At 35.8% G+C, this 106596-nt stretch overlaps 13 protein-coding genes, 1 long non-coding RNA gene and 1 pseudogene across 26 annotated transcripts; 6 read left to right on the forward strand and 9 right to left on the reverse strand.

Moving 5' to 3' along the window:
• The first annotated feature begins 11243 nt into the window (after positions 1–11243).
• On the forward strand, positions 11244–13604 carry LOC131012733 (6,7,8-trihydroxycoumarin synthase-like). The gene is made up of 2 exons (XM_057940729.1): positions 11244–12180; positions 12851–13604. The coding sequence occupies exons 1-2, from the start codon at positions 11311–11313 to the stop codon at positions 13469–13471; spliced, it is 1491 nt and encodes a 496-aa protein (XP_057796712.1). The 5' UTR covers positions 11244–11310; the 3' UTR covers positions 13472–13604.
• A 17087-nt stretch (positions 13605–30691) lies between these two features.
• LOC131012715 (heat shock protein 90-6, mitochondrial) lies at positions 30692–36232 on the forward strand. Its single transcript, XM_057940706.1, is given in 21 exon segments — positions 30692–30900; positions 31056–31235; positions 31323–31396; positions 32111–32236; positions 32314–32407; positions 32493–32576; positions 32684–32827; positions 32903–33016; positions 33102–33161; positions 33259–33333; positions 33415–33519; positions 33724–33864; positions 33952–34044; positions 34149–34226; positions 34410–34664; positions 34739–34841; positions 35179–35353; positions 35467–35515; positions 35517–35573; positions 35661–35750; positions 35904–36232. Coding segments are annotated over 21 exon segments (2361 nt in total). The 5' UTR covers positions 30692–30810; the 3' UTR covers positions 36078–36232.
• Positions 36233–36612: 380 nt separating this feature from the next.
• LOC131012772 (ribosome production factor 2 homolog) lies at positions 36613–38799 on the reverse strand (annotated as a pseudogene).
• Positions 38800–38834: 35 nt separating this feature from the next.
• Positions 38835–43035, forward strand: LOC131012722 (threonine--tRNA ligase, chloroplastic/mitochondrial 2). Its single transcript, XM_057940716.1, is given in 8 exon segments — positions 38835–39290; positions 39387–39533; positions 39599–39793; positions 39795–40001; positions 40664–41041; positions 41951–42259; positions 42377–42577; positions 42660–43035. Coding segments are annotated over 8 exon segments (1998 nt in total). The 5' UTR covers positions 38835–38990; the 3' UTR covers positions 42921–43035.
• A 48-nt stretch (positions 43036–43083) lies between these two features.
• Positions 43084–46709, reverse strand: LOC131012718 (uncharacterized). 3 transcript variants are annotated; one of them, XM_057940710.1, is made up of 3 exons: positions 46214–46709; positions 46024–46066; positions 43084–45444 (listed from the first exon to the last, which is right to left on the reverse strand). In XM_057940710.1, the coding sequence occupies exon 3, from the start codon at positions 45371–45373 to the stop codon at positions 43265–43267; it is 2109 nt and encodes a 702-aa protein (XP_057796693.1). In that variant the 5' UTR covers positions 45374–45444; positions 46024–46066; positions 46214–46709; the 3' UTR covers positions 43084–43264. The 3 variants fall into 3 exon arrangements, with proteins under 3 accessions (XP_057796693.1, XP_057796692.1, XP_057796694.1); XM_057940709.1 differs by having other exon boundaries at positions 46218–46633; XM_057940711.1 differs by having other exon boundaries at positions 46024–46123; positions 46218–46633.
• A 1226-nt stretch (positions 46710–47935) lies between these two features.
• Positions 47936–52101, reverse strand: LOC131012738 (eukaryotic translation initiation factor 2 subunit gamma-like). The gene is given in 13 exon segments (XM_057940736.1): positions 47936–48372; positions 48469–48498; positions 48500–48730; positions 49077–49295; positions 49906–50133; positions 50331–50433; positions 50513–50625; positions 50896–50925; positions 50927–50958; positions 51095–51247; positions 51545–51614; positions 51702–51850; positions 51924–52101. Coding segments are annotated over 10 exon segments (1395 nt in total). The 5' UTR covers positions 51201–51247; positions 51545–51614; positions 51702–51850; positions 51924–52101; the 3' UTR covers positions 47936–48069.
• A 1553-nt stretch (positions 52102–53654) lies between these two features.
• LOC131012768 (F-box protein SNE-like) lies at positions 53655–54278 on the reverse strand. Its single transcript, XM_057940790.1, has one exon. It carries the CDS (start codon positions 54163–54165, stop codon positions 53758–53760), a length of 408 nt encoding a protein of 135 aa, XP_057796773.1. The 5' UTR covers positions 54166–54278; the 3' UTR covers positions 53655–53757.
• Positions 54279–55146: 868 nt separating this feature from the next.
• Positions 55147–62794, reverse strand: LOC131012726 (transcriptional adapter ADA2-like). Of its 2 annotated transcripts, XM_057940719.1 has the most exons (13): positions 62370–62794; positions 61820–61878; positions 61549–61727; positions 60023–60088; positions 59711–59836; positions 59543–59618; positions 59272–59332; positions 59120–59178; positions 58866–58976; positions 58242–58464; positions 57326–57536; positions 56007–56324; positions 55147–55767 (listed from the first exon to the last, which is right to left on the reverse strand). In XM_057940719.1, exons 1-13 carry the CDS (start codon positions 62420–62422, stop codon positions 55576–55578), a joined length of 1734 nt encoding a protein of 577 aa, XP_057796702.1. In that variant the 5' UTR covers positions 62423–62794; the 3' UTR covers positions 55147–55575. The 2 variants fall into 2 exon arrangements, with proteins under 2 accessions (XP_057796702.1, XP_057796704.1); XM_057940721.1 differs by lacking the exons at positions 61549–61727; positions 61820–61878; positions 62370–62794 and adding an exon at positions 60246–60270.
• A 404-nt stretch (positions 62795–63198) lies between these two features.
• Positions 63199–67854, reverse strand: LOC131012709 (phytochrome C-like). Its single transcript, XM_057940696.1, is given in 13 exon segments — positions 63199–63434; positions 63437–63600; positions 63748–64001; positions 64003–64045; positions 64122–64480; positions 64482–64511; positions 64513–64943; positions 65401–65722; positions 65724–65888; positions 65890–66018; positions 66020–66220; positions 66222–67067; positions 67069–67854. Coding segments are annotated over 13 exon segments (3378 nt in total). The 5' UTR covers positions 67438–67854; the 3' UTR covers positions 63199–63369.
• Positions 67855–68615: 761 nt separating this feature from the next.
• LOC131012769 (uncharacterized) lies at positions 68616–69312 on the forward strand. Its single transcript, XM_057940791.1, has 3 exons — positions 68616–68843; positions 68918–68990; positions 69063–69312. The coding sequence occupies exons 1-3, from the start codon at positions 68717–68719 to the stop codon at positions 69205–69207; spliced, it is 345 nt and encodes a 114-aa protein (XP_057796774.1). The 5' UTR covers positions 68616–68716; the 3' UTR covers positions 69208–69312.
• A 5671-nt stretch (positions 69313–74983) lies between these two features.
• Positions 74984–79442, forward strand: LOC131012719 (protein ACTIVITY OF BC1 COMPLEX KINASE 7, chloroplastic-like). Of its 3 annotated transcripts, XM_057940712.1 has the most exons (18): positions 74995–75192; positions 75653–76229; positions 76304–76447; positions 76538–76663; positions 76950–77037; positions 77119–77212; positions 77290–77383; positions 77479–77533; positions 77613–77704; positions 77783–77953; positions 78035–78091; positions 78155–78238; positions 78316–78400; positions 78471–78532; positions 78619–78690; positions 78767–78871; positions 78949–79090; positions 79180–79442. In XM_057940712.1, exons 2-18 carry the CDS (start codon positions 75669–75671, stop codon positions 79251–79253), a joined length of 2106 nt encoding a protein of 701 aa, XP_057796695.1. In that variant the 5' UTR covers positions 74995–75192; positions 75653–75668; the 3' UTR covers positions 79254–79442. The 3 variants fall into 3 exon arrangements, 2 of the variants coding, with proteins under 2 accessions (XP_057796696.1, XP_057796695.1); XR_009097424.1 differs by lacking the exon at positions 79180–79442 and having other exon boundaries at positions 74984–75192; positions 78512–78532; positions 78619–78871; positions 78949–79083; XM_057940713.1 differs by lacking the exons at positions 78949–79090; positions 79180–79442 and having other exon boundaries at positions 74985–75192; positions 78512–78532; positions 78767–78877.
• Positions 79443–87072: 7630 nt separating this feature from the next.
• On the forward strand, positions 87073–88993 carry LOC131012770 (protein NOI4). Its single transcript, XM_057940792.1, has 3 exons — positions 87073–87289; positions 88407–88589; positions 88724–88993. Exons 1-3 carry the CDS (start codon positions 87284–87286, stop codon positions 88766–88768), a joined length of 234 nt encoding a protein of 77 aa, XP_057796775.1. The 5' UTR covers positions 87073–87283; the 3' UTR covers positions 88769–88993.
• Positions 88975–89863, reverse strand: LOC131012783 (uncharacterized). The gene is made up of 2 exons (XR_009097439.1): positions 89343–89863; positions 88975–89237 (listed from the first exon to the last, which is right to left on the reverse strand). It is a non-coding gene; the product is annotated as an uncharacterized LOC131012783 (long non-coding RNA).
• A 5073-nt stretch (positions 89864–94936) lies between these two features.
• Positions 94937–99638, reverse strand: LOC131012716 (long chain acyl-CoA synthetase 8). Its single transcript, XM_057940707.1, has 12 exons — positions 99479–99638; positions 98297–98881; positions 98120–98200; positions 97619–97891; positions 96973–97104; positions 96724–96897; positions 96388–96617; positions 96155–96272; positions 95848–95979; positions 95629–95763; positions 95331–95537; positions 94937–95257 (listed from the first exon to the last, which is right to left on the reverse strand). Exons 2-12 carry the CDS (start codon positions 98804–98806, stop codon positions 95093–95095), a joined length of 2157 nt encoding a protein of 718 aa, XP_057796690.1. The 5' UTR covers positions 98807–98881; positions 99479–99638; the 3' UTR covers positions 94937–95092.
• Positions 99639–102755: 3117 nt separating this feature from the next.
• LOC131012758 (uncharacterized) lies at positions 102756–105942 on the reverse strand. 8 transcript variants are annotated; one of them, XM_057940764.1, is made up of 5 exons: positions 105643–105881; positions 104425–104838; positions 103868–104056; positions 103087–103171; positions 102756–103020 (listed from the first exon to the last, which is right to left on the reverse strand). In XM_057940764.1, the coding sequence occupies exons 2-4, from the start codon at positions 104668–104670 to the stop codon at positions 103088–103090; spliced, it is 519 nt and encodes a 172-aa protein (XP_057796747.1). In that variant the 5' UTR covers positions 104671–104838; positions 105643–105881; the 3' UTR covers positions 102756–103020; position 103087. The 8 variants fall into 8 exon arrangements, with proteins under 8 accessions (XP_057796747.1, XP_057796748.1, XP_057796750.1 ...); XM_057940765.1 differs by adding an exon at positions 104990–105112 and having other exon boundaries at positions 102756–103171; positions 104425–104835; XM_057940767.1 differs by adding an exon at positions 104990–105112 and having other exon boundaries at positions 102756–103171; positions 105643–105879.
• Positions 105943–106596: the final 654 nt, after the last annotated feature.

Genomic DNA, 106596 nt, shown 5'->3' on the forward strand with positions numbered 1-106596 from the left:
GACTCGATCTTACTTAGCCACTATATTTTTTTCAAAATCTTATCAACGGTGAAAATTGGAAGCAAAACAATAACTAACTTCTTAGGCGTGAACTCAGCTCGTTCACCAGCTAATCCCTCACAAAGATTTCACGAATTGCTTAGTGAAAAAAACAATTCATGAACCACATGAACACAATTGCTTGCAAGACTTAAAGAAGTGATTTCACAAGATCACACAAGACGCAAAGTATGACCTAACAAAACCCACGAAATATTCTAAGACTAAAAAAGATAATAAAAGCAGCAAGCGATTCTTGCTCTTCTATTCGCTTCATACAGATGAAGCATATAGATTTCCAGCTCGATAAAAACTCTTCCAGGATAATAATGATTGAATTATTCCCCTGATAATTATCATTCAAAAATATAGAGGTCATTTGTCTGTTGCTGATCAGATTCACATGATAAGGTAATCAGGGCTAAGCATTCGGGCGATTCAGGTCAAAATCGAACCGAATTAAAAAAATCGAACCCGAACAGTCCATAAACTTTGAAACCGAATCAAATCGTTTCGATGGCCAATCGAACCATAAATTTTTGGTTCAGTTTGGCATAAACCGTTTTATTTTTTTATTTATTTAATAATATATTAATAATATTTAATCCTAGACGATAAATTAAAATTTCGATATGTATAAAGTACTAAAGTGTTAATCCCTTAAAATCTAAATATAATTTTTAATTATTTAATAATTATTTATTTAAAATATATACTCCGTATTTAATATTTTATTAATAATATTTAATTCGGGCGGGTTCGAATTGAAAAATGCACCGTTTTTTAAAATCCGAACCCAATCCGAAATTATTTGATTTTTTTAATTTCAAATCAAACCGCACTATTTCATACATAAAAATCAAATCAAACCGCGCGTCATTTTTAATTTGGCGGTTTCGATTTAATTTTGCTCGGCCCTAAATAAAGTAAACTGTTAAAGTAGATCTAATGTATAATTTTATTTGAATAAGAAGTCTTGCGCTTATCCAAAAGGTAATCAAATATATCATGTCATATATGTAATTAACTTCATAGCTAGGTATAATATACATAATGACAAATATATACAAGAGTATTCATACTCTAACGTTAACCATGTGGCATTAATTAATTTGTAGCTACTATACGCAAATTGAAAGTAAGCCAATCAAATTAATTTCGATTTTCACATGAGATTAAATGTAACCGAAGGTTTATGGTTGTCAAAATTGCGAGGAAGGTAATTTACTTTAAATATACATAATTTGAGAGTACTTGCGCATTCATTTAAAAGTTACTCCATCCGTCCACGAGTTTTAAGAAATGTATTGAATGTGGTGTTAGTTGTTGGAATAAATGGCTTTATTAGTCCATAATTACTTTGTAATTAATGGAATTAAATGGTATATTTGGAATCTACATTTTGAGTAGATTAATTTGGTATATTTACTTGTTCAAATCTATTAAGAATTGAATGAGTAATTAATGCCCAAAGATAGCCATTGAAGATGGAAATGTGGAGTGTCATCCCACATTGGAAAAATAAAGAAGTTGAAAGCTATTTATAAAGTGCTCTCCACCATAAAGGAACAATCAAGTGTGCTCCTCTATGGTGGACCTTATGGTGCACCCAAATGGGTTTTTGACTTAGTCTTTTAAGGCTAAAACTCAAATTCCTACGACACCTTCCGAGTCCGAGTCCGAGGCCGAGCACGTGCACGTCGCACTTGTCGCAATGGGAGATTTGAGGAGCCTTTAGTTTTGACAACTGAAACGGTGGCTCGTGTGACGTGGCAGTGACGTGGACCATGTGGCTCGGTGACGTGGCACCGCGTGGCGGATAAGGAATCTGGGTGGATGGGGTTGCTGACGTGGCAGCGGATGGATCAGGAGGTGGGGTGGTTGGCTCGCACCCCTTGACCGAACCAGTGTGATGGTTCGGACCACTGCATGGTTCGAACAGACACCCCTCTGCAGACACCTCTTCATCGCACCCCTCCTACTCCTATAAATACAGCCCTGCAGAATGAGATTAAACACACCAACAATTAATTCAGATAATTAATTCATTCATTCTGTCTTCTAGTTCATACTCAAGTCCCGAGTATTCTGTAGTTCGCCGGAAGTTCGAGTTCCTAGTACAAGGTCTCGTACTCATTCAAACCGTTGTATCTTGGGGACATTTGCCATCGAACCGTGTGTACTGTGCGGGGCAATTTTGTCTTACGGAGAAAGAGTCCAACTCTTGCCTCGGTTCCTACATTCACGTCGTTGTTCTGTCCGCATTTCTACACCCTTCAATAACAATCGTAAGACAAAATTCGTGTAGAAGATGACGACACCACCCAACAACAATGTTCCACCACCCAACAACAATGCTCCACCAGTTCCGACCAACGTACCACATGCTCCAGCACCTGCTCCTGCCGAAAAGCCGGAAAAATTCGCAGGTTCTGAATTTAAACGTTGGCAGTCTAAGATGCTGTTTTATCTTACTACGTTGAATATGGCTCGTTTTGTGACTGAATCTCCTCCAACTGTGGGGGAAGACGAGACTGATTCGCAACTGCGGATAGCATATGATGCATGGCATCATAGCGACTTTCTGTGTCGCAACTATATTCTGAATGGGCTAGACAACACTCTCTATAATGTTTACTCTAGCGCCAAGACGTCCAAGGAACTCTGGGACTCCTTGGAGACGAAGTACAAGGCAGAAGATGCCGGCTTGAAGAAGTTCATAGTCGGTCGTTTTCTAGACTTCAAAATGGTTGATAGCAAAACCGTTGTGGAGCAAGTGCAAGAATTTCAACTGATCCTGCACGACATTCTTGCCGAAGGTATGGAATTGTCTGAATCTTTTCAGGTGGCCGCGATGATAGAGAAATTACCACCACATTGGAAGGACTTCAAGAACTATCTCAAGCACAAACGCAAGGAGATGGGACTTGAAGACTTGATCGTTCGCTTGAGAATCGAAGAGGACAATAGAATCTCCGAAAACAAGACGAACAAAACTTCCATGGAGGCAAAAGCAAATCTAGCCGAGTCTAGCAACAAGAAGAAACGCAAGTTCAAAGGCAAACATCCAGACTCAAAAGGTCAGAAGAGGATCAAAGGAGATTTTGCTTCAACTGCGGCAAACCCGGCCACATGGCGAAAGATTGTCGCAAACCGAAGAAAGACAAGCACAATGGTCACCATCAAGCCCACGTGACGGAGACAAAGTCTGTGCCCCTCGACTTAGGCGAACTTGACTTGTGTGCCGTCGTAGACGAGGTCAACATGGTCGGCAGTCCAAAAGGATGGTGGATCGACACCGGTGCTACCCGGCATATCTGCGCCGACAAGACAATGTTCTCCTCGTATGAAGCTCTCTCCGGCGACAGAAAGCTGTATATGGGCAATTCTACCTCATCCTCTATCATCGGAGTTGGAACCATTGTGCTCAAGATGACGTCGGAACTCAAGATAACCCTACAGAAGGTGTTGCATGTTCCCGACATTCGCAAGAACTTGATCTCAGGATCCGCTTTGTGCAACGCCGGATTTAGACTAGTATTTGAAGCAGGCAAAGTTGTAATGACCAAGAATGGTCACTATATAGGAAAAGGCTACCTAGATAATGGCCTTTTCAAGCTTAATGCTATCCCTGTACTTGTACGTGACAATGAAATAAAGAAAAATGTTTCTTACTTGGTTGAGTCTCCTAATTTATGGCATGATAGATTAGGACATGCAAATCTAAACACACTACGTCGTTTAGTAAATTTAGACTTATTGCCAAAGATGTCTTTCAATCAACATCAAAAATGTGAAATTTGTGTTGAAGCAAAAATGGCAAAATCTCCTTTTCATTCAGTGGAAAGATCAACGAAACCTCTTGAATTGATTCACACCGATCTATGTGATTTAAAACTTGTGCAAACAAGAGGTGGAAAGAATTACTTTATAACATTTATAGATGATTGCACAAGATTTTGCTATGTGTATCTTTTGAGAAGCAAAGACGAAGCATTCGAAGCTTTCAAAATATACAAAAGTGAAGTTGAGAATCAACTTAACACCAAGATCAAAATGATTCGAAGTGATCGAGGTGGCGAGTACGTTGCACCTTTTGAGGAATTTTGTCGTGAAAATGGCATTATTCATCAAACGACTGCACCTTATTCTCCACAATCAAATGGTGTTGCAGAACGAAAGAATAGAACATTGAAAGAAATGATGAATGCTATGTTGATAAGCTCAGGCCTATCACATAACATGTGGGGGGAAGCTATTCTTTCGGCTAATAAAATTTTGAATAAATTACCCCAAAAGAAACAAGAGAAAACTCCATATGAATTATGGAAAGGAAGGAAGTCGTCCTATAAATATACAAAAGTGTGGGGGTGCTTAGCAAAAGTTGAAGTACCTAAACCCAAACAAATAAAAATAGGACCAAAAACTGTTGATTGCATCTTCATTGGATATGCAAACAATAGTAGTGCGTACCGATTCTTGGTACACAAATCGGAAGTACCCGATATGAATGAGGGAATGATTATAGAATCAAGAAATGCCATATTTTTTGAAAAAATATTCCCCAAGAAAGAGAAAAATGATATAAGTTCGAAAAAGAGAACTTATGATGAAATTTCGCTTAAGGACAACGGACCAACACGTGAACTAACACCGCAACCAAGACGCGGAAAGCGAACAAAAACTGCGAAAACCTTTGGTCCGGATTTCGTAGTTTATACTTTAGAAGACGAACCAAAGACAATCAAGGAAGCATTGTCTGGTCCTGATGCCGATCTATAGCGTGAAGCTATCAATAGTGAAATCGAGTCAATCTTATCCAATCACACTTGGCTTATTGTTGATCTTCCTCCGGGAAATAAACCTTTGGGTTGCAAGTGGATTCTTAAGAAGAAATATAAAGCCGATGGATCTATTGATAAATACAAAGCACGTTTGGTAGTTAAAGGCTACAAACAAAAGGAAGGGTATGATTATTTTGATACATACTCTCCAGTCACTAGAATTACATCCATTAGAATGCTACTTGCTATAGCAGCATTATATAATCTTGAGATACACCAAATGGATGTAAAAACAGCATTTCTAAATGGAGATTTAGAAGATGAGATATATATGGAACAACCCGAAGGGTTTGTGATTCCTGGTCAAGAAAAGAAAGTTTGTAAACTTGTAAAGTCTTTGTATGGACTCAAACAAGCTCCCAAACAGTGGCATGAGAAATTTGACCAAGCAATGATGGCAAACGGATTCAAAATCAATGAATGTGATAAATGTGTATACATTAAAGGAACATCCGACAATTTTGTCATTGTTTGTCTCTACGTTGATGATATGCTAATTATGGGCAGCAACAATAAAATAATCATAGAAACCAAGGAGATGTTAAAGAGAAACTTTGACATGAAAGATATGGGATTAGCTGACGTGATTCTAGGAATTAAAATCCTTAGAACACCCGAGGGAATAGTCTTATCACAATCTCACTATGTTGAGAGTGTACTTAAGAAATTCAAAGTTTTTGATCTGCCTCCGGCTAAAACACCTGTTGACTTAAGTATACACTTAGCCAAAAATTGAGGAGAACCCGTATCTCAATCAGACTATGCTAGAGTTATTGGAAGCCTAATGTACCTGTCAAATTGTACAAGGCCAGACATAGCATATTCGATTAGTAAATTAAGTCGGTTTACAAGTAATCCCGGGAAGGATCATTGGACCGCATTGACAAGAGTGTTGAGATACTTAAAACACACAATCTCCCATAGTATACACTATTCGAGATATCCCGCAGTTTTGGAAGGGTATTGTGATGCTAATTGGATATCCGACACTAAAGACTCTAAATCCACAAGTGGGTTCGTATTTACCATTGGTGGAGGAGCAATATCTTGGAAATCTTCTAAGCAAACATGTATAGCCCGATCTACAATGGAATCGGAATTTATTGCTTTAGACAAATCCGGCGAAGAAGCCGAATGGTTAAGAAACTTCTTAGAAGATATTCCATGTTGGGAAAAACCTTTGCCTCCTGTTATGATACATTGTGATAGCATGGCTGCCATAGGGAGAGCAAAGAATAGTTTGTATAACGGTAAATCTCGACACATTCGTCGAAGACATAATACCGTTAGACAATTGATCACTACAGGAATAATGTGCATTGACTATGTAAAGTCAAAAGACAATATTGCGGATCCGTTTACTAAAGGTATTAATCGTGATCAATTGTATAACGCAGTAAGGGGAATGGGATTAAAATCCACACGTTAAGAACTTTCATAGTGGTAACTCAACCATAATGACTGGAGATCCCAAGAACATGGTTCAATGAGACAACTAAATTATGGAAGTTCAAGTTGAGCACTTGAAACTTTCAAAATCCATTCTCATAGCTGCTCAAGTGCAAAGCCTGCAGCTTGTGGTAAAGGGTAAGCCATCAAAAGCTTTTAATGATTCCTATAGCCTTATTAGGTGGAGTATGGCAGGATACTCTTTATAGGAGATCACCTATACAAGTGAAGAAGTGGGGCCGCTTCAAATTATCAATAACACTTGTGAAATCCAAGAAATGGTCCAAGGCCGAAATGGACACAACGTGAGAACGAAAGATATTAGATCTATTATTGTGTGCATGTTGTTGACTAGATTTACACAAAAGTTGACCGGTTCAAGACATCATGTTCACCGAGCAACGAGTAAATCCGATGGCATTACACTAAGGAAGGTTCAAAGCTAACAACTACCTATCCTAATGCAATAATGGATCGTCGGGACTTAGTTTTTTGCATTTGCATTAATCATCATTCATGTGGGGGATTGTTGGAATAAATGGCTTTATTAGTCCATAATTACTTTGTAATTAATGGAATTAAATGGTATATTTGGAATCTACATTTTGAGTAGATTAATTTGGTATATTTACTTGTTCAAATCTATTAAGAATTGAATGAGTAATTAATGCCCAAAGATAGCCATTGAAGATGGAAATGTGGAGTGTCATCCCACATTGGAAAAATAAAGAAGTTGAAAGCTATTTATAAAGTGCTCTCCACCATAAAGGAACAATCAAGTGTGCTCCTCTATGGTGGACCTTATGGTGCACCCAAATGGGTTTTTGACTTAGTCTTTTAAGGCTAAAACTCAAATTCCTACGAGGAAGGTGCGAAGCACCTTCCGAGTCCGAGTCCGAGGCCGAGGCCGAGCACGTGCACGTCGCACTTGTCGCAATGGGCGCTTTGTCGCGAGGAGCTTTGAGGAGCCTTTAGTTTTGACAACTGAAACGGTGGCTCGTGTGACGTGGCAGTGACGTGGACCATGTGGCTCGGTGACGTGGCACCGCGTGGCAGATAAGGAATCTGGGTGGATGGGGTTGCTGACGTGGCAGCGGATGGATCAGGAGGTGGGGTGGTTGGCTCGCACCCCTTGACCGAACCAGTGTGATGGTTCGGACCACTGCATGGTTCGAACAGACACCCCTCTGCAGACACCTCTTCATCGCACCCCTCCTACTCCTATAAATACAGCCCTGCAGAATGAGATTAAACACACCAACAATTAATTCAGATAATTAATTCATTCATTCTGTCTTCTAGTTCATACTCAAGTCCCGAGTATTCTGTAGTTCGCCGGAAGTTCGAGTTCCTAGTACAAGGTCTCGTACTCATTCAAACCGTTGTATCTTGGGGACATTTGCCATCGAACCGTGTGTACTGTGCGGGGCAATTTTGTCTTACGGAGAAAGAGTCCAACTCTTGCCTCGGTTCCTACATTCACGTCGTTGTTCTGTCCGCATTTCTACACCCTTCAATAACAAGTGAAATAAGAGTCCAACTTTTTTAGAGTATTAATTAAAGAATTGTGTGGGGTACACTTGCTAAAAAAAGAAAATGGATACTCATTTCATGAACGAACTAAAAAGAAAATATGAGTACTCATTTCGTGGACGGAGGGAGTATTAGTTAGTGAACGTTGGCTTCATATTGGAAATTGTGAATATTTTGAGTGATGTGAATCATGTGATGAACTAATAAAGAATGAGAAAAAGAAACTGTTGACTGAATATAACAAACGAAGACCAGAAGAGAAATTGTGAAATGCTTGTGCAATGGAATTACTGAAATTATGTAAAAAAAAATGTATTCTTTTAAAGGATGTTAAAAAAAGTCCGTTAGTTGAGCGTGTAAATCATCATCCGAAATTAAAAACATATAAGTATTTTCACAAAAAAAGAAAAAGAAAAAACATAAAAGTATGAGTGTCCAAAATAATGCAGTACGTTAATATTAGGGGGGTTATTTCAGTATGATGTTTGAACCTCATCTATATATTTAATTTTTGTATGCTACGTTGTACTCCTATATATACTTGTAGTGATGGTCACAAATTAATAAAAAAAATATTTCCGATCGAACTCCCCCTCGTTTATCTCATTAAAATTTATAGACTTATATATGGACCTAATAAAAAAATTAATTACGTCTCTAAGAAACACCAAATGTTGCAGACTTCCGTCTATAAATAACTTTTATAACTAAGTCTAGATTTAGGGTTCAAACTTTATTTCCTAAGTAAAAAAGTAAATCATTGAAGAAGACAATCGATGTACACATAATAGAACCAACTAATCAATTAAATTAATTAATTGATATATAAGTTAATTTGGTAAATTAAGGAAAAGGATACGAAGGATGAAAATCACGACATAATAACCAACTGTGGGTTGAAATCTACGTCATTCGCGGTTTACATGCTATATATATATGTATATAATCATCTTCTAGATTTTATTTTTATATTTTATTCTTTTAGTTTGGACACTTGACCACTCTAGCTTTTGAGATTTCTTAAATAGAAATTATATAAATTTCCAATTGTAAAATTATTATTTTAATCCTAATGTGCTCGTAATTAATACTAATAGCCAAGTCCTACCGCGTAGGAGTTAACGATGCAGTGACTTATATCGTGAATTTCATTCTTGATATCCTTTTCTTTAATTAGCTGTATTTAATTAACTTCATCGTTATTATAGTCGAGGAGGCAAGGGGCAAAGTTGAGACACTGAAAATTACCTCTTTTAAGAGGTTATTGGTTCAAGGCTTCAAGTCGATGCCGTCGACGGTGTGTGGATTATATTTTGAATGTTGGGATGTATTTGTTTGAATATTTGATCAAATTTATAATATCATAATTGTCACTGAATTAATTTAAGTGTAATATATAGGTGTAATTAGATGAATGAATTAATTCATTAACCAAACGGATCCACATTAATTATATATAGATGGATCGATATATGAAAATTTGCAGGAAAACAATTCAGATAATTATCCCGTTAAAATAAAATAATTTTAACGGGATTTTATCATATATCAATCAAGGTATATCCTTATTTTTTACGTTGAATGTTAAACAAGAAAATTGCATGTCACATTGTATTAAACATGCATATTATTGAATGAAAATATATAAAGTAAATTTATGGATATGCGCTTTTACGATAATGCCCATCAGATTTAGAAAATGAAAAAGCGAAATTTGAGTGAAATGTATTTAAATTGTCCCAAATACATAAGCAGATGGGATCCTCTGTCCCACTATTTTGTGTGTACCACTCTTAATTTATCTATTTTATAATTATTTTTTATAAAAATAAAAAATATTATTATATTATGAACTCTAATTAATATTTATAACTAAAAATTGAAATTTCAAAAAATTATATACCCTAACTTTGAATTAATGAACCCAAATAATCAATTATTAATTCAAATAAATATAAAAAAATAATTATAAACCCTAATGGGATGAGTGAATCCTTGTTAATTATCTTTTTATAATATTAAAGCATAATAAATTAAAATTAAAGAAAATATAATTAAAAATTATAATAAATTAAGAGTGGTACACGGTGGTACACACAAAATAATGGGACAGATGATCCACGTGAATACACAAGATACATATTAGATATTTAATTGTATTTTAATTCGAGAGTGCATGCATGCCTCGGATTAATGTTTAACTACATACTAGCTATAGCTAGTGGGCTCATAGTGTTCGAAATATCGAATTGCTTTATCCTGAATGTTGAAAAATTGCAAATTAATGTTTGCACAGTACTGTGTTATTACATGCATTGAGAATTTACATAAAGAAATAATTTGCACAACTACTTAAACATATATACACTATCACGCAATTGTACAAGTGTACAACCTTCACACTTATATTATATAGAGGGATGTGCTAAAATAAAATCACTTCTTAGAATATAAAATAGGAACTATTTTCAACCCTTAGATCATCAAAATTTACTGTTAATCATCACCTTGTTGGATGAATTCATGGTCCCGAGTTTGAATACCGTAGGTAGCAAAAAAATTATTTTTCGCAATTCATACATTTACACGACGAATTCATACGTGTTCTATATAGAATTCATACATTTTAGGTAGTTCTTATTTTATATGTTAAGAAGTGTTTATACCGTAGCTCTCCCCTATACTTTGCATAAGCTGTTTGTAATGATTGCATAACGAAATTTAATTAATTAGATAAAATTTTCGCTCCTTTTAAGATTCAAAAATTTTATCTAATTAATTAAATTTCGTTATGCAATCATTACAAACAGTTTATGCAAATTACAAGCATTTTATACAATATATATACTGGCTTATGCAATCATTCTCCATTATCACCACATTTGTTCATTCACGTTTGATCTTCTATATATATATATATATATATATAGAGAGAGAGAGAGAGAGAGAGAGAGAGAGATGATCTAGTAATAATGTTACTTTTCGTGAGAATAAGAGATTTGAATAGGTTAGTAAAATTTATTAATAAACTTCTTGTAATATACAGATAACCATATTAATTCAAACTGGGGTTCAAATCCATATTATTTAAATACGTTATTCATGCATTACAAGCACTTTATTCATATATTTATATTGACTTAATCATTACATTATTCTCATTTCTCACGAAAAGTAACATTATCACTATATATGACCTAATCATATATATATATATACTAGATTTTTCTTTTATTATAATATTTTCATACAAAATATCATCAAGTCTACTTTTTCATTCAACAAATAGTCCATGTTTTTTTGGCAACCATATTATGCACACAATAGTTAATATTCTAGTTGGGAGTGTGGACTCAATTTCAACGTACACGATCATATTAGTATATATATACATATATATATGTATAGATCTTCCCAGAAGGCAAATCAAACTAGATAAGCGAAGATGAATACACTTATAGTGATGATGATTATTATTTTGGTAATCACAGTGATGCTTATAAGGACGACGAGGAAGAAGAAGAAGAATAAACCCCTAGCCGCGGGGCCTCGAGGGGTCCCGCTGCTAGGAAACTTGCTTCAATTCGACAAATCCAACACCCTCTCATACCTCCAAAAGCTATCTCACAACTACGGCCCCGTCGCCCTCCTCCGGCACGGCTCCACCCCGATCCGGGTGGTTTCCTCGGCGGCGCTAGCCAAGCAGATACTCAAAACCCACGACAACAAACCCTCCGTCCTCGGCCAGCAGAAGCTCTCCTACGGCGGCGCCGACATTGCCTTCTCCCCTCACAACCCTCACTGGAAGGAGATGCGGAGACTCTGCGCCCTGCATCTCTTCTCCCCAGCCAAACTCGCCTCGTTCCGCCCCGTCCGAGAGGCCCAGGTGGCCCGAATGATGGCCACGCTGCAGGCTCGCTGCAGCGCGGCCAACCTGAGCGAGCTGGCCATGTCCCTGGCCAGCAACATCATCTGCGGAGTGGCGTTCGGGAGGACCTACGACGATGACGAGTACGAGAAGAAGAAGCTCGACAAGCTGGTGTTGGAAGCCCAGGCTTTGATGGTCAGCTTTTACTTCTCCGATCACTTGAGGGTTTTCAGTTGGGTGGATAAGCTGTCGGGATTATTAGGTCGACTCGATACCAATTTCGATGAGCTTGATGCCTTCTATCAGCAGCTCATAGACGAACACATCCATGCTTCTTCGTCTCAGATTAATTCTGAGACGAAGCAGGATATTCTTCACCACATGATCCAACTCAAACGTCAAAAACCAGACTCTATCACTTGGGATCACATCAAAGCATTGCTCATGGTACGTAACTCATCAACTATATAATAGTAATTTCTATATAGCAACCATTTTTTTATTTTTTTTTTCTATTTTATACCTCAAATTTTGTTATTGATTTAACAAATTAATTGTCAATAGCAATTTTAAGATATTAGATTAATAGAAATAATTTACTCTCTCCGTCCCCCAAACATCTTCCTAAGGGAGGGTGCATGGCATGAGTTTTATTAAAAATTAGTTGTGTATTTGATAAGTGAAGAATGGATCCCACAAAAAGTAAAGATTCTAAAATCAATAGTGAGTGCAATTATTTCCAAAAGTAGGTTACGAAGATGTTTTGGAACGGACCAAAATGGGAAGAGAGAAAGATGTTTAAGGGACGAAGGGAGTATAAAACAAAAAATTAATGTTAACGCTGACTAAAGATGAACGATACTCATGAGTAGTGATGCTCACATAAAATATGTAAGGGGAAAAAAATCTTGATGGAAGTTGTATTTTATAAATTTTGAGTTTGAGATTTTTAGAAAACAATTTACCTATGATTTGGTTTCATGATAGGGGCTTTTGCACAAAAATTTGATAATCTAATAATTTTATAAGAATAAAAAATAAAGAAAATTGCATCTTCAGTATGTACGCATGTAATTGTATGTAGCATAACATTTTTTCATATATATACACGCTGCAGAACCTATTTGTTGCTGGAACGGACACCGTAGCCGCCGCGATAGTGTGGACGATGACGGGGCTGATGTTGAGGCCCGCAATCATGAAAAAGACGCAAGAGCACATCAGGCAAGCCATAGGGTGCAAAAAGCAGGGAGAGATGATCGAGGAAGACGAGTTGGAGAAACTGCCGTACCTCAAGGCGGTGGTGATGGAAGCCCTAAGGCTCTACCCGCCTGCTCCGCTGCTCTACCGAATAGAGCAGCAATCGCAAAGCATAGATGGATATGAAATTGAAGAGGGCACCACGTTTATCATCAACGCGTGGGCTATTGCTAGAGACCCAGAGAATTGGGAGGATCCAGATGAGTTTATGCCTGAAAGATTCATCGTTGGATCGGATTGGGAGCTGAGGATGCTCCCCTTTGGAGGCGGGAGGAGGGGGTGCCCCGGGATGGGGATGGGGATGATTGCCACACACCTCGCCTTGGCCAATCTTCTCTACTCCTTCGATTGGGCGCTGCCGCCTTCCGCCCCGGCCATTGACACCGATGCATTGCCGGGGCTCACCATGCATAAGAAAAATCCACTTATTTTGCTCCCTATAGTTCCTTCATGCTTTACCTCATCACCTATTAATTAATTTCATCATATGCTAAATGCAAAATTGATGAATAAATAAAGAGACGACACTTATATTAGCCAATGTCATATAATAATAGGAAGTTGTAGCTACGTAGATAAAATATATATAGAAATAGTTGTTTCATTTTTTATACTTTAAGCATTATGGCAAAAAAATACACGAATTTTGATAAAAATTGCAATTTTCACTTGAAATTTTAATTAAGCCAAAATATACATGAATTTATATTTTGTTGCAATTTTCACCTGAGTTTGATTTTCAGCGAAATTAGAGCTTAGTTGGTAGTTAGAAGTTCCTACGTGGTGCAAACATCCGGAATACAAAACGATGTCGTTTTGTATTAAAAAAAATGGCCAAAAAAATGCACGAACTTTGACAAAAATTGTAATTTTCACCCGAACTTATATTTTAGTTGCAATTTTCAACTGAACTTATACTTTAGTAGCGATATTCACCCGAACTTTTACATTAAGCCCAAAAATACATCTAAAGGAATTAGGGTTCTCATTTTTGGCATGTTTTTATTCTTTATTCATACGTAATAACAATTGCAATTCAAACTTGAATGGAAATTAAATAACGGATCTAAAGCACATGATCAACGGATCTAAAGCACATGATCAGAAATATTAGTAAAACCTTTTGAAGATTCCAAGCGTCCATCTTTTTTAGAAGGAAGAAAAAAATTCTGAAATGAAAGAACAATTAAATGCACATAAAGAAGTTTCAAGTTAATTAACCAGCAAATTAAACCACATGTTGGAATATGTATCACCACTTTCATGAATAACATGAATAGCAAAGCAAAGATTGTCGACAAATGAAATAAAGAAAATAGCTCAAGACAATGGAGTATATGCTAAAGCACTATATATATATATATATATTATATATAATGGTCGACAAATGAACAATCAAATATTCAGGATAGAGACTTATATCATAAAATTGATCAAACCAGCTAATAATAATGGTCGACAAATAATGCTGATATTTATTAATATAAGTTTTCGTCTTCTTCCTCAAAAAAAAAATAAAATAATGGTCGACAAATGAACAATCAAATCAAGTACTCCGGCCCTCAGGCTGGGCGGCGGGCATGGGCGACGGCCCAGGGCCCCAAAAAATTAAGGGCCCAATTTTTTAATATATCTCATTAATTATAGGCTTTATGTATACTAAAAAATATTAGATAACATAATTTATTGTCAAAAATTCAAAGTTCAATTTAAAATCAATTTCAAATTAATTTGATGATAATTTTGTAACATAATTTTGAGGGCCCAATGTTAGGTCCGGAGGGTCTCGAATAGGTGTATGAAGGGGAGGGGGAGGAAATACACCTATGGGCTATTTTTCTTTCCTCTACAACAGAGGGATCTCAAGATAGAGATCAAAACGAAACTTTACACGCAAACTGTGACACCTGTTAACTGAAATGAGTTTTGACCAAACAGGGTAGACGACTGATACTGAAAACTCTTCAGTAAGGAGTTATCAGTCAGTAACTTAACTGATGCACGTAAGGGCTTCAGTCGAGTTTGCTAAAACAGAGATGATAACACTCTTCCTGACTATCAGAGGATAGATCAGTCAGACTGATATCATACGCAGCGGAAATAACTTTGTTTCATAATAGCCTCGGTTGAGCACGTTGTTAGTCTTATGTTTCTCTTAGCAGTTATTCAATATTCAGTTTATCAATTGAAACAACACAAGTAAGAATGTAAAACTGAAAGCTGTAAATAACACAGAGACTTTTACGTGGTTCAGAAAACACTTCCTACATCCACGGACGGTTGATTGATGAGCCCATGTTTGTGCTCGTTTTTCGTGTCTGTTTTAGGTCTAGATAGAGTCTTTTTTCTTTGTTTTGCTAGAGTCAGTCGCCTTGGAGGGCGTAGTTCCAGGGCAGGCCGGTTCTTTGGGCAGAAGGTGCTTTTAAGGCATAATGCCGCTGCATTCCGCGAAAGAGGCATGAGTTTGAAGCAGAGGAGTTTGGGACACTCAGAAGCTGAGTCAGGGGATTTTTTAGGACAATAACTTATGTTGATTTGGAAATTAGGACAAAAACTTTCGGACTTGTAAAAATAGGACACTAATTTTTTTTAGAGTAAAATAGGACACTAATTAATAAGCGTCGTAAAAATAGGACATTTCTCGGCCGATAATTGGCCAAAAAATATCCTGCGGATGCAACACTTATTAATTAGTGTCCTATTTTACTCTAAAAAAAATTAGTGTCCTATTTTTACAAGTTCGAAAGTTATTGTCCTAATTTCCAAATCAATCTAAGTTACTGTCCTAAAAAACCCTCGAACTCCTCAGAAGCTTGTTTTGAAGATCAAAAGTCCGAGAAGCAGGATGTTGGGCAAACCGACCATTTGCCCATAAGTACCGCGCGGGATTCAGTTGCATCGGAAGAAGGTTCTGGGCATAATGTGACTTCGGTTCGGGGAAGAAGTATGAGCATAGATACATAACCAATTGGAGATTGAAGCAGCAGGTTACAAAAGCTTAGATGAAGTTTGGAGTTGCTCAAGTCAACATAGCGCTTTGCCCATAAGCACCGTGTGGGACCCAGTTGCACCAGAAGATGATCGTGGGCAGAAGGTACATATGGGGCAGAGAAGAAGAGTGCAGGAGATGGATTACATAAATTCGCGTTGAGGGCAAAGGCACAATCTGATCAGAAGATTTGGATAAGGCAAAAATCAGCCTCCAGATCTGGATGCAATCTCTGGCAAAAGGAGCCCTAATTCCAGCCCACTCCTTTTGGGCCTAGCCTGCTTAGCCCTAATTCATATCTATAAATACCACATAGTTTTGAACCATTGAAGAACGAATTTTGGAGGCACCAATTCAGAGACCATTGCTGTAGTTTTACTTTCCATAGTTAGGTAGGAGTAGTCGCCCCTTATGGGCATAGTAGTTCAGTTTTCTGTTCATATTTTCTGCGGCACTTTTGGCCGTAAGTACTCTTTGCCTTAAGTAAGTTTCTATTTCAGTTTTTACTTTATATTTTCCTTTATGTCTTTTGCCTTTGTTATTTATTTTATGTTTGGCTAGTTTTATATTCTGATTTGGGCAAGATGATCTAAGCATGAACACTTAACTCGAGAGGTCTAATTTGGGCATAACAACTATATGAGCATATTCCCGATACACTAGGTTTGATTCCAATAAGGTTGTAACAACTTGGTTAATTAATTGATCACTAGTTAACTAGGGAGTTTTGGCCACAAGTAATACTTTGGGCATAAGGCGAAACACCATCGACCTCCAAAATAGTACAACGAGTGTTGGAGCCGTGACAGCGGTGAAATATCTGCGTAAGAGTCAAGTGGGTCTATCTAAATCTTAAAGCATTCTGGGCAAAGCACAACTAGCGATAGGCCATCGCAGAGAGCGTGGATGTTGCCCGGGGTAGTTGATTTCCATTAACTAAACCTTCTAAGGGATCATAAACTGAAAGGATAGATTGGGCAAGGGGTTTTTGCGTGCTTGACGAGTGACAATAGGGGCGCAACAATTCTTATGCCTATAACCACTGGTATGCGAGTATAGTAATTTATCTTTGCACCAATGAACGAGTGTCTAGTTCATGTTTAGTGATTCGAACCCAAGTCAGGATTGTTTTGTTATTTGATTTATCTACCTTTGTTATTTCAGTTTAGGTTGGAAACCCCGTTCTGCTCATAAGCACGTTGTGGTCAGAACCCTTCAGAATACAAACCTTTTTAGTGATACCCTTGCAGGAGGAGTTACTGCTCAGTTCCCTGTGGATTCGACTCTAGACTTATCACTAGCTAATCTAGTTGTGGGCACAGGATATTTTATTTGCGCGAAGCTCAAACGACGGCTTCGTCATTGATCAGACCAACAATCCACTCTGCAAGTGCTTAACTGGTGCACTGCAAACCGAACCGTGTGCTTGGCGGGTGCACACAACCGTACCACTGAAGATTCCACTCTTCAGTGCCCACACTTCACTCGTGTCGGATTTCTCACTCCTAGCACAACCTGTGCTAAGATCTCTCAGAGTCAGAGTACCTTCCTGAACTCCGAAACACTCAAACACTCTACTCTTTCTCTCGAAAGGAGGTTTGAAAACTTGCCAACTATACTTCAAAGAACAAGTTCTTTGGAGCAAGTTTGACCTAGGCTTCTGGTAAACAGAGGTTTGCCTAAGGTCTAAGAGAATGTGTGTAATCAGCAGTGACTGATTTTTGGCTTTGGAATTCTCTTCTTCGATTCAAGCTTTGGGGAGGTTAAGCTGAGAAACTATTTTGGCAGAGTTTCAGCTTATGTCGTTGAATCGGTGAAGATTGAAGTGATCCTCAAACGCTATTTATAGGAGAGGTCTTGAATAGATCCGTTGGCGGAGATCGTCTTCAAGATTTCTTCCGTTGGAGAGCATTTCGAATTTGGGCTGAGGCTTCAATCTTCGAGGTTCCTTGTTTGGTGGGAACGGTTATCTTGAAGAGCAGGAGATGTGACGTCTCTGATAAAGTAGCCAACAAATAGGAATGACCTCTGCAGAGAGAGATATGATCCTGAGATCTCTGCATTTAATGCGGCTGTCCTTTTGGAGTACGTGGCTTCCTTTGAACGTTTGAAGTTCAGTCCGAGGAAGAATGTTTAACTGATACTTGACTTTAGTATCAGTCGGCTGAGTCCACGCGGCACGCATTAAGTAATCAATTCCGAACCGATTCTTCAACTGATACTTCAGTTGGTATCTTCAATCTTCAGTCCTTCGTCCTTCAGTCTTCAGTCTTCAGAACCGCAAGCTAAACTAGAAACGAACTCTAACACTTGAGTTCAAATAGTTCTAGTCTATGACAATTAAGACCTATGGATTTTGGTATCATCAAAACAAGGATTAGGATATTCCACAAGGTTTCCAACACCCAAAATTTTAAATATATCTCATTAATTATAGACTTTATATATACTAAAAAAATATTAGGCAATATAACTTATTGTCAAATTTATATTATATTAAAACTTCAAAGTTTAAATCGAAATATAAAATTATGCTGACAATGCCAGTTATTGACTTATTGTTCTAAAATGACCTTCTTAAATTTAAAATTGTTGAAAACGTATTTGAGATCGTCAATGTCCCTAGAGAGATTGAATGATTTGACAATATCTATATACATATATAAAAGCTCAATCACTTTAAAAAATAGTAAGTTAGTTTTCCTACCAAAAATCACCTTACTATTTTTAAAAATAATTTGTTCTTTCTATTTTTTTTTATCAATCTACTCTAGATAATAATAATAATAATAATAATAATAATAATAATAATAATAATAATAATAATAATAATACTCATACAAAAACGTACTAAAAATTTAATAAATGTAAATCATATTAGAAATTATATTTTTAAGTTATATATATATATATAATTATTTATCTACAAATTTATATTTTAAGCTAAAGAGTTCTAAAATGAAAAAAAAAATATAAGTTTAATCTTAGTAACTGCATTAAATTGTTATAATAAAAAAATTAAATATAAAAATAATACTATATAGTAAAAATATAAAAAAACAGAATAAAATAAACAAATTTTAAAATATTATGATTCTTGATCATGACAAATTTTAAATTTCATCTTTGCTAGGTTGTATTTGTTAATTTTATCAAAATACAAATTTGAAAATTAAACTATATATTCATTAAATAATATATATATATATATATATATATATATATATATATATATATATATATATATATATAGGGGAGGGCTAGAATAAAAACTCTTTTAAGTGTATAAAATATGTATGAAATTAGCTTAATAATATTTTAATTAACAACCGAAAATTATGTAGAGGACAACCTAGTAATTTAGTCAATCTATATTTTCGGTAAGAAGATATGTGTTTGTGATCAAATCTTTCTCTTTTTCCATTTAATAATTAATCACTAAACACATTTGCCACATTACGCCTCCATTATAACCTAGAACTTAATTTTTTTTGTATCATCAAGCGTCAATAATCAACGAAACCAAACTTTCTGGATTTCATCCCTCTTTTTCGAGAGATAATCTCATGGAGTTTGTGCGCATTTCATTAGTTATGTTACGAATTATGTTGGCAGAAAGTTTACACGATTTAATACGCATTTTACTAATTATGTTACGAATTAATAATTGTTCAGTTGTTTTGTTTCTGTTATATTGTTTGATATCAAATTGAACTACTATTACTTTTGATTTTCAGATTCAGAGTCTCACGAAGGCGAAATATAATTCGTAACAAAATACTTTCAATTCGTAGCATAAATTAAAATTCATGACACAAATTAATTCGTAACAAAAATACATGCAATTCGTAACATAAATCATACATATAAATTAAATTAATTATTGGTAGATGACATGCACATAAGTCCTGACAAAATTCAACGATAGTTTTAATTCTGAAAATTTATCCTACCAAATCATACAAAAATAATTTAAAATTCGTAACACGTTATTTATTCAGTAGTAAATAACATATTAATTGGCTTTTGACAGAAATCACGAGTGACAGATCATTTATTCTCAAAAATCATTCGCATAATTCTTTCCATAATAAAGAGTATTTAGTAATAAATTAATTGTCTACTGACAGGAATCACGTGTAATTCATATTAAAATCCTGTCAATGTATTCAAATTCATAATCAATTCGTAATTAAATACAATATCTGCATTATACAATGATTCTAATTCCCAAATTTCATTATTAAAATTCTTTACACTAAACTGTGCAATTCGTAACAACACATGTGCTCCATAATTAGTCATAATGAATAATCTCATTTTCTAATGTATTTCAAATCCTCAATATTCTGAAGAAATTTTCACAATTTGAACGTGTAATACTAACAATGACACAATTACCCAATCAATAATAAAATAACCTTCATTTATTCAGTAGGAATATAATAAAAAACATCCAGATGCATCCTCAAAACAAGGTATGAACGTGAGGCATAAAAATATCCACCATTCAAGTAGCGCAACATCGACATAATTTATAAAATGCAGCATATCATCTCTATTTTTCTCATAAACCTCCACCATCTTTGCCAACTTTGTCGATGGCGATAGTCTCGGGACCTCATGTACAAGAATTGGTTCTAGCAAGACGCCATCGCCAAATCCACTATATTTAATTTCTGTTGTCTCCCTATCTCTAAGTTGCTTGATACTCCAGTTTCTAAAACGTGGGAAATCCCTACGCACGTTGCCATTTTCCCAACGAACCCTATCCATATAGAATATCTGACAACATGTAAAAACAGATTACAAATCTCAATGTATAGAATTACGAATCAAAAAAACTAAATTTTGACAACACATACACAAGTCCAAGGAACAAAAATAAACGTGTGCATACTTATATTTGGAGAAAGGGACACCACAATCATTTCAAGACAGTAGAGGAACATCCACAGTATTTTAAAAGATCGATTGGAAACAATTTCACAAATCTTGAATATTTAAATGAAAAAAATTCGTAACCTTCCAACTAGGTTACGAACCTTGCGTTGTATTCTTTGATTAGACATCAGGGGACAATCCACAGTATTTTAGTAGATCGATTAGAAACAATTTCATATTTTCACAATCGTTTCATGACAAAAATCATTCATTTTGCCTCAAGGTGACGAACACAGAAATTAGCTTTCAAATACTTAAAAAAACAAACACAGAAATCGGACACTACAATAAAATCTCAAGGTTACGAACACAGAAATCGAATAAAATCATTCATTTCGCCTCAAGGTGACGAACACAGAAATTACCTTTCAAATATAGAAGGAAAAAAAAACAAGCACAGAAATCGGACACTAGAATGGAACCCGAAAGTTACGAACCTTGTGTTGTATTCTTCATCTTCTCCATCGGACACTATACTGTGTAACCCTAGTCTCGCCATGGGAGAGTGTTTTTGATATTTTTTTTGGTGGGTTGAAATTTAAGAGAGAGATATATATATATATATATATATCCGATTAATTACACATTCAATTCATTCCACATAAATTAATTTTGATATGGAATAAAATCTTTCCATATCCATGGCCGCTAGTATCGGAGAAGACAATGAAAGTCAAAAAGTCAACAAGAGCATATTACACTTTTAACCTTCTGGATGTTTTAGTTACGAATCAGCAGTCCACCAACAATGAACCGTCAAATGCATTAAGATTGAATCTGGACCTTTGATTTTAGATGGATGGATGGTAGGATTTTGTTCCTATTTTATACATATGCTATTAGTATTGTGTATATTTCAGTAGAAATTTTGTATAAGTTATTTTAATATAATGTGTATATATTATATCATCTTTAATTTTGTCATGTATGAACGAAATTAAAATTCAGGGCAAATTTTAGAATGAGCTAAAGTTTATGTATTTATATTGTAACTTTATATAGTTGAAAAAAATAGCAAAATTAACTAATAGTTTGTGAATTTACAGTCAATTAACGCCTCAAAAAAATATATATTATGAAATGCAAATAAGTAAAAAGTAATTAAAAGTTCCAAAAATCCTTTCAAAACTAATAGAAAATTTGAAAGAAAAATATCTAGATATTTGGGTGGAAAATTTTTAAATAGATAATAATAATCGTTAGTTAAAAAGGTTTTGTCAAGATCTTGATCATTCATTTTATATCCTCCAATTATAAGATGGTTTTATCTTCATTTTAATGCTATTATCTTTATTAGAGCTATTTTATATAATAATATAAGTAACTTATAGAATTTTATTTTCTAAATATAATATTCTAAAAAATATAATTTTTTTTACCGTGCATCGCACGGGAGTAATACTAGTTATGTATAGAAAAAGAGATTAAGAGATTTTAGATAACATGCAACTAAAAATGCTAGATGAAATCATTTTTTATAAGTAATGGAAAATTTTATTTTTCAATATATTGAGGGCCCATTTTTATAATTTCGCCCAGGGCCTCATTTTTCTCAGGACCGGCTCTGGGTACAACTATCTTATGCAGTAATACACTTTTTTATTGATTATGTGTGCTATAATGTTGCAGTAAAAGTGCTTAACTGCTTATACAATGAAAGTAAAAAAAAAAAAGTGCTAATACAAAGTTATTCTCATAAATTAATGTGCCTTTAAGCCAGCATTATTTTGTCGCATCTTCTTCTGATTTTCCCAGAAAACCTACTGTTTGTGTCGCTTACGATGTTGCCAGACTCATCTACTTTGAATCGTATTTCCTCAATAACAAGGTCTCCATCACGCCTCACACCCTTTAGTTCGACCCAGTAGCCGAACGCATTATATATATCCCTTCTGACATCTTGGACTCGTCTCCGTACTTGGCATCTCAAGCCCATTTCTCTGTAACCAGGCAGCTGTTTAAACGTATTTAGAGTGCTCTCGAAGTAGTGTTGGGGTGTGCATCCAAAGAACCTTCCATGTTCTCTCCACTCATGACACCAGAAGCTCCGCGCAGCCCTCTCCCTCTCATAAATGTTGTCATTGTGAAAAGAGTAAAGGCCGGGCCAATATATGTATAACTCCTCACGCAGGCTAGGAGTTAAATGTTGTATCTGTTACATAATTAACCATTAATTAGCATAATGTACATCGAAAATAATTAAAAAGTTCAATTCACTTACCGGTCTTAATTGTTCATATCCTTTAATTGGAGTTCTTTCGTCTTCTATTGGGATGTAGGCTCCGTGCAGTGATAGAAATGGTAGTTCAACACCCTTTGTGCAGCTCCACATTGTGTTCAAGGTGTATTTTATCTGCATCTTTCTTTTGGAACCATGTTTGGAACCATATTAGGAAGACATGTAAATATTTATATTGCAGATGCCTACATTTATACATTCAAATTTCCAGAGACCCAGACTGAAGAGAAGAAATGTAAGCATATATTATAATTATTCATTATATCGCATGAAGGATATGAGTTGCAGTCAAAGTTGTTTTCTAGTAGTAAAGAAACTCACCGGAGATTAAAGGCAGAAGTTATTGGTTGCTGACGGCGGTGGAATGAGTAGCTAGCATTGTCAACTGTGGCAGTTCTGATAGTGTGGCCGGTGGTAGTCAATGGCGGCAAGATTGCTTGAACTTTCTTTAAACGAAATCAGGAAACCAGTAGTGTTTTCACTTAAACTTTTTTTTTTTTTGAGGACGATGCAGTAAATGTTTTCAAGTTTTATAGATATAAGAGGCACGAAGACCCATTTCAAGATTCAAGACCCGTTTCAAGATTCAAGATTCGATTTATTTAGAGTTTTTTTTAAAAAAAATTATATATTTGCTACGTATCTTTTTTTTAAAGAACATTTTTCTCACATTAGATTCTTCCTCAAAAAAAAAAAGATTCACTTTACATTAAATTTCTACGTCCAATATGATGTGAAAAATAAATCGACAAATTAAAAAAAATACACAAAATTGAGAAATTTGTTTAAAGCTATTTAAGCTATTGAGAAATACATAAAATTGAGAATTTTATTTAAAAAATACATAAATTGCAATCAACTGTTGAACTTTTAGAATTAAAGCCATGATTATCATAAGAGTTGATTATAGTTCATACCTATTAGTAATTTAGTAGTTATTTTGTGTATGTCATAAAAATTGAGAATTTTGCTTAAACTTATGAATTAATTTTAGGGGTATTGGTCTGCAAATACTCGAATTCTTCTCATTTTCTGATTTTGCACCCCAACTTTAAAATCAGCCTATAAATACTTGAACATTGTATTTTATTTATTTATTATTTTTTTGTTCTGATTTTGCACCCAACGAATTTTAACCCTAAATCATTGCTAACATCGCAGCAGGATTGACATCCTGTTGGGAACCTTGAGGAATATCCTAACCCTTGTTTTGATGATACCAAAATTCATAGGACTTAAATGTAATAGACTAGAATCGTTTTGAACTCAAGTGTTAGAGTTCGTTTCTAGTTTAGCTTGCGGTGTCGAAGACTGAAGACTGAAGACTGAAGAACGAAGACTGAAGACTGAAGACTGCAGATACCAACTGAAGTATCAGTTGAAGAATCAGTTGAAGACTGATTATTTAATGCGCGCAATGGACTGATACTAAAGTCAAGTATCAGTTGAACATTCCTCCTAGGACTGATCTTCCAACGTTCAGAGGAAGCCACGTACGCACAAGTACAACCGCATTAAATGCAGAGATCTCAGAATATCTTATCTCTACAGAGGTCATTCCTATCTGGTGGTAACTTTTCAGAGACGTCACATCTCCTGTCCATCAAAGAGAGTCGTTTCCACACAGACAAGGAACCTCGAAGATTGAAGCCTCAGCCCAAATTCGAATTGCTTTCCAACAGAAGAAATCTTGAGGACGATTTACGCCAACGGATCTATTCAAGAGTTCTCCTACAAATAGCGCTCGAGGATCACTTCAACCTTCACCGATTCAACGACATAAGCTGAAGCTCTGCCAAAATTGCTACTCAGCCTAAAGCTTAACTTCCCCAAAGCTTGAATCGAAGAAGAGAATTCCAAAGCCAAAATCAGTCACTGCTGATTACATACATTCTCTTAGACCCTAGGCACATATCTGTTTACCCAGAAGCCAAAGGTCAAACTTGCTTCAAAGAACTTGTTCTTTGTAAGTATAGTTGGCACTCGTTCAAACCTCCCCCCCATAAGAGTGTTCGAGTGGTTCGGAGTTCAGGAAGGTACTCTGAACTCTGAGTGAAAAGTCTGAGCACGAGGTGTGCTTAGCAGGGAAATCCTACGCGAGGTTGTGTGGGTGCTGAAGAAGGGTTTTCTTCAGTTCACGGTTGTGTGCACCAGGCAAGCACACGGGTACGGTTTGCAGTGCACCAGTGAAGCACTTGCGGAGTGGATTGTTGGTCTGATTAACCAACCGTGGATGTAGGAAAGGGTTTTTCCGAACCACGTAAAAGTCTCTGTGTTATTTACAGCTTTCAGTTTTACATTCTTACTTGTGCTATTTCAATTGATAAAACTGAACACTGACTAACAGCAAAGAGAAACCTTAATCCAACAACCTGCTCCACCGAGGCTATTACGAAACTAAGTTTAATTTCCGCTGCGTATGATATCAATCTGACTGAACTATCCTCTGATAGTCAGGAAGAGTGATATCATCTCTATTTTAGCAAACACGATTGAAGCCCTTACTTGCATCAGTTAAGTTCCAGCAACTTAACTGATAACTCATTACTGAAGAGCTTTCAGTATCAGTCGTCAACCCTGTTGGTCAAAACTGATTTTAGTAAAATATGAGTCCTTGTTTGCGTGCAAAGTTTCGTTTTGATCTCTGACTGAGATCCCTCTGATTGAGGTCAGTAGATTAAGTTAAAAATAGCCTATAGGTGTATTCTCCCCCCCATACACCTATTCCAGACCCTCAGGACCTAACATTGGTATCAGAGCAGGTTGTTCGCAAGAACTATCTGCATCTGACTAGGTTCTATTTGAACTAGATCATTTTTCTTAAAGGTCTCGAAAAAGTTTTACTCTTTCTTTTTGTGCTTGCTATTTGCTCTATCTGCTGTTATCTGTTCTCTCTTTTTTGATGGAGACTAACCACAGCAGATTATCTTCTCTACCTATGTTTAGTATTGAAAAATACGACATATAGAAGTTTCGGCTTGAAAGCTTCCTCACCGCCCAACATTGCCGAATATGGGAAGTCATCACCAGCGGACCTATAACCATCACCGAAGTTATCAAAAGGGTTCCTGCTGATCTCCATCAGGATCCTTACGATGAGGTCAAACCCAAGTCAAAGGCAGACTTCACCACAGAATAAAGGAAGCAAGATGAGTTAGACAATCTCGCCAAAAGCATCATCTCCGGCACCGTTCCCGACAAACATGTCATGAAGATCATCAAGTGCAGAACTGCAAAGGAGATGTGGGACATTCTGGAAAGAATGTGCGTAGGTTCCGAGGAAATCAAGGAGAATAAGCTATCAATAGCTTGCCAGAAGTTCGACTCCTTGCTCATGCTCAAGAATGAATCTGTCGAGGAAATGGAACAAATATTCAATCTTATCTTGAATGAAGTTCAATCCATTTCCAAAGACAAATACACTCAACGAGAAATCAACCTGAAGATTCTTCGAGCACTGCCACGTGGAGAATGGCAGATCTACTCAGTCGCTCATCAACATAAGCCAGGATTCAGTCAGCTCCCGACAAACAAGCTTTTCTCCGATCTCATGGCAAATGAGTTCGACCTTCTGAGAAATCTTGGTAACAAGAAGGCTGGAAGATCTGACGAAGATGGTCCATCAACCTCAAGAGGAGTTGCACTGAAGGCCTCAACCAGAGAAGGCAAGAAGCAGATCAAGGAGCCAACGGAACTCAACCCAGATGACTTCTTCAGTCAATATGCTTTGTTGACTGAAAGATTCAACAAGATGGAGTCCAAGTTCCGGAAGTACAGAAGGTTCCACAAGCAGCACTACAAAGGAAAAGAAAGAGAAGGCAACTCCAGACATTCTACAGATCGAAGCAGAGAAAGGAAGTCAGTCGCTTACGACATCAAAGATATGGAATGCTTTGGATGCAGAAAGAAAGGGCACTTTCGACATGAATGCCCTGATCTGACTCCAGCTGAGCGCAGAGAACTGAGAGCTAAGAAAGATCGTAGCTTTTCGAAGAAGAAAGCGATGGTTGCTGACGATGCTGACTCTTCCAAAGACACATCAGAATCATCCGACTTCGACAGTTCCAGCTCAGATGATGAGAGCCGAGCCCTGATAGCCAATGAATCAGAAAGTGTTGCTGACAACAGCTACGACAATGGAATGAATGGCTCAGAGATAAACGCTCACTCAAAAACTCCTTATACTGATAACTTCCTGATGCTTTCAGGAGACCACTCAGAATCTGGAGGTAGGTCATCCGATGAAACTGACGAGTTTGATCAGCTCATGACTGATCACTGTCAGCTGAGGAAAATGTTCGAAGATATCCTCAAGCAGAATCAGAAAATGGACAAGGAGATCAATGATGAACGAGCAAAGAATCAGACAATCATCTACTTTCCGGATGAAACTTGTCTTGATCAGCTAATCATGGAGAACAGCCGACTGGAAGAAGAGCTCAGAATCTCCAACTCAGAATGTGAAAGAGCATCTCATGAAATCAAGAGGCTCAATTACAAGCTGGAAGGCACAATCAAGAACTGCATGATGCAGTCTCCCATGATGAGCAACTTTCCATTGAAAGGTCTGGTCAACAGCATCGGAGGAAAGGTTGCAGCTGACAAAGGAAAGGATATCATGATCATCTCAAAGGACGATCCTTCTGAAATCACAACCTCAGAAGAATCAAGAGATCATGATATGGATGAAGTTCGCAAGCGCAGACTGATGGTTAGATCAAATGTTCCACCTCCACGAAGCTACAGACGAGCTAAGGAGGCCCCCAACCAGATCATTCTATTGAGAAGGCTGGAAAGCAGATTTCAGTCAAAGATCAGGGAAGGAACATCAGAAGTCAAGAAGAATCTTCCTCATCAATCCAGGGGGAAGAAATGCCACATCAGTCAGAAACTGACATCTTCAGTTCAGTTTCAGAAGGAACAACATCCATGGAGACCAAGCAATGCTGAGTCCAGACGAACCAAGAGCCATCCACGACAACAAGCTACTGGACATCAACCAAGTCTCCAAAAGTCTGCAAAGACTCGAGTATCTCAGGGAAGATACTTCGCCGAGCAAAGAAGACCTCAACCACTCATCAGACAGAACTGCTACAAGAGTGAGGCCTTCAAAAGGATTTCTCAACAGAAGAATGCTCATGTGCCACCGGAAGCGCCAACGACGTCAATCAGACATTCAACAAAGCGCAAGAGATCAGCCAGACCAATTCTGAAGCAGATATGGGTTCCAAAGAAAACTCAAGCTAACATCGAAGGATCCAAAGCTTGATTGGGTGCCTGAAGAAACTCTTCCTTGCAGGTCAATGTCAGGAAACTCAAAAAGAAGGAAGAGGCCAAAGCTTCAATCAGAACGTGGTATCTGGACAGTGGCTGTTCGAAGCACATGACGGGCTACAAGGAATATCTATCTCAGTATGTTGAGAAAGCTGGATCCAAAGCTGTTCGAAGCACATGACGGGCTCCGGCGTCAAAGTTTGCTCTACCCTCACTTGTATCCAGCGAAGCGAGCGTCTTTCATTCTCATGCCTAACATATCATATGTTGTAGGCTGAAGAAGCAGAAACCATAGTTAATCTCATAGAGGAGATGGACTCAGTCGATACAGGGCTCCTTGAAGAAGCAATTTGAGTCATTAAAGAATTGAGGAAGGCGTTGAACCTATTTGAATTAACACAACTTCTTTCCGGCCCTTACGATAAAGAAGGTGTTGTAATCAGCATCACTTTGAAAATACACTAATATTTTATTGTTCCTCATAATAAACCTCTAAAAACTTTTGTTCCTGCATAAAACCAAAGGCACAAAACTGTGAGCTTTATTGTTCCACAGACTCGTATTTAAACATCTCGTTCCTATTATTCCAATTATAAAACTTATGTTTCTAGCGAGCAGGAATAAGAAGCTTACAAAAAAAAAATGGATGTTTTGTGCATTTAATCATCTGGTGCTTAATCTATGCAGCGGCTTCTAGTTAGGAAAGAACTTTGCAACTTAATGATACCCATGGCAAATCTAGCACCATTGACCATATATCCAACTTTTCCATCCAAACCAACGTAAATTTAGTATGCTTTTTCTGCAGCAACCTGATAAATGATAAAGATTTCAATAAATAAAATAAAATAAAAAAGTAATTAACCAATCGAGAATGAAGATTTAGTAGCTTCTTGCAACTCGATGTGTATCAAGACCGACTTGCCTTACGCGAAGAGTAAAATTTTAAGGTGCTCTCGTGACCTCTCAATCTCAATGCCTTCAATGCCCTCCTTGCCTGAATTCAAACAACGGATCATCACAAATTATCCTAAAACAGTAGCAAGTTAATATATAGTAATGACAAATCTCCATAACTCCAATAATCTCCAAAAAAATTAAGCAGCCAATGAAACTCTATTTTTTCAGACATTATTATTGAGTTTGAGACAATCATCGTAAGCACCAAATGACAACAAAAAGCTGCTTGAAAAAAAGAAAGAAAGAAAGAGAGACGTGAGAGGGGTGAAGTCGCGGCGATGACAGCAATGGTTATGGCGGCGAGTCTCACCAAAAATCGAAGAGGGAAGAAGAATTTTTTTGAAAAAATTATGTAATTTTGCTAGAGAGAGGGGCGATATTTGAGGATAAGAAAAAAGTCTTTTCATATTTCTAAAATAAGGAATTTTTGAAATTGCATGCCTTTCTTGGGGAAGGTAAAGGACTTCTTGGGTTTGTCAAACAATAAATGGTTACAGTAATGCATAAAAAAATATTTATTCATTTGCATGTATTAATGCATGAATTCACATGTTTTTTTTGGCGGGAAAAATTTGGAATGCAACTCTCCTTTAGTATAATAGATAGATAAAAATAAAAAGACACGAACTTTGGGCCTATTTTAATTTTTACACAAATTTTGAAAATTGTCAGAAAATACAAGAACTTTGACTCATTTTATTTTCTCCCACTAACTCTGAGAATTGTCAAAAATACATGAACTTTGTCTCATTTTGTTTTTTTCCCACAAAATATATTGTTATAAAAAATGATCTAAATATTTTTTTTAAAACGTCGTTTTGATTCTGAAATATGTTTTAAATTTTTTTAAAAAAAAACCATGTCACTCATGAATAATTGTTATCTATCATTAATTAAATAATTTAAGCTATCTAATTAATTATAAAATTACTATTTGGATTATTTTTTATAAAAAAATAAAATAAGCCAAAGTTCATGTATTTTTTAACAGTTCTCAGTTTATGAAAATTAACAAAATGAGTTAAAGTTCGTGTATTCTTTAACAACTTTCAAAGTTCATGAAAAAAAATTAAAGTGAATGCAAAATTCATGTATTTAGATGCCAATAACCATGTCTCTCAAAAAAAAAAAAAAAAAAAAAGGTGCCAATAACTCAAATAAAAATAAACAAGTGTACATGTGGTATAATCCAAAGCCGAAGTTGGTGCAAGCCCATAGATGATAGCCCAGCCCAGCCCAACTATTCAAGTAATGTGTGAAAGGCCCAAAGAGTAAAACAGAAATGCACATTTCACTCTCAAGTCTCTGCTCCAGAACCTTCCACACTCCTACAAGGCTAAAACCCTCTGCTTCTTAAACCCTACCACAACCTCCAAATTCTGCTGCAATCTCTCTCTCTCTCTCCCCCAAAATGCACAGGTTATCGAGGCGTTCCGTCCCCGCGATCCTCCGCAGCGCCGCTGCGCGCCACCGCCCCATTTATTCCCTTGACCACCAGCTCGTATGCCCTCTCTTTTTATATGTCACCATTTGGTTATTTTACCTCAATTTTACTACTGCTGTCTGTCTGTATCTGATTTCTCAACTCCATTTCTCTGGAAACATAATTCATGATTGCATCTTTTTGCTAAAACTCTTCTTTTTGCTGCTGATTAGTCTGGAGCGAGTGATCCAGCAAAGAGATGGTTCTCTGTGCTGACAACCGGTGGCAACAATGCTATTGGTGCCTCCGCATCATTTGATCTGAAAAAAGGGTCTCTTATTGGGTGTCGTTATGAGACTACTGCTGCTGCTGCATCTACTCCACCAGCTGAAAAATTTGAGTACCAAGCAGAGGTGGGCTTACGTTGAAAACTATACCTTTTTAATTGCAGTATTCGTGTACAGTTCGTCATGTATTCTTGTGTATGGTATCTGTGGCAGGTTAGCCGTCTCATGGACCTTATCGTGAATAGTTTATACAGCAACAAGGATGTCTTTCTTCGTGAGCTTATCAGGCACGCCTTTCACTCTATCTGCCAGCCATATTTTGAAATGGATTATATTATCTACTAGTTGGTGCATGTTGGCCACTATTTTATATACATATATACTTTTGTCACCTTAATTTGGTGATATTGCATTAGATTTTAGGTTTGAGTACTTTATGGGAATAGCCTGCATGATATCTAGGAGATTCTAGATATTAGTTTTGTAGAAATGGTGCTACTAAAATATTTTGCATTAGAATAGGTTTTGTATTTTTAGACTTCCAAGTGTTTCAGAGGCTTTGTCTATGTGGAGAGCTCAAAAGGACTTAGGTTTACTGTAGAACAAAAGGAGAGGATGAAGATTTATTCACCCCCATCTTATTACCTCGGTTCCATGCATAATTATTCTGGATTTGTTAGGTCTATACATTTTTTTCCATCTTTTTGTTATCTATATAAAAATACCGATCTACTCTTTCTTCTTTCTTTCTTTCACATATGATATTTTCTTGTAACTTTGTGATATTAAAAAATTCGCTCAATTATCAGAAGTTGGAAGTTGCAGCAATGTTTCATGTAGATGATAGTCTCTAACATGCTCATGGCTCAAGAAGTCCTGATATCTAGAAAATGTTGGATCAGGACATTACGTCCTTGAGCAATACCCGTCTTTTATGTTCGTGCCTGTCGTTTTCTGATTTTATCCAGTCCTCTAAAATCCTTGCTATTTTGGCCATGCAGCAATGCAAGTGATGCATTGGACAAGCTGCGTTTCCTTGCTGTCACTCAGCCCGACCTTTTGAAGGATTCTGTTGATCTTGACATACGTATCCAGACTGACAAAGATAATGGAATAATTACACTTACGTAAGTTTTATTAACTAGAAGCACTTTGATTTCATCCATATGGTCTTTCTTCCTAATTTGACTGATTTTCCATACAGAGATTCTGGGATTGGCATGACAAGGCAGGAACTTGTTGACTGTCTTGGTACTATCGCACAGAGTGGAACTGCGAAGTTTTTGCAAGCTTTGAAGGTGTAACCATCTGCTGATGTCGACATTTTATGATTCATATCTCTTGATATTTGAAAAAATTCACTGCTTACATTCTTTTTGATAGGATAGCAAGGATTCTGGTGCTGACAGCAATTTAATTGGTCAGTTTGGGGTGGGATTCTATTCAGCATTCCTTGTTGCTGAGAGGGTATGCACCATTACTCTGAAGCTGAACCTTATTATTGACCACTCTTCTTAACTATTGACTTTCTCTTTCCCTGATATACTGGGCCTATTGTACTTTCTTGGCAAAAGGTTGAGGTCTCAACAAAGAGCCCTAAATCCGATAAACAGTATGTATGGGAAAGTGAAGCAAACTCTAGTTCCTATACCATCCGAGAAGAGACTGATCCCGCGAAACTTATCCCAAGGGGAACCCGTCTCAGTCTATATCTTAAGGTATAAGACTCTTTTTCGCTTTTTATTTGCTGAAACGTGAAGCACATATTCATTACTTTTTTGTGGATGTTTCAGCATGATGATAAAGGGTTTGCTCATCCAGAAAGAGTCGAGAAGCTTGTAAAGAATTACTCACAATTTGTTTCCTTCCCAATATACACATGGCAAGAGAAGGGACACACGAAAGAGGTAGGATTGCAAAAAATATAACCAAGCTCTTTTGGTTTTGATTTGATCCCTCTATTTTCGCTTCACAGTAAAACACATTTTGCAGGTTGAGGTCGATGAGGATCCTACAGAAGCTAACAAGGATGAGCAAAATGAGATAACCGAGGCACTGTGCACACAATTAATTTATAACAATTATGTATCAATTAGGATGTTGTTTGATTTCAGCTGGTGAAAATTTGTTATTGTTTGTGATGTAACAGAAAAAGAAGAAGACCAAGACTGTAGTTGAACGATATTGGGATTGGGAGCTTACAAATGAGACGCAGCCAATATGGGTTAGCCTGTTTATCAGTATTTGTTCTGTTTCATTACTAGAGCTTCTATCTTTCAGAATTTAATAGCTCCTTTTTCTGCAGCTACGTAACCCTAAAGAAGTTACAAAGGAGGAATACAATGAGTTCTACAAGAAAACATTTAATGATTTTTTAGAACCCCTTGCCTCTTCACACTTTACAACAGAGGTAGATAATTTCCTTCTGACATCAATCTCCTTGCTGTTTACAACTCTTCCATCTGATGTCTGTTTTGCATCTCTTTTCTTCAGCTGCTACTTTTTATGTTATTTCTGGGAGTAACTTTTTTGTGTGTGGATAGAGAAGTAATTCAAGAGTTGGATAAAATCACAATACAAGATGGTGATCTTTCTTCGATTTGGTTGTTTCCAGGGTGAAGTGGAGTTTAGGTCTATCCTATACGTGCCGTCTATGACACCCTCAGGGAAGGATGACATAATCAACCAAAAGACAAAGAATATAAAGCTGTTTGTGAAACGAGTATTCATTTCTGATGATTTTGATGGTGAATTGGTGAGAGAATAATAAATGGTATTTATGTCAGGATTGTTTATTGAAGTTATTCTTGACCCATATTTGTTTCCTCTCTCTATGTAATAGTTCCCACGGTATTTGAGCTTTGTCAAGGGTGTTGTTGATTCAAACGATCTTCCCCTAAATGTTTCACGCGAAATCCTTCAAGAAAGCAGAATTGTAAGTATACAGGATGAGGGGCTGTCTTGATGCAGATTTAATATTTGTTGAGCATGTGTGGTGTGAATATGAATTACCTGATTCTCAAGTTCTTGATGGTTTAGGTTCGCATTATGAAGAAACGTCTGGTGCGCAAGGCCTTTGACATGATCCTCGGCATATCTTTGAGTGAGGATACAGAGGTATATCTTTACCTTCTCGAATTCTGTTTTGTTCTGATTGTGCTTCCTTTCAATTTCATTTCAGATTGTTTGCTATAATTAATATGTAGAGAAACATAGAATGTCACTTAAATTTGCTGCTGAGTAAAGAGTAGGCTTTTCCGGACTATGGTATCCTCTGTTCATTTAACTTCTTATGTACAGGACTATATGAATTTCTGGACGAATTATGGCAAACACTTGAAGTTAGGTTGCATTGAGGATCGTGAGAACCACAAACGCATCGCTCCATTGCTTCGATTTTTCTCATCTCAAAGCGAGGAGGATGTTATCAGCTTGGATGAGTATGTTGAGAACATGAAACCTGATCAGAAAGATATTTATTTCATTGCTGCAGACAGCGTAACTAGTGCAAGGAATACACCCTTCTTGGAGAAACTTGTGGAAAAGGATATTGAGGTATTCTGAATCTCCTACACTATAAATCTTGTTTTCACCTACACTGTTGACCATACTTTTCTTTTCTGCTGCAGGTTCTGTTCTTAGTGGACCCTATAGATGAGGTTGCCATCCAAAATCTGAAAGCTTACAAGGACAAGAACTTTGTTGACATCACCAAAGAAGATTTAGATCTGGGTCAGTACATTAGATAGCCTATTTGCGTTTGATTGTCTCCTTTATTCCTACTTAAGTCTCCAAAACTGGTTACCTGTACCTTTGTTTTGTAGCAGTTAGATGTTAGAAATAGTATGATGATGTTTCATTTTGCTGTATGCGTCTTGAGCTAGTATTGGCCTTTTGTGTGTGGATATCTGTCTTTTCTACACCATGTTCTTTTGGCTTGTGGAGATGTATATTTCTTTAACTTGGGTGTACTCTCTTGATGTGCAGTTACTAATGTCTTCTCAAAGATAGTTGATCATGCGATTAGTTTGTTTTGGGATTCTTTATGTACTAAAACTGATTTGTGCAGGCGACAAGGATGAAGACAGAGATAAAGAGATGAAGCAAGAGTTTGGCGGTACTTGTGACTGGATTAAGAAACGGTTGGGTGATAGAGTTGCCAGTGTTCAAGTCTCAAACCGTCTCCGAGCATCACCTTGTGTTCTTGCAGCCGGCAAGTTTGGCTGGTCTGCAAATATGGAAAGGTGAATTAAGCTCTGCCAGACCAGCATGCATGTACATACTAATATGTATTTGCAGACCTACCCACGTGATTTCTCTGTTTTAACCCTGATCTTTGTCAATGAACTCATTGCAGGCTTATGAAGGCACAAAATGTCGGTGATGTATCCTCCTTTGAATTTATGAAAGGGCCGGAGAGTGTTTGAAATCAATCCAGAACATCCAATCATCAAAAGTTTAAATGTATGATTGATTGCTGAATAACAAAATCCCAATTCCAGAAACATTCTTGTTTCCACATCTCAACTCTGATGATTGAGAATTTTGCAGGATGCTTGCAAGAGTAATCCAAGTGATGAAGAAGCCTTGAGGGCCATTGATCTCTTGTACGAGACAGCTCTATTTTCCAGTGGTTTCACTGTGAGTACTGTTGTCATTGCTCTATTCTTCTCTCGAAAAGGAAAATTGAACTCACCAGCTAACAAGTTTAATAATTGAATCATGGATTGAAAGTTTTAATTATTATTGTGAATATAGAGTGGTCTGAACTAATGTAAAATTGATTTATTGCAGCCTGAGAGTCCTGCTGAGCTTGGAGGAAAGATTTATGAGATGATGAACATGGCACTTTTAGGCAAGTGGGGTTCATCTCCATCTCACACTCAGCAACAAGTAGACGCCACATCTGTACCTGAGACAGTCGAAGCCGAGGTTGTCGAGCCTGCTGAAGCGACTGCCCAAAAATGAGCTCGAAGTTTGGTTGTTACTAGTGTGCAGATAAATGTTGAGACATTTTTTGCTTGTTGTGGCGGTTATGAGTTTTTGCCGAGGCTTCAAACTGTGCAAACAGCAACTCTAGTTTATTCAAATAAGAACCAATTGTAGTTGGTAATGTTTTTTCAGCAGTAGCCAGCAAACAAGTAATCATTTTTTTCTTTTGGAAAATCTCAAATTAAAATTACTCCCTATCTGAAAAAAATAGTCTTAGGGGACGAAACAAATTTTAATAAAAATTACCAAAAAGTGACTATTTTTAGTGGCAGGAAGAGAGTAATTGTTAGTCTATAGAGCAACAGATTGAATCAGTTGTGACTGGATAAAGCACCTTAAATATTCATCTGCAAACTATTTTGGATTAGAATCATTTAAAGTCAAGATACCTCAACATTATTTTTTTATGAATGTTATAATATTTCCATCACAGCCATCATCACATCCTAACTGCAAAGAGCTAACACATATTTATGTAATTCCAATGCGAATAGCATAAATCATGGAGTAATAAAACTAACAACTAGCGACCTGATTTTAGATTATTATGCGACTCAAAATTGATTCCAAGGCAACCAACACAAATCATACAACCAATCATCAATGAATGTTAGCATGCTTGCTAAAAGGATAACACAAAATCATTCAGAGTCCTGCTTTTGCTTCTTTGGTGTTGTAGGATTGTCCCCGTCGCCCTTCCCCGCCTTGGCTTCCCGTCGCTCCCCTTAGATTTGTTAGCAAGTGGCACACTCCCAACCTACAACAACACAAATATAAGGCTTCACAAAACAACAATGATAGTCGGTAACTCTTAAACAATACCTACACACACGTATTCGAACAACAGATTGATATATTGGAGATGCAAGTCTCAAAAATGAGAAAAGAAACCCCTCACTAATAATCCAAAGTCATTTGGATTAACATTTGGTCAGTCAGAATGATGGTCACTTATAGTGCTAGTTTCTTCCAAGATTAAAAAAAAAAAATGAGAAGGTTTTTATACCTTCTGGTCTGGAATATAAATCTTTCCGAGTTTGCCTAGAATATCGTCCTTGACAACATTTTTCTCCTGAAAGCAATGATCAAGAATAAGAAATGATTGTTTCATATTGCAAAGATAGATTTAAGCCAGTCAAACCTTCTTCTTTGTCGATTCAGGTGCCGTTTTCATTGCTTCTTTTCTGAGGCTGCCATCAGGTTGACGGTGCCTACGAACAACCATGCCCACCTTCAACAAGCTCCATCCTCGGTACCTTGGTGCCAGAGCTTTTAAGACGTTGCACAGAATGAGAGAAAAATATTCTGTTTGATGACAAAGCTGTGCACACATAAACACGATCTAGTCCAGCCAGGTTCAAGTTTGTGATTACCTAGATGGGTAATGCACAGACAGACACGGTTAATGAAACAGCTAGCAGAAGACAACTATGAAGACTAGCAGAACTAATGATTAAGACATACTTCCTCACGGAATAGATCAAGCAAGACTTCTTTAAGGTGTTTAAGCTCGTCAACACTCTCAAAAGCCTCTCCAATAAAAGCAAAGAAGGGCTTTGACCCTAATTGTGGAGCCAACTTCTTATCATATGAAAAAGATCCCATGCTTCTAAAATTCTCAATGCCGGCCTCTACAAGATCATATATGTGGTGGTCATAGAATCGTCCAAGTACAAGATTGTTTGGTCGCTTCTTAGTGTGAGAAGCAAACTGCAGAAGAGAAAAGCAACATGATTAAAACAAACAGCTAGTGATTCGGGTATGGCGAAAGTCAGTATCACACTGTCACAAAGATGATCAACGGATAAAGGGATGGTGGAGACATAGCTCTGCAGTCAGATTCATCCAAAACAAAAGCTAAAATCATCAACAAAATTACATGGAGGAAGCAAATTACAAACTTAATTTACTCGAAGCAAAATAAACTTGAAGCAAAATATCTAGTTGCTTTGGACAAGGACAACCAAGCTGGAAAAGTTGTAACCAATGAAACACACTCCAAGCACAACATATGAATTTTAGAAATTTACCACTAAAGTAACACTCTTTTGAAATTCAAAATGCAAAAGTAGTCATGCAACAATTTCAGTTTGAGGGCAATAAGGAAGATATATGAGTATATGACCTCCAAACAACAGCTGTTGAAGAGAACTCAAGATGCAATATAACATGCAAAACAGCACAAGCTACTACCAAAGGCACTTCTCATCTTTGGGAATCTCAAGCAGTAGATAAAATTGTACAAAATTTGAGAATAGCAAACTCAAATTCGTTCATATCCCAATCTAAATGGGGGAAAGAGAAAAAAACATACCACAAACAAGCTGCAATCTGTCTTGAGCGAGAAAAACTCGAGAGAAGTTTCACCGCCACTCTCAAAAGGTTAACTTTTATCATTTCTTCTAGAGTACTTGATAGAATTATCCTTCTTGAGATGATGAATTTCTGCTAACACTGAATTCAAAACACTGCTCGTTTTAGTTCCGTGAAGCATAAGCGTCTTCTTCCTCGTTTCCACCTGCAACCATCCAATGTTGCGTTGATTCATCAAACAAAAGAGGAAATTTGAATACTTTCAAGCTCTCTCTTGATTCTGCCACTTTTCGGGGTCTTTATCCTCATCATTGCTCCTATTATACACCAAATTCTTGAAATCGATTTTGTTTCAGGTTGAACCCTAAAATTTGGTGGAGGGGGAAGGGGAAGGAGAGAAACCAATTAGGGTTTAAGCTGGGTTTTGGACTATCACAAATAAATACAAATAATTAGAAATATGGAATAATTACAAAAACCAATATAAATAAAAAATTAAATAAAGAAGAAGAAGACGACGACGCAGCTTCAATTTCCACCACACACACACACACAGCATTCTCTTTTTCTTGGCCAATGGCCATTTTGGTGGGTAGCAGTAGCAGGATTTGTCTAATGGAAGCGGCTTTATCTCTCTCTCTATCGCTCTCGAAGCCTGCTCATAGGCTCCTCCACCATTTCTCTCCCAGATGCACTCTCTTCTCCCTCAATCCTCATTTGCATCGCCACCATGCTCTGCCGAGGAGGCCCCGATTCTCCGCCGTCGCTACTCAACTCACAGAGACTCCCCCGCCCACTGCTGCGCCGCCGCCGCCGCCGCCGCTTGTTCTCCCCACTAACCAGTCCTCCCAGAGACTCCTCAGGATTCGCCACACGGTGAGGCTTTTTCCTTCCCAATTTCTTCCAATTACGAATAACTATCAAGCTGTTTGCAATCAATTCAAATTGGGGATTTTTATTTTATGAATGCAGTGCGCTCATGTGATGGCCATGGCTGTTCAAAAGATCTATCCAGAAGCAAAAGTCACAATTGGTCCTTGGATAGACAATGGTTTCTACTACGATTTTGATGTGGAGCCTCTCACTGACCAGGACCTTAAGAAGATTAAGAAGGAAATGGTAATTGTGTGCTCACTTTCTCTTTTCTTCTTCAACTCAGGAATCTAATTCTTAGTTATTGGTAGGATCGCATTATTGGTAGGAATCTGCCTTTAGTTAGAGAAGAAGTTAGCAGAGATGAAGCAGAGAAAAGGATTATGGCCATCAACGAGCCCTACAAAATGGAGATTCTTGAGAGCATTAAAGAGGAGCCCATCACTATCTATCACATAGGTGATGAATGGTGGGATCTTTGTGCTGGCCCTCATGTTGAATCTACATGGTAACATCAATAGAAAAGCTGTTGAGCTTGAATCTGTTGCTGGGGCTTACTGGAGAGGAGACGTAACTAAGCCAATGCTGCAACGAGTGTACGGCACAGCATGGGAGAATGAGGAACAACTCAAAGCCTACCTTCACTTCAAGGAGGAGGCAAAAAGGCGGGATCATCGTCGGATAGGTCAAGATCTTGATTTATTTTCTATACAGGTATTTGCAAGTGTGCTTTAGACTTGTTAACTTGTTGTCCATCTCAAGTGTTCTCATTCTCAATATCATTCAGTTATTGGAACCCAATTCTGAGTGACATTGTATGTGTCTGCAATTTGGAAAGGTTGTTTGATGTTTCTACTTTTCAATCTTAATGATAAAATTCTGCCTTGAAAAGGTAGGTGCTTTTAAGCCAATTTCAAACTACTCTAGTTGTAGAGTGGCATCTCTAGATGCCAATCAACGAGCTTTATGCATCCGTCGGCCTTTTCACTGCTCCAAATATAGCTTTCATGCTGGAACTGCTTATCCTTTGAATTATTATTGCCTATAGGATGGACAGTTAAGCTGCTTGTCATCAATGTTACATTTTTAGCTTTTTGGTCTAAATAGCTGTTGTGGCAAAGAGATTAAACAAAGATATGTATTTCCTTATGCCATTATGTCAATGCCAATAAGGTTCTTTATGAATGTATTGCGGCTATTTACACTAAAGATTTGGTATTTATCATCCATTAAACAAATTCAAGGTGCTTATTATCTCAAATTAATGTGAAGTAATAGGTCTGCCTGGCTTTATATTAGTGTAAATTTCGCAACTTTTATTTTTTTGGTTGATTAGATGATGGGGGCTTCAATTGATGGTAGAGAAATACCTGCAGGATGAGGCGGGTGGGGGATTGGTTTTTTGGCATCCCAAGGGTGCTATCATGAGACACATAATTGAAGATGCCTGGAAAAAGATTCACTTACAGCGTGGCTATGATCTCCTCTATACTCCACATGTGGCAAAAGCAGATCTCTGGAAGATTAGTGGTCATCTGGACTTTTACAAAGAGAACATGTTTGACCAGATGGAGATAGAGGAGGAACTTTATCAGCTTCGACCAATGAATTGTCCTTACCATATTTTGGTCTACAAAGCACAGCAACATTCCTACAGGGATTTTCCAATCAGGGTTGCTGAGCTTGGAACAGTGTATAGATATGAGTTGTCTGGAAGTTTACATGGTCTATTCCGAGTAAGAGGATTTACCCAGGTATTTGTTTTCTCCTTGCATATTATATGACTTCAGACATTACTAGAATGTGTACAGGTTCTGGATTCGGTTAATGTATGTCGTTCACCAATAGTTCTTTCATTTCTATTCTCAGAAAGAATGTACGTTGTACGTGTAATTAATGTTAAAAAAATGTTATTTTATTTGATAATTTATTATTTTAAAAAATCTATTAATTCATTACTTTTATTAGATAATTTATTGAATGGATATATTTATTTATAGGCCTTATCAATAGCTATAGAAATATATCACATAGATTTAGTGTAATATCTAATGAATTAATATATTCTTATAAATATAAAATATGTAAAATAATTTTAAAATAAAATATATAATAAGGGTAAAATAGGCAATTCACAAGTTGTGCCTTAAGATGCCTTAGGCTCTTTTTCTATTAGTATAGATTTACATGGCTGCCTTGTTTGACAAAAGTTCCATTAATGGTGCCAAAAAAACCCATGTCTCTACTTGAGACAGTCAGTTCAGAGTGTTTCCATGCTTTCACCTATGAACTTGTCACTTGACATGATGTCATGCTTGTAAAATGGCTATATCACCACACCATCAACCAAACTAACTATGGAAGCATAAAAAAGCTTTCTCCAAGAACCTTCATCATTGATGAAAGAGCTTTTTTAATGGGCCCATTTATGATTTGCATTGGGACGGGAAGATGTTTCTATGTTTTTTCACTCGTTGGTCCAGCCTGCACTTGAAAATTCCTTGCACTGTCACTCAGTATTATGAGTTTCTGTCTATTGACGAAAACGTTAAAAACCAGGACACCTAGGTCGGCTCGATTTGGTATGCTCCTTGACCATGCACACATACTAGTTAGATTTTTCAGAGGCTTATTATGTAGTTTACTCTTTGATGGTTTTACAGGATGATGCCCACATCTTTTGTTTAGAGGAACAAATCAAAGATGAAATCAGGGGTGTCCTGGATCTTACAGAGGAAATACTGCTGCAGTTTGGTTTTGACAAGTATGAAGTGAACCTGTCGACAAGACCAGAGAAATTTGTTGGAGGTGATGAAATATGGGACAAAGCAACCGTTGCTCTAAAGGACGCTCTAAATGACAAAGGCTGGAGTTATCAGATTGATGATGGTGGTGGTGCTTTTTACGGCCCCAAAATTGATCTCAAAATAGAGGATGCTCTGGGAAGGAAGTGGCAGTGCTCGACCATACAGGTATTGTTGGATTGCAACTGTCCATTTTTATATGTTTCCAATGATGTAACGCGAAGAAAGCATGAAGGCTTCTCACTGCACACTTGTTAATTCTCGAACCCTTGTGTTTTTTGGTAGGTTGATTTTAATTTGCCTGAGCGATTTGACATGACATATGTGGACTCTGATCAAGAGAGAAAGCGACCAATCATGATACATAGAGCAATTCTTGGATCGTTGGAGCGGTTCTTTGGAGTTCTTATAGAACATTATGCTGGAGATTTTCCATTATGGTTGTCTCCAATTCAGGCGCGCTTGTTACCCATAACTGACTCACAGGTGAATAAAAAATCGTATATTTTCCTTGTATATACTCGGCGGCTTGGCTAACATATGTTGCATGCATTATTGTTACTTACAGTTGGATTATTGCAAGAGAGTGGTTGAAAGATTGAAAGCTGATGGGATTCGGGCTGAAATATGCAACGGGGAAAGGATATCGAAACTTATTAGGAGCTCAGAAAAGCTTAAGATTCCATTGATGGCTGTAGTTGGAGCAAAAGAGGTTGAAAGTGAGACAGTGACTGTTAGATCTAGGTTTGGTGGAGAGTTGGGAACCATGGCGGTTGATGAGTTTGTCACCAGAATCAAGCATGCAATTCAAGACAAGACTTCCTTTTAATTCAAGGGTTTTCAACTGTAATACCTCAGTTTTAGCATAATACCTCAGTTTTAGTAGTTAGATTATTTTGAACCGTAAATATTTCAAAGATATAAAAGGTGTTTTAGTTGTTTTATTGTGAGTATATGGTAGATTTTGATGGAATGGTAATGCAAATTGAAAATTGGAATCATCAATCATGAGCTTCTACTTATATTGAATGAGTTGCATCACATGATAGTGAAAGGCAAAAAGCATTTGTTTAGAAGCAAAGCATGAGTGAACCAATTCCTAAATACAACATATAACTAACACTGGTTGTTCTTCTCTAGACTTAGGCTGTGTTTAAATCTGTACATCAACCATTAACTTAGCTCTTCTAGAACTTTTGCTATTGTTTTAGTTGGAGCCAAGCCTTCTATTACATATTCTCCTTCACCACTTGTCACTTGTTCTAGGAATACCTCCATTGATGTTATGCACTGAGTTGGGGTCGGGCTCGACTTTTCTTCTTCGAGCTCAGTCTCTCTTCGAAGAAGAAGAAGCTCGTCCGGAGTTGCAGCTGGGTCGAGATCCCAGCAACCCTCGGGCAAGTTAGCCTGGCCTTGGACATTCAGCGAACAAGATGGGACCTGGTGTGAGAATCTCAACATCTCTCTCCTAGGAATCCATCTAATGGCACTAGTGTTTGCATTTCTCTGATATACAGTCTTGTATGCATCCAGTTTTACGAGCGGCGTAACCCACACACCCTGATCTTCAGAATAGTCTCCAAGAACCTCAACCATTTCATATTGGTGCCTCACTGCATCCGGGGTCGTTCTGTTCCAATCCGGTGACCAGTTCCGGTATACGGCCCATATATCTCCACATCTTGGATAGATTCTTACACACCCTCCCCTACCGGCCTTCTCCTTACTCAGAACATGAGAGAAGATGTTCACTTGTTCGACCATTTCAGAGTGGAACACTCTAAAACTTCCACAAGATTTTGTGAATCCAGAATCCAACCAATTTACTGCCCCAAATTCACAGTCCGATTTTGAGTTCAAGTAGCTAATATAGATCTTAAAAGGATTCACTGAGATGACTTCACGAATAAGACAGTACAAGCGAGGCATACCGTCTTCTTCGTCGTACAAGGCCCATATCTGTTTTGGCTTAAAGCATTCTTCTGACCTATCCCTGTCAAAATCATGGAAGTCTGAATCTGGAACCGTTATTGACATTGAAGCACTTCTCTTCAGTTCCGGTTGTGATACTTTAGCTGTCTCACTGGATTTATCTACTGCAGCTAGAGCATTTCTCTTCTGAGTCTCGGCCGCCGCAGCTTCTGAAGCCAACCTCATCTCCTCTAGATTCCTACGGATTTCTGATCTTGCCCTTTCAATCAACAACTGTCGGGTATCAAATACGGGGGCAGCTGGCGGGCAAAGCCTGGAAGCAGGCTTTGATGATACATTCACAGCGGCCGTTTTTGCTTCTGCGGCAACAGCTGGGCGAGTTTCTTCATGTGCATAACTACATGAGCTTCCAAAATCCATTTTTATCTTCTTTGCCGGTCTACCACGCTTCGGTTTTGATCCATCCCTGAGACCACTATGCCCAACAGACGACACTCCGTTTGCCTTGGTTATGCTTGCCTCTCCACTGGCTTGATAAAAGACAAAGGATGATGTAGACACCCCAACAGAATCCACGGACGAGTTACCCTGAAATGATATATTAGAAACAGGCTTATGTCCAGAATGATGCCCTGTGGGCCCGCTAGGTGCATGATACGTAGTTTTAGGTACAACCGAAACCCCACAACCATGACTAGGATACCCATTCTCTGGCATATAAGAGTAGTTGCTATACGGAAAAGCTCCATTAATTGGGGCTAACCCAGTCTCAACGGCTATGAAGACTCCACGGCAGTTCTTGCAAGAAAGTCTCTTGTTCACATACTTCCTGAGATATTCATACTGAACATGACAGGAGGTACAAACAGTCCAAAACGAATCCATTCTTGAAGGAGGAGCTGGAAACTTGGAACAATTGTCATAGGCGCCAGCCCCAGTACTGTACCCAGCAAACAAATTCCTCCTTTGATCGTAGGAGCTTCTTTTAACGGTATCCGATAAAAGAGTCCATGCTTCAGAGACAAGTCTGAATGCTCCATCAGCTCCAACTGTTCTGTTCTTATCAGGATGGAGCAGTACTGCCATCTTCTTATACTGTTTCTTTACTTTGGACCTGTCTGCAGATGGATCCAGTCCAAGAATTGAATAGAAATCGAGTTCTCCGTTGGCTTTAGCCTCAGAAGCAATGTAGACTCCAAATGTGGCCACCATCTGCGATATCCCCTCCAGTTCAGGACACAGCTTTTGAGCTTTTGCAGCATAACTCCTCGCACCAACAAAGTCTCTCGCCAAAAACTGCTTTTCCGCAATGGCTTTAGCTCTTAAAGCTTCCTCCGTGTAGGATTCCATCTTAACTTCAGATTCAGACCACACTCGATTCCAAATTTTTCAATGGCAAATTCCAAAAACAGCCATTAATGCTGCATATCATTGAAACAGATTGTAAATATCCTCTTTTTTTAACAGAAAATAACATTAGTCCCCAAAAAAGACACACGCCTTTTTTTTTTTTTTTTGAAGAAAATGACACACGGACTTAACATTGAATATAATGATAATCAGTCCAGGAAAAAAATAACATTATTCATAATTCAGCTCTAACTATAACAGGCCAAATCCAAGTTCAAATCTTGTCTTCCACACGCACCCAGTTCATCAAATCGTCAGAAAACAAGCTATCTTCCAAGAATAACCAGCAGAAAGAAAAATCAAGATAACGAAACAAATTTAAAACACAACGTCCAAAGCAAGTCCACCCTAGTCAAAATGATTTCAAGCTGGATTATTTCAAATTTTTTGAACTTCTTTTAAGTTGAGGAAAATTCAAGCTGAATTCAGTTCAACATATCACTAAATTTTGAAGCACATTCTCTTCGTTAACCAAAGATCTGAGCTTAAAAATAGTAAAAGAAAAGTCATATTAAAAACTAACTATTCAACCATTTTCAGCTAAAAATTAACACACTGAAAAAGGAAAAATGAAAAAATTACAAACTTACCGAGATTTAGGCTTAATCCAGACATAGATTATCACAAGATTTCCTGATCCGAGAAAAATAGCATCAGATCCGCACCAAATCTAGGGTTATATCTGAAATACTAAATCCACCGTACAAAATGCAAATACTTCCACCAGTAACTAAAACCATTACAGAAATGAAAAAAATTAAAAAAATACATCAAACTTACTCACAAAAATTTATGAGACGGGAGGAAAGCAGAAATGGTCTGAGTAGAATTTCCCGGCAGCCGACGGCGGAAGGTTCCGTCAAACACCGAGCATCAAAAAAATATTTAAAAATTAGAAAAAAAAAATACTGTTGAGAGTTTTATTTAAAGTAGTAGTACAACTACAACAATACGCAGCAGTTAAAAATATGTTAATATCTATATATAATAAAAATAAACTTCCTCCAAAAAAGATCAAAAAAAAAAATTTAAGTTATTGATAATTAATAAATATTAATAATATTATTATTAATATGAGTGAAAGTAAGAGAATTAATATTTAATATTGACTAAACCAATTGTGCGCCGTGTGCGCTGTGCGCACCCCTTACCAAAGCAAAAGTAAAGAAATTAAAGAATAAATCAAAACAGAGGAAAAGTTAATTTTAGAATATTATATTATAAGATTTTTAGCTAGATAGCAAATATTTAAGATGCAAGAGAGGAAAAAAAGAAAAGAATAAAAAGGGTAGCTAAGTCATTACCTTTATTGTGATATTAGGTCATAGGGGAAGGGGAAGTATATGGACAAATGGGCCCATTTAATAACAATTTCTTATGATAAAATACAAATATTGATAGGAAAGTGTATCAAAATTAAATATAAAGCTCCAATAATATATATATATATATAATGTATATATAATTCTAATTTTCATATATTATTATTATTCAAAAAAAAGTAATAAATTTGCAAATCATTATATTTATTAATATAATATTAAATTTACAATACGTACAATACTCCCACTTTTCGTGCATCGCATAGAAGACTTACTAATTTGTATGAATTAACGGAAATTTGTATGAATTAACGGAGTTGAGTCGTGTTATTATTGTTCATTATACTCTTTATGAGTATCCGTTGCATCAATAATAAGTAATTAATAACAATAATAATATGAAGTATAATAATTACTAGCAGCCAAAATAAAATTTTAAACAAAATATTATCATCAATGGTAAAAAAAACTAGTGTTTTCATAGGATTAATATCACGGTAATCATTTGATGCTCGAAATCAATTTTCAAATAAATTTCATAGTAAACTAATAAGAAAAACTTCAAATTGCACACGAATTTATATGATTGGTTTAAAGGTATTGAATTATTGGTTTTTTTTCTTTAGTTACATACTTGATAAATGATAATTCAAAACCAACTTAATTCAATAGTTTGTTAGGACGAGAATAAAATTTACCCCAACCATACGGAACTAATTAAGATATTATACACTAAAAACAAATAATAGATACACTAAAAAAATGAAATCAGAATTCCTTGTTTGAACTACATATAGTATTTTTGAATTCCTAACATTATATTTGATATTCACGTTTTTGTCATTAAGAAATAAATATGGAGCTAATTGGACTGATAACTCTAAATATGACAATCAAACATGACGATGAATAAATATGGAGTATACAGAATTTATTCATAAACTCTACTCTAATAGGTTATTAGAATTCATATTGTATTTTATTTTTAAAAAAAATAGACCACAAATAACATTACAAATCTTCAATTTCATAAATAACAAAAAGCTACTAAAAAAGTATCAGCTATTCTATGCATAAAGAGAAATTTTGGGAAAAAGTTACTGGAGAAATCCTTCTGGACATAACAGAATTTCACCTTTCTTATTAGATAGTTAAAATCCGATTAAAAGAAGAGCTTCACTATCTGTAATGCAATTTATCTTACGTGAAATTATCAATGTCTACTACAAACATGATATTAAAAGATTCAGGGAGAAAATTAAAGTTAGTTCGGGAAAATTGATGAATAAGTTATGTAAGTGCAGCAAAATTCACTTAGATGGGGCAGGGTGGAACGTCGAGAGTGATACCGGCTTGAATTTGACCCCAGCCAATCAGACGCCAGTGCCTATCGATTCTTCGACTCAATGCAATTTTTTCTCCTTTACTGGTGCACACAGGAGACGTGAGCTGCAGTTTTGCAAACACATTCTTGACAGCAACAACACGAGCTCCGGTTGACATAGATCCTATGTTCAACATTAGCATCTCCCCCTTTGTCAGCTTTGTCACCTTACCCTGCCTCTCTGTGTCCTTTGTCCTAACACCCAGCAGCCGCCTCAGCAAGAAGAAATTAACCTGTTTCATCCGGGAAAACGAGACAGACTCATTTGCGTTAGACAATGAATACCGATGACAAGTCGAAGACAACTTATAGCAGGAGATTGTCCTTACCTCTAGTTCAACATATACTTCAGGTAGAGAATCCAACTTCTCCGAGAACCTGACCAACCAACCTATCAGCACGAGTAAGTGTGGGGTCCATTGTTGTTCCAACTCCAATAAGGCCTCCAGGAACAGCAAATTGCAGTTCATTCTGCTCAGCATATAATGATACTATTCTGGAGTATATAGGGGTGCACTTGATGTTATCATTCTCATCTTTGACAACAATTCCAGGACGGACCTCAATATACTGATTCACTTTCAAAACACCCTGCAAGTACAATTTGACGGCTCTTTTACATTGACACCTTGGATGACTAGGTTGTATGTGGCAACTATTCAATTAAGAAACAGAAGAAAACAATGAAAATATGGCTTGGATAAATCGATGCTATTGGAAGGTTACTTCTAGGCTTGAATTAACACAAAAGGTGAATATGCAATTAGATCACAAGAATTACAAGAGGCAGGATATACGTTAACATTCTAGGCTTCTTGTATTAACTCAAAGGTTTATGTGCAATTAGATAAAAGAAAGATCAGAAAAAAAAAAAAAAAAAAAAAAAAAAGCAAGCATGAGACAAGATATACAGATGGAGTACACAGAAGATTCTTACCTTAAGAATACTACCGCCAGCAACACCACCTTTAATTTCATCAACTTCAGACCCAGGCTTATTGACATCGAAAGACCGGATCACAATCATATTTGGTGGCGATGTGAAGTTCCTCTCTGGGATTGGGATTTTTTTCACAATATATTCACATACAACATCAATGTTATATTTCAGCTGCGCAGAAATTGGAACCACTGGCGCACCATCTGCAACAGTCCCCTGTGGAGACAAATTAACACAGTAAAATATATATTATTTGCATGACAGTAAAAATACCTGCATCTCAGATCAGAGGCCTTTGTAATATTGATTTCCTCAAATACATTATATACATCTACATTAATCGTACTATGTATTATGAGGATTTATTAGATAAAGTTCACATATTAATGTTCAATAAAGACACTGATATGATCAGTTCAGATGCCATTTAAAATAGAGAGTAATAATTAAGAAGCTACCAAATTTTTGTAGTCTTCACAATGCTAAATTATAAATTAATTACCAATGTTTATTTAAAAAGATGGGCTACTTGTACTAAAAACATGCATGTCATAAAATTGAGATTTACTCCTAAAAAATTGAGAATTATTTACAGCTTTAGTTTGATAACTAATTCTGCATTATACATATTCAACAAAAAAATAGATAAGAGAATTTAGTGAATGGTGATTCAAGCCAATAGCCGGCTTATGGGCCAAGCTATACAAACAAAATTGTGAAATACACATCTTCAACAAATTTTACACTTACCACTGTTACCAGATATTCAACAATTATGAATAATCAGAACAAAGTTATCAACATTGCATCAGAAAAAAAAACTGACCTGAATGAACCTCTGAATGGCTTCATGCTGGTTGATAGCAACATTTTCCTGAACAAGATCAACTTTATTTTGAAGTATTATGATATGTTGGAGACGCATTATCTCCACAGCAGCTAAATGCTCAGATGTCTGAGGTTGAGGACAACTCTCATTGGCAGCTATTAGAAGTAACGCTCCATCCATAATTGCTGCTCCATTAAGCATTGTAGCCATGAGAATGTCATGACCCTGTGGACAAATATGACAGTCCAAGCATAAGGCCGTGAAGATAGTATAATGAAGCCAGACAAAGGTAATGCCAAAATCAGTGTGATAACTGGAAAAAAGATCCATAAGAACTTCGAGACTATGACAGCTTTACTCTAGAAGTAGTCAACAAAAGAAATAGAGTTGCTGATGAACAAAGAGTTGCAAGAAAATCTTACCGGACAATCAACGAAAGACACATGTCTAAGCAATTTCATCCTACAGTTCTCAAATCCAGGGACATCACACATTGGACTATCTTCTTTCCCACTTCCATACGCCCTGAGAAAATAATCATACAGTTATCAAGAAACAAGAAATGTAGCACAACAATAACAGAGCTAGTCACAGATCAACTTACTTGTAACACATAGGCCGAGGGCATCGATCCTCTTCACACTTGTATATCTTGGCATTGGCATACCCAAGCTTGATAGTAATATTACGTTCCAGTTCATTTTTAAAGCGAACGGTCTTCAAAAAGAATTCAAGAAGTAAATCATGCATTCACATAATAATAATAATGATAAAAAGCAAGAAAACTAACAATGAATAAGCTTAAGAATAAAGTTCAAAAGGTCCAACAAAAGAACTTGGCAAACCTAACCATCATGTCCAAAACATAATCATCAATAACTTAAATCCTGAACATTCCTATAGGCCATAGAGTTTTATTACTGTTCGTCTCCTTGACAAGCACTCGTCGGAACCACAAAACATTTAAGCCAAGGTGGAGTTCACTACCTGGACACCAGAGATGGCCTTCACAACTGTTAGACTTCCCATGAGCCACATGCCCAATGGTGCCTGAAAGAGCAAACGAACTTAACATTTAGTTATAAACACCACTCCCCGCACTGGCACATATAAGCACACAGAAAGTGGGTCAAATTATTCAACATTCATAAGAAGCAGGACGAAAGTATTGGTAGTACGAGCTCACCAATGTTAATGGTGGCCTGGCGAGAAATCACCTCAGGCGATAGTGGATTTAGTTTTGTTACATCCAGCTTGCTTAAATCCTGCTCCATCAAGCCCTTCCTCGACATTGTGGCAACTCTTAGTAGATCGGTTCAATCTATATGAAAATACAAATCTAGCAATAGAGAATAGAATGATACAGATTAGAAGTGGCCTAAATAGAATCTTCTCATCTATATATCCATATATATATAAGCTGACTACAACACAATTTGGTCATTTTCCTGCCAAAACACACCAACCTTTTAACCAATGTGTAATTCAGTTCATATTAAGTGACTGCATAATATAACTAATTTTCAATAGAATGTTGTAATACTTAAATAATAAATAATAACCATAAAAACGGAATATTCTTCAAAAAACTATACATCTGTGTGACAATGATAAAAAGGAATTGAAGAATCCATACCGCTTTGGTGTTGTTCGATTTTTATGTATCAAACTTCTTTGCTAGCTTCACTAGAAAGATGGTCCTTAACCTGCAAAAGAATCCATAATGTTAGTATCCATTCAAACTGACCCAATTAAAATTGAACGATGAAAATATTCTGGAATAGAATAACTACCTGAAACTTCTTTATGAAGTCATGCCCTAGCTTCATTATCTCGCCTAAGAGTTTTCAGCAATACCATCTTTATTGAACCATAGGCAATCCAGGGTTCTTGGAAGATTCTTCTTAAAATAGCCTCCTTCGAATCCGCCACCCAGAAATTACTGTTAGGCTAAAGTTTTGTGTAGAAACGGTATATATCTATATGAAACAGTAACGAAATTGACAGATTCATACCTTTTTATTGTTGTTCGGATCGAAAGAAGCCTCGAGTTCGTACCTCTTTGTTCAGTGCAGTGCAGTGTGTTGGAGGTTTAAGAGCATTTAGGGTTTCCTCTGCAATGGAACTGTGGAAGACGATGGGGGAGAAGGATCTGAGGTGAGTGCGGCAACCCTAAAAATTTAAATTTTTTCTGTATTTATATTATATCATTAAAATATAATCATAGTAATTGGTAGCAATATTTAATTTATGGTGAATACAGTGTTAATTAAATTATTTCAGCAGATGTTGAGCTCGAAAATAATGATATTCGTTTGGGCTTTGTTTTTGTTGGGCCAAAAGAAAACAGCCCGTTACTGTGACAAAAGGCCACCGATTTCGTGTTTGGGTACATCAGGTTTTACGGGTGCAGGTTGGGTCACAGTCACATCCATTCGTGTTATCCACGACGAATATCGAAATTAAATAATATATTTAAATAAATAAATATAAATATTAAATAAGCATAAAATATATTTTAAAAATTAAATAAATTAATTCATATTGATATTCTATCAAACTTAATCATAGGGAAATTAATATAAAGAAGTATTTATAATAAATTGTTTTCCATGTTTTTTTTATAATTGCAATAGTTTTTCACATTAAATTTATATTAAATTTCATAATTCAGAATATAAAAATAAAATGTTATTAAATTTTAAAATTTGTGAACCTAAATAAAATCACAGATTTTTTTTTTAAATAAAATTGGTTTTTCAGCTAAATTTGATCATATAAAATAAATAAAGTGATACTTAGATGTATTTGAAATAAATAGGTTATTCAAATTAATTTGGTCATATAAAATAAATATAATGATACTAAGATCTATATGAAATAAATAAATTATTCAATTTAATTTGGTCATATAGAATAATTTGATATAAATCTTCATTTTCAAATACTATTAATTAAGAGTACAAACTTAAAAAAAAATGGAAATCCAAATATTATTTTTTATGAGACTTCTTTAATTTGAAATCCAACTAAAAGCATATTTACATGTTTGAGTAATTTAACAAGTATCATTCTATGGATTTGAGAAGGAAATATAGTATAATTACTTTTCTAATCGGGTTTGAGACAGATTCGGGAATGTAATTTTAAAAAGAAATTAGGACATTTATCGACATGACATACCTAGATTTTCTCCATATTTCTCCACATTGAGAATATATTAGACTACAACAATTGATAACCTTAATATAAAAAAAAGCTCAATTCTCATTCTTACATTAGCAATTCATTATTCTTATTATTTATTTTCTATTAATTAAATCTCATAATTGGGAATTAAACCTAAATAAAAGGATACTCATAAGATGTATTTCAAATAAATATCTCATATATATTAAATTTATATTAAACTTCACAATTCAAAATTTAAATAAAATAATTATTAAAATTTATCATTTTAAAATCTAAATAAAAGGAATCAATTTATTTGAGTCTATGAAAAAATCTCAATTTTTTGAGATGTATTTAAAATAAATAGATTTTTTAGTTTGATTTAATCGTGACAAATAATTCAAATAAATGGAATCATCCCTTGATAGCTCAACGACAAAGAGTCAACTTCTCATGCATGTAACCCCTAGTATATATAACTAAAAGTGATTATATTATTTTTCTTTTTTTTCTTATGAAGTTTGCATTGTACGGTCTATTGGTTAATCGAGCTCGACTAGTCTACTATCGAATCGAGCTCCGAATAAACGGTAGGATCATAGCTTTTGAAAAAGAAGAATAAGAGATACATGCATAAGAAAAAGGTGTATATATATAGTAAAGGAGGCAGCGGCGGTGTCAAACATTGCATAGGAAAATGAGGGGCGGCGACGGCGCCGGCGGGATTCGAGCGGCGCCGGCGAGCAAGACTCTCTCGTAGTAGTCGACACAAAAGAGGGACAAGGAGATGTCCATCTCATGGCGAGTGGAGAGGCGGCGCTCGGCGGCTCCGACGGGCTTGAAGCAGAGCATGTAGAAGCTTCGGTAGCCTCCGAGGGCGGCGACGACGGCCCTGACGCCGTGGGGAGGAGGGGAGAGGTGGCGAAAGCAGAGGTGCTCCCAGAGCGAGTCGTGGCGGGCGAGGGCCGACCAGAGGCGGCAGACGCAGGCGGCGACGCCGAGAGACCGGCCGTCTAGGCGTTTAAGTATTTCGATGAGCATGTCGAGATTGTCGTTGATGTAGTATACGTTTCTCTTTACCACCATTTTCACTCTTTTTTCTTTGATGGGAATAAAAGAGGAAGTAAATGGTGAGAATTTATAGGGGAGGTTCAAAATATCTACCAATAACCGCTATTCACAGCTTGTCGTGTGACCTTGTTTCATCAACTTGGTTTATATGTAAATCTTCACAAACTACGTACATAATAATAATAATAATAATAATAATAATAATAATAATAATAATAATAATAATAATAACAATAATAATTTTGTATGACAAGTTAGATATAGACGTTGGGGTTGAATACTATAGAGAGAGAAGTGGAGACAAAGAGGAAGGTGACAACTAAGGTTACATCCAAATACTTGAGAGAGAGAGAGAGAGAGAGAGAGAGAGAGAGAGGTGCAAGTATACAAAATTTTCGACATTGTTCACACAAAACTTACTGTTATATCTGTGACTGACGCTTTCTCCAAAATTAGGGAAAAGTCAAATCGCATAGTTTTATGATTCGACATTATAAAGAATTGAATTAAAATATTTGATTTGACGCCATAATGTTTCTTGTGATACTAGTGAGTTTGACCCTTGTTTTGTTTTAAACTCACCAAATATTGGCATCCAAAGCACTTGGTATTGACTTCTACTATCATTCCTTTTTCCTCTTTATTTTATCGAGTAACCATTTCCACAAGCTTTTACAACAAACAGTAAAAATAAGTGTAAATGATACTATCATAGTATATAATTTATTTTTATTTTTTTATCTTGGAAGAGGAGAGCCATGAAAGTAACATGTGCTCGAAGAGCAGAAAAAAGTGTTCCTAAAATGATACAGTAACCAAAAAACAAGTGAATAAAACTCAAATCAAAACCAAACAACAGCTACAAGCTAAACACATGCAAATCATATTGCAATATTGCAGGCAAGGCTCATAAAACAACACTGAAAATAAGAATTTTTTACCCAGCCTCTCTCAGGTTCAAATGAAAACCTTCAATTTCCAAACGATACCGACACAGAAAATAAAATGTTCAAACCATTAAAATAAACTTCTTTGGTCATAAACAGTCATCTAATTCTACAGGAAACTCTAGATTCTTGGTAATTAGACCAAAATTAAATACCCAACTAGCTGATACAACATACAGCACTAGCACACCCTTTCTAGAACCACATAGTTCAATAGTAAGTGTTTATTATGTAACCTAAATCAACCATATGATGGCAACTGGGTTGAGAATCGATCGATTCACTATTTTCTATTATATGCATAGATAACTACATTAGCCCATTTTCCTCCCAGATGGGAGACCACTTACTGATCTCTCAAGTAACTTATAGTTGGAGGTAGATGTACTACTCCAGCAGGTTGCGGGATAATAATTAAATTGTGCAAGCATCAAAGACCTCAGCCTTCTGAGAGAACCAACGGACAAGGGGGCGTGATTTATGTTTGAGCAATCCCCTTTTTTATAAGCATATCATATACCTTATCAACCTTGCCGGGATCAACATTGAACAGGCCATGCGCATCAGCTTTCTTGGTTAAGTTTCCACTTAAAATCCCCATTGACATGGTTTGCAGCATGTTGAGGTAATGTGCTGGTAAGATTCTGATCTCCCCACATAGCTGTTTCTCCTGCATTTGAGTGATTAATGAGAGATTCAGTTAGGTTCGTGAAAGTCACAGAAACCATGGACACAGATGTGTGTGTGTGTATAGACATGGGGAAAGGAAGAATGAAGCAGAAAAAGGAACAATATAGGAAGTTATTTGGCAAAATTTTAGTAGTTACTAGATGTGTCTGGTCATGTAGTGAAACTCAATCATTATATCTTATGGAAATGAGAAACCACGGCTACAAGAATTAATCTTACAGCTTCAGAGAGTATATCAGCTCCTATAAACCCACTCACGTCCCACTTATCAGAGACGTCAGAACCATTGAATCCTCTACGGATTGACGAGGACTCCTTTCCAACAGGATCTAATACAGATGGGCTCTTGTTACCTCCCCTGGGGCTAGTATCCTGATCTCCTTTCTGATGATTGATCCTTTGCAAATATTTGCCACCGGTACCAGCCTGGGAAATTTCCTTCACTCGACGGGCATTTTCCTCAAATTCCCTCTTCATTTTCTGTTCAATGAATCTCTCAGCCTCACAAGCTGTGCGGCAACCAGCAGCCCGAGCTTCCTGCATAAGCCGTAGCATTAGATTACACATTAGTTTCAGAAAGTATACACCCAAACAGCAACCATGTTCATGAAGTGACTACTAGGTATCACATATAAGCCGTGAAGTCAGTACTGTAAAATTTTGACAATTAATTCTGATAAATTTGGTTTTACCATGCCAATTTGGGTAAGCTTTGAATTCAAGATGGTATCCATTATTTTCTGTCTTGACCCTTAGGTTCTAAACCTAGAAACAAATATGTAGAAATAGCCAGATTTCAGTTACCAGTTTCACTTTACATTGAAAATATCTTAATACGAATTGCCAGAGTTTTGTTTTTTAGTATAAATCTAGAAATAGTAGATTGGATAGACATATTTCAATATTTTTTTATCAAATAAATAAATAGAGGTATAGCTACGACTGAGTGAGCTGCTCACATGTCAGCTATCTAATTTTAAAATAGAGAAATGGCTAGATACTCATACGAAATTGAAGGTTTTCTTGAATAATATGCCACCGTATTGTAAATAAAAAAAAATGTAAGCCACCATATTGCAACTCAAGAAAAATACACCACCATATTGATATTAGCATAGAATCCAACCAAAACCAACTTTTCCCATTTTCACCAATGACAAAGATCTGTGTGGACAAATTCAAGTAGGGTGGAAGATAATGAACCAATTAACAGAGCCAACATCAAAGCAACAAAATGATATATACAAGTAATAGTACAGTTATCTGTCCTCCTCAACTCTGAGACCTAGGTGCCAGTTCAGCAAAACCAGTCTAATAAAACTTACACCATAATACAGTACAATTTGCTCTTCGAAAAATTTAATAATAATTTAGGTTAGTCACAAAATCAAAACCCCTTTTAACCTATTGTCTTGTAAGCATCATATCAGACTATAAGAAATACATGTACACACACAAATACACAATTTAGTTTAATACACACAAGAAGCATGTAGCCTTACAGTGTGCTTTAGTAACAGCATCACAAAGTAACATACCTGAAGGTCTTGTATTCTCTTCAAAATTCTCTGCTCCTCAACAACACTCCTCAGCAACTCATCATGCTCTTCTTTGGAGTGAAATCGCATGAATACTCGGTACCGATGGCACAGTTCCTTCTCTTCCAATGTAAGGTCCCTCTCAAAAGGATCAGGATATAGTAAATTTCTTTCCAAAATGAAGTCTTTCCTACGTTTCCTTTCGTCAAGCCTGCAAAATTGATATGGACCAAGAAAAGAAACTGAGAACTGAGAAGAGACCAGTTTAACAATCAAGCATGTCAATCTAAACCGAAAAAGAAAAAAGAAAAAAGGACACTATCAAGTATGTCTCAACTGAAATAAACCACTAACAGTAAGTATTTATAGAGTTTTTGGTTTTGGGGCTCGGAGAGAAAGGATAATTATTGAACTGGAATAAGACTGAAGGAAAACGACCATCACAAGAATTTCTTGTGCACAAGAGCTGCACTGTGACGCAAAGATTACTAGGGTCCTAGACATGTTTCCCAACTATCCGTTCGACCTAAGCGCGAAACTCATACAGCAGCCCGCATCCAAAATAGCTAACAAGAGAATTAACTAATAAGTATGTACTAAGAAAATATGGAAACCAATAATAAAATAAAAGAACTGCCCTACTCCCGTGCCCCCCTCCGAGTGTAGACTTAATCCCTAATCAGAGTGGTTCGTAGGTACCTACATTTAATTAACTTGGCTATCTGTGAATGAGTTGTTTCGAAGAGGTAGGTAAAACATTTTTCAAAAATCAATTCATTAGTATTTAGTGATGCAACAAAATGTTAAGAAAATCCAACCAAAACAAAACTGGCATTTTCCCTGTTGCAACCACTTGAAGTATTAAAGCAAACAAAAACCATAATGGGGATGAAAAGTAGAGGAAGCCTAAACTTACCGTTTTGAATATATATGCAAAATTCGTATTTTCAGTTCACGCTCAGCATCAGTATCAGTTTCCTTGAATTCCATATCAGCCAGTAACTGCTCAGCATCATTGTCGTACTCAATTTCAAACTCTTGCCTCTTAGAATTATATCCACTTAATTCTTTCATTGAAACACCCTCATTCTCTGATGTCCTAGGTTTTTTCTCCCCAATGCTCCGGTCCAAGTGAAGCTCTGTGGATATAACAATAACAGGTAAGCTGATTAAGATTTTGTCATGGTATAGTGGTATTAATAATATTTAACTTATTAGAAAGTCCAAAAGATAATTCTCACAAAAAGAATTTTGCAACTAACATAGACTAGTAATCCTCTTGGAGTTTATTAAGCTGAGACACAGTTATTGACTACTCATAAAAGCTTCCCCATACGTTCCTCTATAAAAAAAAGTATGTGGGGCTTCTACCAGTGGTACTAGCCATATAAAAGTATATTGCAAACGGAGTAAATATTTTTCCTTCCAATATAGTATGCCACACACTAAAATGGAAAGGATAGAAAATGTAGATTATGTAAATCTATCACAAGAAGTGGGCGCTAAATGGCTTGGAGAAGCTACTCGTGAGTATGCACACCTTCCACTTTAGGAGCATTAAGACCATCCTTACTGAGGGCTTTCTCAGATGTCCTCTTACCCGCCCCTGTTGACATTTTAGCACAGCTAGAACCTGCAATAGCGCCTGCCTCTGAAATGGAGAACAGATCAGACTGAGCAACTTATGATCCACATTACCAAAGAATAACATAAAATATCGTTGACCATCTGCACGTGAGCTTTTTGCAACAGGAATTATAAGACAACCAGTTACATAAGTATGAGATAGTGTACCGTAAGAGATGCTTGAGGAGGAACGCCCTGTTTGACCTTCTTTCTTTTGATCTTCCATTCTGACCGCATAAATAAAATATAATTATAGATTCATAATAAAGATCAAAGACGTCAAATTAGAAAAACACACAAAAAAAATTCCCCAAGTTTACTTGATTCTTGCAGAAAAAGGTGACTCTTCTTTCCCATCAACTTCGCCAGACGTAGTGGCTCCTGAAATAATTATGTTTAATTATTGAAGGCATCAAGAAACATGTATTACCCTTAGTTCAAAACCAGAAATAGATGTCAATATATGATTGACTAAGAAATTACAGATTAGTTAAGTTAGCAAGCAAGGTGTTGGGTGAAAGCTTGATATTCTGATTAACAAAGGATTGAACAAATTACCAAATCAGAAAAGGAACAAAAATACCAGGCTACCTTTCTTAGTTTCATCGTTTCCTTTGGCCATAGCAAGGAGTTCCTCTTTGTTCTTCCCCATCACATGGGACATGTCCTGTTGAAACCAGCATGATGGGATACTTAAGTTCATGCTTTCACATCGAAGCCTATAGACAAAGGACAAGTGGGGAAAACAATATGACATACCGGAAGAGGGAAGCATGGGGAATTCATGTATACCCTGTTGTAGTGTTCAATGCATTGTGATCTACTCTTGGTTCCAACATGTTCTGCCACTTCGCTCCAGTTTGCTAGTCCATACATTTCAATACCCTGTGGAACAAAGTTAAATACTGTAATAGGAATATGTTGTGATAACATGCTGTTAAGGATCAAAGTATTGAGGAAACATTTAACAAGGTATATGTCACAGCTATAGATGTATTGAATATTATTTGGATGAACCACCATAGTAGGAGTTCAAACCAGACGTGTAATTCCAAGACTTAAAGAGAATACCTCCAGAAGTAACATCTCCTCATCTGCATTCCAGTCAGGACATATAAGCGGAAATGCTAAGTTATCCTGTTGAAACACAAATGATATAACACACTTGGTAGAAAGAGATTAACCCCATGAGAGGGTAAAATTCTGATTTGAGCATTAACAAGAAAGGGCAGCAGAGACAACAAAAGTAACTAAAAAGGAGTTATCAACCGGATTGTGAATTGCAGCAACTTACGCAACATCAACCTCAAAAATACAAACATTACAACTTCCAAAAGCGTAATATCTGAAGCAACCTTCACTATGAGAACTATCCGATAAATAATCAAGTTGACTAGTATAATATAGCACAATTTCTTACGTCCACCAATTTCAGATATTCCTCGGGACAGCTAAACCCAGAAAGTCTATTGATGCACATAAAGCATCATGTAAGTATACTTTCTTTTAAACATGACATAAAAGAGAGCAGTAATTAATGTGACACGACAACTCAATAATGGAGACATACAAACATTAATGTTGACAGAGTGTAAAAATCTTTTCTTCTCTTTAATTTATAAAATCTTATTAGGAAATAAGATTTAATGCACAAGACGCCCTTGTGTTACAGAAATTATGCACCTGACTCCCTTGTGTTAAATTTATTGCGCTGAAAATCCCTTTTATTCTGATAAATTCTACACGGCTTTCCCTCAACAACAAAAGGGCAAGGTCCCTCATTTTAAAGGAACTTGGTGCTAGCAACTTGGGGTGTCAATCAATTGAGTGAGGGTATTTTGATTAAGATGTTGAAAAAAACAAAATTGTGCAAAGTTTTTGAAAACATAAGGTTTTTGTGCAATTTTTTCATCATTAGGGGATTTCATGCAACATTTCTATTTTACTAGGGTTCTTGTGCATTTTACCCAAACAAAAATAAAATGATAGAAGGGGTGAGCCTTCCTTAGATTAATCCAAGCTCTAGCTAATTTTGACCCAAAAAATGCCTAAAACTCTTTGCGATTTGAAATGCAACATGTGACTCTAAACTTAACCCTTTACCACATATCCTCCAAGGGGTCTTCATGATCTTCGGAAATTCTTCTATTTCTCTATAATCAAAGAGGCCAAAGAAGAAACAAATTGGGAGTGGAAGAAGCATATTTCATGAAATAGACAAAGTTTTATGCTGAAGTTTGCAGTTATCAACACCATGAAACATCTCCTGCTCCTTAAGGTACATATCATTTAGCCATAAAATCCAGCCGCCACTTTAACCAAAGTTGTAAACAGTTCAAACTTTTGGCCGAAACATCAGTTTTTCAGTTCTAAGTTCCAAAATTAAAATTTCCAACTCTATAAATATAAGGATAGTTCACCTTGAACATCTAATGCTAGAAAACAAGTCCAGTACATGACTTTGAGGGCCTATTGTTATGTATGAACTATGCACACGAATAGCAGATATAAAAGTTTTATTCAGATAAAAAGCATCATCAAGAATGTATTAAAGAAAGCAACAAAGGGAAATAAAGGCTTACTCAAATTTAACTCACCATAACTCTATAAGGATGATTGCTTTTGTGAGGATGGACCTCAGCGCCAACAGAAAAGCATTCAACACAGAGGTCGAAGTCAGAACATATTACACACTTGATCCGAGTCTTTCCCGAAATGTCTTTGTTGCAGTAGTTACAATGGTATAAAGCCTTCTTTCCATCAGTTATTCCCGGAACTTTTTCGGGCACAAATTAAATAGGTATAAGATCAGGACAAAAACCTCTTTCAGAGAAACTCACAATTGGTTTAAATAATACTAAGCATTACCAGGGGGTGCGCTATCCGTATTCTCCACATTTTGAGTTGTGCGTTTTCTCTTTGACCGACTGAAAATTCAATGTAGAATTTTAACTCTTGGAATAATAGCATAAGTGACAAAATTGTGTTTGTCTGGTTTTCTTCAAAGATAATACTACTATCTAATAATAATATTGAATGGCCATAGTAAATAATCTTTAGTGACACGAATCTTTTCAGTATGCATGACTGAGGGACTGCACTTCAATGATCTTACACCCACATACTACACTGCTCGAGTTCATAAGTCACTATGCCTAGCAATTACATAATGCTGCTTACTTTTGCCAGCTAGTAAGACTCTAATTTCCTCAAATTATCTAACATAAGCTCAAATACCAAACTCACTTCAGGTTCCACTTCGTTTATCAAGACCAACCTCTACTAGCTTAATTTATTTGCAGCCCTAACCAACTCAAAACAGAATAAGAGCTCGAATTAATTAAAGATGGAGCATCCAAAAATAAGCAGAAAATAAATTGAGAAACCGAATGAGATGCATTGAAGTGATGAACCGAACCTTTGGCCGGGGTCATCGGCGGCGGCCTGAGAGGCGGCGCGTGAACGTCCCATCCCGGCAGCGAAATCGAGCTCGCAACAAATTAAGGGTTTCTAGGGCTCCAATCACAGGGGAAATCAGTAGCAATCATAATTCCCCTTGCGGAGCGGTTGTGTCGGATCCGACACTCAATTAAAGCGGCAAAAACAATCCGTTAAATTTCGCTCTGCTGCCCAAACTTATATTTCAATTTCTGGCCCCTAAACTTTTCGTAATTTCTTTTACAGCCTGAAATTTTTATTTTTTATTTTTGTTTTTGTTTTCATACCCACACTTTTATTTATTTTACTCTTTAAATACTTGGGTTGCTCCTCCAAACAAAAAAAAAAAAAAAAAAGGGTTAGCCAAAAATAGATTCTATATTATTTTTCTTGTAGTTGAAATTCATCTCTCAATTGTCAAGTGTGTAAGAGCTTTATGAAGATTTTCTTTGGGGAAAGAGCTTTACGAAGCTTGAATTTGATGTGGTAAGCATAATTTGAATACAAGTAGAAAAAAAGTAGATAGATATATATGGTCTAGCCTAACCTAGTCTAGACTCCGACGAGTTCGATTCCTCGAGAGTGAATTGTTTCAATATTATTTGAAATCAAATTGATTCGAAATTATTTTTGTCACATAGATAAGCCAAGGACTCATAAACCATAATTAATTCTACGTGACATTATCTCAAGATTAACGTACCATATCTACTCAACTAAACAGGATCTCACAACACTAATTATATCTAATCCTAGGTATTCGGTTACTTGAGATTAAATTGTCTCGAGATTGAATTGGCCAAAATTCATAAGGTAAAATTAATCCTACGTAACATTATCTCGAGGCCAGAGTTCGTCAAACTGTACAATATATCGTGATTCATGAGACTAAATTCCGTCCTAATCCAGAAAACTGAAGAGAGGTGAAGGTTTAGGAAGAATATATAATTATTGGTATTGGTGTTGGTGAATTTGATGGATCATTTACGAAGAACTATTGGAAATTCCAAAAGAACAATGAAACAGGCCTGCTCGGAGTCCCTAGGTACTGCACGCTGCCATTCATGATCTTGACGAGCTTCTGGCTCATGTACAGACCCAGACCTTCCCGAGTCGACGGCAACGATGACGACGACGACGTCGAGCTCTTGTTATGATAGAACATCTCTTGTATCAACTCTTCTGGGATTCCTGGTGCTGGATGACTAATCCTGTCACCACAACCACAGCCACATTCTCAATCAATAATTCAATCCTCAAAAGTAGGATTTCTCTAATTCCACCTTTTCAATGGGATACGAATCAAGCAAAACTAACTTAAATGATAGAAATAATCAAGGGCTCCGAGTTTTTATTACCGGAATTCAAGATGGAGAACATGCATCTGCCTGCCTATGCACTCCTTTCTGGGAATCAGTCTCAAAACAACTCTTGATCCTTCAAGTGGAGGAGTGAAGGACACTGCAGTACCCAGAAAGTCTGAGAGCACTTGCTGGAGTCTCAACATATCGCCGTACAGGTACATACTCGACATTTCACCGGGCACCTCCTTCATGATCTGCACCTCTCGCTCCCGGCTCAGGCTCATCACTTGATTCATCACCACTTGTAACTGCCTCCCCCAGATTGAACTCGTCCGATTTTATCTCCATGTAACTGCACAGATTGGAATTATATTGATTTATACGTGTAGGTAAAAGTAAAACCAATGCCGGTTCTTACATTAGCATACCTTTCTTCGATGCTCTCAATATCAGTATCACTGATGATTTTGGCCAATTGTGCGCGGCATAATCTGCTAGTGTTGAGTAGCTGCGTCTGTTCTTTACTCAAATCGGAGGAGGATTCCATCATGTCCTGAACAAGCTTTATCCCACTCAATGGATTTCTCATTTCACTGCGGATGTAAGCTAACTTTGTCTGAGTATCTGATGCAGCCTCTTCACTCGCCTTTTGCATCTCTATAGCACGTTGAAGCTCAGGACTAGAGACGTGAAGAAAGCACAGCACTCCACTGATCTTGCCTTCTGAATCCGTCCTCCTGCTTGCTGAAATCAATGCTTCCACATATTTATGTTGATGATCGAAAAAAACCAAACACGAGCTTATCAGCTTCTTTTCCCGGCAACAACACCACTCAGCAATATCCTGAGCTTCGTTAGCGTGTCCTGGTCTTTCACCTGACAGCCAAAAGAATGGACAGTGAAGACCTCCCCAACAAGCATTTGATCAATGGCTTGTTCCCTCTTCACACCAGATATCTTTTGCATAGCTTCATTCCATTCCACACATCGCCCGTGCTCCTCCATCATAAAGATAGGAGGAATCAGTGGACAAGGGTTCCTCACAACACCAACATAATCACCATGCACGCGATTGTACTTGTCCAATATCCTCATTTTCCCAGTAACATCTTGCCCAACAAAGCAAACGCCAATTATATTTCCCTTCACATCTCGACTACAACATGCATTAGCCACCAAGATTATAGGACCATTGTCTTCCTCAGAATCAAATGCTTTCAGCCTCATCTCCACATTCCTCTCTTCCTTGCCTGCAGTGAAACAAAAGGTGTTTTCAACCCCTAAATAGTAAATACCTAAAGAGGGATAAAGAAATTTAGGTATCACATATAGAATCCTAATTAACATCCATGGTTGATAGTGAGTGAAACCAATCACATGGCATTGGTCTCTGAGGACTATTTGAGAACTTAGCCAATATTCAGCAAAAAGTAACGAATCATCCAGATCTAGCGCAAAACCCAGATCACAAAGAAAAGACATCTATCTCTTGCCTTTCTATACTAATTTCCCATGTTTTCACTTATATAAAATACAATATATATTTCAATTTGTGAGTTTATCTTAGCATGAGGGAAAGAGGGAAACAGGGAAAAAACAGATTTTGTTTATGTAAGAAAATTGCATCTATACATAAATAAAAATTGCTCAAGGTAAGCAAATATGAAATTTACAAGCAAGACTATGAAAGATGGAAAAAGTTATCACCTTGCAAAGCTAGGGATAGCATGCGATTCATACTCTGAGCAGCATCATGGGCTACCAGATCAAGGAATGGTGTACCAAGAGCTTTACTCATATCTAGACCAGTAAGTTGGGCCACTTTAGTGTTCCAGCCATTGATACAACCAGAGGCATCTACAGCCAAAATAGGTATGGACGCAGTTTCAATGAGGCGAACCATTTCATTAGTAACAACACGCAGTTCATCCACCCTCTGAATACTTGTGTCAACTGCTGGAACATTCACAATCATTTTGGAATCATCTGCTACATCATCTTGCAGAGATCCTCTCAATATAAGCTGCAAGCGAATGGATTGCATCCATTTCTACATCTTCCCACGGTAGGCTCCTTCTCTTCACCACCTCCAGGAAGGCTTTAAATGATGACCGTGGATGCATTTTCCTCCCATCATCTTTGTCCACAGGATCATGTTTTGCACCACCCCACTTGACCTCCTTTGCTGTATGGGAGCCGGAACCAAAACAGGAAATCGGTGGAAGTAATTTTCACAGCAGCGACTCCACATACAGCATCACCAAGAACCGAGGCATGTGGATAGCCTGCATCTGTGAGGCTGTCTGTGCTTAATCCAGTACTGCCTACCATGGGATTCTAGAAGCCATTGAGCTATATCTCTAATCTGTGCCTCTGTAGGTGTGACCCCAAGCAACCAGCACTTTTTGCGGTAGTAAAGTGCAGCTCCATCGCACTTCACAAGGTCCATCACATTAGGCGACTGATTTATAATGCCTGTTGGGGCATCTCTGAGCAGCATATCACAAAGCACAGTTTGAGTTCGCAGTAATATGCCTCTCCCTCAGTTGAGCGGCCAACTCAACCTCCTTGTTGATTTGAACACCGAAAACCTGAATCAAGAACTCACATGCATACCTCAAGGGGAAAGGGACAAATCTAGGGGTGGAATGGTGGCAAACCACCAAACCCCATAACTTTCTTCTCTTCTGCTGATTGCTATCAGTCTCATCATCATCCTCCTCGTTTATCGTAACAGACATGGCCAATGACGCAATAGAACCCATGTTTGCCATGTATTGGGCATGGCAGCCATGTGGAGACCTCAAGGTGGATCCAGCTAGACTCAAGGGTTGAGCCAATGCCTTGTCTTGAGTGACTTTAACAGGCTGTGCTAAGCAATCACATATCATCCTAACCTTGTTCTTCATGAAGAGGAACCTCGATGCCTGTGGTATATCAGTGGCAGGGTAGTGCAACCCGAGATAGGGTTCCAAGTCCGGGCCGCAGGACTCTGCAATAACCTCCCCGTGCTCGTCTGCATGAAACTTATAAACCATCACACGGTCATAACCAGTTAAATCCTTCACCTCTCTAACCAACACATCACACAACAGCGATATATTCCCACTGGAGAGAGACTGCAGCTTAGAGATGGCTTTTGCTGCAAGCTTGTAAGATTTCAAAGCCCCAGCAGCTGTCACTGGCACATCAGATGCATTCACAGGCTCGAGATCTATAACCAATCCAACATCAATCCTGTGTAGGACGGCATAGAAGGGCTTACCAGAGCTTCTGGTGTGGACCAGTATCGGATTAAGCACATTCACTTCCCCAAAATTGGCTGCCTTGTGCAGTGCAGCAGCACCCGAGGGCTGGAAAAGAGTCCGCACATCGAACGCCGAAGCTCAACACCTCTTGCTGCTCCATGTTCGGAACCGCGTGATGAACCAAGTCCAGCATCTCTGAGGCGTTCTCGCTATACGCCAACACGCTGAAGCTCTCTTCATCGACAGCAATCAAGCAACCAAAAGGCTGAATTAGGCTTCCCCTCTGCATCTTCTGGAGATAAGCTGACACCGTCGAAGACGGAACATCGCTAGACGCATTAACAGAAGTCGAGTAATCAAATTGCTGCTCCGATTGCTCGTAATCCACATGGAGCTTCGCGTCGATTGGGGTCTGAATCAGTACACGAGCGCCTGACCTCGACCTCACTGAGCTTCCCCTTGAGCAGCTGCTCTTCTTCGTCGTCGATTGCGACATCGATAACCAAATCTTACTGCATATCCAACCCCACACACCACACCACGCCTCAACAACCAAAACCTTGTAGATTCAAAAGCCCCCTTCCTTCGATTTTCAGCACAAATATTGCAATTTTGATCATAATTGCACCAAACAGAAAAAGAGAGGTACCTAGCAAGGTCGCGAAACTGCAAGTAAGCTTTACTTTACAATGAAAAATGGAATCCAGAAAGCAGAAATTGATGGCGAAACGACAAGGAATAAAGAGATAAAATGAAATTCCGCAAAACTGGGCTCCAATTCCGAGCTTGAATAGAGATGAATATGCTAAGTAATTTGTCAACGACGATTAAATTTAAATCATCATAATTGTTTAAATAGTTTTTTTTCCGCAGTCAGAGCAGAGTGAGTTTGTTAAGACTAGGCGGTTACTCTTTTTGCTGCACATTTTGGACTCATGCAGTACTTGTCATTTTTAGTAAATACACATCATAATCATATGCTATCACTTATAATAAAATTCTCTCAAAAAAAAACTTATAATAAAATGGTTAATTACCCACATACACAAACTATATTCAATTTTTATTATTTTTTATATTAAAAAAATACATAAACTTTTAATCTTTTAGGGTCTAATGATAATGTTTGATCGCTGAGAGTGGTCGGAGAGCAACATAAACGTTACTGTCGTTAAGTTCTACTTCCTCTGTCCCACTATAAGTGGCTCAAAAATTTTTAGTACGAGAATTAAGGATAATATATAAATGGGTTAAAATTTTCGACGGCCCAAAATGGAATACATGTCACTTTTAATGGGACGGAGGAAGTATGTTTTTTCTTTATTCCAATTATTTTTAATGACGAAAACTCAATAATATGTGTATCACTAGAAAATTATCGTTGAAAGCTTTTTAACGGTGCTTTTAAATTGCCCATCAAACTCTAAAAAATCGAGTTATTGATGACTTTGAACTCAGACCAAATTTCAATGTGTGTATTTTCTATTCAAGAAAATAAATTTGAATGCACTTGGCAGTTAAAATTTCTAAATTGGGAATTACCTCTCCTAAAAGTAATTGAATTTTCATGTGGATGTTGTTGGGCCCAATTCACCTTTGGGCCTAAAGGGAGCAAGGAAGATTGGGCCACCTCAATTTAATTTTTGTAGAGGGTGAGCCACAAGATTTTGGATAAGATATGTATGTAGATTCTAAACTCAAAAATCTCTTACATTGTATCTCTGCATCCATACATAGCCAAAATTCTTGCAAGAAAAAAGTTGTGATCAAGTAAAATGGCAACCACTTTGTCTGCATTCAGCTTGAAGCTGCCAACTACAAATCATAAGATACTATCTCCTCCTTCCCCACCAAGGAGTCTCAGCAAAAGAAGCCATGGCTTCAGAGTTTCTGCAAATTTAGGTTTCTCAAAAAATCAAGAATTCCACATTGCTCTGACCCCTAATTGTGCTGATATTGTGGGTGGTTTTTGTTAGGTGGTGGAGGAGAGGGAGAGATGAAGAAAGGAGGAAAGAAGAAGTTCATCACCAAGGAACAAGAACCAGAACAGTAATTCTACTTTTTTCATTACATCTTACATGTTTCATGAAAACATATGTAAAATGTTTTTAATTTATGTAGGTATTGGCAATCAGCAGGTGAGAGAGAAGGGGAGAATCCCATGAAAACACCACTCCCTTACATAATCATCTTTGGTATGTCAACTCCTTTTGTTATTTTAGCCATTGCTTTTGCCAATGGCTGGATTAAGGTCCCTGTCAGATGATCACTTTTCTTGTATAATTTTTTTTGTTTTTTTTTTGTCTTCTTCATTTTTGGAATGTACTTAAACTCTCGAGTATTTCAATCTCCCTTTTCTTTTCTTATTTTATTACTATTGTCTTGTTACTACCATTACCTATATTTGTTGAAGTTTTGGTAGAAAGTGATCCAAATAGCATTCAAAAGGGATGCAAAAAGATTGAATTTTTATGGGACCATTTTCTTGTGCACTGTGCAAGCTTTTCCCCTTGAACCTTTATTTGCATCCAATCCCTATTTTATAGATAATATATAATACTTGTTGACAACTAAACAAATAAGAGGTCATAGGTTAATAGTAATACTAATATAATAAAAAAAGAATGCCATGTATGAGATTGGTGAGTGTTGACTGATAATTTGAAGTCAATTAATGTTGATTCTAGCTCAAAATATATTCTCAATATTGGCCAACTACATTTGACCAACAAATTTGAGGCTATTGTTTTTCATCTTGCAACCCTATTGATTAGTCATTGCAGAGCTTCTTTAATCTTTTATTATTCAGGTGGAAAGTTAGCAAAAAAAGGAATAAAGAAAGTATTTTTTGTATAGTTATGTTGATGAGATTTGGCATGTGAATTTGACTGGTGAGCTCAGAGATTGGCACATGGCATCTCTCATTTCCATGGTTTATTGATGTTTTTAAGAGAATCAGTTGCAGAGGAGGACCACTGATTAGTGTTGGGGAAACACAAAAAGGATTGTTTTTAATTACACAAACAGTGGGAAAAGCTCTTAGAAAATGGTGACTCTTTGAAGCCTGGAAAGAGCCTTGCAGTTTACCAAATTTGCATCAGTCATACATTAATTAGTTTATGAGATTTCAATATTTTGTGGGAACAAAAAACCTATACCCCTTTTTGTCACTACCAAGGCAAGAAACCAGTTCATCTACACCTGTTTCTTCATATATTTATCTCACTGCAAATCTACTCCTTTTTCTTACATGCTTCCTCTCTCTCTGGTTTACTACCATTTTTGCCCAAAAGGGATTGTCATTTGTTAGATCTTTTTGCAAGACAGAAAGATGGCTTCTTGTTGTGTGTATTTTTTCCAGTGCTCAAGAACCTGGTTAGCTATTCTTGTCCCAATTTCTGCAGCCTTATCATGTAGCCATGGATCTTTCTTGATCCCAATCACCTTCATCTTCCTCTTCCTCTCAACCATCTTCCTACTTACATTCTCCAAAAGAAACTCCCCACTCCCACCACCAGAAAACGAGGTGTCGTGTGCAACGGAGGAGGCGGGGGAGGAAGAGGTGGTGTACTCAGAGAGTGAGAGCATGGATCATTTTTCAAGCACTTCATCAAGTGAGGATCACTCATCTGATATGGAGCAGAGGATGGACTGCTCCGATGGATCGATATCGGATGAGGAGAGCCTCATAGAGATAGCAATCCCAAGTGTGTGGAATGCCAAGTGCTGCAAGCAGGAATTCCACAAGGATTTTTGGGCAGAGATGAATGAAGAGGATGATAACTTGATTGAGATTGACATCTACATGGGATCCATAAAGTGTTGAAGGATCAAGGAAGGAGAGAATGCCTCAACTTGTGGTTTTTGATCCATTTGGATTTATGTGAGCTTTGCTCATTAGTTGAGGTTGTTGTCTAGGGTTTAGGGAGCATGAGTGGTTTTTCTTAGCCAAATTATGTAACTTCTCTTTTTCTTTTATTTCAACCATGATTAATACCTTGTTACATATCTAAAGATATTCAAAGTTAAAGTATATAGTAAATGGCCCCTCTGTTTCTTGTGAATGCACATTGATGTTGTGATTGACCATTTGATTCCCACTTTTGCATTGTTTATCTCCTCAAATTCCCTTTTTGCAGCTACAATTATGGCTTCAACCATGGCTGCATCCCATCATGTGACCCCTCTCTCTCCCTCTCTTAAATATTGCATAAAGACTAACGAGGGCTTTGGACAAAAACCAAACCCATCACTATTTCCAAATAGATATGATCATTAGTCATAATAGCTCAAAAGAGATATTCCCTCGTCCATAAAAAAATTGTCAACGATACAGATTTTAATAAAATGATTGATATTATTGTAAGTGGAATAAGAGTCTCACTATAAATGTAATTTTAAATTCAACAGTTATAAAATAGAGTAAATGTCTCATCAATGACAAATTTGTAAATAATAGAAAATTGAAGATTAATAAGATGATAAATTGTATAGACTCAACTACTATAAATGAACGTGATAATTTTTTTGTGGACGGACCAAAAATAAAATTATGACAAATTTTTCATATACGAATAAATAACATCATTAGCAATTGAAATCAAAGAATCAAATGCTATCTTTCTCTCAAATTTTGCATAAAGAGGGATTTGGACAAAAACTAAGCCTATTCACCATTTCTAAATAGAAATGATTACAAATCATAGCCCAAAAAGATCCTTTGCAATTAAAACCAAGGAATCAAGTCTTTAATAATAATAATAATATAAAAAAAAGTGAAATAGTACTTTTAAATATTAGTAATTATATTTTGTTTTAACTGATATATTTCAGATGCAATTATTGCGCTTAGACTACATAAATGGGCTTTGACAAACTGACTCCCACGTGGGCTTGCTCTACTCAAACGTAGACTATCAAACTAAGTTACTAACAAAGAGTTACATGGCCCAATAAGGATATTATTTTCAATCAAAATTTAAAATATACTGTCCCACGAATCTTGATGCATTTATTTTCAGCACGGAAATTAAAAAGTTGTAGATTAGTGTTTTAAGTGTGTATGTAATAAAATAGAAAAGTGATAAAGTAGAAGTGTGTAGGTAATAAAGTAGAAAAGTAATAAATTAGAAAAATGTGTAGATAATAAAGTGATAATGTAAGTCATTAAGAATCCTTATTTGTTGTACTACATTTAGAAATGCATCAAGATTCGTGTGATGACCCAAAAAAGAATATGCATCAAGATTCGTGAGACATAGAGAGTACTATAGTATAAATTGAATTTCTTTTACTCGAATTGTTATTTATTCTTTCAATGTTTTTAATATCGATTTATTTTATTCACTCGGGTGGCTTAAATTCATTTTAATATATTGAAAACTTGATTACACATTTTGTTAACTTTTTTCCAACGTAAACTATATTCTATAGACATATTATGACATGCATTTCCTAATTTCAATTGTTTTAAAAATCAATCATTTAAATTGTCGATTTTATCCAAGACCAATCCAATCTATTATATAATAGGATTAAGCCTTAACCTATGTGGCATATCTAAAATCTCACCATTTCAAAATTTACCATATATAATCTTCATCATTTATTAATTAATTAACTATTACATTCTATATAAAGATTCATTAATCATAATATATATATAATAATAATATTAACATTACATATAATCTAAATTAATAAATTTTATTATTTATTTTTGGGTTAATTGCATCAAAATACCTGACCTTTTTCCAAAATTTGGTTTTTTGACAATCTTTTTAATTGTAGCAAAAATTTGAACGAGCTTTCAATTTATTGCAATGTCCGTCCGGGGAAAATTTCCGGCCAAATTAAATATGAGTTGGCAGTCGGAATGCCAACGTGGCATCGGAAATGCCAAATCACACCCCCATCCCCCTCCCACGTCACCCCCACGTCGCCCTCTCTCTCTCTTCCCCCTTCCCCTCCCACGTCACCCTCCCCATCTTCCCCCCTGCGCAGACCCCTCATCCTCCTCCACCCCGACGCCGCTGCATCTTTTCCAGCCGGCGAACCCTCCCCCTCCTCCATCGCCACTTCCTCCAGCCGGCGAACAAGCGAGAAAGATCTCGAGAAGGGCATCAAAGCGGAGCACTTATGAACACAAAAAAATAAACACATTTCAAATTTATTTGAAACTCAGATCTGCAAATTGCTGCAAATTGATTCCCCAACAAATCCTCCATCCTCTACAAATCCTCGCCGCTACAAATCTTCGAAGAGAGAGAATGACGTGGGTTTCAACCACCGCCGAGCCCATCGTCGTCGTCGCTACAAATCTTCGAAGAGAGAGAAGGCGGATCGGCGGGCGCCGTTGCTGGATCTCTGGATCTCGGCGCGGTACCGCTTGCGGAGCTTCTCCATCTTGTGGCGGCACTGGACGGAGGTCTTGGGTGGGAGGGCGGGGCACCGCGACGCCACGTCGTCGGCGACCTCCTGCCAGTGGTTGCCACGGCGAAGGGAGTACCACTTGTCCTTGTAGGCGTCGATGAGGGCGACGGTCTCCTCGGGGCTCCAGCACGGCGGGGGGAGGCTAGCGTGGCGGTGGGGATGTCGTCGGGGGAGGATGGGGAGATGATCGTAGCCATGGTGGGGGATGAGATCCGGGGGAATTAAGGGGGAATTGGGAATGGGGATGGAGAAGAGAGAGAAAGAAGGTGACGTGGGAGGAGGGGGGAAGAGAGAGAGAGAGAGAGGGCGACGTGGGGGGTGACGTGGGAGGGGGAGGGGGTGTGATTTGGCATTTCCGATGCCACGTTGGCATTCGGACTGCCAACTCATATTTAATTTGGCCGGAAATTTTCCCCGGACGGACATTGCAATAAATTGAAAGCTCGTTCAAATTTTTGCTACAATTAAAAAGATTGTCAAAAAACCAAATTTTGGAAAAAGGACAGGTATTTTGATGCAATTAACCCTTTATTTTTTCTAGATACAAATTAGATTTACATGTCTGATAAGAAAAAAATTATAATCTATATACGATAAATTATTTTAATTGAATGTTAGTGATTAGATGTATATTTGTTATTAATTTTATATTTCTCAATAGCGTACATATTATATGTATATGTTGCAATATATTATATTGTATGAATATATATATATATATATATATATAATATTTATATTCTTAATTTTTAATAAAATTAATTTTAAATTAAGTTTGAATTGAGGCTTGCACGTATATGTAAATTATAAACGGGTTCGGTCATTGATTTACATGTTTGCATAATAAGGCACATATTCTATAAACTGATTACTTTAAAACAAAATCTTATTTTATGTCTCAAAATAATTAAATTTTATTTTATATGTATTTCTACTCTTTTTTTTTTTTCTTACGCGTCAATTTTTTATAAAATTTCATATGAAAATCAATGGGTATTTTTATGATCTCAACAAAATTAATAATTTAATTACTAAAAATTGTTGAGATTAATATAATTTAAAATGTATTACTAATTTAATTTAATTTAATTAATTATATAAATAATGTACATAAAAAATTATTTTATATAATTATCATAAGAATAACATAAAATATATAAATTACAATAAAATATGTACCCGTCGAATTTCGACGGGTAATACACTAGTCAACCATAGCATTAATAAAAAACCACTTGCTTAAGTGGACGTGCTAGTTTAAGGAGGTGTTTGGTTTGATGGATGTAATAGATAAGACTGATAAAATTAGAAAAATGATTAAATAATCGTTTGAAGTCATAAACAATCGTTCATTTAAGTGATTAAATGCGAATCTAATTATTAATTACGGACTCAATCATACAGATCAAACACTTGATTAAAATGAATCATTTTTTCATCTTCCGTTAGGGAGTCCCACGTTCACTTGCTGTTTGTCGCATTAGTTAAATTTCCCCATAGAAAAAGTGGCTATAAAAGACAAAACAACAACAACAAAGAATAAAGTGTAAAATACTCTGTTCTGACAATTATTTTTCTTCATTTCTTTTATGGGGTGGTTTGGTTTAGTCGTGGAATGGGAAATAAATGATTCCATGTTGACAAATAATGAATTCCAATATATATCTTTTCAAGTATTTTTGGCTATTGAGCGTCAAACATGGTAGACATTTCAAGAAAGTGGAAGTCCCATCTTTCCTTATATTCAAACATTGCATTCCATCAAGACTGAGGAGAGAGGCTCAACACCTTCTACATTGTGATTCCTCCATTTTCAACTGTAAGTCTTTAAATTTATCCATTTATTTTGATTATGCTTATTAGCTTACTAAAAAAATTGCAGCTTTGGCTTCATGTGATGATCTTGGTTTTGACTACAAATCTTCAAGAACGTTTTTTTAGTTATATGTTGTTAGGAATAGTAGTGATTTATGTATCAATTCTTGAGCCCATGAGCTGATTGGAAGAGTGAGTTGCATTTCTAGGCAGTTGACTTTAGTTGGTGGATTAAGGTTTTTGATGACTCAAAATAGATACTTGTGTTTTTGTCTCCATTTTTGAGTTGGTGGAATCTCTACATTGCTATAGAGTGGTTAAATCAAGAGTTCCCTTTTCTTGATAAGTATACCTGATTTAGGGTAAATTTTGTAGGATTATTGGCTTGTATATACACCAACTATAGTTAGTGTATTTAGAGGCCAATGACCTAATTTTCTATCATGAATTTGGTTAATTTTCAGGTTTTTTGCACATTAAATGGCTGCTGCTGCTGGTGTAGTATTGGCTTGTGATACTTACTGTCACAGCAAAGGGGAGATGATGAATCATGGAAGATTAGGAGATAATCTTAGTTTTTTGGGTTCATTGAAAAGCTACAATAAGGTTAAAACTAGGAAACTTACTAGGCTTCGAGTTGAAATGCAAAAGAGAGAATTGCCACCGGCGCAATTAGGCAGGTATGGTAGAGTTATCAAAATGGTACCTACGAGCGAAATCAGAAAGGGATCCATGGATAAGCCGGAGATTGTGAATGGATCGGTTATTGCAAAGAAGGTTAATGGTGTTCATGTAGCTATGCCTACTGGCCGAAGCCTGGTTAAGAAGGATCCTACAAAGTTATCGCGGCCTAAAGAACTCCCCCCCATTGAAGGGCCAAAGGCTTTGCCTTGTGATGAAAGTTTTAGTTGGGCTAACGAGAACTATAACTCCGTTCAAAGAACTATTGACGTGTGGTCGTCTCTGATTTCACTGCGGATCCGTGTTCTGTTGGATAATGCAAAATGGACATACATAGGAGGCTTTTCTGAGGAGAAGCAGGTGAGTGAGTTGTCTATCAGTATCACCTAGACCTCGTCTCGTTTCTTGGTTCTGAAGCTCTGCTTATATTTCAGAAACAGCGAAGAAGGAAAACAGCCTCGTGGTTAAGGGAGTGTATTCTCCAACTTGGCCCGACTTTGATCAAACTCGGGCAGCTACTGTCAACAAGATCCGATATATTTCCTATAGAGTATGTGGAGGAACTTTCTAAACTGCAGGTACCAATTTTTGCTTCGCGTTTACCTAGCTCTGTTATAATGCATTCGTGTTTCTTGACCCCCTTTTCCCCCAAAATTGCTTTGTATCAGGATAGGGTACCTGCGTTTACATCGACTAAAGCTAAAAAATTGATCGAAAAGGAACTGGGAACTCCGGTTCACGTGCTGTTCAAGGAGTTTGAGGACCTACCCTTGGCAGCTGCTAGCCTTGGTCAGGTGTTTGCTCTTCGTTTTTCGTATTAGTATTGGTGAATCTACGACAACAAGTGAATTGCCTCATACGATATATGTGATTATTAACACGAAATAGTGTGTCTTTGGCGTATAGTCGATAGAGATGCTAACAGAAATTCAAGGAAACATAACTTCTAAAAATAGATATAACAGGAAACAGAAACCAGATAAGCTGATTTTGGTTATGTTATACAAAAAACAATAGTAAAAGAAAAGTCTTGTTTATATTATAAGCTTTATGATTTCTCAACTTATTTAATTTGGTTAGGTTCACAGGGCCATCCTTCACAGTGGAGAGAAAGTGGTGGTGAAAGTTCAAAGGCCAGGCTTGAAGAAACTTTTCGACATTGATCTCCGTAAGTGAAAGCTAGTTAAGTTAGTCTTCAACATCGTTGCATTTTCTTTTTCAACTGTTTCATACCATTCTTGCTCTTCAGAAAATCTGAAGCTCATCACTGAACTCTTCCAAAAGAGCGAAACTTTTGGTGGTCCGTCGAGGGACTGGGTCGGAATATACGAAGAATGTGCCAGGTATGTCAAGATCTTACATAGCATGAAAAAGATTTGGAGAAGGCTATGATTATATCTCATGTTCATTGAAATTATAGGATCTTGTATGAAGAAATTGATTACGTAAACGAAGCAAAGAATGCAGATAGATTTCGTCGTGATTTTCGCAATATAAAGTGGGTCCGAGTTCCTGTATGTTTCCTCCTCAAGGACTTATATAGTTTTTGCTGATTTCTCTGTTTTTTCATTTTTGTTAAAATTTTATTTTTTCAAAATTTTTGTCCTAGATGGTCTACTGGGATTATACAGGATTAAAGGTTCTAACGCTCGAGTACGTTCCAGGTGATGATACTATATATGTACGTTCTAGTTTGTCGTAGCTTACTCTGCATCCGGGCTTGAATTGCACCGTTTTGATTAGGTATCAAGATCAACCAATTGGATATGATAGATGCATATGGCTATAGTCGATCCAAAATTTCATCACGGGCCGTTGAATCCTACTTAATTCAGGTTAGCTAGCTTCCTGCAAATGCAATGATCAGTTGAGGATCTGTTTTTGAGTACTTGCTTGTCTCTCGATTTTGTTAGATTCTCAACACCGGCTTCTTTCACGCTGATCCTCATCCGGGGAACCTTGCTATTGATGGGGACGAAGCACTAATATACTACGACTTTGGTATGATGGGAGACATTAAGAGCTTCACAAGGGAGAGGCTATCTGATCTCTTCTATGCTGCTTATGAAAAGGATGCGAAAAAGGTTGGCTTTTGTTATGGTTTTGAATGAGTTTCAACGATTCTGATATGATCGGTGTTCCTAATACACGATGGCCCGTTGCAGGTTATGCAAAGCTTGATAGATCTCGGAGCTCTTGAGCCCACAGGAGACTTGACTTCAGTATGCTTCCTCACTAAACAACTCGTTATATACATGCATTTCACTAAACGCGTCTGATTTCAGGTGAGGCGATCAGTCCAGTTTTTCTTGAATAATCTGCTGAACAAACGAATTACTCAACAGCAGGCGTTGTCTGCCATTGGTGAGGTAAGGCTTACGTTGTTATCTTGAGGCGACAACGACTCCATTCTTGCAAGCTTCGACTTTCTTGCTTTTGGCTGCAGGATTTATTTGCTATAGCTGCAGATCAGCCGTTTAGGTTTCCTTCCACTTTCACCTTTCTGATCAGAGCATTTTCAACACTTGAAGGTGCTCTCCCTCTCTCCCTCCCTCTCCCTCTCCTCTCTCTCTCTTTGTCAACTTGGTTGATTTCTTGCAGGCATTGGCTATACACTGGACTCTGATTTTTCCTTTGCAAAGATTGCTGCACCATATGCGCAGGTGCTGCATTTGTCCATCTGAAACGGATGCTGCATTGTTGATTAATCCGATTTATGATAAAAACGCGTTGATTCATTCGTGTACAGGAGCTCTTAGGACGAAGATATCAGCGCACGGGAACACAACTAGTCCAAGAAATATCAAAACAAGCCGATGATGTATAGCTAGCTCGACTGCATTACCTTCTGAATTGCTTTGCTGGCTAGTAACGCGTCTTCTAAAACATGTTTTCAGGCGAGATCACACACGATCTCCATGCCTTACCGCATCCAGCAGATACAAGACATTGTCAAGCAGCTCGAATCCGGAGATCTGAAGCTCCGCGTTCGTGTCCTTGAGGTGATGATCATTTTCTTCATCGTATCACAACCAATCTTCCAACGAAATGAAGTTACCTCCATCTTCTTGATTTGCAGTCGGAAAGAGCAGCTCGGAGAGCAAGCGTGCTGCAGATGGGAACCATATACACAGTTGTAGGTGGAATCCTCGTTAACCTCGGGCTCACCTTGCGCGTTCAGGGCAGTCGAGCAGTCGCCAACGCCTCGTTTATAGTTGCAGGCAAGTCTAGTCTCTGCTGTAGATTCTTTCATCCATCAAGATTCAAGAGAGATGAGTATTGAATGCATATCTTCTTGACTGTGTTGCAGGTTTTTTCTTCATTCTATTTGTTAGATCAATGCAGAAGGTGAGGAAGCTTGATAGATTTGAAAAAATGATTTGATCAGATTATATCCATTCATTATATAATCAGAGTAGGCCCATTTTAGGAGAGCTGGAAAACTTTTTTTTTTTTTGATTCACAGCATTAATTCTTGTATTGGACAATTGTTTATTGAATGTGATACATACAAGTGAAATATTTTTGTGATCTAGCAAAAATAAAATAAAATATGGCTGTATTTATCTGTAATTTACATTTGATTGGTAATGATAAATTATAATGCATTGTTATCTAAACGAGTGATCAAACATCAAATTCATATTTGATACATAATGAAGCGTAACTTAATTGATAAGATATTTTCAATCAATTATTAAATCGGGGTTCGAATCACCTTGAGAAATCATTATTGGTATACATAAACATAATCATGATTTTTTGTTTGGTTTGGGCATTAATGGTGGCCAAGTTGTAAAGGCACTTGTGATTGAGGTCATACCCTAATATGTGCATGAATTGTAATAATTTATAGAGTGTTTTTTTTAAATTTAAAAACTTATAATTTAAATTAATTCGTACTTTCTTCATCTTTAAATAAGTGTAATGTGACATAAAATTACACGCCAAGAAAAATAATAGTTTTACATACATACCTTAAATTAGTATTTCTTAACTTCAAGATTTCATTTAATTATACTTTGTATTAAGATATGGGTAGAATTGAAAATTTAGCTCAATTTTACTCCAAAATTCCATAATATGACACTTAAAAAGGGACAAAAAAAAAAAAAAAAAACTCTACATTATGATTTGTGACACTTATTTGAATATGGTGTAAAAATAGAAAAGAGATAATGTTTTAGTGTATTTAAATTAAATAAATTCATGTATCTATTAATTCATTATACTTCAATTAATTAAATATTTTAACAAGTTACCATAATATTTATAAGGGGTAATTGCATGAAAATACACAAATTTTGCCAAAAATTCATATTTGACGCGAAGTTAGAATTTTACATTTTAATACACCAATTTTCGTTGTTGTCCAAATTTGACACGATTTAATTCTTAAAAATTCAAAAAATAACCCCTTTTTGTAAATAATTATACAAAGACCCACTTATGTTATTATTTGGGACATTTAAACCAAAACAAGATATTTCCTTATGATGTTTTCTTTTAATCTTTGATCCGCGCCTAAAATGGTTTAAAAGAAAACATCATAAGGAAATATCTTGTTTTGGTTTAAATGTCTCAAATTATAACATAAGTGGGTCTTTGTATAATTATTTATAAAAATGGGTTGTTTTTTGAATTTTTAAGAATTAAGTCGTGTCAAATTTGGACAACAACGAAAGTTGGTGTATTAAAATGTAAAATCCTAACTTCGCGTCAAATATGGATTTTTGGCAAAGTTTGTGTATTTAGGTGCAATTTTCCCTATTTATAATTATATTAATTTTAAGCACCTATAATTTTATTAAGGGGTTATTGCTAGAAAATACATGTAGTTTATCAATTTTCTGGTTTATAACATGACCTTATAATTTGACCAGAAAATACACTAATTATCAATTTAATCGCAATTATAACATGACTTTGTAGCTTGACCAGAAAATACACCAATTTTCAATTTAATTGTAATTATAACATGAAACAATTAATATAAAATAATTAATCATTTAACTTAATTTTTATAAAAATAAATCAATCAATTAACAATATTTTATACATAACAATTTAATATGAAGTTACAATAAATATTACTCCTATGATGAACAATAATCTAAATAAAGCCATGTTATAATTGAGATTAAATTGAAACTTGGTGTATTTTCTGGTCAGACTATAAAGTCATGTTATAATTACAATTAAATTAAAAATGGGTTAATTGCCCATAAATACACAAACTTTCACCAAATTCTGGAATTGCACACCAACTTTAAAATCTTCCCTACAATACAACATCTTTCCTTTTTTTCTGATTTTTCCCACGACCACAAAATCCCCAATTGAAAAAATGACGTGGCGATCGAAAATCCACGTAGACACGTTGGACGTCAGAGGAAAACGACGTAGTTTTAACCAAAGGTCCAAAACGACGTCGTTTTGGGTAAAATCAACTTATTTCTTGTTTTGTTTTCCCTATTCACGTTTTTCAGCCCTAAATTACAATTTCCACCCAGACGAGAATCTCCACCATTTGAGGGCGCAGAGTTCTCGACCGTTTGAGCGCGCGAACTTCTCCTCTCCCGTCTGTTTTGATTGTTGGGCTTCAAGTTCTAATTCAATTCGTGAATCTCCACCGTTTAGGTTGACGTCAAATTCTATTTTTGTATAAGACGACGTCAATCCTGAATTTCTGTTGCTGAATTTCATGTTTGCTGAATATGGGAGATAGCTTTTGCTAGAATTTCATTTTAATTTTCTTGTGCTGTCACTCTGAGATCGTCAAAAGCATCACCAGTTGAATGATTTGTAGCCTTAATATTCTTTTGCTTGAATTTCTTTTGCTTTTGCTTGAACTTTCAATATGGGAATTTGCTTTTGCTTTTGCTGAAATTTGATTTAGTCCTGCCGAGCCAAATGATCACCCAAATGACGACGTAGAGGAATGGAAGGAAATCCATTAGAAATTTGAAGAATAAAGGCTTGAGCTTCGTAGAAGAATGGAAGGGAAAAATCAGAACACTAGGGCACGAGTTTTTTAATCTGCAAATAAATTGTTTAGTACTCCAAAAACGACGTCGTTTTGAAGTTAGGTGACACGTCATTTTCCAGGTGTTCTGACGTGATTACGTGTTAATTTCCGATCGCCACGTTATTTTTCTGATTGGGGATTTTGTGGTCGTGGGAAAAATCAGAAAAAAGGAAAGATGATGTATTGTAGGGAAGATTTTAAAGTTGGTGTGCAATTCCAGAATTTGGTGAAAGTTTGTGTATTTAGGAGCAATTAACCCATTAAAAATTGATATATTTTCTGGTCAAATTATAAGATCATGTTATAAATCAAAAAACGCAAAAACTAAAATGCGCGCTTCATTAATCTAGCGCTCACCATGCGCGCACCCGACCCGTTGAAAAATGGGTCTTTTGACCCGTTTTATAAATATTTTAAAAAAAATGCTGCACACTCTCTTTGTATCTTCTCTGAACCTTCTCTCGCTCTCTCATTTGTCGTCTCCCTCATCTCTCTCACGCGGCCTCCCTCTCAGATCCGGCCACCACCTCCACCTTATCTCCATATCTCAAATTATAGAAACTTCCCTCTGTGTTCTCTCTCTAATCACACAAAATTCCCAAATTTTAGAAACCTTAGGTTCTCTTTTCCCTTACAAGCGACGTCGCCTGCCACCGCCATCGTCGTTTGCCGACGATGAAAACAGCAGCAGGACTGCCACCATCTTCCTCATCCCCTGCTTCGGCCAACAACCGCGAGGGCCTGCCGCCGCCTACAGTCCTTGCGTCTCCCTCTCTATGTCGCTATCATTCGTCGGAGACAGCAATAGCGCCGCTGCCTTCTTCTTCCACTGATAGCAGCGCCTCCCCCTTTTCTCTCGACCGACGGGCAGCTGCAGCGATTCCCTTGACCTCAGAGTACTCAATGATAAAATTCATTCCTTCAATTCAATTTTCTTTCGCTGCAGGTTGTCTCTTTTCTATATGGGCAACAGATTTGTTTCATTTTACATGGGAATTTGGTAGGTAATTGATTCGTAAATGATACTACTATGAAAATGACACTATAAATCTTAGTGAATGCCACTTTTAATATATGTAAATGGCACCATTTCTTTTAATAAATGACACTATTTTTCAAACTAAATGAAACCTGAACAAAAAAAAAGAACAAAATTTTTAATATCATTTATTAATGAAACCTTTAAATATAGAACAAATGATGCTATTTTTCTTACTAAATAAAACCTTTAAATATAGAACAAATGATACTATTTTTTTTAGTAAATGAAACCTTTAATATAGGATAAATGATACTATTTTTCTTACTAAATGAAACTTTTAATATAGAACAAATGATACTATTTTTGAAACTAAATAGTAAAATAAAATAATAATTAAAAATTTGAAACGAAAAACAAAAAAGAAGAAGAAGAAAAAAACGAAAAAAAAGAATAAAGAAGAAGGTAAAAACGAAAAAGAAAAAAGAAGGAAAATGACACTTTTTATTTTGCAATTGAAACTTTTAATATATATACACGTCACTATTTTTTCTTCGTAAATGACACTTTTAATAATAGAAAATTGACACTATTCAGATATACAAATGAAACTACTTATAGTAATTGACACTATGACATTGTAAATGACATTTTCTATAATTGATACGTAAATATAAATGACACTACTTGTCAAGTGGCACTATTAATACATTAAATTGGCACTATGTGATTTTGAAATTGATACTATAACATTTTAAATGACATTTAATATGACACTTTAAGATTTAGAATGACGCTTTAATAATTTGAATGACACTACTAAATTTCAAATGACTCTATAACATTTGAAATGACACTACAATATTTGAAATGACACTATAACATTTCAAAAGAAACTATAAAATATCAAATAATATTATAACATTTCAAATGACACTTTAACATTTCAAAAGAAACTATAAAATATTAAATGACACTACTATATTTCAAATGACACTTTAACATTTCAAATTGTCATTTCAAGTGTTGAAGTGTCATTTCAATTCTTCAAGTGTCATTTGAAGTGTTGAAGTGTCATTCTAAATTTCAAAGTGTCATTTGAAATATCATGGTGTCATTAGAATTCTTCAAGTGTCATTTCAAGTGTTGAAGTTTCATTTGAAGTGTTGAAGTGTCATTGTAAATTTCAAAGTGTCATTTTAAGTGTCATAGTGTCATTTGAATTCTTCAAGTGTTATTTGAAGTGTTGATGTGTCATTTGAAGTGTTGAAGTGTCATTTCATTTGAAGTGTTGAAGTGTCATTTGAAGTGTTGATGTGTCATTTGAAATATCATAGTGTCATTTGAATTCTTCAAGTGTTAATTGAAGTGTTGAAGTGTTGATGTGTCATTTGAATTCTTCAAGTGTTATTTGAAGTGTTGATGTGTCATTTGAAATGTCATAGTGTCATTGCAATTCTTCAAGTGCCATTTGAATTCTTTGAGTGTCATTTATAGTGTTGAAGTGTCATTCGAAATTTCATAATGTCATTGTAAGTGTTGAAGTGTTATTTCATATGACACTTCAACACTTAAAATGACACTTTGAAATTTAGAATGACACTTCAACACTTCAAATGACACTTGAAGAATTGAAATGACACTAAAAGAATACAAATAACACTTCAACACTTAAAATGACACTATGACATTTCGAATGACACTTCAACACTTCAAATGACACTCGAAGAATTCAAATGACACAATGACATTTCAAATGACACATCAACACTTCAAATGACACTTCAACACTTCAAATGACACTTTAAGATTTCGAATGACACTACATGAAATCTTAAAAATGACACTATAACATTTCGAATGACACTATAACATTTTAAAATGACACTTTAATAGTTTCAACAAATGACACTTTTGAACATTTCAAATGACACTATAACATTTCGAATGACACTATAAGATTTGCAATGACACTTTTGAACATTTCGAATGACACTATAACATTTTAAAATGACACTATAACATTTCGAATGACACTATAACATTTCGAAATGACACTTTAAGATTTCGAATGGCACTACATGAAATCTTAAAATTGACACTATAACATTTCGAATGACACTATAACATTTTAAAATATTATAGTGTCATTCGAAGTGTCAGTTGAAATCTCATAGTGTCATTTGAAATCTTGTAGTGTCATTTTGATATGTTATAGTGTCCTTTGAAATCTTGTAGTGTCATTTCAATTGTTGAAGTTTTATTTGAAATGTCATTGTGTCATTTGAAATCTTGTAGTGTCCTTTGAAATGTCATAGTGTCATTTGAAATGTCATAGTGTTATTTGAAATCTCGTAGTGTCATTCAATTTTTGAAGTTTCATTTGAAATGTCATAGTGTCATTTGAAATCTTGTAGTGTCATTTGAATTGTTGAAGTGTCATTTGAAATGGAATAATGTCATTTGAAATGTCATAGTGTCATTTAAAATCATGTAGTATCATTTGAAATCTTCTAGTGTCATTTAAATTGTTGAAGTGTCATTTGAAATGGCATAGTGTCATTTGAAATCTTGTAGTGTCTTTGAAATCTTGTAGTGTCATTCGAAATGTCATAGTGTCATTTAAAATCTTGTAGTGTCATTTGAATGTCATAGTATTATTTTTAAATCTTGTAGTGTCATTTGAAATGTTATAGTGTCATTTTGAATTATTATAATGTCATTTGAAATGTCATAGTGTCATTTGAAATGTCATAGCGTCATTCGAAGTGTCTTTGAAATGTCATAGTAGCATTTGAAATCTTATAGTGTCATTTTAATTGTTGAAGTTTCATATGAAATCTCGTAGTGTCATTTGAAATCTTGTAGTGCCATTTGAACTGTCATAGTGTCATTTGATAGTGTCATAATGTTTAGGGTTTAGGGTTTAGGGTTTAGGGTTTAGTATAGTGTCATTTACATGTAAGTGTCATTTGAAATATTGTAGAACAAATGATACTATTTTTCTTACTAAATGAAACCTTTAATATAGAACAAATGATACTATTTTTCAAACTAAATGAAACCTTTAATATAGAACAAATGATACTATTTTTCAAACTAAAATAAAAAAATAATTAAAAATTTGAAACGAAAAGAAAAAAGAAGAACAAGAAAAAAGAAACTACATACTTAAAAGAAACTAAAAGTATTAAAAGAAATAAACTATAGAAAAAAGAAAAAAAAAACTGCAAGTATAAAAGAAAGAAACTATAAAAGAAAGAAAGAAACTACATACTTAAAAGAAAGAAACTACAAGTATTAAAAGAAAGAAACTACAAGTATTATTTTAATAAAGAAATTGCATACTTAAAAGAAAGAAACTACATACTTAAAAGAAAGAAACTACAAAAAAAAACTACATACTTAAAAGAAAGAAACTACAAGTATTATTTTAATAAAGAAATTACATATTTAAAATAAAGAAACTACATACTTAAAAGAAAGAAACTACAAGTATTATTTTAATAAAAAAAATTACATATTTAAAAGAAAAAAATTACAAAAAAAACTATATTTAAAAGAAAGAAACTACAAAAAAAGAAAGAAACTACAAAAAAAAAACAAAAACTACAAGTATTACTTTAATAAACTACAAAAAAAAAAAACTACAAGTATTATTTTAATAAAGAAATTACATACTTAAAAGAAAGAAACTACATACTTAAAAGAAAGAAACTACAAGTATTATTTTGAAACTACAAAAAAAAAAGAAACTATATACTTAAAAGAAAGAAACTACAAGTATTAAAAGAAATAACAAAATAAATGAAACTATATACTTAAAAGAAAGAAACTACAAGTATTAAAAGAAATAACAAAATAAATAAAATGAAGCCCAAAATTTCGCTCCTAGTGGTTTCGAACCCAGGTCTAGCTTGCATAAGCTATGGAGCCTAAACCAACTGAGCTAAGGGCTCTCTTGATATTCAATGCTTTAACAATTTTATATAATATATTAAAATTGGTTATAATTTTTTTTTTAATATTTAAGGTGGAGCCGGATCCGGGTCGGGTCGTGACCCAGACCCGCGCTCACACCATGCGCGCAGAAATAAAGCGCTCACGTAAGTCCATCTCATCAAAAAATTGACAAATTACGTGTATTTTTCGGCAATAACCCCTTTTATTAATAAGAAGAGTTTAGTTGATAGAATTGAAAATCAGTGTATGAAAACGTGATTGAGAAGCGAAATGAAACGAATAAATAGGGTCACGTGGCACACCTGGACAATTGCCCCATTCTCTCCATCGATACATTTCTCCTCTACGTAACGCCATCTCTCTCTCTCTCACACTTCAATTCATTTTCAATTTCAATTTCAATTCTCGACGCCTACCACCGGAGCAGAGCTCAATCACTCGTCCATGGCGGTAACATTTCCACCTCCGCCTCTACTTTATTTCTCCCGTTGTTTGCTCGTATCCTCTTTGTGTAATCGTTTGCGTCAAGTTCGATTTTGATGTTTTCGCGAGCTTCTATGTCACTTGACAACTGCAGAAAACAAAACAATTGTACTGTGTGATACAAGTTTAGCTTCAGTGAAATGATCAGAATGAGATAATTGCTGCATAAATTTCCTATGTATTTTGCTGTTTTTACCATGGCTCTCACTTCATTAGGATGCATTTAGATGCTTTTCACCTGCTGCCTCTGTTTACTGCTATTTACAAGTCATTCTAGGGCGCAACTTTATATGTGAAAATTAGTAGTTTAAGGAATTTTTTTCTAGTATTCTCTCTCTCTTGAGTTGGTAGTATAATGAAGCAGCATATTTGAGATGATTTTGTGATAATTTCCATCTATTGGCTGTGTATTGTTTCAGACTATGCTTGCAGTATGAAAAGGGAAAGAAAAATAAGGGGAATTCAATAAACATACCTTGGCTGAAAGGACTCTATGTGAAAACTGAGTGTTATTATCAAAGTCTTTTTTCTTGTTTGGATGTTACAATAATCTCAGCATTTACGTAAGTTTGAAGATTGATTTTGCATATTGTTCTATCAAATACTGTGTAGCTTAGCTTTTTCTCCTGACCTGATACACCTAGTAGTTTAGATCCTTCCTCACCCGACAATTGTTCTCATTCTCTGATTAGGTATCCTGGTAAATGCAGAAAGCTTAAGCATCTAATAGGCCATAATACTTTGCATTCATGACTTCACATCTGTACAACCCCATAGCATCACTAGCTCGGAACCAGATATCGAGTATCTGTTCTTTTCGTAGGGACTGATGAGCTCTTCTCAGTTGGTAGTAATTTCTCTGAAGAATAGTTACACACTTTTAAGCATAATACAAATTCTCCTTAGCCAGCTTAATGTGTTTGCTGTAGGGCTTGGTCTAGTACTAGTACTATGCTTGTTTATTAACGAGCTTTATGTCCAATTGCTGCAATCTCCTAGGTTGGAGTTGTGGATTTAGATAGTAGTGTCGTATTCATTTCTTAACATAGAGCAACCAACTGAGGGTAATTGGCGTCCGCTGCAGGAAAGAGACCTACCATTACCAAAGTTTGGAGAATGGGATGTCAACGACCCAGCTTCCGCTGAAGGGTTCACTGTGATATTTAACAAAGCTCGGAATGAGAAAAGGACTGGTGGAAAGTCCGACTCTCCGCCAAAGGTCAACGCTGCTTATAAGCATGGACCGACTCTGGGAAAGCCTCATTCTGTGAGTTGTGGCTTGACTTCTTAGCACTTTGATGCTTCATTTTCTTTGCTGCATTGCATCCCTTCTTGTTAGTTTGTGTTGTGTGTAAAGATATTAGCTTCATTCTAATTTTACGAGAGATTTGGATTTTGCAGAAGAAATGGTTTTGCTGCATGCAGTCTGCTTCAGCAGAGTCATGAGTTGCTCTTGGTGACAATGTTTGGGAATTTCATTGTTTTATGATCTCATATTTATTGGCAGTGTGAGCCTTCTGAGACGAAACATTATAAATTTATTTAATTTATCTCTTATTTTGTCATTTGATTGGAGTTTTCCTTCATGTATTAAATTTCTTCGTTTGGTTTGTTGTATTAATATACCATCATCATTAATGCAAATTTGTTCATTTGGTTTGCTTTTCTTCATCACATATAAGCTGCAAAATAGGATCAAACAGAGTCTTAAGAAGCCTATGCAAAAACTCAAGAATTACTATTTCTTGTTATTTAGAGAATAATGCATATATTCTACTTGTTGTCACTCTCTTTGAACAGACGTGAGACGAGGCCAACTCCCCACCACGGTGTCACTGTCAACGACTCGTTCTTGTCGGATATAAGGGCAGGGAGACGACCACTCTGGGCCGACGTCGTCTCTTTCAAACTTGTCCTGCAAACGACACGAGAGAGACATAAGACTTGGTAAGTCTCTTTCAAGCCTGCCAACATTATTGAAAGGCCAGAATGTGGGATACATAGGCTGGAACAAGTGGACCTTCATAAGCAAGGTGTCGATACGCCTTGTCGCTGCTTGTGCTTCAGATTAGCTGTGCACACGACATACGCACACGCCCACGTCGCTTCACAGTCCGACAAAATTCACACAGCTTCTTGACCGACGAACGGACCTGCATCCTGGGATGGGCCAGCGATGACGCCATGAGAACATGTATATGTTCATGATTCGTCAAGGAGTTAATTGTCGCAAAATTCATGATTTTTCATTAAAATCGGTTTTTTTTTCAATGACCTTTAGGATTGGCGTCAAAATTCATTAACTTTAGATTTAATTTAATTTTTCCCATGGTCATATTTTCAATAATACTATCATTTAGTACATTTTTAATAATGAGATGCATGATGTTTCGCCGAAAAATCTTTTTGACATTTAGTTTTGCTTTTATATATATATTGATATTGATAGCATTTCAAAAGTTGAGCCTTTTAGAAGTAGAGTTTATTCTTAAATTATTTTAGTTCCCAATAAATAAAAACAGGGCTCAACTAATCATAGATTCTCTCTAGACTTGAAAAAGCTAGCCTGGTATTGTTTAAGCTCGAGTCCAAGGTGTCGCAAACCAGTGGCGTTAGGGTGGGCTGAAGCCCACCGGCCACCCCAAATTTTCAAAAAACAAAATAAAATGGAATCTATATATATATATAATATATATATATATATATATAACTAATTGTTCAAACCTTTCCCCCAAACTTTACCAATATCACCATTACGATTAATTTAATTATTAGTAGTATTTAATTTCCATTAATATATATATATACATAATTAATTTGTTTTAAAAAATTCTATATTTAATCAATAAATTAACTTAATTTAGTATCAATTAATAGATTTTCAATTTTTATTTTAATAATTTGTGTAGATATTTGCATATTTCTTTATTTAAAGGTAATTAATTAAAATATAAACTAGCACACATCAAACAAGTGTAGATATTCACATACGTGTGATCATATATTAAATGGTAAATATCACTTTAAACCTCAAACTATTTTCACACTATCAATTATATTCTGAACTAGCGAAAATATTTTCTTAAACCTTGTATAATATATATTAAAAAGAGAATAATTCTATATACATGGTGGACGTCGTATACCACCAAATAATTCCTGCAGAATTATCAAAATAAATTAGTATAGTGATAAGCAGGGTCGATCCCACAGAGAACAGTTAAAATCATTCAAATCCCTAAAATCTATAATTTTGGTGTAGCCACCACGCCTTAAATTTGAGAAGAATATTAATTAAACTATGAAAACAAAATTAATCAAATAAAAGACTCTAGAAAAATATCAATAAAAAGGTAACTCGGCTCGAATAAATCCACACTAATTCAAAGCTCTGATCATCGACGCAAAGATTAATTAATCCTTATCAACCAACTAGTTATAGGATACCGTGAAACGCAACGGACGTACCCCAATTCCTACTTACTGTGTCGATAAACAGCTGGAGACGCCAGACCTGCTTATTTCCCTAAATTTAATATTCTAATAGCATTAAGATGAAAGAACCCAGTTTATATCAATTATCCTAGATACGCTAGTAATAATCAATATACCAATTAATTCCTACTACGAACACGGTAGTTTTATCACTAATCAGCCCTATTCCAACAATTACGGATTGGAGGTGCTAATTGACTGTAATTCAATTAAACCTAAGTTGGCCAGACTTAAATAAAATCGGAATTGTCTTTAAACCCTAGGAATTAATCGAAATCAATAGGAACCAATTATAAAACCAATTAGGTCTCACGAATTAATAATTAAATTAATGCTTCATTATTCTCGCCGAATTAAAGAAATTAGTTACTCATAATTAAACTAAGAACAAACAAATAAATTAAAGCAAGTATTAAATCAAATAACAAATAATCGAAAGAAATAAATAAACACGCAAACCAATTGTCGGAATTAATGGAATTCGACTTCTTCAAATAATACTCCAAAATATTCTTCAATGTCACCTTCTACTTTGCACAAAAAATCGAAACTTGTAATCCAACTAAAACTAAAAACAAAGCAATTAAAAGTCAACTCTTAAGAATAATTCCCCTCAAAACTTGCGGCTGTCTTCGAAAACAAGCAAAACTAATACCTAGTGCTAAAGTCAATAATAATAAAAATAAAATAATCCTCCTATCTGGAGTATCATATATATGTGTGTGCGGGCCGTGCGGCTAAGTGGGGTAAACAAAGTTAAGGTTTTTTTTTAATCCCTAAATTTGCCGATCCTAGCCCATTAAATGGGTAAATTTGGCCCTTTACAAAACTTAAGCCCAAAATAAATAATAAAACAAGAGTTTAAGGCTTCATTAAATCTAGAATAATTAATTCTAAGTCCAATCTTTAATTCCTCTTCAAAAATATGCCATCTTCAACAAATACTCGACTTCTACCAACTTCTTCTATCTACGAGCATCCATCTCCAATCCATCTAATTTATGCGTCAAAGTGTCACAAACCATGTAAAATCATATAAAATCATGGCGAAACACACACCAAACTAAGTAGTTAAAATACACACATCAATACATCATGTCATCCGATGGAACACGATAAATTTCCGGAGCAAAAAAAATGGATGAATGGTATAATTGATATAAAATTGATAGTTGAAGGTTTAAAAAAATATTCTCAATTCTCAATAGTTCATGATATAATTGATAGTGCACATATAATTTGAGGTTTAAAGTGATATTTACCCTATGTTAAAACGTGGTAGTCATATGATTTCTAATATAATATGTGTAATTAAATTAATTTGTTCTATATAGAATGTTACAATAATTATGGATTTGAAAATGTAATATTAAATCACTCGATTCATAATGTTAGAATTCGGATATTATGTAATAGCATAATGATAGGAAAATTATTTTTTCACCTAAATTGCAACTGTAAATTTCTAATTTTTTTCGGCAACATCACTTATTATTTTGGTTGGAAAGTTTAACTGTTTGTTGGCTGAATTCGATCAAATTTATCTGTCCATTTACTAATATAATGTGTGTTTATTATATCAACTTTAATTTTGTCATGTCAATTTTGATTTAGGTGAAATTAAAATTCATGGCAAATTTCGAAATAGACTAAAGTTTATGTATTAGGATTACAACTTTACAGAGTTGCGAAAATACTGAATTTCACTAATAGTTTGTAGATTTACGACCAATTAACGTATAAGAAAATATGGTGTGAAATACTGATTTATAAAAAGTAATTAAGAGTTCCAAAAACTCTTACTACACTAATAGAAAATTTGAAAGAAGAAATGTCTAGATATTTTGGTGAAATTTTTAAATATATAATAGTGTTCATTAGATAAAAAAAGATTTTGTCAAGATCGCGATCATTCATTTCATATGTCACCAACTATAAAATAATTTCAACTTCATTTTAATGCTACTATTTATGTTAGAGTTATTTTATATAATATAAAAAAATTATAGAGTTTTATTTTTTAAATATAATATTATAAAAAATATAGTTTTTTTTTTTACTATTTTAGTTAAGTAGATAATAATAAAACTAGTTAAAATATTAAATAGAGAACATAATATAATCTTTTTAGTCAGCTGCGTTAATAAGATATTTTTTCAATAACTAATCTATTTAATATATAAAAATTATTTATTTCTATTACTTATATATAATTTTTTTATAATTGTATTGATTGATCAAATAAATTTGGCTCGGACAACCCATAAATTTGCATAGAACACCAATATATAATAAAATATATCGATTTAGGCCAATAAGTTATTTTATTATGTTAATTGTTTTAAAAACATGTTATTTTAAATATATTATAGTATTAATTATGTTTATTATATTAACAGTCCAGATCTATGTATGGACTTTTTGGAATATTGGCCCAATCTATATTCCTACTGCAATACCGACTACAGCCAACACATGCAATCTAGTGACTGTGAGAGTTTCTGGATGCATGAATGGAAGTTCATGGCCAATTCTTTGGATACACTCCAGAGATTTACTTTAGATGTGTTCTCAATCTAGTGAAAGCTTTTGGGTTCACCAGTGGAACATTAATCTAATGAGAGCTTTTGGGTCCTCGAGGGGAACGTCCATGGCAATACTTTCGATATACTCCATGTGAGTATTTCTAAAGTATTGTCAATGTTTTCAGAAGTCAGGGTAAGAATTTTTATTATTTATTTTCTTTATTTTTATTTTATTGATATAAAATATAATGTATTCATCAAATAAAGATTTTGATTTAAATTGCAGGATTAGGATTAAGATATGTGCGAATAAAATCCGTTCGTCAAATACCAAGGGATATAAAAAGGGATGATAAATGAGTTGAGCCGGATTGTAAATAGAGATGAAGAATTTTCTGGAGACATTAATTCTATTAGCCATAATGTATTTTATTAATTTATGAAGAAACAGGTACTACTATATTTGCCTTCCTAATTGCTACTTTGCTATTGTAATAGCATGCTGTTTGCCTATTGAATAGTCTACCTTAATAGAAAATCAAGAGAGACTTGAAATACTTTAAGGGATACTATCATAAGAGCGCGGTCTAGAGAAAGTGTCAGTATGAATGAATGTATATGGTGCTTTGGATTAACCAACATGAACCATGTTCTAAAATTGAAAAGAAAATTGAATGAATTCCCACATGTTAGAAAGGGTTGATTACTAAACAAGAAAGGGTCTTGACCAGGGACGGAGCCACAAATTAAGTTCGGACCGCCCCCGAGAAATTTTTTTTGGGCATTCTGTATATTTAAGGTATTTTTTTTATTAAAATACGAGCATAATACTAATAATAACGAACAATATTTTCATAGATTATATAGTTTCAATATATCACAAAACTTTTTTTGGACATTCCGTATATTTAAGACATTTTTTATTAAAATGAAAGCATAATAATAATAATAACAAACAACATGTTCATAGATTATATATTTTCTATATATTACAAATTAGTTTCAATACATTATAATTTTTTTAGCATTTCATACATATTAGGCATTTTTTATTAAAAGACAAGTATAATAGTAATAATAACAAACAATATTTCATAGATTATATAGTTTTAAATAACATAATTATCCTTAAATTAAGTATATATGAGATACTATAATAAACAAATACTCTTTTATAAAACAAAATTATTTTATAATAGGTATAAACATATATCTATATATATTTTAAAATTAAAAAAAATATATAAAAAATTGGGAGGGGGCTCTAGCCCCCCTGGCTCCGTCCCTGGTCTTGACCGACGAACGAACCTTCTCCTGGGAAGGGTCCAGCGACGATGCCATCAGAACACGTCATATGTTCATGATTTGTCAATGAGTTAATTGTCGCAAAATTTATGAGGTTGAATATTAAAGATAGAAGCAAAAACGCCAAACCACAAGTCATGGAAATATAGGCATTCGTTTATCCTATCCAACAACAATTGCAGAATTAGGTATTTTCTACACATTCAATGAGAGTTTAGTGAGAGGGGATGTAGTAAAATGAATCAAGACCATACACCAAATCATGGTGATTTAGTGAACAAAAATTCAGTGATGAGAAACTGGATGTTTTCTTATTCTGGTAAACAAGTAGGTGACCATCAAAATCAAAATATAGATAGAAAACTGTTTGTTGCAAAAAAACAACCAGAAACAGAGACAAGGATTGTTATTATAATTTAACTTAATTGGAACATCTTCCATTTCTTCATTGATACAACTTCTCCAGATCATCTTTAAACTTGGCCTTCAATTGCTCCCTCTTCAATTTGAGTGCTGCGGTAACCAGACCTGATTCTGGAGTCCATGGCTCCGGCAACAACTTGATCTTTGCCGGGGTCTCGAACTTGTCAAGTTTCGCTGCTTTTGCCGCCTGTAATATCCCCAGGAGCATAAACAAAACTACTCAAAACTCGAAAGAAATGGGTTCAAGGGAACACACAGACCTTGGCTAGCGATTGTTGAACCTCTTTCTTAGCTTCTGGCATTTCACACAGCTCGGCGAAATCTGAGTACTTGAATCCAGATTCATTAGCCCATCCCTCAAGAACCTGGCGTGCGGGTACCACTAGGGCGACGCAGAAGTTGTGGAACGGATCCGCATGCATCATGATATTCTCGACGAAATTGCTCGATGAAAGTGCAGCCTCAACCTGCAAGAGTATCACTTTTTCATGTAACATCAATTGCAAAGAGGCAAACAAGGGTTTCCACATCTATGTAGTCATAAATCACATTCAGAACCTTCCCGAGTGAGATGTATTCTCCGTGTTGAAGCTTCACAATGTCTTTCTTTCTGTCGATGATCTCAAGGCACCCATCGGGGTGAAACCTCCCGATATCACCAGTATAGAACCAGCGCATGCCTTTCTCATCAACCTGTATCAGCAAAAAGTAAAAAAACCATGAGTTAGAAGAAAAAAAGGTAGCAGCTTCATGCAGTTACCTAGATCAAGTTTTCACCTTGTACACTTCTGCAGTTTTGGCTTCATTGTTGAAATAACCAGCACTCACGCTTGCTCCACCAACAACAACCTCTCCTCGAGGCATAGGCTTATCCGATGTCTTGTAACCACCTTCTTCCCAAGACACAAGCTGAAAGGAATGAAAACAAGATTTAAGCCATACAACAAGGTTGGTATATGACACATGGTGTAGACCAAATGCACAATGCTGACTCAAGAAAGAGGTTGTTGCTTTATTTTGTTTGTTTTTAGAAGTTGTTGCTTTATTTTGAATGAGAAATTTTAACTTTGCAGAGGAAATATACCTTGATGTAGCAACAAGGAAGAGGAGGGCCAACACGGGCAACAGAAATGTCGTCCGCCTCAGAAAATGCAGCGCCAGCACATGTTTCTGTCAGACCATACCCTTGACCAATGGGAGCTCTACAAACAGAAGCAGGAGAAACATATAAGCTAATCAAACGGCAACCAGTTAAATGCATATGGTAAAGCAAATTCATATTCTCCTTCTACACTCTTAAACTTGCATTTAAATTACCCTATGCAAATGTTGATAAATCTTTGTGTATCCCCAGACAAAGGAGCTCCGCCACAAAGCATAAAGCGGATTTGTCCTCCAAGGATAGACCTTATCTTGTTAAAAAGAATTATATCCCACAACATAGCCTCAAGTCCCCATGCCCCAAACCAGCTTCCTTCAATAGCCGCCAGTCGGCGTCTGCAAGCAATGTCAAAAAGTTTCTTTGCAACACCTCCTTTTTCATCAACCTAAGACATAAAAACAGTTCAAAGAACAGAGTATCAGGAACTCTTTTCTTTTGTTACTCCACAGGCTAATGGTTTCGGAGGTATGAAAAACTGTAATGCTAAAGACCTTCTTCAGAACTCCATCCCTAACACGATCAAGTATAGCTGGAACTGCTGCCATCAACGTAGGCTTTAATGCAGAAGCATCTCCCATGGTTCCTTTTTTAATTTTGTTGGATGTGTCTGTCAACGTCAGTGCTGAACCATAGCCAATTGCAACACCCGCAGTTATCATGACAGTCTGTGAAAAATATCATCTTAGAACTTGCTTGAATTTCGTCCTTCACAATTATAATGACATTAATAAACATTTTACCTCAGCAGCTAATTCAAAAACATGAGCAAGGGGCAAGTATGCCAAATAGAAATCCTTGCTTCCAATTGCTGGGACCACTGTCATAACTGCTGCAGCAGTAGCTACGATATTGCCATGAGTCATCATAACACCCTACAATAGTCAATTACAAACTATGTTGGATGTAGGATAATAGTAATGTTACAATCAAGATTACTTAATGACACATAATAAATTAAATTCCGAAGTGGTAATAATGTACAAACGAGAGTTCATTGGTTGAACCAAAACAATGTCCTGCATTATATAGCTCTGCAAAGGCTTCTAAGTCCCCTACATTGTTGCTAAGTTTCCAACTTAACAATCCTGTGTACTCAACAACAAATGCAATCTGGACATCATTCGGTCAACAGGGTACTCGATAGTTCAGTGTGGGCAAGTCCGGTCAGGTAATTACTTTGCAAGCTAAAAATAACAATTAACAAGATTTTATAATGAATTTTTTAGTTGGAAAAGAATATATTACACCTGTATCTAAAAATAAGAATTAACAAGATTTGATGTGTGGTACTTGACCTCACCTAAGATTAGAATAACTACATTCAGGCACCAAACCAAATGTAATTCTCAACACATGCTCAACAACTGAGAGGCATATAAATCAAACCTTTGGGAGGCCTGTACTGCCACTTGTGTACATAATGACAGCAATATCTTTCTTGATCGGCAAATTAGGATTGACAGGGCTGTCTCTTCCAAGTTTTTCCACCTCAGAAAAGGAGGAAACCTTATAGTTATTCATCTCACTGATGATACTGGTATCACTGGAAGACTCTTCATCATCAAAATAAATTATGTTTTTAATGCTTGTCAGGCTTGAACGTATTGGAACCAACTTCTTCAATTGCTTGGAGTCACAAATTAGGGTTGACACTTGAGTCTGTGAAATACCAGTAAACGTGAGTAAGTTCTTATTAGTATTAAGAGTTTTTTCAGGAGCAATTGATCCAGTACTGTTAAATTCAAAAAACAAAGCAAACAAGAAGAAGAATCTGCAAGTGAATAAAGGAAAGAAGACAGAGAGAGCATGTTAATCCTAAAAAAACAAAAAACAAATAAATAAATCTGGAGCAGAACAGTTTTTTTATGAGGAACAAATGACAGCTACCTCATTTAATGAGTGAATCAGGGCTTCCTCTCCTAAAGAAGCATAAATGGTGACGACAGTGACGTTCTGCCGGAAGCATCCCTGTGACCAAGAGAAAGTAGAATAATATAATTCATAAGGAAAAAATAAATAAGAATAACAAAAAGAAGTTCAAAGATTCACAAAAGAGCTTCTTACATGAAATGCAATGAGCCACTCTGCTCGGGTGTCAGAAAAAATAGCAGCACGGGTGTCAACATCGTGCCCTAATTTAATAATGCCAGAAGCAAAGTTGCACACACGATCGAATATCTGCTGATATGTTTCCCACTGGTACTCACCCAAGTGAAGCTTCTCGAATTTTCTGCCATCACTAGCTGTAACAGTGTCTTTACCAATTATCTTTCTTGTCCCGAGAAGCTTCTGCCGTGAATACTTCTTGCACGACTGCTCAAACAATGCTGCCACAGTTGTGGCCCCTTCCCAAGGAACCTCAACTAATTTGAGTGATCTAACATTGCGCATTGCGAAACCAGCCTCACCACCAACTTCAACTGGAACTGCTCTCTGCTTCAACTTTCTCCTACCCCCAAGTACCACAGAAAGGAGGATAGGTATAACTATGGCAACTATGGCAGCACAAGCAATTCCATACGTTCCATTATCTTTGATAATGGACAAAACATTCCCATTTCCAAGATTCCCCATTGCGATTGTTTTATGTTACTCCCGCCGTACTCAATTCACGTAATAAACATGCAATCAGCTTCGGGGTACCAGTTCCTGTGTATAGAAAACGAGAATATGATACACGGATCAAAGTAAAGGAACCGGAAACATAGCTCAAACACAGAGCAAAGAAGTTACCTAAAGTTCTAGCATAGCAGAAGCAAGTTTACACATAACAATCAACAATGACAAGTAACAGAGAGAGAGAGGCCATAAAACACAAAACAAACTCAACCAATAAGCATGAGTCAAATCACAAAAACATCTCATGAGATGCTCCAAATTTCCTTAACACAACTATATAGTAAAGGTGATAATGCTTACATAGCGAGCCAGCTAAATCTAGATAAGCATTTCTACACATACGAAAGGGAAAATGCTAAAGCAATATTGCAGACGAAAAACAAAATTAACCACAGTTAATTAGCAAAGAGAGCACCGCACATAATCAAACCCGATCAATTCATCACAACCGCTCTAAACAGAAATAGAAATAGCGCATGAATCAATATCAACAAAAATCAAAACAAACAATAAAATAAAATATAAGAAAAACATGAATTCGGTGGGGCAAGCAAACAGGATCGTATTCGTACGAAAAATATACAGAAAAACGCTGATCATAGAAGATAAACAAGTTGTTAATCTGACCTTATCGAGGATTGGAAGGTTCTGAGAAGAATGGAGGTATAGTGGATCGAGCAAATTTAGGAAAGTCGAGATGTTGAGATATGCTATCGTTCTTGTCTAGAAGCAATCATCATGATAATCCTAAAATAGTAACTGCATAAATACACTTTAATTTATGCTTTGGATAATTACATTTTCGCCCCAAAATTATTTTGTTTCAGTCCCCGACATGGTTTACCAGATTTGCCGAGAAGCTCCTTCACTTTTAAGACACGTGTATTTAGAATTTTTGGAATGATAAATTATAAAATAGGGATATTTACCGTAAAATACACGAACGTTGAGCAAATTTTGATTTTTTCTCATAATCTTTAAAATTTGAAAAAAAATATATCACCTTTCAATTTTTCCTGATTTTTCCCACGGGCATGAAATATCCCCAAATAGAAATTGATTTTAGAGTTTTTGACTTAGATTTTTTGATACCTAACCGTGACGGACAATAAATGTGGCATAATAAAGTCGATGCATCGGCTTAGGTATCAACAAATCTAAGTCAAAAGTCTTAAAATCAACTTTATTTAGGGTATTTTGTACCGATGGAAAAAAATCATAAAAAATCGTAAGGTGACGTATTCTTTTTCAAATTTTAAAGATTATAAGAAAAATCAGAATTTGCTAAAAGTTCATATATTTTACGGCAAATATCACTTATAAATAAGGGGATTAATTAGGGGCAAAATAATATATACCCATTTTGAAAGACAAAACATAAAAAATACCCACCTTTTATAAAACATAAAAATATACCCATTTAGGATATTTTTGCCCTTATATCGAGCATTAGTGTATTTTGCACTGATGCCTGACTTGTAAACGATAAATGTCGAGCATTAGTTAATTTTCTAAGAGTGATCGACTACAAATGCTTGATTGCTCGACTCGCAATGGTTGAGCATGTCGAGCATTAGAGTATTTATCACTATTGCTCGACTCGCAGAAGTCGAGCATTAATAAATTTATCACACATACATAATGCTCGACTAATGCATGTTGAGCATTAGTGTATTTACCACTGATGCTCGACATGCTCGGCGAGCATTAGTCGAGCATGTCGAGCAAAGTTCACGATTTCAACATTTTTTATGAATTAAGTAAGGGTAATTTTGTATTTTCAAGCTCAAAATGAATAGTTTTTATAATTTTTTTTATAGTGGGTATTTTTTATTTTTTTGTTTTTGACAATGGGTAAAATGAACCATTAACCCTTAGAGTTAAAATGATACGCATTACACGAGTCTAACTATAATGATTAAAAATTTATTTGTAAATTATATTTAAGTTTTATTTTATTTTTCTTTATCTTCTTATTTTTTTTATTTGTTTCTTTATAAAATTATAAAATTCGACTATTATAAAATATTTGACATTCATATGAAATTAAAGATCATGAAGAAAGCTTTGATTTGATGTATTTTATATAAATATTAGATTCAAGATATAAAATTTATATTTTTTTGAAAGATTATAACTGAAATTCTCTTATCCCTCATCGTTTTTTACTATATATATATATATATATATATATATATATAATTTTTTTTCTTAATTTTTTGATTTTCCATAATTTCAATTTTTATTATTGTGATTTCTTCTTTATTTTTTTCTATATTCAGTTAAAATTATATTTTTATTATATTTATAAATGTATAATTGAACTTGTATCAATATTATATATATATTATTGTACAGTGCATATGCTAGTTTTTAGATAAAAAGTATTTTTGTTTTACTTCCTCTGTCTCATTATAAGTGGCTCATAACTTTTCGGCACAAGAATTAAGGAGAAAGTGTAAATTTGTTAAAAGTGGTAGGGCCCCTACTTTTTCAAGGGTTAAATTTTTCCTATTTTGAAAATAGGTCACTTATAATGGGACGACCCAAAATAGAATACATGCCATTTTTAGTGGGACGGAGGGAGTAATATTTAGAACTCTAAATCTCATTATTGATTTTCTCTTGAAAAGAGTTGCATCGTCCAAATATCCCTGTTCCCTACATAAATTTTGCAAAAGAAATTAAATTTTGATATATTTTTTAGAATAAATTAAATTTTGATAACTGATTGACCGTATCAAATAGATGGAGTGACCAATTCCATTAAGTTTCCTCTTCTCAAGTCTTAAAACTCTTTAAATATACCAACCTAAGGAATTAGGTTCCTTGCTTCGGGAAATAAAATTATAGTATCTTAAACATTCCAGTCAAAAACTTCTGAGAACACGCAATTATTACATAGTTAAAGAAAAACAGCAATAGATTAGGGTTTTGGGTAACATACACGTGTACATACACACATAGTTAAATTCAAATACGCCGTCCATCCCGCAAAGCTTGAACAATTTCTTTTCGACACGAATTTTAAAAAATTAGTATTTTACGTATTAAGTGTGATGGGTAGAAAAGTGAAAAAGTGAATAAAGAAAAAAACTTTTATCATATAAGAAAAATGCTCAAGTTTCACGGGACAACCCAAAAAAAAATATTGTTCAAGTTTCGCGAGACGAAGAGAGTATGTATATACATGACAACGTGGTTATCTTCCCATCAATAAATTGGAGGCTCTAGTCACCTAGACAGTTGATGTGCGAGTATATTTTTTCTTTTTTTATTAATAACAATTAAAAAAAATCAAATATAATGAATATAGTTAAAGAAAGGGTAAATATCATAAAAACCCCTAAACTATACTCACTTTATCAAAAATACCCTGAAACTTTCGAAATGTTCTCTAAACCCTCAAACTATCAGGTTTTTATCAAATATATCCAGCATCTATTTTTCGGTTACCAGAAACGTGATATGCCTCGCCGGATGCCACAATGTAATTTATATTCTATTTTTTTAAAATGACATTGAAAAAACGACTTCGTTTCATACTATATTCTATCGTATTTATTCCCTAATTCTAGGTTATTAGCGTGAATTTCAAACACGATGGGAGTGTATTTTAAATTTCAGAGTGAATTATTTTAAAATGATATGGTACGAAACGGCATCGTTTTTTCCATTGCATTTTAAAAAAATACAATATAAATTACTTTGTGGCATCCGGCGAGCCACATCACGTTTTTGGTGATCGAAAAATAAATGCGAGATATATTTGATAAAAACCTGATAGTTTGAGGGTTTAGAGAACATTTTAAAAGTTTCAAGGTATTTTTGATAAAGCGGATATACTTCAGGGTTTTTCATGATATTTATCCTTAAAGAAATATAGCAATAATTGAAGACTTCCTTGAAATCAGAAGGCACACATTCCAAGCACAATAGATTAGAGGTATTGAAGAGTTGCAAGAATCATTTATTGGATTACCAATAAAATTCAGGCTTTCATGCTATTGCCTCTCTCTCTCTCTCTAAAGAGTAAAAGAAAGATTATCAGTAATGCTCATTGTTGGAGCATATCTCAGTGCATTACCAGCATGTGTGCATAGAGCTTTCCATGTCCAAGATAATGAGCTTATTATGCTAGCCAAGAATTGCTACCAACAAATCTGGCCCTTGGAGAGTGCAGCCATCAGTTTCTCAGCAATTTGTGATAAAGAATACTTACTACACACCACACACCTAAATTGATCCGCGTTTAGCAGTTTCCTCAGCGCGTGTGAGTGCATTCGTGAACACATCTACACTCCAGTCCTTTAAATCTTCCTGCAAAATCGCAATCACGCCATCAACCAATTGAAATACCTCTATCACCAATATAGTATAATGTGAGTTAGTTGAGTCTAGGAGCATAGAAAGAAATGATGCAAAAAGTTCAGGTACACAAGCATACAAGAAGAGTAGCTAAGGATATCTTATTTTCTTGGAGCAATCAGTATGCATTCAAAAACAGTAGTTGATCAAAACATATCCATATTTGACCAAAACCATGATTTATGTTGTCAGAAGGTTCTTGTTTGAGTTTATCAGATTTATTTTTTTGGATTCAGCAATAATGAGACTACATTCTGAACACAAATGAGAGTTAATGATCCAACACTGAAAGCATCCAAGTCTCAAAAATGCTTGATAGACCCATGTCCCAAGACAGATCATGTATATCAATTATAGCAATCCTCTCCTCTTTCATCGACACAAACAGTGACAAAAAAGATTCAAAAGCTTGTGGGGATAGATTATCTAAGTGGTTTCTTAGCTACAAAAGGTCTTAATATCAATGGTGATGCTCAGGTCCCACTGTTCAACAAGGCAACAGAGTGCCAAGTTAGGTGCAAAACTACGAGAACTCTTGCAGGACCTTTTTTTCCAGGAAATTACTTGCGTGAAGTGTAAAAACTGTGAATTTTGCAGTTGATTAAAAACATAGATGACAAAAAGATAACAAGAACGAGCTTGGTTTACCGTGCGCAGAGGTTCTCCAGTCCGTATTTTTGCATTTGGACGAGCTATTGTAGATTCAAATGGAGTCCTTGGCCGAATTTCTCGCATTTTCTCCCACTCCTCTCGAGTGAGCATCCTAACAGTTCCCTGGCCCTCAGGGGCCTCTTTAATCTTTTTCTCAAGTCGTTCCTGGGCATTTGCCTCATCCAGCTGCAAACAAACAAATTCACATATCAACAGAAAGGTAAAAGACAATAAAACTCCCATCTAAAGCAGTAAATGTCAGGTTAAAAAAAACAGTTATGGCCATAGAGACTTCAAAATTTCGTTCTTCTGGAAGCACATGAGATGGCACTGACAACTGAAATTAAGCTTTAACACAATTACTCTTTTAGCAAATCAAGACCTGAAACTTTTGAAAATGATGATTGATGAGTAAGAAACAGTCCGACTGCGCATTTTCAAAAGTACCGAGATAAACTACCTTTTATCACAAATCACAAGGCATTCATTTTTAGTCAAATTGACTGATCAATGATTATTATCTATCAATTCATAGACAAAAACTTAAACAATACCAGCATCAGGATCTTCGCAAATAGGGCAGTTCCTACAGCAGTGAGTATCAATGGCATGGTTGCTGTATCAAGCCAGGATTTTGATTCAGGAACATCCACATACAAGTCACCTTTATGGGGATTTCTTCTCTTTCTCTTCTTCTCTAATTCGGCAACTTTCCTCTTCAAGGTATCACTTGGACCTTCACGAGCCAGTTTATGAAACTTCCTGGACATCTGATTTAATGTTTGACGAACTCCGTGCATTCTTCCACGCAAAAGCTTACTTATCACTTAATCTCAATTGATAGAGCACTTGAACTATCTAACAAGTAGATCATGGAACCTCCTCTACCGTATAGTTGGAGAATTGAAGCAATGAAAAAAGTCTCGCTGAAAAGTGTGGCAATTGCAGATACGATCTTTCCTATTCTGCTGAAAGCATCACAGCAAAAATAAGCGGCAGAGGTAAAATGGGAATGATAATTGCAGAGTCATGATGTTGAGAGAAAGACATCTACAGCGTATCAACAAAAAGAGACGGATAGGGTTTTTAATATGTGAAACAATCAAACAATAATTCGACCTCGTTGACACCTGCAGTCCTATGTGTGAAGGTAGACTCCCATTTCAATTAACGCGTGCAAATGCTGAAAAGCTATCCTCTTCCGAGCTTACTTAACTTTGACATTAGCATCTCACAGCTCATCTTGATGGAGGAGTAACAGGTTATACAGTTATAGATCCAACAATCAACTATCATTATAGCACAATTTCTTCTACTCAAACAATTCATAATTGGTAAAGATACAATTCAGGATCCATGAAGATCAAAAGGATTCCTCTACCAACAGAAGAGATAGAAGGAAAAAGCTGATGATCTAGCAGATTGAAGCCTCAAAGAGTCAACCACAATAATAATTAACTACTTCAGTTTTTACAGATTTGCAATCAGAGAAACAGAGAAATAAACAACTACTCCTATACCCACTTACTAAATTATCCATCAAGAATTAAACACAATATTCACAATTAACTCGCAAACAGATTCAACTGAATTCTCCATAGTTAATAACTAGAATCATAGACGGCCATAAATTTGCTAATTCAAAAAACAGACCAATTTCTTCCTTATCATACTATGGCAGAGAGAGATGGTCCGAACTCGCAATTCACTCTAAAACTCCTCGGAATTGAGATTTTAAATCACATTGAGAGCAATTACGCGCTGCTCTTTACCTTCGGGCATAGCTTAATTTCTGCTTTCCAGAAATGCGATTAGTGAAATGGCTGTTTCCGCTGCCGCGAAATTGGTACAAGAAATCGGAAACTGTGAACTTAATTCAGAAATTTGTTTCTCCTATCCAACAAGAATTGCGTAATCACACATTCCCAACACTTTCAAAATTTTCAGCCGCAGAGAGAGAATCACGGCTATGGCAAAGGAGATGGCAGATAGAGAACTGTTTGTTTCATTTCGATTAAAAAAAAGAAAAAAAATTATTGTTTCGGGCCATAAAAATGCAGCTAAGCCCGCCCAAATTTGGACTTCTTCGATCTATCCTTAAATTTTTCCGGGCCAGTCTGACGGCCCCACTTTATTGGGCCTACAAATATTCTGATTGGTGAACGAAAATAATCATATCCGCTCCATTTAATTACTACTATCAAAACTAAATAAATTTATTACATTTTTATTTTACTGTATTATTGAATTATTATTCATAATATAACATTTCGTTCTATGTTATAATTTTTATTCTTCATTTTTACACAAAATAAATAAATAATTACAATGTGGTCAGTACAGTATTATAATTAAACAAATTATTTTAAAAAATAAATTAACTTTTTATGTTTAATTAATTTATGATTAACTACAATTTGACTACATAAATTTATTTATTAAATATTTGACCCAGACGACAATTCTAACGCTCAAAAGATATTTGGTGCAGTTGGTGAAGACGGACATAGAGCTCAGAAAACTAACCGAAAAGAGCTGCAGGGGTGGTGGCGAGGCAGAGCAGCCGGATTTTTGAGGTGCGTCGTGGTGGACGGCGGTCGGCAACGAGCTGATGCGCTGGACAAAGTAGGGTTTTAGATGGGGGTGGAAGGCGTTCACGTATAATACAACAACCAAGAATTCTACTAGTATATTGATCATTTTATTTTAATTAGTGTGATGCACAA

The sequence above is a fragment of the Salvia miltiorrhiza genome, chromosome 2 (genome assembly GCF_028751815.1).
Source record: "Salvia miltiorrhiza cultivar Shanhuang (shh) chromosome 2, IMPLAD_Smil_shh, whole genome shotgun sequence".
NCBI lineage: Eukaryota > Viridiplantae > Streptophyta > Magnoliopsida > Lamiales > Lamiaceae > Salvia > Salvia miltiorrhiza.

Excerpts from the sequence above, each read along its gene's own strand:
- LOC131012733 (XM_057940729.1), top strand. The coding sequence starts at position 11,311 with ATGAATACACTTATAGTGATGATGATTATTATTTTGGTAATCACAGTG. Across the intron at positions 12,181-12,850 it reads ACATCAAAGCATTGCTCATG|AACCTATTTGTTGCTGGAAC; the intron begins GTACGTAACTCA and ends TACACGCTGCAG.
- LOC131012718 (XM_057940710.1), bottom strand. The coding sequence starts at position 45,373 with ATGGAATCCTACACGGAGGAAGCTTTAAGAGCTAAAGCCATTGCGGAA.
- LOC131012768 (XM_057940790.1), bottom strand. The coding sequence starts at position 54,165 with ATGGTGGTAAAGAGAAACGTATACTACATCAACGACAATCTCGACATG.
- LOC131012726 (XM_057940719.1), bottom strand. The coding sequence starts at position 62,422 with ATGGGACGTTCACGCGCCGCCTCTCAGGCCGCCGCCGATGACCCCGGC. Across the intron at positions 61,879-62,369 it reads GCCGATGACCCCGGCCAAAG|TCGGTCAAAGAGAAAACGCA; the intron begins GTTCGGTTCATC and ends TTGAATTTTCAG. Across the intron at positions 59,619-59,710 it reads CCCCATGCTTCCCTCTTCCG|GACATGTCCCATGTGATGGG; the intron begins GTATGTCATATT and ends TGGTTTCAACAG.
- LOC131012769 (XM_057940791.1), top strand. The coding sequence starts at position 68,717 with ATGGCAACCACTTTGTCTGCATTCAGCTTGAAGCTGCCAACTACAAAT. Across the intron at positions 68,844-68,917 it reads CAGAGTTTCTGCAAATTTAG|GTGGTGGAGGAGAGGGAGAG; the intron begins GTTTCTCAAAAA and ends GGTTTTTGTTAG. Across the intron at positions 68,991-69,062 it reads AAGGAACAAGAACCAGAACA|GTATTGGCAATCAGCAGGTG; the intron begins GTAATTCTACTT and ends TAATTTATGTAG.
- LOC131012719 (XM_057940712.1), top strand. The coding sequence starts at position 75,669 with ATGGCTGCTGCTGCTGGTGTAGTATTGGCTTGTGATACTTACTGTCAC. Across the intron at positions 77,954-78,034 it reads ATGAAAAGGATGCGAAAAAG|GTTATGCAAAGCTTGATAGA; the intron begins GTTGGCTTTTGT and ends GGCCCGTTGCAG. Across the intron at positions 78,691-78,766 it reads TATCAAAACAAGCCGATGAT|GCGAGATCACACACGATCTC; the intron begins GTATAGCTAGCT and ends ACATGTTTTCAG.
- LOC131012770 (XM_057940792.1), top strand. Across the intron at positions 88,590-88,723 it reads CTCTGGGAAAGCCTCATTCT|AAGAAATGGTTTTGCTGCAT; the intron begins GTGAGTTGTGGC and ends TGGATTTTGCAG.
- LOC131012716 (XM_057940707.1), bottom strand. The coding sequence starts at position 98,806 with ATGGGGAATCTTGGAAATGGGAATGTTTTGTCCATTATCAAAGATAAT. Across the intron at positions 96,898-96,972 it reads TTTTTGAATTAGCTGCTGAG|ACTGTCATGATAACTGCGGG; the intron begins GTAAAATGTTTA and ends TATTTTTCACAG. Across the intron at positions 95,764-95,847 it reads AAACTGCAGAAGTGTACAAG|GTTGATGAGAAAGGCATGCG; the intron begins GTGAAAACTTGA and ends TTGCTGATACAG.
- LOC131012758 (XM_057940763.1), bottom strand. The coding sequence starts at position 104,670 with ATGCACGGAGTTCGTCAAACATTAAATCAGATGTCCAGGAAGTTTCAT. Across the intron at positions 104,057-104,424 it reads TTGCGAAGATCCTGATGCTG|CTGGATGAGGCAAATGCCCA; the intron begins GTATTGTTTAAG and ends GTTTGTTTGCAG.